This window comes from Grammomys surdaster, unplaced genomic scaffold (genome assembly GCF_004785775.1).
Source record: "Grammomys surdaster isolate TR1022 unplaced genomic scaffold, NIH_TR_1.0 125951, whole genome shotgun sequence".
NCBI lineage: Eukaryota > Metazoa > Chordata > Mammalia > Rodentia > Muridae > Grammomys > Grammomys surdaster.
Window position 1 is genome coordinate 3,427,893 of NW_021620772.1, and position 116,328 is coordinate 3,544,220.

The 116,328-nt window shown below is 40.6% G+C and overlaps 2 protein-coding genes and 1 pseudogene across 8 annotated transcripts; 1 reads left to right on the forward strand and 2 right to left on the reverse strand.

The window, feature by feature from the left end:
• Positions 1-20,390: 20,390 nt before the first annotated feature.
• LOC114609281 lies at positions 20,391-21,024 on the reverse strand (annotated as a pseudogene).
• A 5,665-nt stretch (positions 21,025-26,689) lies between these two features.
• Positions 26,690-78,324, forward strand: Snapc3 (small nuclear RNA activating complex polypeptide 3). Of its 4 annotated transcripts, none has more exons than XM_028753619.1 (13): positions 26,690-27,001; positions 27,656-27,733; positions 35,054-35,138; positions 39,889-39,993; positions 40,762-40,911; positions 46,255-46,337; positions 47,888-48,052; positions 49,232-49,339; positions 51,301-51,794; positions 52,315-52,516; positions 53,341-53,419; positions 65,723-65,771; positions 77,809-78,324. In XM_028753619.1, the coding sequence occupies exons 1-9, from the start codon at positions 26,700-26,702 to the stop codon at positions 51,446-51,448; spliced, it is 1,224 nt and encodes a 407-aa protein (XP_028609452.1). In that variant the 5' UTR covers positions 26,690-26,699; the 3' UTR covers positions 51,449-51,794; positions 52,315-52,516; positions 53,341-53,419; positions 65,723-65,771; positions 77,809-78,324. The 4 variants fall into 4 exon arrangements, with proteins under 4 accessions (XP_028609452.1, XP_028609453.1, XP_028609450.1 ...); XM_028753620.1 differs by having other exon boundaries at positions 51,301-51,451; XM_028753617.1 differs by having other exon boundaries at positions 51,301-52,516.
• Positions 52,817-87,442, reverse strand: Psip1 (PC4 and SFRS1 interacting protein 1). Of its 4 annotated transcripts, XM_028753613.1 has the most exons (16): positions 87,251-87,442; positions 86,697-86,906; positions 83,146-83,222; positions 75,818-75,956; positions 74,106-74,210; positions 72,819-72,881; positions 66,542-66,635; positions 65,419-65,494; positions 63,536-63,761; positions 62,004-62,122; positions 59,522-59,577; positions 58,782-58,852; positions 58,480-58,581; positions 58,155-58,368; positions 56,665-56,776; positions 52,817-55,545 (listed from the first exon to the last, which is right to left on the reverse strand). In XM_028753613.1, the coding sequence occupies exons 2-16, from the start codon at positions 86,766-86,768 to the stop codon at positions 55,485-55,487; spliced, it is 1,587 nt and encodes a 528-aa protein (XP_028609446.1). In that variant the 5' UTR covers positions 86,769-86,906; positions 87,251-87,442; the 3' UTR covers positions 52,817-55,484. The 4 variants fall into 4 exon arrangements, with proteins under 4 accessions (XP_028609446.1, XP_028609449.1, XP_028609448.1 ...); XM_028753616.1 differs by lacking the exons at positions 52,817-55,545; positions 56,665-56,776; positions 58,155-58,368; ... (1 more) ...; positions 58,782-58,852; positions 59,522-59,577 and adding an exon at positions 60,293-60,986; XM_028753615.1 differs by lacking the exons at positions 52,817-55,545; positions 56,665-56,776; positions 58,155-58,368; ... (1 more) ...; positions 58,782-58,852; positions 59,522-59,577 and adding an exon at positions 60,293-60,906 and having other exon boundaries at positions 87,251-87,427.
• Between the last annotated feature and the right edge of the window lie 28,886 nt (positions 87,443-116,328).

Here is a 116,328-nt window from a genome sequence, read left to right on the forward strand (position 1 = left end):
TGTGTGTGTGTGTGTGTGTGTGTGTGTGTGTCTGAATGAAGAAGGAGCAAATTGAGAGATTATGTGATTGCTCAGCGGCTTGAGATAAGCATTTTATTTTTAAGGCCACAATGTGGACAAGGAGTTGAGTGTAGATAACATGGTAAAAATAGTATATGGTTGGTATGCCCTCATAAAGTGACTGCCCTTGGAAAAAGACAGACAGGCAGAGAAAAGCAGCCCCACGAAGAACTCACCTTTCTGACCAAAGCGAGCCGAGCGTCCTTCGTACATCAGCACATTTTGTTAAGGACCAGCAGCCCATTGCTCCGAGTCCCAGGAGAAGTATGCTCCCGGTACTGTGAAACAAAGTTTTTAGACCATCTTCATCACAGGGTATCATGTGAACTACGTAAAGTGATTTTAACTGTGAAACTTAGAAAGCATGGGAAGAGAGGTTTTTGGGTTTTTTTTTGTTTTGTTTTGTTTTGTTTTGTTTTTTTAAGAAAGCACTTCTAGAATCTCTTGTCCTTGTTCCATTTTATTTTTAGGAGTGAGTCTTGTGGCCTCTAGAGCTTGCCCATTGTCTCAGCTTTGCCAACTTGACATAGTCTAGAGTCATCTGAGAGGAAAGCCTAGATTAGCTTGGCCTGTGGCAATGTCTATGGGTAATTATCTTATGATTGATGCAGCAGCATCCTAGGCGGGTGGACCTGGGCTGTATAAGCTAGCAGACCATAAGCCCTCACTGAGGGTCTGTGACCTGGATGGGTAGGTCAAATTAACCCCTTCATTCCCAAATTGCTCTCAGTCAGACTGTTTCATCACAGCAACAGAATGAAACTAGAATACCCATGAAAAGGAATCAGTCCTTATCCTACCTCCCTACACCCCCACTGGCTTGTTAGCCAGAATTTCAGGTTTCCCCATCCCAACTGTGGTCTTCAGTGAAGACTGTCTTCCAGTTTAGATAGGCACGGAAGCCCAGACCTCTCCCGCAGTTACCACCGCTCCCAACTTTCCCCAAGTCCTGGCTTTCTTTTGTGGTGGCTTGTGGAGTATAGCCCTCCCCACTTTATTTTCTATGTCAGGTGAGTAGTTATCACAAGGCTGCTCTCAGAATAGTTCCCATTTTTCATTTAAGCTGATAGCAGATCCCACAGTTGTGCTGTTTGTTACCTCTGCCCCTGTGCTCAGGTATGCCATGAGCTTGCCCTGTGTCCTGGCTGGTGTGTGAAACCCTAACAGCACTGATGATCACAGCAAGTTTACTTACCAAAGCTCCAGGGTGATAAATATGCTTTGAAAAGTATTACAGCCAGGTCTGGGCCGGAGCACTGAGCAGATCCCAGGCAGCTGCTCTGCACCCAATCTCACAAAACCCAGAGGAAACGGGCCTCCCAGGAGCTCTAACCAGGGCAGCATCTTAAGTAAGGAGACAGCAACACCTGCCCCAAACAGGGAGTAACTGGGACCTACTAGGGCCCAGGAATTCACTCGTGGCGTGGCCCGGAGCACTGGTTCCTTCTGGTCTGGGCCTGAGCACTGAGCAGATCTTGGGCCCCAGCTCTAACCCTAGTAGTAACACCCACCCCACACAGTTTTGAAACAACCAAGATAATAGGAAAGACAGGCTCCAGTAAGAGACAGGGCAGGTAGCCCTAAGGTGATCCAGATGGCAAAAGGCAAGCACAAGAACATAAGCATCAGCAACCAAGGGTACTTGACATCATTAGAACATTGTTTTCCCACACTAGAAAGTCCTGAATTCCACATATCACCAGGAAAGCAAGATTCAGATTTAAAATCACTTCTAATGATGATGATAGAGGACTTTAAGAAGGACATAAAACTCTCAAAGAATTTGAGGAGAACACAGGTAAACAGGTAGAAGCCCTTAAAGAGGAAACACAAAAATCCCTTAAAGAATTGTAAGAGAACACAACCAAACAGGTGAAGGAATTGAACAAATCCATACAGGACATAAAAATGGAAGTAGAAACAATAAAGAAATCACAAAGGGAGACTACCCTGGAGATAGAAAACCTAGGAAAAAAATCAGGAGTCAGAGATGCAAGCATCACCAACAGAATACAAGAGATAGAAGAGAGAATCTCAGGTGCAGAAGATACCACAGAAAATATTGACACAACTGTCAAAGAAAATGCAAAATGCAAAAAGTTCTTAACACAAAACATCCAGGAAATCCAGGACACAATGAGAAGACCAAACCTAAGGATAATAGGTATAGAGGAGAGTGAAGATTCCCAACTTAAAGGGCCAATAAATATCTTCAACAAAATTATAGAAGAAAACTTCCCTAACCTAAAGAACAAGAAGCCCATAAACATACAAGAAGCCTACAGAACGCCAAATAGACTACACCAGAAAAGAAATACCTTCCATCACATAATAATCAAAACACCAAATGTACAAAACAAAGAATATTAAAAGCAGTAAGGGAAAAAGGTCAAGTAACATATAAAGGCAGACCTATCAGAATTACACTAGACTTCTCACCAGAGACTATAAAAGCCAGAAGATCCTGGACTGACATCATACAGACCCTAAGAGAACACAAATGTCAGCCCAGGCTACTATACCCAACAAAACTCTCAATTACCATAGATGGAGATACCAAGATATTCCATGACAAAACCAAATTTACACAATATCTTTCCATAAACCTGGCATTACAAAGGATATTAGCAGGAAAGCTCCATTACAAGGAGGGAAATTATACCCTAGACAGAGCAAGAAAGTAATCCTCTTCCAACAAATCCAAAAGAAGATAGCCACACAAGGATAATTCCACCTCTAATAACAAAAATAACAGGAAGCAACAATCACTGTTCCTCAATATCTCTTAACACCAGTGGACTCAATTCCCCAATAAAAAGACATAGGCTTACAGACTGGATATGTAAACAGGACCCAGCATTTTGCTGCATACAGGAAACCCACCTCAGTGACAAAGACAGACACTACCTTAGAGTAAAAGGCTGGAAAACAATTTTTCAAGCAAATGGTCCTAAGAAACAAACTGGAGTAGCCATTCTAAAACTTCCAGCCCAAGAACACAAAGGGAGGGACTCATGGCTCCACCTGTATAGGTAGTTGAGGGTGGCCTTGTCAGGCATCAGTGGAAGTGGAGGGCCTTGGTACCCAATAGTTTGGATTTCCTAGTGTTGGGGAATTTGAGAGCAGGGAGGCAGGAATGGGAGGATGGTGGGAGCACACCCTCATAGAAACTCCCAGAATTATATGGATTGGATATGATAGAGACAGGCCACCAGAAGACTAGATTCCAGAATTCAAACAAAAAATATCTTGATACTAAAATTTGTTTTGAGAATTGTATATTGCAGAATACCCAGCCTTGGTGTATCTATTCATCAAGCAAGCTGAGCAGACCTGCTCAAACCTCTGATATCCTGGAATCTCAGCTGGATGCAGTAAAGACACAGACATCAGAGGCTTATCAATTTACTCTTCCCCCGCCCCTCTTCTAATATCTCAATGCCTGTAATCAGCTTGAAGAAGTTAATGAAGAGTCAGTGCCCCTATTCCCTGGGATTGGGGACTGAGGTGGTTAATATTGGGCTGTGTTTCTAGGGAAAAGTAGTGGTTTTGTTGGAACAGGGAGGAATAGCTAGGATTTATTGCATAGCCATAATGTATTGGTAGAAATCTGTATAATTATTAAGCTGAAGTTATAATTTCTTTTTTTAAGAACAGATTTATTTATTTATTTATTTATTTATTTATTTATTTATTTATAATGAGTACACTGTATCTTCAGATACACCAGAAGAGGGCATCAGATCCCATTACAGACGGTTGTGAGCCACCATGTGGTTGCTGGGAATTCAACTCAGGACCTCTGGAAAAGTAGCCGGTGCTCCTACAGCTGAGCCATCTCTCTAGCCCCCGAAGCTATAATTTCTTAAAAGGTACAAAATTTACTTTTATTTCAAATTTAAGGTCTTCATTGGTATGAATTTCTTATTGATATAGAAGTGAGATTAATATTATTACTCTCATAGGCATTGTGCCTATATAACACATTTAGGAATATAAGGCTTAGGCCCAGTCCTTCTTTAACTTTTTAAACTGATTTGAGATGGTTAGCCTGTGAGTTAAGGGCCTATAGCAAATTCATGTCTCTGAGTGTATTGTTAGGGTGTTTTCTATATTTTATTTAGAAATAGCTGAGAGGAGTTAACAGACAACAGTCCAGATTGCCTTACATGGATAGTTGGTTTTCAAAATGTTAGAAGTCCACAGAATTGAGGTTACAAACATTTCTGCATTAAGGTTCATTTTGATTAGAGACCTATCTGCTCCTGACAGCTTCCTGTCTTGGATTCTAAGAAGAAATTGAGCATCTTTGGAGTTACTCCAGTTGTGGTGAGACTGCCACTAGGCAAGAATTGCCTCTTTTCATCTACAGACAAATTAATGTTCTGAAAAGGATACATTTGCAGAATAGTCGACTGATTATATCTGCCAAGATAGAGTAATCAGCCCTTAATAATTCTGCATCACTAGGTCTGTCAGATGATCGCGGGCCAGAAGGCTGAAGATTGGATGCTCCAACATTTTGTAGTATAGGGACTGTCCAGGTGTTCAGTGGTCTCTATAAATTGGTTAAGTTTTAGAAGCTATGCTTTGTGATTCCCATAATTTCAGTTAATTCAGTCATTCTGGATTTCTGATGGGGTTGAAAACTTACAGTCTCATAGACGATCCTGGCTATTTACTTTGAGAGAAAAAGACTTGAGAGGATGGTTTTCAGCTGACATTCATTCTAAAGCCAAGAAAAAAGCCAGGTTCAGAACTAAGTCTTTTAGTTAGGAGAGATGACAGAGGTTCTGGTTAGTCAACAAAATGATGGACTGGGTATTAGGTCTATCTTGTACTTTACTGATACAAATTGGTATAGTTATGCTCTAATTGTATTTTGAGAGAAAAATTTTATCTTAACAGGAAGGGTGATATGTAGGAAGAGCTATGGTGGGAGGACTAAGGAGAGGAAGAAGAGGAGTAAGGAGAGGAGGAGGAGCTAGGAAGAGAGGGGTGGGAGGGGAACATGGAGGCGGATGTTCACAGGTCTCCACCAGTCAAAGATAGTTGGTATATCTAGGTTGGGTATTGGGTTACACTTCTGTTTGTATGGGCATCTTGTTATTGAGCATTACCAAACTTATAAAGCCTTTGATTAACATTTTTTAAAAAGTATTACAGCCATGTAAAGATGTTATAACAGTTATTTCAGAAGAATGTCAAAGTAGGCTGCACCTTAAGTTTGTTTGGGGTTTGGACATCTATTTCACAGTATGATCTAGTTTGCATTAGTTGTAAACTCAATGGCCTGGAATTGCCTGGAAAGAGTTTCAGTTGAGTCTTTATCAGGTTGGTCTGTGGCTATGTCTGTGTGAGATTATCTTAATTGACCTAGGAGGACCCAGGTGGTCCTGGGCTGTATAAGGAAGCTAGCTATGAGCAAGTGATTGCCAGAGATGGGGCAGCCCGCAGTATAATATTTTCTTTCTTTCTTTTCTTTTTTTTTGTTTTTGTTTTTGTTTTTTTTTAGGTTTTGTTGAGACAGGGTTTCTCTGTGTAGCCCTGGCTGTCCTGGAACTCACTCTGTAGACCAGGCTGGCCTCGAACTCAGAAATCCACCTGCCTCTGCCTCCCAAGAGCTGGGATTAAAGGCGTGCACCACCACTGCCGTGGCCGCAGCATTTCTTTACAGTTCTCACCTCCTGCCTGCTTGTGTTCTACTCTAATTTCCTTTAGTGACCATAAAGGAGACGTAAGCCAAATCAAATCTTTCCCAGCCCTCATTGGTTTTGGTCAGTGTTTTATTGCCGCAGCAGAAGGACACCAGAAGTAAGCTCCAGTTTCCTGCCTTTGAGCTGTGGTGAAGTATCTGACAAGTTTTATAGGGTAGCTTTGCTTTACTTTTTCTTTTACCAAACTACTGCCTTAGCTGTATAGTCCTAATTGGCCTTGAACCTATGGTTCCTGCCTCATGCTTCTGAGTGCTGAGCTAGGCACTGTCTTACCTGTTAGTAATTTTCATGAATTAAATTTGAGACGGTTACATGTAAGTTTCTTTTTTTTTTTTTTATTCCTTTTGATTTAGGGTCTTGTTGTGTAGCCAATGCTAGCCTGGAGCTCACAGCAGTCTTCTGCCTCAGCCTCCCAAGTGCTACAGTGACAGATTTGCACCTCCTAGAGCTGACTGTGTTTTATACAAGTGAAAAATGATAAACACTTTAGCCTTAAACTTTAGGTAGTTCAAAACAAATTGGTTGTTCCTTTTGAAGACTTAGGTTTTAACATTTATTTAATACTTATTTATCTTAACATTTATTTACATAAAGTTTTCCTTTAAAAGTTCCAACAAAACCATTCATAGCAGTAGACACGTGTGATCTCAACACTGGGGAGGATAAAGCAGGAGGACTGTAAATTACAAACCAGGCCAGGCCTAACTTACAAAGAGAGTTCCAGGCCAGCCAGTGCTCCGTACAAAGTGAGAGTTAAAAAAAAAAAAAAGTGGGATGGGCATGAGGGTGAAGGGAAAAGTCAGAGGCCAGCCTGGGTTACATAGTGAACCCCTGCATCTGTGCATCAGAGGGAGTCAGGGAGACAGGGGCCTAAGACAAAGAATTTGCTTGAATGCAGCGAAGGGAAACTGCAAGGTTGCTGCTGTCTGGAGAGTCTTGCTCTCCTGAGATTATATGGCAATATGATCACTATATTTGAAGGACAGCTATGATTTCAAGTTCGTTTTGCACATTATTTGGTGCTAAATAAATAAATAAATAAATAAATGCTTTGGGGAAGAGGAGAGGTTAAGCACAGGTCTGAGGACAAGTTGTTCCAGGGAGGGGAAGAGGGAAGCTTGGTTCTTGCGTATACATGTGAAGCCCTGAGGTCACACAGCCTAGGAAACAGTGAGCTGGGAAGAGGGTTCAGTGAGTGAAGTACTTGCTGTACAAGCATGAAGACCCGTTTTCAAATCCTCAGAACCCAGATAAAGCTATGGGATCTTCACATCAGCACTCCCAACATTCCTAAAGGGAGATGGGAAGCAGATGAGGCAAGCCCATCCTTGAAGCTCATGGGCCAGGTAGTATGGCACATGCAGCAGCCAACAAGAAAACCCATCTGAAAGTAGAAGGTGAGGGCTGCCCCTGGACCTGTCCTCTGACACACATATGTGTGGCACGCATAAGATTGAATTCAAAGACACAAATATATACATACACAGAATAGGATATATAAAGAGTGTTACACCTAGTGTACCGACCAGTTCTTTTTTGAAGATCTATTTTATTGTTTGTGTGTATGAATGTATATGTGTGAGTGCCAGTGCCAGCAAAGACTAAAAGAGCATGTCCAATAACTGGGAACTGAATTATAGAGACAGTTGTGACTTGCCACATACCCGCATGAACCTGGGTCCTCTGGAAGACCAGCTGAGTCATTTCTACAGCTCATGTTCTTGATAGTTCAAGAGGTTTGCCTGGGATTACATTTAGAAGGACACAGGAAGGCGCTGTTATGCTGCTGGCCCCATATGGCAGCTAAAGATATTGCATCTTCCTGTTCAGACAGCAGAAATCACTTTAACACTAGAGTCAGAAAAACTTATATGCTCCCAGATAGAAAAGCCTTTGGTTTTCAGTTACTGGGTATAAAAATGAGTTTAAACAAATTTTCATTTAGCATTCTAAGTATAGTGAGATCTCAGCCTAAATTTTTATTTCCTAGAGTGGGAATTGACTTGATTTGGTAGCATGCTCTTTTTTCTGTAAGTTCAGTGACTCTCCAAAGGTGGTCTCAGAACCTGTCCTCTAAGGATAAGGACATCCATCACCCTTCTGCAGTTATGCAGCCTGTGTGAGGTCATGTTTTCTCTATAAGTCTCAATTAAGACAACATGTCATAGTAATTTGAGTGTAAAAGCAGATATAGGAATGTGTTTCTCTTGCTAGGCCAGATAAAAAAGAGATTTTCAAACCTATAAAACAATACTGCACTCCATGTTTTCTTTATTTTGGGAAATAGTTGTTTTCAGATGATAATAATGTTTTCAATTTTATTTAGGTGAACTAGTAAGTACTCACTTAATCATCATATCTGTAGATAAATTTATATAAATAAAAGTTATCAGTGTCTTCAAGAATAGGCCTGTACTGAGCCCTGAAGCCCAAGTATTCAAAACAGAACACTTTGTCTCTGTTCATGCAGAGCTCTGTTTTTTACGTCCTTATATTATTCATGCATTTTCCATTCTGACAACAGCTTTGGCTAGAGAGATGGCCCCGCACATAATGGTATTCACTGCCACACCTGGGTTCCTAGGATCCATCCCTGAGCTCCACATGGTAGAAGGATTGAACCAAACACCAAAAGTTGCTCTTTAACCTCCATATGTGTGCTGTGATGCAAGCATGCCCACACTCATACACAAATAAGTGAATAAACACTTTTAATGAGAGCCTTATATTCTTATAGTTCTGTTGTATCCTATCTAGACTTGCAGTTCTTTGAGACTTATCCTGTTTGTCATTGTATAATAGGACCATTGAAATACCCTAACAGACTATAGAAAGATGTTCAGCAAACATTTCTGAATCTATATATATATATATATTAGATTTTTAAAGATTTCTTTCATGTATATGGGCATTTTGCCTATACACGTATGTCTGTGCTCCATGTGCATGCTTGGTATGAAATCAGAAAAGGGTGTTGGAGCCTCTGAAACTAGAGTTAACCGATGGTTTGCAGTCAGCCATGTGGTGCTGGAAGGGAACCCAGGCCCCCTGCAGCTGCAGACGGTGTAAGTGCTGAGCTAGTCTCCAGGATCCATGTCTACCTATCTTATCTTACTTGTCAAAATCATTATCAGTGGGAGAAGGGTGTGCTCTAGGATGTATGTGAAGTTCAGAAGATGACTTTCTGGTGTTGGGTCTCGTTCCCATGGAGCACTATGCTGCCAATACTCTCAGGGACAGATCCAAGGGAAAAACGTACAGAGAGGAAGGGGCTGCGGTAGAACCTGGATGAGAGCAGAACAGACAGACCCTTGACTCTAGGGACTCAGATCTAAAGAATCGTCGCTGAGCATTACTACAGAATTTTAAAACTCTACCTTTACCAAGAAGTATACTTAAAGTTATTATTCTGGTAATCCTTAGTTAAACATTTCACAGATTTAGAATATTTGCCCTATAGCAGTGACAGTAACTATGTTTTCATCGAACCTTGACACCTATTGAAAAGGAGTTGATAATTTGAAAATAGTTGCCAAGATTCTGGAGAAAAGTGAACTGTTGAACGGATACTATCAATGTTATAGTCTGTAATATGAATACTGTGAGCTAGAAAGCATGTGAACTGGTAAGCAGGGTTGTGTTAAAATAAGCTCCTCTGCAAGAGAAAACAAGAAGCTCCTGCCTGTGGACTTAACTGTTGGCTGGTAATATACAGAAGCTCAAAGCAGAAGATAGTACAAATGAGCCGAAGACTGCCACAATTACCTCACTGTTGACATGTGAATATCAAAATTGTACATGACTGATGCATGAACTTTGGAATTTGAGGTCTCAGGAAGGCTGATTTAAAAGCCCTATCCAGGTAGTGTATGGTGAGGATGGAAACAGAGGGCTTAGGCAGTGAAGTGTTTGCTGAACAAATGCCAAGGCTTGAGTCTAGATCCCTAGCACCCGCATAAAAAGCTGAGTGCACAGACTTCTGCAATCCCAGTACTGGGGAGAGAAGCAGTTGGATCCCTAGAGTTCACTGGCTGGCCAGCCTTGCAGAGTCAGTGAGCTCTGAGTTCAATAAAAGACTGTCTCTAGCTCTAAACACAGACATGCAAGCATGTGAGTACATAGGTGCATGCACACACAAGCACACATGCTTACACGTGCCCCCTAAATCCCACGAAGACTCCAGAAATTGAATCAAGAACAGAAGATCTTTCAGGCTTGTCAGTTTTTGCATGAATGCTGTAAAGCTTTCTATGATGAAATTTACTTTCATTATAATGGGAAGGAAGCTCCAGAAAACACCTGATTCTCTGGATGTGCCAGATCTAGAAGGAAGAGGAGTACAGAACATGAATGCAGAATGAAGCCACTAGCTAAATATGCTGCTTTCCAGTTCTGTCAGAGGGCTGGTTCAAATCTTATGAAACTGTTCAGAAAGAAAGTAGACTACTTAAAAACCTGGTTTCAAGGCATTTACTAAGAACAGGAGATAGGGAGAGTGCCTGTCTACTGGTGGTTCCATTCTTTAGCATCAACCAGAGAGAGCCTCACACACAGTAGATGCTTGACAAGCACCTGTGGAATGGGTGCAATCCTTTGTTTCTATGCTATCGGTGAATGATCATTATGTTATGGGTATGGTGGCCACACCTGTAATCCCAGCATTCAAGAGGTAGACTGGAGGGGATCGAAAGTTCCAGGCCAGTCTTTGCTACATAGTGAGACCTTATCTCCAACATAAAACAAAAAAACTCTTCTCCAAAGCAACAAAGACTACAGACACCTCACTAAAGAAGATATGCACATGGGAAGTGAGCATGTGGGAGAAGGTATCATATGTCATCAGAGAACTGCCAGTTAAGATGACAGAGCATCCAGCACCACAGTAACCATAACCCAGAATGGTGGCATGAAGTGAGGGGCAGGGACAGAACAACCCACATCCTCCTCCGTTGCTATGGGGATGCAACAACTTGCGCCACTTTGAGAGTCAGTTTGTTCTTTGACTATACTAAGCACATTCTTCTGGTTATTGCTATATTTTTGTTTTTTTGAGACAGGGTTTCTTTATGTATCCTTGGCTGTCCTGGAACTCACTCTGTGCATCAGGCTGGCCTCAGACTCGGAGATCTGCCTGTTTCTGCCTCCCAAGTGCTAGGATTAAAGATGTTTGCCACCACCCAGCTGCTAAACACATTCTTACAATGGGATCCAGCAATCATGACTTGGTATTTATTCTGAGGGATTTGAAAAGTTTTGCTATTTAAAGGCCTGCATGTTGTTGATTAACATCAGTTTTACTTAAAATTGCCAAAAGAGACGTAACCAAAATATTTTCATTGGGTGAATGGATCTACATACAATGAGCTATTAGTCAGTGAGATTAAAGATGTGCACCACCACACCATCACTACCATTGGCTTGAAAGGGACATTTTTAAAGGCTCTATTATGATTAAAGTATGTTCAAAGGGGTGAATTTAAAGGAAGTATGACCAAACTATCTCAAGCTATCTGGTGCTTATAGTATAGTCTCCTGAGTAAGTACACAGTACACACTTGTCAGGTGCTTTTGAGGGCTCCTCAACCTCTTCAGGACTATACACTTTCTTGGGGTTTTAAAATTATGCACCTTTTATTTTCTGTATCTTGAGTCTTAAAGGAGCTAAATATTATCACAACTACTTATTTGAATTTCTGAAGTGAATATAGAATTTATATGTCCATATAAATATATTAAAATTTAAAATATAAATTATATATTTCTATATCAGTATACAAATTGTATATTTAAAAGGTTATATTGATAAAATATATCAAAGGGAAGGTCATTAAAATTCATATACAATATTGTCATTTATTTGTTTGAGACAAGTTTCACTGTGTTACTCTGGCTGGCCTGGAGTTTTCCACGTAGACCAGCTTGGCACTAAATTCAAAGAGACCTACCTGTTTCTGCCTCCCAAGTACTAGGATCAAAGGTGTGTGTGTCACCATACCTAGCAACATGATGATGATTGATTTATTTATTATTATTATCTGCACTTACAAAATATATACAAGGCTTCGGCCTCAAACCACACACAGCAAACATAAACATTTCACAAAAGGCAGAGGTAAGTAAATCTCAAAATCTGTGTATGTAGGGGGGTGAAGGGGTGGTAGGCGGGTTGGAGAGAGGCAGAAAGAGACTTGGAAAGGGAAAGAGAAAGAGAGAAAGAGCTGAGCAATAATACACGGTTGACTGAAGGATTGTGGGAAAGGTAACAGGTGTTTGTAACTGCTAGTATCAGAATGGACAAAGAAAGAAGGTTGAATTTGTACACTGTTGTGGGCCACTACTTTATCTGGGTTCTGGGAAACAAGCATACTGAATCTCTGCAAGGCAGTGGATTTTAAGTACAGTGGTCTTAGAAATGATTCCTTCGGTGTTGCTTTAGCGAGGCTTGGACCTCTGGAGGTGATAAATCAGTTTTAGTAGGAGGACTCCCAGCATCTTCTAAAAACTGGAGTAAAAGTCCTCTTAAAAACTTTCCCCTTTCAGTTTCTTGGCTGTAGTTATTGAGAATTGAGAGGTCTCAGATACTGACACTCAAAAGCGACAAAGAAACCATGAGGGGCCAGATCTGCCACATGATGTGTGGCAGATCATCAGGAGAGAGTTTGGAATTCTGACACTCAAGTTTATTTACAGAAACTTCTTTCAGCAGCAAACTTCTTTTAAAAAATGAGAAGACTCTGCATTCTCAGTTTTAGAATAGGGAAACCATTCCTCTAGTCTCCTATCAGACTTTCTCTCTTTAGGGTTTTCCTTTTAGAGTCCACTCTATGCAGTTGGTGTAGCCACCCTGCACATCTTAATGGGGCTTTTGGAAGTTACACGTGGGCAGTGTGACAGGAGACACGAATCACATCTTGTGGAGTGTAACTGGCCTTCAGCTTTGCCTATACTGTATAATAGAACAGCAGTAATGCTGTCTGTGATATGTACTTTACCTCAAAAGCCTAATCTTATGCCTTGTTTCTAAATTCATATACTCTACTGAGATTGACCTTTTTAATTTTAAGGGAGTGATGTTAATTTGAATCTTTAATAATAGGATGGGAGAATAAAATAGACTCTTTTTTATTAGAGTTCACTACTTGATTTTTATATTTTACTGGCCTTCAGCCTCAGTAAAAGGCTACCACTAATTGGGGCTTCATTTCTGAAAAAAAAATTGATTTTATAAAACTTCTGCTCTCATATTTTCTGTAAAGTCAATTTAACAAAGTTTTAGAGAACATCTAATCAGGCTGTGATGATTCAAATAAAGGTTTGAAACTCATTTCTATCTGTTTTGATCAATATTGTATCTTGTTATCTTTGCCTACTTTCTTCATTCTAAACTTTCTTCTCTTCATTTTCTTCTAACAAAGATTCTGCTTTCTTCATCTAAACCTATCCCCAAATCCTATGTGCCAAAACTTGGCAAGGGAGACACAAAGGATACATTTGAAGCCATGCAGAGGCCCAGGGAAAAAAGAAATCAAAGGTGGTCTAGAAATGAAAAGCAAAGAAGAAAAGGACAATAGATTAGAGAGAGAATGAAAAAGGAGAAAGCAGGAGGTCATTTTATTTTATTTTATTTTATTTTATTTTATTTTATTTTATTTTATTCTTGTGAAAATTTTCATGTTCTTCGTTTTACTGTATTAATCCAACATTTCATAGACTATGGTTAACACTGCTTCTTGTGTCTGTGAGTTGACTTCTGTGTACTCATCTATCCCTATGATAGCAGTAGTCTCCTACTGCTTACACTGCCTGCAGTCAACCATGGTCCAAAACATCCATCCCAGAAACAAACTGAAGCTTTAAATAAATTCCATTACAGTGTATTTTTATAATCTCCTTTTATGATTACTTGTTTTTAGTCTCTTACTGTACCTAATATATTTCTTGTATGAATATAACTTTTTTTTAAGACTTATTTATTTTATGTATGTGAGTACACTGTCACTGTCTTCAGACACCAGAAGAGGGCATTGGATCCCATTACAGACGGTTGTGAGCCACCATGTGGTTGCTGGGAATTGAACTCAGAACCTCTGGAAGAGCAGTCAGTGCTCTTAACCGCTGAGCCATCTCTCCAGCCCTGAATATAACTTTCATACAAGAAAAAGCAGCATGCACAGGGCTCAGAATTATTTGTGGTTTCTGGAATCCATTGGATATCCTAGAGGGATATTCTGTAGTGTGAGGCAGAGGGGCTATTCTAATATAATCTAGTCTAATTTTGAAGCATGTGTCCTTATTTATTCAACCACCTAGATTAAAGAAATGCTTGCTTCTGGTGATGAGGAAGAGAGTTCTAAAGTAGAAAAAGCTTATGTCCCAAAGCTAACAGGCAAGAGCCTTGAGGGCTAAATATAAACAGGATTGCAAAAGAAACATGGCAAGATATCCAAGGGCTTTTTGTTTTGTTTTTGTGTGTGTTTTTAGGGACAGTTAAAGGTAAATTCGATGAAATGGAGAAACACAGACAAGAAGAACAAAGGAAGAGAATAGAAGAAGAAAGAAAATGCAGAATTGAGCAGGATCTGTTAGAAAAGAGGAGAATACAGAGTGAATTAGCAAAGAGAGCTGAGCAGGTATTGTACATGGTTTGTTTTTAGAGCTCAGGTGGAGGGGGGGGAGGGGAGGGGAGGGGAGGGGAGACATTTTCGACGAGCATTTTCCTACCACACAGAATTTCTAGCTAATACCTCTGTAAGAAGCGAGCTTACTAACTGAAGTGCAGTATTCATTCTTTTGTTATCAACCTCACAGCACTGAGTAAGAATGCTGTTAAATAACCAGTGTAGCTCTTCCCAGTGCTGTTATGTTCTTACTCTTCTTTAATAGAGCTGAACTGTTACTGTTCGTAGTCTGTATTGATTACTTTTGCACTGCTATGATAGAATTGCTGACCAACTTATAAGATTTATTTTGGCTTATGGTATCAGAGAGTCTCAGTCCATCATGGAGGAAAAATCCCCAGAGAGTTCATAGCAGAAGGAGTGTGCGGTAGAGGTTCTCCACAGCACAGTGGATCAGAAAGTAGAGAGAGTGTCCAGAAATCCTAGATTTAGAGTGTCCAGGATCCTAGATTTAACCTTCAAAACATGCTCTTACCAACTCAGTTTCACCAGCTAGATCCCACCATACAAGAACTATATATAGTTTCTCAAAATGTCAACAACATCTGTGGGCCAAATATTGAAAACTCATATGAAGTCATGATGGATATTTCAGATTCAAGACATAACCTTTTCATCATGTAGGGTTGGATGTTTTATTACTAACATACACATAAAAAGCTTCATCCTTAGGGGGGTGCAAGCCTGTGGATTTGACAGATGTGCAATTATGAATCAGTCACTAGAGTTTTGCTACAGAGCAGCCTGTCAGTAACTGTGAAACTTCCCTCCTGCTGCCCCGTTTGACAGCTCGCACCCATTGGCTTCTCATAGCAATCACTTTCATTTTTCCCCTTTACAGTATTGCTATTTTCAGACTATCATGGGAATGGAGTCACGTAATGTGTAGCCTTTGGGAACTGGCTTGTTTTCAATTAGAAGAATGCATCTATGATTCATTCATCTTGTGAATCATTAGTTCCTTTTTTATTTCTGAGTGGTATTCTGTTGTACAGCCTGCCAGTAGTGTTCTGTTGAAGGGCATCTGGGTTTACTATAGGTTTTATGAAATAGAAATAAAAGTACCAAAATCATTAGTACTTTTTGTAGACTTAAGTTTCCATTAATTTTCCAAATACCCAGGAATAAAGTTGCTTGATCATGGAGAAAGACTTTAAGTAAATGGTAAATTTCCACTGCCTGCCATGACCGAAGCACTCTGCATTGCAACAGAAATAATCTGTAATGTATCCCTCTAAGAGGAAATTATGCAGCCACAACAATTTTGTAGATGAATATTCATAGGCAGACGTTTACAAATTTTAAAACCAAGTTATGAAACATTACAATACAGAAGATTGAACATGGCTGGCACATTTTCATTGAATATGGAACAATGTTTTCTTCCAAAACCATGATTTTTTTGTTATAATGTTATATTAAAAGGCCATGAACTATTTATTCTACTCCTCCTTTGCTGTTGAATGATCAATCACATTATGTATAAACTTTTTAGTGATATGATAGCATTTTATATTAACATATAAACATTCTTATACACATTTATGTTTCCTTTTATCTTTATTGTTGTTGTTCTGCATGTGTGGCTTTGTTGAGTTGGTTCTGTTCTTCTACCTTTACATGTTCTGAGAAGTCAAGTCAGGTGTCTGGCTTTCAGACTCAGCTATCAAGTGCCCTTACTACTGAGCCATCCTGTCAGCCTCTAGGGATATTTTCTTAGAAGTGTGGTTACTGGTGCAAGGTGAAAACACAACAAACATTCTCAAGAGACATTGCCAAAGGCCCCCAGGATTCTCCAACACCAACATGCAATAGAACTTTCCTTGTTGTGGTTTGATTTCTGTATCAAACCATAACAAGGAAACTACACAGGCTCATGTTCTCATTGCTTGCCCCCAGATAGAAGTGCTGTCCTTGGGAGGATGTGGAGTCCTTTGGAAGTGGGGCATAGCTGGCAGAAGTGGGTCACCAAGGATGGGCATTTGAAGGTTATACCCAGCCCACAATCCTGTTGTAAACACTCTGCTTCCTAATGTGTGGAGGATCTGTGCCACAGGCTCGCTCTGACATGACCTCCACCATGCCGTCCCCACCATGACAGACTGAAACCCTCAGAAACAATAAGGCAAAATAAACCACTCCCTTATTAGACTGTGTCTTTCACCTAATGAAATCACAGCATCATGAAAACAATCAACCCAGTTGTAACATCTTGTTTGGCTTTAATTCCCAGCCCTGAATCTTCCCACTGTTTAGTCAGTCCTTGCTCTGGTCTGACCACTTGTATCACTCCAAGCCTTGAAGTTCAGTCACTAATGACCTGATATTGAAAAGCAGAGCTTCTGAATGGTATTACAGTCTTTATAATTAAACCCCAGAGACTCCCTAGACCTTCAAACCAAAGAATATATGACAAGAAGACACCATCTACAAACCAGAAAGCCAGAAAATGGGCCCTCACCAGATACACAATCTTCCAACACCTTGGTCTCAAGCTTTCCAGATGCTAAAACTGTGAGAAATTGCCCTCTGGCTATAGGTTTGTGGTGTTTTCTTAAGGGACCCCTAACAGAACAAAATGCCTCCCTTTTCCTTTCCTGCACAGACCCCTGGGAAATGAACTTTCCTGCACAATCTATGAGGCCTGAAGATAAAGGGAAGCCTGTCTTCCTGGAGTGGAGCTCCCAGGAGAGTGGACAGATGCATTCCAGTTGATCCTCGAGTTCCTCTTTCTGGTAGCTGTTCCACATCTGTTAAGTGTCAATGTGTCACTCCATTGCCTCGTTCACTTTTTAATAACTTTTGATTATTTTAAGATGTTCCATGAAATGGAGCCTACTTTGCAATTTTTGGATGCTTTTCTGAGCCAATAAACATGTGGTTTACTTCAATCTAATCAGAACATGTTTAAAAATCACATTGAAAAATCATTAGGAAGGTATGAAGCTCTGGACCAGCAAGAAGTGGGCGGAAGTGCTCACCGTGCAAACCTGACAACATGAGTTCAGTCCTAATATCCCACAGTGGAAAGTGGGCCATGCCTCTTGAAAGCTGTCCTTCTGACTTCCACACGTGCTCTGTCATGCGCATACCACACTCACATGTACACACACCATATGCACACACAATAAAAATAAGTAATTGAAAGGATAAAAGAAGAAAGATTATTATTCACATTTGATTAAAAAGTAAAAAACAAAAATTCATCCTAAATTTTTCCATCAAACACATATTCTCCACCTTTTGAAACTGTCACTTTTTCTTAATATCCTTTTATTTGTGTATGTGTGTGCGCATGTGTGTGTCTTTGTCTATGTATGTGCATGTGTATGTGTGTGTGTATGTGTGTATGGATAGGAACACAAGAGTGCTGATGCCTGAGGAAGCTGCAGGCTTCAGATCCCCCTGGAGCATGGAGGAGAGACGATTGTGAACAGCCCAACATGGGTGCTGGGAACCAAACTCAGATCCTGTGCAGACGCAGTACGCCTCTCCAAGACATCTCTCCAGCCCCTGAAGATTATTCTAAAGCAAGCATTGTGCACAGCCCTCCTAAGAGCATGGCAAAACTTCAACATGAAATAGAGGGATAGACAAAAGAAACACTCCCTGAAATCCAGACATGAACCATATACCAACAAAAACTTAAGAGAATCCTGTGTTTTTCTGTGAGAAATCTTGGAATTCCTGTCCTAGAAAAAAATGAAAAGGGGGTGATATTGTTTTATCACTAGCAAATGTACTGTGTAGCCAGGCAGTGGTGGCGCACACCTTTAATCCCAGCACTTGGGAGGCAGAGGCAAGCGGATTTCTGAGTTCGAAGCTGGCCTGATCTACAGAGTGAGTTCCAGGATAGCCAGGGCTACACAGAGAAACCCTGTCTCGAAAAACCAAAAAAAAAAAAAAAAAAGTACTGTGTAATAAGTTTGGAACACATACAGACAGAACTTATAGAACCTAGAAAACTAGAGAAATATAAATGATCAACTATTGTTCACAAAGAGATCTGAAAGTGAATCTGCCAATTTCCCAACCAATGAATAGGAAAATTCTCAAACTGACCACTACTCAAAACTTAGAAGAGCTTGGGGGTCAGAAGCAGGGGGAGCAAGCAGGAACGAGGATGGAAACTCTTCCTTGCTGGCCAGCTTGCATACTGCAGGAGTGTGCCATGCAGGCTGCCGGTAAGAACTGTCATCAAACAAGTCTTAAGGCTGTGAACCCTACATGCTAAACTACCAACCAGCCAGGCAAGAAGTGCCCAATGATGTAACCAATCACTTTCTGGTTGGATCTGACCTGATCAAAAGTCAATAGCTGACAAGTTCGAGTCCATAGTGAAGATGCTAATGCCGGTGCTTCATTAAATGGACATAGTGGGTCCATCATATTGTCTCCTGAACTATCTTCTTCATGTACACAGATTGTGCTGATATGGCTCAGAGAGGCTCCCTCAAAACAGGTAATGCCAACTGCAGAGACTCACTGTCCAAGGGGTGGGAATAACGGACTACTCAACCAGAAGTGAGATATCAATATCATCTCTGCCAAGGCTCAGAGAGCATCATGGAGGAGGAGGAAGAGGAGGAAGAGGAGGAGGAGGAGGAGGAGGAGGAGGAGAAGGTGGCAGAGAATGGAGGAAGGGATTTAGTGAGGAGGACCGCTGTCTTTCTTTAAAGTACAGCAATGCCCTTGCAGTCTTGACCTCACAGTGGATTTGCTTGCTGGCATGGGGCTTACTGCAGGAGAAAGGGCTGGTCAACATGTTGCCATGGGATGGGAAGGAGAAAGGAAGGGCTCACAGTATCATCCACAGGCAGGTAATAGGTCACTGGGGAAAGCAGACACATTTTCTAGCATCACTGGTAGGAAGCCCATGTCCTAAAAATACTCCCTCACCCAAGACCTTATAAGAAAACTAATTAAACTGGCAGGCAGGCAGGAAGAAAGGGAGAAAATAGAGAAGAGCCTAGCTTAGAAGAAAAAGGGGATTAAAAAAAACATTTGAAATGTAAATAAATGAAAGAAGAAGAAGAGGAGGAAGAAGAGGAGGAAGAAGAGAAGGAGGAGGAACAAGGGGACCAGTGGGGGCCAGAAGGGGATGAGAGGATAATAGAGGTAAATATGAGAAAACTCAGTTATATACATGTATAAAATGCTACAGTGAAACCCATTATTATACATAATTAACATATGTGAGTTAAAACCTGAAAAAGTAGGTGAGTAAGAACAGATTTCTTTAGCTTTTACTAAAAAGTCTCCAGACCTACAGAAGAAATGTCACAGACAGGCTAAATCCAAATCTCACCAAGGAATGTTGTGCAGTCCTCGGTATCTGTGGTCAGTTCTGTCCTTGTACCCATGAAAACACTACATTTTTATTAAATATATGTGTATCCATGTAGCTCTTACTGCCATCTTCAGCTCCTTTTTTTCTTTTTTTTCTTTTTTTTAGGTTTTAAAACTTTATTCTGCAATTTAAATTCTCAGTCAGAATTTTGGTGTGTATTAAAATCCACAGTCATTTCTACATTACTTGGAGACTTCTCATTGGCGCAGCTTCTGATCTGTGCATGGAAATTGAGGGTCACAAAAGGCTGTAAATGGATAAACACTCACTTGGTTTATCCTGTTTGGTTCCCCTGCTCCAAACTACTTAAGATCCAGCCACACGGAAACATCACTGATAATGATCTCTGGACAGAAGTCACTATCTTTGATCTTTGAGATTTTGTATGTGTGGAAGGGACCACTGGACTCCCACAATTCTGCTTCTCATTCTGGTTTGCAAGGTTAAGATTTGGGGGTGAAAAACTTGGTCGGGTCGGTCTTTCCTCCTAGAGAGGACAGTGATGTTCAGAGAGTTCAGAGCTTGTAGTAATTATCTTGGCAGCCAAGCAGTCGCTTTCCTTGCCAGCATAGACAGCAGCAGGGTTTAGTAGACAGTGCACCAGTTGCGGCCGTCACTAGGCATCAGCCCCCCAGTGATGAGCAAAATAAGATCGACGAACCACCAGATCCCCAGTCCTCTAAGTGTTAGCAGCTTCACAACTGATACTCCAGTGTGTCCCAGACAGAAGCGGTCGACTCCAAAGCATCCCAGAAAGAAGGAGTAGAGAAGTGTGGCTATGAAGTAGTGACCAGTGTACTTTATACAAGGCTTATTTTTTCGTAGGAAGGTCCTGGGGCTGGCACATTCAATCCCGTCCAGGGCTCGGCACTGGACCTCAGTGTGCTCCACATCACTGTAGGCCTGACCCCCAAACTTGAGACAACCATAACCAAGCTCTTGGGATGCAGTTGCATTTCCAACGTAATCCACTGGAGCATCACAATCTACAAACTCGTCGGGTAGGTAAGAGCAAAGGATGACTGGGGAGTGGGGGGGTCGCTGTATTCCCAGGTCGGGGCTGCAGGACCCTCCAGCTGAGCGGCGCCTGAGGGTGTGAGATCCAGTTCCTCCGCCATCGCTTTAAACGAGAGAGACACAGTACAGCAGCAACAGGTTCCCCAACAGCAAGGCCGCCTGGCCGCAATAGGTAACTCACAGGACGGCCGCCCAACACCATCTTCCCCGGCCGGTCCTAGAGACCTGGCCTAAAAACAAAGCCAGGCCGTGGCCGACCAGAGCCCCGCGCTGTCAGGCCTCTCTCATCTTCAGCTCTTTTTTGTTTGTTTGTTTGTTTGTTTGTTTGTTTGTTTTTCGAGACAGGGTTTCCCTGTGTAGCCCTGGCTGTCCTGGAACTCACTATGTAGACCAGGCTGGCCTCGAACTCAGAAATCCGCCTGCTTCTGCCTCCCAAGTGCTGAGATTAAAGGTGGGTGCCGCCACTGCCCGACAATCTTCAGTTCTTTTGTACAAGGTCCCCACATAGTAAGAATTCAATAAATCTCCTTTAATTGATGGATAAATAATGCTATACCTTGATTTTTTTTTTTTTGAGATGTTAGAAAACTTTTTGATGTAATGTTAGCTTCTAGAGACAGGTTCCTACAGATAACAAAGTTCCCTGATTTCTCATAGCCAAGGACAGGCAAGTGCTGTTTCCTCTTCAGAGACAGAGAAGGGATCCATCTGCTGGTAATTATAAGGAAACACTTAGCATTCTGTTAGATTCCATGGAATAAAGAGAAAGTAATTCATATTTAGGTTTAATAGTAAAAGTTAGTTTTGTAGTTATTGTTGTTTGTTCTTGTGCTTAGGTGTGTATTGTTGTTGTTTTGTTTTTTCCTCTTTGTTTTCTAAGCACTAGGAATTAAACTCAGGACTTCCACCATGCCAGGAAATCTTTCTTCCACCAGGCCGTCTCCGCATTCTAAACACCAGAGAGGAGAAAAACTGTCCTAGCCGGTCCGCACACTATGCTCCTACTTCAACCCCAAGCCCAAGTGGGTTTAACTGAACTCATACCTTAACATCCTTGGAAGCCCTTTTTTTCCCCATGATAATAACCTTTAGGATGATTCACTGTAGAAAAACAGCAAGACCATGAAAGAATAAGGGAGCAGGAATGTGCAGGCCAGGATCAGCTCAGATCCCACAAGCCTACGACACACCCACCCTGCCAGCGTTTAGACAACAGGGTAGCTCCAGTCTTCCTTACTTGTCCAAGTTTTTTACATTGAATTTAGTATATGTTCACATTCTGACGTAGCATTTTCAGGGATTCCAAGTATATATACTGTTTTTCCAACCACCTTCCTGATGTTTGGAGGAGTTGGATCTTTAAACAAAGGGAAAAAAAGAGAACCAATACAGATCTGTACAGAGTTGGGGGAGGGGAGGATCAGGGATGCAGCTAATCTTTCTTACCATTGTGTTAGAGGATAAATTACAGGTGCCTCCCACCATAAACACAGCTGCACTATCTCCCTGCCTGACATTAAAGACAAACACTCTTCCCTCAGGATCTCAGGAAAAGCAACAGGAGTCTGCCTTTGTGGGGAGCAAATTAAAACAGTCCTGCTGGCATCCCCAAAACACAGTGTGTTTGAAGATGTGAGCAAACAGACTCCTCCCTCCTTCCTACCCTCCCTGACTTGGAGAGAAGTGGAGCATTTCCTTTAAGCAACTTCTAGATAAAAGGAGAGTCCTTCCAGCTGGAAGGGGAGCCTGTGTGTGGACCACAAACGCATGCGCAGAATGTCAACAACACAACACGGAAACATTACAGGAAGCGCCTTGCTGGCTGTGCTGTGGAGACATAATTATCAAAGGCCCACAGGCGCATCGTGGAGCTGGGTCCCATACCCTGAGAAACTGGGCTGAGCTCATGGGAGGAGGCAACAGGCAAAGTCAGGCATCGAAGAACGTTCCTCAGCAATGGAGTTATTCAAAGCAGCTAAGGGAAGTTCTCATAAAGAGAAAATATTTTGTACTTCTGTTTTGTTTGTGGATTGTATATGTCTATGTACATATATCCCTCTGTATGTATGTGTGTGTTTGCATTCAGGAGGTGTGCATATGCATACACACACACACACACACACACACACACACACACGAATGTGGAGACCAGTGGTTGACATGGGGTATTTTCCCCAATTGCTCTCCACCTTAGTTTTTGAGGCAGGAGCTCTCATTGAACCTAGAGCTTACTGAATCAGCTAGCCTGGCTAGCCAGGAAGCCCTCAGGCTCCTCCTACTCTGCCTCCCGAGTCCCGGAAGTGCAGGTGTGCACTGCTGCAGCCGCCTTTCCCATGGGAGCTAGGACTCAGACTCTGGTCCTCATGGTTATGGAGTTAGCAGTTACCAGCTGAGCCATATCCCCAGCCCCGTGCCTAACTTTTAATAGCAAAACTAGGTCATGGATTGGTGAGATGGATCTGTGGATACAGAAGCTTGCTACATAAGCCTGGCCACCTGAGTTCAATCCCTGGAACCCCTGAAAAGATAGGAGAGAGTGTACTTCATAAACTCAGCCTTCCAGCCTCCATATACGTGCCACTGTTGGAGTGCACTCCCTTATAACTAATAAAAATTTGTATTTCTAGTGATTCTTGCATATCCCACTTTAAAAAGTTTAAAATGATTATTTTCCCCTTTCTCTTTAGTTATTATTATATGTTCTACATATACATACATATAAAGATATAAATAAATCCTGTTGAAACCATTTAGTGTTGCATGAAATAAAAAAATGTACACATCCTAGTACTGGCTATGTTTCCCTGCCCCCAAGGTCCTATGGTCCCCATGCAGCAGCCACCCAACTCTGTTCTCTTGCTGCTGATCCTGCTTGCATTCTCAACCATCCGCCCCCTCTGGTTAGCTGTCACAAACCCACCTTATAAAACCAAAACTTATAAAATCAAACCTTATAAAATCAAAACTCTAGAGGCTTGTAATTTATCAGTAAGATTTACATCAGTAATTTCTCAACCCACAAAACGCCCACATAAAGAACTAAAACTCAGTTGATATAAACACAAGCTACACAGCTAGATGGGCAAACGTATCCTACTTATTATTTAATCACCTAAGAAATCCCCAATACCTATGGCTCCCAGGACTGCGTGGTTCTGGTTCCTCTTCCTCCCCTAAGATTCCATCTTGTCTCCTCGTCTCCATCTCCCTTTCTCCTCTCTGTCTGTCTGTACTCATCTCTAAAGCTCTCAACCCTCCTTCTCTGTCCACTGCCCATTCACAGGCTCTCACCTTATCTTGTGCCTGCCCTCACCTGCATACAGACAGCAATCCACAATTTAGTGTTACTTGTACGTGTGTAGTTTTTAGGACTGACCGTTTGGTATTAGATAACCAATCAGGGAGCTTGTGCATACACTAGTACATCCTCACCAGCGTCTCTTATCACATAGAATTTTGGATGTGAGCTAAGTAGAAAAAGAATGAGAAAAGTTATCCTTCGTATCTATTCAAGATCATGTCCCATGTACCACTGCTGCTGAGGAAGACACTGGCAGCCACTCAGTGAATGCAGCCTGAAAGCCCTCATAATCTATGAAATTTTGCTATTTTTTTTCTTTCGAGATAGGGTTTCTCTGTGTAGCCCTGGCTGTCCTGGAACTCACTCTGTAGACCAGGCTGGCCCTGAACTCAGAAATCTGCCTGTCTCTGCCTCCCAAGTGCTGGGATTAAAGGCGTGCGCAATCACTGCCCGGCGAAATTTTTCTATTAATGTATGGATATACTACAGAAACAGAGCAATAGAAGCAAATATAACAAGAAAAAATCCTAAGTCTTAGCTAAACCCCAACAGGTTGTGCCTTGTAGACAGACACTTCTCTGTGGGGAACTGGGTACTTCTCTTGATCGCTTTCATTATTTGCTTTTCAGCATTGAAGTATGTTCTGTGTATGGCATCTTTCCATTTTTTTTAAAGCTTCTACATACAATGATTAAGAAAGTCAGAATCCGGGAGCTGGAGAGATGGCTCAAAGGCTAAGAGCACTAATTGCTCTTTCTGAGGTTCTGAGTTCAATTCCCAGCAACCACATGGTGGCTCACAACTATCTGTAACAGGATCCAACACACTCTTCTGGTGTGTGTCTAAAAGATAGCTGCTGTGTACTCATTAAAAAAAAAAAAGTGAATCTTTAAAAAAAGAAAGAAAGAAAGAAAGGAAGGAAGGAAGGAAGGAAGGAAGGAAGGAAGGAAGGAAGAAAGTCAGAATCCTCCACCAAATTTATAAAACTCAGATTCAGGCAATTATAACTCAGATTAGTGCAATGGCCTTGTGAAGGAGTTCTTCTACATCTTAGCCCACTGGCTTCTCTGTCTGTCTCCATCAAAACACCTAAAATGGGAGCCTTTGAGACCCATTGAAAGGTTTTCAGGAGCAGCTTGTAACAGATCACAGCAGACCAGACTGTTCCACGAGGGGAGGTTTATTAAGAGAGAGAGTAAGCGAGAGGAGAGAGAGGAGTAGAGGCCGGCCATGACCACGTGGAGAGAGGGGGAAGGGACGGGGGAGGGGAGAGGGGATGGAGAACCTGCAGGCGCAGGGTCAAGGGACCATGAGAACAAAGAGAGAGAGGAGGGGGCAAGTAGCCCCTTTTATAGTGGGCAGGCCTACCTGGCTGTTGCCAGGTAACTGTGGGGAGGAGCATACCTGGCTGTTGTCAGGTGACTGTGGAGGTGGAGTTTAGACAGATTACTAACACCCATGCTACACTCTGCTATCTCAACGGTCTCCTTCTGCAGACACACTTTCGCCTCTAAAATAAAGTTCAGATTAGCTGAGCACTTTCCTTGAGTCAAGTTTCTCTTTCGTCTGATTTTAAGCACTGGTGAGACCATTAGCTGACTTTGGAATGGCTGACAATGGAATAGCTTTATAGGCAGATAGCACGGAAGCAAGAAATCAGAGATCTGAAAGATCCTAGAGCAGTGGTTCCCAACCTTCCTGATGCTGTGACCCTCTAATACAGTTCCTCATGTTGTGGTGATCCCAAAGCATAAAATTATTTTTGTTGCACTTAACTGTAATTTTGCTACTGTTATGAATCATAATATGCAGGATATCTGATATGCAACCCTGTGAAAGGGTCATGTGACACTGCCCTCCAAAAATGTCATGACCCACAGGCTGAGAACCATTTTATGTAGAACCTACAACAGGGCTGACTGGTGGGGGACTTACTCATGAAACCAGGATGCAAAGCCCTAAAGAGGTGGCTGTTTGTTTTTTTTTTTTTTTAAATGATCACATCTCAGTCCCTCTACCTACAGTATAAAACATACAAAGAAGCACATGACCCAAACAAAAGACCAAAATCAATTAACCCTAAGTAAATGCAGACCTCTGAGCTACCTGCTACAGCGTTTTAAATAAATGTCATAAAGCTGTAGCAAGCAAGCTTTACATCCATTTTTATAAATTTAGTTTTACTTTTTTTTTTTTAAGTTTTACTTTTAAAAAAATATTTATTTACTTATTTATTTATTTTATGTATATGAGTCCCGTCCCTACGAACCAGATTTGAGGAAACTATGAGAGGGGGCCCAGTGATTGAGTCTTTAGATAATAATGGGTCCCAGTACCAGGTCAGCCCCGAACACAGCAAGCGGCACCGCCCTCCGACAAGCCCAGAGAACAATGCACCCAGCCCTGCCCACAGCGACCCAGCCGCGCCCAGGCGGTAGTCAGCCTGCCGGGAAATGTAGTTTCTGAAGCACAGCTCACGCAACTTCCCGCCGCCCCGGAGCCCTGCGAAACTACAAATCCCGTCACGCCCCGCGACGCCTGCACGCCAGCTTTTGCCGGAAGGGATCGTGGTTGACATGGCGGAGGACCCGCAGGGCGGCTGTGCGGGTGTCCCACAGCACCCAGTCCCCAGTGCGAACCTCAGCAGCTTTCCAGAGTACGAGCTTCCTGAGTTGCACACGCGCGTGTTCCACGTGGGCGCCTTTGGGGAGCTGTGGCGCGGCCGACTAGGGCCCCAGGATTTGTCGCTGAGCGAACCGCAAGCAGCCGCGCAGCCGACGGACGGAGGAGCATCCAACGATGCCTTTGAGGATGCTGCGGTAGCTGCGGATCTGGGCTGCAGTCTGGACGCGGCGGCAGAGCTGAGGGTCGTGTGCGGGTGAGTGTGCGGTCTCAGGGCTCTGCGTGGATCTCACAGGGCTCAGCCTCGTCCCTGCGCTTCCCGGGGACCCTTAACCATCGTCCCACTAAATCCTTTCCGGAAGGCTAGAAGAGGTCCTAGGGTCCAAAAGCACTTTTCTGAGGGTGGATCTAGTAACGGGACACTACAACTGCACAACAGACTTCTATTCTCTGATCTTTAAGGTGCTTGTTGAAGTAACAGCGGTGTATATCTGTCACTGATATTTGGACAATGGGAGTAAGTGAGGATGGAGGAGTCTTAAACAGAGCAGGGTTAAAACCTTGATTAATCATGGTCTCTAGCGGTTCTCATGAATATGTTATTAACTAAAATCTCCCCAAAAGTTTCTTACCTGGGGGTAGAAATACAAAAACTGACTTGTAATGGTCCTTCTCTTTTTGACAGTCCTGGCTGTCCTCAAATGAACATATATCCTGTTCAGTATAACATTGTCACAGAAACCATTGTCTTGAATTCTGGCCTCCTTTGAGCTGCCTGCTGTATTTCCTAAGACTTAATTATTCAATGATGTGTTTAGGACAAGCTCTGACCCGCTGTTGAAAAATGCATCGCTGATCATAAAACGTTGCTTTTCCTTTCTCCCTTTCCCAACCCCTCCCTCTTTCTAAGCCTTGATAAACTGAGATGCCTCGGTGAAGATGAAGACCCAGAAGTCATCCCAGAAAACACTGACCTAGTGACTTTAAGGTATGGTTTTGTTTTGTTATATGCTGTTTGTTTTGGTGCGGGAGATGAAGCACAGAGCTGAAGCACGACCTACTACTGAACTACAGTTAGCCCTTCTGCTGTTTATCTGAACACTCTGAATATTTTACTTTGGAAAGTATCGTATAGTTCTCCACCTCTCTGCCACTTAAATTCAACCTAGCATTCAGGAGGCTGAGTCAGAAAAATTGATGTAAATTAGAGCTTAGCCTTAGCTACCTAGTGAGTTCACTGATGATTGATGACTGATTGTTGTTGTTTTAAACATTTGGACATCCTTTCTTTAGCTCTGTGAGGATGGGATACAATTGTGTGTTCTTCTCCCTAGCTCTTCCATTCAGATACCGTGATAATTTATCCATCAGCGTATAGCTCCAAAAAAAAAAAAAACCCAAAGTATCATTCTGCATAACCAGGGTGATATTCTTACATCTAAAGAAAAACATTAAGAACACAAAATCCCTAATATCTAGTACTTTCACATTTATTTATTTATTTATTTATTTATTTATTTATTTATTTATTGGTTTTTCGAGATGGTTTCTCTGTGTAGCCCTGGCTGTCCTGGAATTCACTCTGTAGACCAGGCTGGCCTTGACCTCTGTAGTCTGTCTTCATCTGCCTCCCAAGTGCTGGGATTAAAGGCGTGTGCCACCACTGCCTGGCTTGCATTTATTTTTTAATGTAGACTTTATCTACTTAGACTTGGAATGCAAGCTAGATACTCATAGTGTTTCTCAAAATACCGTGGTAAAGAACCAGTTGTGGCTAGGGATGACAATACACCTTTAATCCTAGGGAGGCAGAAACAGGCATATCTCTGTAAACTTGAGGCCAGCCTGGGCTACATACTGAGTTCCAGGCCAGCCAGGCCTACTTGATGTCTCAAAAATATAAACAAGCACCATTATTTTGTTTCTTAATTTTTAATCTTCAGTGGAGTCATTTTATTTGTAAAATACTGTAAAAATGAATTCCTAATCCTGGGACAGTGGCCAAGCACTCAGAAAGGCTGAGCTAAACAAATCACAATGAAGTCAAGGCCAGACTAAGTTCCAGGCCAGCTTGAATTAAATGTGAGATCCTGTCTCAAATATAATACAATAATAATAATCCCTTCTTAAATATAATTATAACAATAAATTACTAAATGGAGAAAATTAAACCAAACTGCTAACATAAAAGTCCAATTTTTATTATTGCAAAATTCAGATATAAAAATGCTGTCAACTTGTAAAAGTTTCTAAGTGCCTACTTTGATTTTGCAGATTGCTTATCACTTATTAGAGATCCATTTTAGCCTGCTTAACACATTTTGAGCACCATTACTCAATGATAGATAATATTAGAAATTTATAACTTGTGGTTTGTAGCCCACTAATTTAAACAGCCTCAGCTGTATTTGTCATTCCTGAGTTCTTCTGTTACTCCCGTCAAGTATTTGTCGGGGTATGGGGGTGGTAGTGGTGGTGGTGTTTGTATGTTTCTATGTAGTTGTGTATTCATGTTTTGATTGTGTGTTTATGTGTGTGTTTGTGTATTCATGTTTCATTTGTATATGTGTGTTTGTGTGTGCATGTGTTCATGTTTTGTGTATATTTGTGTGTGTGTTGACAAAAGAGTCTATTCCTCAGCTGGTGTGGGGAAGCTATTGTATTTAAAACTTAACAAATTAATCCTAATAACCTTGTAAAATGTTGGAATTTTTTCAAAAGCCTAAATCTAGCCCTATGCTTGTCTTTCCCTAAAACTCCTGTCAGTAATTTAAAATAAAAATAAAAATCTAGCCATTGATGGTTCATGTTTGTAATCCCAGTATTTGAGAGACATAGGAATGAGGATTGCCCGAAAGTCAAGGCCAACCTGGTTTACATGCATGAGTTCCAGGCTCTCTATTTATAAAAAGAAACATAAGATCCCTTAAGTATAATACACGTTTTGCCACTCTGGTTTTTTTTTTTTTTTCTTTTTTTTTTTTGGTTTTTCGAGACAGGGTTTCTCTGTGTAGCCCTGGCTGTCCTGGAACTCACTCTGTAGACCAGGCTGGCCTCGAACTGAGAAATCCGCCTGCCTCTACCTCCCAAGTGCTGGGATTAAAGGCATGCGCCACCACCGCCCGGCTTTTTTTTTTTCTTTTTCTAATGAAGAAACTTCTTGTCGGCATTGAGAGGGAAAGAAGAAAAATGTTAGAAATTGTTTTTTTGTTGTGTGCCATCCTTTTTATCATAACAAGCTAAATAACTTTGGTATTTAAGGGTTTTTTGTTTTGTTTTTTGGGTTTTTTTGGTTAAAGATTGCTTTTGCTCTTTCTTTTCTTTTTTGGAACTCACTCTATAGACCAGGCTGACTTGAACTCCCAAGATTCATGTGCCTCTACATCCATCTCTCCAGCTCCTAGTATTTACTATTTAAACCAGGTTTTCATTTCTGCAGACAGAGAGAGAATTGTTAAGACAGTCTATGCTAATGGTAAAATCTGTTCCCTCAAACCTGTGCCCATCCTCTGCACTGATGTGGCTTAAACTGTTTACTGCTCTAATATTACCATTTAAAGGATAAAACAAACTAAAAGAGTTCTGGAAGAAAGAAAGAACTACAAAATTGTAAGATTCATAACTGTCACCCAAACTAGGAATGTCTTAAAAGTAGATTTTGATCCACCAAGAAGGCATATGCCATCAGACCTCACAACCTTGTTCAGTTCCTGGAGTCCATATTGTAAAGGGAAGAGAATCAGCTCCTCATAAATCCTCTGACCTCCCTTCGTCCACCATAGCGTGAGGCCATATACTCCAGTCCATACAGTAAACAAAGAACTATAAAAACTAACCTTGGATTTTGTGGAAAAGTAAAACCTGTTAGAATGACAGAGAAAAAGCACCATTAAAATAGGAATCTTGTAAACCAATCCAAATATCACAAAGACGCAGGAGAAAATGAGACTCCAAAGAGAACTTACTGCAGGAAGAGACTGAGATCGGCTTGTGAGATAGATCTGAGTGCAGTAAAATAGGAACCCAAACTCATAGAAAGTGAAAAGAAACTGATAGAATGTTTATGTGGCAGATGGAGACAAAAACACCCCATGGGAAAATGTGGGGAAGGTATGTGAACCGGTGATTTACATTTAAAAAGTTTTTTAAAAATATTGTATGTGAACCACAATTACAGCCCCTTCTTGTTCTGAGAGGCTGAGGCGGAAGGGTCACTGCCTGGACTATGATTAGACCCTGTCTCAAAAGACCCCCAAATAAAGATGCAGTTGGTGGCACAACACTTGCTGATCGTGCACGCAGCATTGGCTCTGACCCCCTTCCAGAGCCAGGAACAAAACTGAAACCACTGATTTGCTCTGACTACCTTAGGACATGAAACAAGAAGTGTAGCCACAGCAGTGAGGGGTCGAGAGTGCCACACTTTGTCCCTGCAAGTCTGTTCCCATTCCCTCACTTCCTACCCACTGACCCTGCAGATAGCCAACCTCTCTAGCTTTGGTTTACTGTTTGTCCAAATCAGTGGATGCTTGTACATTTTATCTCCTATAGCAGGCAGTTCAATTAAGAGGAAAGACAGAGCAGTCACTTTAGTGGAGGAAGCTTAATCTAAAGGACTATTAACTTTATGGCTGGACTTAGTGGTTCCTGCCTGTAGGTTTGAGACCAGGGGGACTAAACAATAGTCCTGTCCAGCCTGGATTATTCGGAAAACTTGCCAGTTTCAAAAACAGAGCAAACTTTCAGGAAGGCTCCGAATAGTGAGGCACTGACAGAAGCAACAAAGGGAATAGGAGTAAGGGGTAGAGCAGAGAGATGTAAGGCGCGTCCTACCCTAGGGCTGAGAGTGCTGGACCAGGTCCTTTCTTCCCCTAGACCAGAGCCATTGAGAGAGGGCCTGCCCACGTTTCACTGAGAGGCAGTGATGACACTTTGGTAGAAATCTGTGTGCCAGGCAAAGCTAATCAGGGAAGCGGTGGGAAGGAGAGCCTATGTACACTAGGTGCAGCGCAGTAGCTGGGTATTGACGTGGAGAAGCTGTGTGCCCTTAGGACTGTGCTGAGCTAGCATGTCACCAGGAGCCAAAACCTTTCCTCAAGTTCTACATACACGTTCTCTCCTGCATTTATACACTTAACAAGTGCTAGTTGGCAAAAGAAAAATACTTAAACTGTGAAGGTTCATTTTTACAGAACAGGTTTTTACAGAAAGTGTATTTGTAGATAAGAGTTGGTGAACTGTACCCAGTTTACCTTCCTTCCAAAGTTACTATAGTGTGGCTTTGATTTCTTCACAACTATGTCTTGGGAATCACTGACTCATCCATCATCGTAGCTTCACTGTTTATTCTACTGTGTGGATCTCCCATAGTATATTGAATACCCGCCTATATGGATGCGTTTAAGATAATACAAATATTTTGCAAGCTGAATGTGATAGGTCACATCTGCAATCCTGCACTTGGGAGGCTAAGACAGAGAGAGCATGAGTGTTAGGCCACCCTGGACTAGTGAGACCTCATCAAAAATAAAAATAAACTAAGCAGGGTGGGGGTGGCGCATGCCTTTAATCTCAGCACTTTTGAGGCAGAGGCAGGGAGATCTTTGTAAGTTTGAGGCCAGCCTGCTCTATATAGTGAGCTCCAAGAAGACCAAGGCTACACAGAGAAACCATGTCTCAGAAAACCAAAAGAATAAAATAAAACTTAAAAATGGATAGCTCTTGAAGAACACCACCAGAAACTGGCCTTTGGCTTACACACACACACACACACTCACTCACACTCACATTCACATGTACTACTTGATGGTCAACAAAGAAAATGTATGCCTGCATTCGAGTACATAAACCTAAAACAGGGCACAAACACCCAGCAAGTGAGCCCATCCATGTGTCTTACAAATGTACACAGTGGTGAGGAGGATGCAGAGAGCTCCTCTGAGTCTGAGTGGTGGTGAAGTAAGGCTGAAGGGGAAGGGCCTTCTCACCTCAGTATTTACCAGACCGTAGGTGGCACCTGGGAAGTTGCTTTTCACGATTACTGGAGCTGAACAGATAGGTGCCAGTCCTTGGAGCCATCTTTCTCACTTGTGGAGAGAAGTAAGTTGAACACTATGATGAGTCTGGTGGTTTGGTTTTGGGATTTGAAGTATCCAAATAGAAGGCTTCCGAGATGGCTTAGTCAGGAAAGTGCTTGCATGAAGACTGAACTTACTCTAGCACCCACACTAAAAGAGACAGTGATGCACAGCCTAGTGTGTGTGAAGCAGAGACATGGGGATCTTGAGAGCAGTACAATACAGGGATAGCTCAGGGCTGCTCTTCCAGAGGACCTCGGTTCAATTCCCAGCACCTACATGGTGCTTCTCATCTGTAATCCCGTTTCTCAGAGCTAATACTTCTGGCTTCCATGATCACTGGGCACTCATGTGGTATACAGACATGTGTATAGGCAAAACACCCTTAAACACAAAATAATGATTTTAAAATAATAACAAGGTGCAACCAGGTGTGCTGTTGTATGCCTTGAGGGATGGTAGCATGTCGATCTCCAAGTTCAAGGTCAGCATGGTCTACAGGTTCCAGAGCTAAATAATAAAACCCTGTCATGATTGATTAATTAAAAGAATGAAGCATAATAAAGACACTCATTGTCAACTTTTGGCCTCCATACACTCACATGTATCCACACACATACATGCCCGTACCACATGCACATAAAAGTATCCATATCTTAGATACATAACACCAAAAATAACAAGTGTTTGTACATGCGTGGTTTAACATACATCCTGCCTGTCTCAGCTGAGACAGCTTAGGAGCAGTAACTCTGCTAATCATAACACACAGTGCCTAGATACTGGGCATGATAGTGTAATCTGTAATTCATCACATGGGACATAGAGGTTAGAAGAGCAAGAGTTCATTGTGGGTTCAAGCCCAAATTGGGCTACATGAGACCTTGGTTTAAAATAAACAAAACGCCCACTCCAGTAAAGGAACTCAGGTTCCTGAAAGTTTAATGCCATGATTTAGCTAGAAAAAGTAGAGAATGAGTTTGAATGCCTGTGGTTCCACAAACCAAGTAATGCATGCCCTCCTCTCCTATCAAAAACAAAAGATCAGAACCTGTTGCATGTTTGGAGCAACTTATGACTATTTGAGCAACAAAATAATAGATTTTAACCCATACAATAAAATAAGTGTGAGTGGAATTTACGTGAACAGAAATGAGCAAAGGAGTAGGGACAGGTTATTTTACAGTAGAATTCCAGTATGTGGGGAGGAACACCATTAGGCATGTACCATAGTAAATGGTGTCGGGGTTGTCAAATGGGTGCTAAAATTCCTGCATGAAGACGCAGTATTTGTATTGTCTCAAAATCTTCCTCCCTCCAAATCTTTATCTATTTCAGAGTAAATAAAGTATTGTTCTAAATGAGGCATTTGGCAGACAGAGCTTAGCTGGTACAAACATCCTTAATAACATGACTTATTAACACCAGATTCTTGAGATGGGCTGCACTCTGAAGGTGCATCAGTCTTGTAAGTGGTCTTCTCAAGATGCTGTCTTCTCCAGTCACATTTAAACTGAAGTCACCTTAATTTAAAGGGTATTCGGTAAACTGAATCAGTTGCACTCTTCAACAGTGTCAGGATCATGAAGGAATCTAATAGGCTTAAAGAGACAAAGGGAAAATAGTGCCGTGTAAAATCCTAGAGAGAAATCTGGAACAGGAAAAAAAAAGAAAACCCTAAATTAAAAGTTGTGTGTGGTCTGGAAAATATCTGTAGCTAATAATCATTGTTCTGCTGTTAATTTCTGTTCATGATTTGTGATCATAGAAGACATTTGTAGGAGGAAGCTTGGGGGAGAGATGAGTATTATATTACTCTTGGTGTTATTTTTGTAATTTAAGTCTAAAAGAAGTTTAAAATGAGAAGTTAAAAGACTGGGGCTGGATAGTGTAGTAATAGACTGCTTACCTAGTGTATGTGAAATTTTGGGTTTGATTCCTAGCCCTGCTAAAACAACAGATGTTAAATATTATATGCTAAGGCTTAGAGATGGCACAGTGGTTAGACACACTTGCTGCTCTACACTCAGTTCCTGGTACCTGCACAGAGGCTCATAGCTCTGTAACTCGGGTTCGGAGTGATCCGATGTCTTCTGCCCTGTAGGCACCAAGTACACGTGGTGCACAGACATATATGCAGGCATTCACACATATAAGATAATTTTTTAAGGCTATTTTAAATAAATATTGTAGAGAGTATGCTGACCATTTTACTTCCATGTCTCCGTCAGTGTGAGGAAGGGGCTCTTGGACTATCGGGAAGAAAACATCACAATAGACCGTGCTTGTAGACAAGAAACATTTGCTTATGAAATGGTAAGTCTCAGCTTTCCACCTCGCCCCAAGTGTGTCATAATCCCAGTAGATATTTTTCTTATTTTGTAATTTTGATTTATACTCCCTAGTGACTAATGATGCCAAGCATCTTTTATTTAATTATTGGTGGTTTGTATGTTTTTTTTTTTTTTGAAAAACATCTATTCTAATTCTTTACAGTTAAAGTACCTTGTCTCATTATTATTAGGTTTCTGGATGCTAGACTATGCCATATTTACAACTTGAAAGTATCTTCTCTCCTTCTGCAGATTGTCTTTTTCACTCTTTTCATGTTGCCAGGTGTCAAGAATATGAATTTTTTTGTTTATTGACTTTTGGAATATTTAAGAAATACCACCTAACCCAGTACTGTAAAGATTGTTCTTTGATTTCTCTGTAGAGTGTTAGAGTTTTAGTTTGTAGGTTAGGTCTTTGATTCATTTTGATTTATTTTTATTTTGTTATTTAAATTTTGTTTTATGTTTGGGTATTTGCCTGAATGTAGGTCTTTACCTGTATGCCTTGTTGCCCACAGAGGCCAGAAAAGGGTGTTGGATCTCTGGAACTGGAGTTTTAAAGATGTTTGTGAACCCTATGTAGTTACTGGGAACCAAACCATGGGCCTCTACAAAAGCAGTAAATGTTCTTAAGTGTTGAACCACCTTTCTAGCCCCAGTTTGAGTCAACTTTAATATGTGGTGTAAAACGAAGGTTAGCCTTTATTCCTTTGTACACAGCAACCAGGTGGAGTGCAAGGCATCCAAAAGCATGGTTTCGTGTGTGTGTGTGTGTGTGTGTGTGTGTGTACTTTTTTGTTTTTGTTTTATTAAGACCTCAGGGGTCTCACTGTGTAGCTCTGGCTAGCCTGGAACTTGTTATGTAGAGCAGACTGATCTTGAATTGAGAGATCAGCCCACCTCCATCTCCTCAGTGCCCAGATTAAAGGCCTGTATCACCTCACCGATACTCAAAATGATACAGAATAATAATACACGGAAGCTATTCAGTATTTCTCTAGCACAGGCTGATACAAAGATAATAAGATACTTTAGAAACAGCAATTTCAGAAAAGGGTGACAAGAGTTGTTTTATGTGGCTAAATCAGTGGTCTAAAGATTCCATTCATCCCTCTCTTCCCTGTTTCCCTCACTGCTGCCTATGTTTCTTCCTAGGAAGCAGGAGAAACTAAGAGGTCTCTCAGCATTGAGGTCCACATGATCCCTTTTGTGAGCAGTCAGGAAAGGAACAGAGAGACAAATTTGGTCTGGGCTGAGTGCTTGCATACCGTGCCCAAGGGTGTGTTTTAGATGTCCATCTCCACGGTGTATAGGGTGTTTCACTAGAATTACCATCTTGATCTCATCACATATGGTGAAATAATTAAGACATAGTTGCCCAATTACCTAAAGCCAAAGACTTTAGCACAGAATTGGCCTTCTTTTCAGCATCTTCTAGAATTCCCCTTTCTCTTTAGCTGGTGTTTGCAACAGTGAGGTTGTCAGCCATCAAAGACAGTGCCTTCCCCTACTGAGCCATCTGGACAGCCTCTCCTTTTACTTCTGATTTTAGTAATTCAGTGTTTTTAAAGAATTAATGTGGGGCTGGTAAGATGGCTCAGCGATTAAGAGCACTGACTGCTCTTCTGGAGGTTATGAGCTCAAATCCCGGCAACTTCATGGCGGCTCACTATCATCCATAATAAGATCTAATGCCCTCTTATGGGGTGTCTGAATTCAGCTACAGTGAACTTAAATATAATAAATAAAAACCTTTGGGCCAGAGTGAGCAGGGCTGGGCTGGAGTGAGCAGGGCTGGGCTGGAGTGAGAGGGAGAGGGAAGGGAAAAAAGAACTAATGTTTGTTCTGGAGCCATGGTTTAGTGTTAAAAGCCCTCCTTTACTCTTCCCAGGGATCTGAGTTTGGTTTCCAGCACCCATGTTGGGAAGATCACAACCTCCAAGGGATCTGACACTACCACAGATACACTCACTCAGAATATTGCTTTTGTTAACTTTTCTATTCTGTGTTTTTTCTACCTTATATTATTTCTTCTTTTCTGCTAACTTTGGAATTAGTTTGTTGTCCTTTTTGTTAGTTTCTTAACACAGTTATTCTGTGTGTAGATGTTTCCAGATATAAATTGCTTTTTTACCATAGCTCTTCTGTCTTAAGTATGTCTAGGCCTCACAGTGTTTCCTAACTTCCCTGTATATTTTCTCCATAACTCATTGGTTGTTTTACAAATGGGTTTTTTGTTTTGTGTTGTGATCTAATTTTGTTTGAGTTGTTCATAAAGCCATGCCTCCATACCCCTGGAGGCCAGAAGAGGGCATGAGATTAGAGGGAGCTAGATTTATAGGCACTTGTAAGCTTCCTATGTGAGTGGTCCAGCCCAACTCAGGTCCTCTGCAGGAGCAGTGCATACTCTTAGCCTCTGAGCCATCTCTCCAGCCCCTTGTTTTGTTTTTGAGAAGGGTCTTTCTGGATAGCCTAGGCTGGCTTTAAACTTTGAAGTCTTCCTGCCCCAGTCTTCCTGTCCCCACTTTGATGGGGTAGCAGACACATACCACCATGCATGGCTGTACTATTGTATTTCTAAGACTCCCAAGCATTTGGGATTTTAAGCTTGCCTTGTTACTGATACCTAGTATTATTGGTGATTGGGGATATTTTGTATGAATTTCCTTGAAGTTGGTGATCTGTCCTATAGAGTGGTTCGTGTGCACTTGAAGGCTACTGTCGGGTGGAGAGTTTTGCTTATTTATGTGCTAATCTTTGTAGTGTTTGCTTCTCCCACTGCCTAGGCAGTCTTGTTAGTATTGTAAGTAAAATATCGAAGTTCAGAATTGCTTTGGTTTTTTAAACTCTCTCAGCTTTTGTTGTGTATAGTTTAGGATCTGTAATCTTATGTTTCACTGCTGTATGGCAACATTTATTAAAATATAAATACCCTTCTTTGATTCATCTTAATTGAAGGCCTGTTGTGTCTAAGAGTAGAACAGCCTACAGCGATTTTCTCCTGTTACAAAATCCTCTCCCCTTTCACTTTCACCCTGTTTGTGTCTTTATATCTAAAATGAGCCTCCTGTAGATAGCATAGCTGAATAAAGTTTTGTAATCCAGTCTGTCGGCCTTTCAATAGGGGAGTGTCCTCTGTTCACCAGCTGCACTAGTTTCTGGGAAGGAAGGGTTTACTTGTGTATTCAGCTCTTCGACTGTCTCTGTTCTCTGCTCTCCCATTATTTCCTTGTTTAATACTGATTTTGTCATGTATGTTTGATTCCCACCTCCTTCCTTTTCAGCACTGAAAGTATCTTCTCAGTGCTTATCTGTTTGTGCGGCTTCCCTTTAGTCTGAAGGTCTGCTGCTGCAGTGCCTCCTTACCTCTGTGTGCCTGCACGGGTCTTCATCTCCTTGGCATTCCTAGTGGATACACAGTTTTGCCAGATACAGAATTCTCGATAACTGTTTTCTTTTGTGGTTTGAAGTATATCATTTGACTTGTTTCTTGTCTTTTTTTCTGATGAGAAACTCTGCTGTTAAATCAGTTGAGGAAGCTGATTTTCTATAATTAAAGTAACTGGTTTCTGTTAGTTCATTGGCCATGTTTAGAGTAGCTGGCTTAGCATCTTATTTTATTTGTTTTTTGTCTTAGTTACGGTTTTATTGCTGTGAAGAGACACCATGACCAAGGCAAAGGCAACTCTTATAAAGGACAACATTTAATTGGGGCTGGCTTACAGTTTCAGGGGTTCAGTCCATATTCATTGTGGTGGGAAGCATGGCAGTAAGTGAGCAGACTTGGTGCTAGAGGAGCGAAGAGTTCTACATCTTGATCTGCAGGCAACCAGGAATGAGAGTCTGGATCACACTGGTCAAACTTAAGCATATTTTGAGACCTCAAAGCCCTGCCTCCACAGTGACACATGTCCTCTAACAAGGTTACCCCTCTTCCAATAAGGCCACACCTCCTAATAGTGCCACTTCCTGTGGGCCAGCATTTACAAACCACCACTTTTATTCAATAGACTTATTTACATCTTTTTCTTAAGAATGAGTTAGACTGTTGGAGAGGGTGTACATATACATATACACCTGCCACAACTTGTAGTTCTCTTCTTCCCTGTATGGGTTTCTGGGATCAAAAACTCGGCTGCCAGGCTTGACAGCAAGCTCTTTACCCACTAAGCCATCTGCCAGCTCTAATTAACTCTTTGTTCCTTAGAGACACTATTTAGTTCTGGCTGTCCTGGAAGTCACTATGTAAACAAGGCTGGCAGGAGAGCGCTCACAGAGATCAGCCTGACCAAACCTCCCAAATGCTGGGATTACTTTTTATGTACATATTCCCAGAAACAATTTTGTAAAATATTTTCTGTTATTATAGTAGATAAAACTGAACATAAAGAGAGTAACCGTTCACTGGGCAGTGGTGGCTCACGCCTTTAATCTCAGCAGTCAGGAAGCAAAGGCAGGTGGATCTCTGTGAGTTTGAGGCTAGCCTGATCTACAGAACTACTTCTAGAACAGTCAAGGATACACAAAGTAACTCTGTCTCAAAAAACTAAAAAAAGAAAGGAGAGGAGGGGTAGGAGGGAGGAAGGAAGGGTGGGGGTCATACCGGCCATTCCTCACTTTAAATTAGACATCAGACCCAAGGTTGACTAGAGCCTTCTCTGATGGCTCTGTGCTATGTTGCCTTTTAACTGAGTTACAGTGGCTGATTTCAAGGTCTTGTTTTCTATCTTCAGGAATCTCATGCACTAGGAAAAAAACCTGAAAATCCAGCAGACATGATTGAAGAAGGAGAGTTTATCCTATCTGTGAACATCTTATATCCTGTTATATTTAATAAGGTCAGTGGTGAAACCTTCTGGTTTTCATGGCTAAGTAGTTTTGAATATTGGGGTAGAACCTAGACCCCATGGCCTCCTAGGGGGGCACTTTATCACTATGAGGCCACAAGTCCATTAAAAGGACCTTTGACAAAGCATTTAATATTTGAAGTCCTATCTCAGGTTTCAAAATAAATGTCTGACATCCTATTTTTTAAGACAAGATGTATTTGTGAGTTCTTTGTTTTAATAAATGTTCCAACAATTTCAAAAGTTAAATTTTACATCTCTTAACCAATGATTACATTTGTAACATTGGAATGTGTAGCTGATGTTGCAATAAAAGCTGAAAGTATATATACACCTCCATAGTGATTCTAATTCTATGAATTATTGTTTATTTGGTTGTTTTTGTTAAATTGTTTGCTGGTAGAGGAATCGAATGAACTTTATTGAGATGCTAAGGAAGTTCCCTTTTGACAAGATACTTAACAAGGATACCAGTGTTTCTTTTGTATTGCTATGAGACAACCACCAGGATGGAGGCAGTTCATGGAAGGGCTAGGTTAGCATCTGTACTAGAGAAGCAGAGGCAACAGGAAGCCCCTGAGGCTGGAAGCTCGGGAGCTAAGGGCTCACATATCAAACAACAAACAGGAAGCAGAGAGAGCAGACTCCAACAGCGCAAGTCTTTAAGCTTTCAAAGCCCAGACTTCTTTTAACATGTCTTGGTAGGATTCTTGGTTAACTGGTTTTTAAAATGGGCACTAATTTACTGTTTGACTTTAGCACAAAGAACACAAACCATACCAGACAATGTTGGTATTGGGCAGTCAGAAGCTCACGGAACTGAGAGATTCAATTTGCTGTGTCAGTGACCTCCAGATCGGTGGAGAATTCAGCAACGCTCCAGACCAAGCCCCTGAGCACATCAGCAAAGTAAGATGACCTTCCCTTTCCCCCTTAAAAAAAGAAGTACTAGCAAAGGAAATAGTGATGGCTCCACCAGGGTCATAAGTGTTGAATGAGTGTTCTCACTATCCATGTGACAAGGCATGTGTCTTGTCTCCCCATCTGCCATCCCTAGAGCCTTTCAGAGGCAGTGTTCTGTGTTCATTTTCTTACCTCTCACCATTGACAGCTGTTCTACAACACAACCCTTCTGAGCTACTGCTGATCATCTAGCTCTCTTTCTCCTTTTCTCATAGTCACAGTGAAGTACCACTGTAGCTTCCTTCCTTCATTTGTTGGTCCTAGGAATTAAACCAAGTAAGCACTTAGAACTGAGTTATAGCCTCAACTTTATTGTTGCTTTGGCGTTGTCTTCATTCTTTCCTGTTTAAAATGCTGTAAGATTTTCAGTCCACCTTTACTACCTCCAGGAAAAGTTTGGAGTTGACCAAGATTTGCACCTGTTATTCACTGCTTGTAGGGCTGAAAAGCACACGGGGTGATATCAGACAGGAGATGACACGGAGTTGATCTTTCCAGTTGTTTCCTGGTAATGGTACTCCTTGTGAGACAAAAATACCTCAGTACCTCTTGAAAAGGAGCTAAGTATTAGGCAGGCTCCCCAAAACCCTCAGAAGTGAGAGTTTACCTAAGCAAACAGAACAGCCTGATACTGCTGAATCTCAAGATAGAGAAGGATTGCTCTGGTTCTTTTTCATGGTGCAGTCTTGGCAGAGGACCCCGGATTTCTTTGCCCACTAAGGAGAGGCCATCTCTGCAGGCCCATCAAAGGACATCTGAAACAAGTAGGATGAAGGTAGAACTTGGAAAAGGATCAAGTCAGTCTCCTGCCTCCGTCAGCTATGTACATGTAGTTCTTTGATTCTTGAGTCCCATTAACTAACACTCCATTAGGTTTCACGCAGTGAATTTGTGCGTCTTCTCCATGCACCTGTTTTGAGCATTTCAGTGTGGTAAGAAGCATATCACCATGTCTCTGGAGGCAGGGGAGGAGTCATGGTCACCTTTCCAAACTTGGCTGCCCGCTTTTCATGTCCATCATAGTGTGTACTATAATGTCCTGGAGCAGTTTTTGTCTCTCTGACCTACAGACCCACCATGTTCTGGTCTTTTCAGTGACTGACATGGAGATGAGCATCATGGCTCATGAAAAGATTACACTAAGATTATGTTTGTGGTTATGTTGAAAATGGTTTTAAGATCCTTAAATTCTACTGAACTGCCATGTCAGTGCTTGTGGAGATAACTGCAATGATAAAGAGAAACAAATGGAATTTTAAGGAAATAGGTTTCTCTTTTCTTCACAGAAGAAAGCATTGATCTTTTGAAAGCTTTCATAAGCCTACCAAAAAAGAAGATATGGCTATAAATAAATTAATGTGAGCTGGGTATAGTGGTTTATGTCTTTAATCCTAGCACTCACAAGGTAGAGGCAGGTGGATCTGTGATTTCAAGACCAGCCTGGTCAATAAAAGTATTTTTTTTCCTCCTGATGTAATTGTCATCTCAGACGCAACCTGCTAACCTAGGCAACCTAGTCCTGGAAGCTTCTAGCCTCTGTGCAGTCAATCTAATTTAGGCCTAGAATGTTTTCAGCCTCTGAAACTTTCTGCTGAATGAGCTCACCCTTTCTTGTTCTTTCTGATGTCTGGCTCGCCGATTCAACTCAGCTCTTGTGGCTCGGATTTATCTCCAAGCTGACTGCTTCAGTCTGGCTTCTCTGCCTCTGCTGAATGGCTCTGCCTGGCCTCATAGCAATGTGTTCTAATCTTCTGTCCCTTGTCATTCTATGGCTCTTTCTGCCTTCACCTATGTCTAACTTGTTCTCTTCAACCTGTCTCTGTAAGACTCTCCCAGGAAAACTGCCTTTTTTCCTTTTCTGCACTGTCCCTTAAGTAGCTTCCCTCTCCTTTCTCCTCATAATGGGCAGGCATGTCCTAGTCTATCAAATCTTTCTCTTTGTCACTTTGTCTGCCACTCACTTTCAAACATGGGTGCTTCCTTCTACAAACGTTACCTTCATCCTTTGGGATTAAAGGTGTGTGCTAAGGGCTGAGCCATGCCGCAGCCAGTAATTTCCAGTAAATAACACTAATCTCGGGGATCACGGTGTGATCAAATATTTTGTAACACTGGCCTACATAGCAAATTCCAGGACAGCTAGAGATACAGAGATCTTTTCTTTTGAAAAAGATAAAGAAAGATTAACATGAAGAATCACTTTTTGTAGTAGTACCTATCAGCATTGGTCAGAGCAGTTATGGAGGTGCTGGGAATGAAACTCAGTTCCTTTGGAAAAGCAGCAAATACTTGTAACCACTAACTAATCTATCTAACCCCTACTGTCTTAATATTTACACATTTGTGGCTACATTCATTCTGTTTGTCTACTAAAATAATAGGCTGATCATTGAGCACATGTCATGTGCCTAGTATATGCTGGCCTTAAAAAGAATTGTCACCATTTTAATAAGAAAAAGAGTATAGTCCTGAGCTGCTCAAGTTCAGCAGTCAGTGGTGGAGGCTAGAGTCACATTCTTGTTTCAAAGCCCACAGTTTCTTTGCTTTACTGCTGGCTGTGGATGACTTTATTTGATGAATCACCATGTGATTAATCACCAGCAGGCTTCTAGCACAGGGCCTCGTGGGAAAATTATCTGTTCAGAAATCTGTTTTGCTTTTTGTTCTTGAGCAATATCTTAGAAATGTATGTTTATGATGTTAAAAGCATTTAGAAGGACAGATTCCTATGAGTGAAGTATTGGCTGAACTTATCTTTTTGTTGTTACTGGGTTTTTTGTTTTTGTTTCGTTTTTGAAACAGGGTCTCTCTTTATAATCTTGGCTGTCCTGAAACTATGTAGACCAGACTCTTCTTGAATTCACAGAAATCTATGTGCCTCACCCTCTCAAATGCTGGAATTAAAGGTGTATACCACCACAGACTGGCTTGAGCCTTTTTTGTTTTGTTTTTTTCAAGACAGGTTTTCTCTGTCCTGGACTTGGTTTGTAGACCAACTAACTGGCCTTGAACTAAGAGATCCACCTGCCTTTGCCTCCTAAATGTTGGGATTAAAGGTGTATACCCAGCTGAGGTTAACATCTTTATGAGCCTTAGAAAGACTATTTCATTGACATTTATATTTTACAGTATTGTTGGCTGTTGGGTTTATTTTTTCTCATTAATAAGGTTTCTGTTGGGAAAATTTCAAATATATAACCAATATGGGGAATAGTATAATGAGCCTCATGTCTTCATTACTTACGTTTAATATTTTTTGCTTTTTCCAAAACTATTTTGTGTGTTAACACCATTGCACCCCAAAGAAAAGTGAAAATAAGGCCCCGTGTTCTGATAATTTGTTGGTTCCATGGCATGTGTCCCACTAGTGGTTGTAGGCTGGTTGTACAGTGAGTTGAAGCTCTTACAGTGAGCTAGACTGTTAACAGCCATTGTTGAAATGCCAGCCATTGTTGAAGTGCCAGAACTTGGATAACTCCAATGCATTTAAGTCTCTAGCTTTAAAGTAGAAAAGGATTTGCTTTGGGAATGGACCTGTATTTTTAAAACAAACATGTAAACAGTATAAGTATTTTCTGATCAAGTATCAAATACATTGTCTTCCAGTGTAGCCCATGCTATGCTACCCTGGAATTTGCAATTCTTCTGCCTCAGTTTCACAAGTGCTGGGATTGCACATGGGTACTACTAAACCTGCCCATCTACTTCTTTGTACAGTGAGGAGAGGTTATTGGTAAAAACTACTTTTGTTCTAGAATTTTCTTTATAAATAAGCAATTATCTGAGAAGGAATTAAGGTGCTCAAGTTACTTCTAACGGAGGTTTATACAAGTGTTGTATGATCAACAAAATTGTATGTATACCAAACTTTGTTTCCAAAATGAGGCAATAGTTATTGTTAGGGCATGCATGTGTCTATCCATCCATCCATGTTAAAACTTTCTGTGTAGGGGCTGGTGAGATGGCTCAGTGGTTAAGAGCACTGACTGCTCTTCCAGAGGTCATGAGTTCAAATCCCAGCAACCACATGGTGGCTCACAACCATCCACAATAAGATCTGATGCCCTCTTACAGGGTGTTTGAAGACAGCTACAGTGTACGTGCATGTAATAAATAAATAAAAACCTTTAAAAAAAAAAAAAAAAAACTTTCTGTGTAACCTAGGCTTGCCCAGAACTCACTGTGTAGCCAAGACTAACATCAAACTCATAGCAGTCTTCTTGCCTCAGCATTCTTAACAATGGGATTATTCTTATTCATCACTATGCCTACCTACCTTTGCAATGTTTTCTTACATTTTATTTGTATCTGCTTGCATACAAGTGTGTGCCATGCCCATGTATGGAGGTCCAAGGACCACTTGTGAGAGTGGATTCATCATCCCTTCTACTTTGAATGCCCAATGGTCAAACTTAAGTCCCCCAAGCTTGTCAGCAGTCACTTTACCTCTTGGGCCATCTCACTAGCCCTTGGACCCTTAGATCATAGCTTACTGTTCTGAATGCTGCACACTAAAAAGACAGGTGTGTGTTCTAGCAGCCAGATAGGACATTAAGTACTTAAGTATTGTATCTTAACTATGCAGCAAGCCGTGAGGACTCAGTGACTTGTATAGTGAGGATCCTGGCCATCCCCTTGAAGCCTGGTGGTGTGATACAGGACTGAGACCACTTGTGCCTACTATTACATAACATGGCCCAAGAACAGAAATCCTGGTGATTTAGGTCTTTAATCCCATCACTCAGGAGGCAGATCAGGGTTCTAGGACAGCAAAAGCTACACAAAGAAATCCTGCCCCACCACCACCACCACCAATCCACACTCTTAAGATTTACTGAAAATAGAAAAGTTTTTGTAAGAAAGCTGAAAATAAAAGAAATGCCAGGAAAATATATAACTAGAAATCTTTGTTATTATTAGGAAAGCATCAAAGCTACTGCTGCTGTTTCTAGTTCTGATAGAAAAATAACTGTTCATGCAGGCTGCACAGAGTAAGTGAACAATGAAGCTGACCAGATTCGAGTTGGGTTTCTCTCTCAAGTCTCAGAACACAGGTTTAAATCAAGCCTAATGATTAAAATAGCCTAAATGATTAAAATAGGATAAAGTTGAAAAAGAGCCATAACTCTCCCTCCTGTGTGTGTGTCCACCCAAGAAGCAAGGTTTTATTGAGTGGTAGCAGAGAGGACCCAACAGGAGTTGTCTGGTATTCTTGTGGTTTTATAGTATATTGTGAATATTTGAATTATATGAATGGACTTTCATTAACTACTATCTGCTTTCTTGTAGGACCTATACAAGTCTGCTTTTTTTTATTTTGAAGGAACATTTTACAATGACAAAAGATACCCAGAATGCAGAGACTTGAGCAGGTACTACTCCCAAAAATATTCCCAAAGTCTTTGGTTTTGTTTTCTTGTTTTTTTGTTTTGAGGAAGGGATTCACTATGTATCCTTTGATGGCCTAGACCTTGGTTCATCCTCCTGCCTCTACCTCCCAAATTAAAAACTAGCTACTACACAAATGTTTCTAGTCAACTCCCACCCTTTTTTTCCTCCTGCCTCTTGAGTGCTGGGATTAAAGACCTGTGCTGCAACACCCAGCCTATTTCTCTTAAATTAGTGACATTTCCATCAATCTTACTACTGTATATTTAAGGATTCCATCCCCTTCCTTCGAGGAATTAAGTTTGAATGGCTCATACCTCTAAACGAAGATTAGGCCCACTAAGGTACTGATCTCAGATGATAATAGCTCAATAGTTTTCTTTAGTTTTAAAGATTATTACGTGTATATTGGTGGTGTGCGACACTGTGTGCTTGTGAGTACAGGTGGTGGCAGAGCCAGAGAAGGAATCTGGATCCCTTGGAGCTGGAGTATGGCAGGGCCTGTGGAAGAGCAGTTTTACTCACTGGCCACCTTCCCACCCTCTTCTCAGTGTTTTTTTTCTGCATGTCTCATATATACGGATATGTGTGTGATGTTTACGTATATGAATATGAAAGTTCATCTCTACAGTGCCGTATCCTCCCATGTACTGGCTCTAGCCATTTTCCAGCCAGTTTTCACACTTGTTCCAAAGTGTTTTAGCTTCTGTGGGTCATAGCTATCAGAACTTGCCATAATTAGTCTGTCCTGTCTCTCCTCCTCTTTAGTTCAAGACAAGGTTTCTCTGTAGCACTGGCTGTCCTGGAACTTGTCAAACTAGCCTGGCATCTAACAGAGATCCATGCACGACTGCCACCACCACCCAGCACCATAATTAGAATTTGAAGCTAAGAAGTATGAACACTCGAATCTCAGTACATGTTAAAGTTTTTGTTTAAAAACCTGTTGACCTGTTGTCAAAAAAATGAGAATGAAATGTGGCATTGTTACACTTGGTGTTCTCACTCAAGTGACACACATCTTACAGCCTTCCAAAAACCTGGCCCGCCCTTAGAGGATACTGGATCAGTGGGGGCAGACAGATTTTTGCTTAGTGACAAGACTTTAAAAGGAACTAGGGAAGCAGAGGCAGGCAAATCTCTTTTAAGTTCAAAGCCAGCCTGTCCTACAGAGTGAGTTTCATGGCAGTCAGTGTTATATATATGTGAGACAATGTTTTAAAACACAAACATTCAATATCCCAAGAATAAAAAAGAACTACTACACAGATGAAAGTTTGGTGTCTAATCTCCCTGCAAACCCCACCCTGAGGGAGGAACCTTTTTTTCCGCGTGCTATGGCATGTGAGATAAGGAAGCTGATGGGAGTCTAACAGTGTGAACCCAGCTCATCAGGTCTGATGCCTACTGGTCAGATTCACTAGAACCCTTCTAGATGGCAACCGTTTACTTAGTAGGCCAGATTGCATACAATCTTTTCTTTCCTGTTCAAGTTCTAATAATAATGTTCTATCCTTGCCCTTCCCCCAAACAGAACTATTATAGAGTGGTCAGAGTCCCATGATCGAGGATATGGAAAATTTCAGACTGCCAGAATGGAAGACTTCACATTTAATGACTTGCATATTAAACTTGGCTTTCCTTACTTATACTGTCACCAGGGAGACTGTGAGCATGTTGTTGTCATCACAGACATAAGGTATGTGACATAATTCAGAATATTTTACCTTAAAGATGTCTTTTTAAAAAAATTAGTTGGAAGTGGGGAGAGGATATATGTTCCAACTGGAGCGTAGAGGTCAGAGGACTATTGCAGAAGCCTGTCCTTGCACCATGTGGGTCCTGAGGATTGAACTGATTGAAGTACGCTTGGCAACATCTAACTACTTTTCTCTTTAACAGTACAAAAGTGTAAGTAATTTACCAATGTGGCTTAGCTTGGATGCACCAAATGTATACTTTAATGCAGTTGGAAATGGGAGACAAAATTTTTTAGGAAAACCTAGACTAAACATGGTAATGTGGGCCTATAATCAATCCCAGCACTTGGGAGGCAGAGGCAGGCTGATTTCTGTGTGTTGTAGGCCAGCCTGGTCTATGTATCAAGTTCTAAGTCAGGCAGAACTACATAATAAGAGACTCTTACCTAATAGATGTATATGGAAATACTTACTAGAGGATTGAAACATTTTAAGTTTCTCAATTTAATCAAAATCATTCTATATAGCAGGAAGTTGAATAACTAATTTTCAAAAACTTTTATAGCTTAGTTTAGAATTGATGGGCTGAGGAAATGGAGAACACACAGGCATGTAAAGTACCTTGTACACCTACCTCAGACACAGAAAACCCAGACAGTAGTCCACAAATAACACTGCTATGTTAAAACTGATAGAATTCGCCAGGTGGTGGTGGCGCACACCTTTAATCCCAGCACTTGGGAGGCAGAGGCAGGCGGATTTCTGAGTTCGAGGCCAGCCTGGTCTACAGAGTGAGTTCCAGGACAGCAAGACAGTCAGGACTACACAGAGAAAGAAACCCTGTCTCAAAAAACCAAAAAAAAAAAAAAAAACCCTAATAGAACTCTGATAGAGGAATACATTTAATAAAACATTATCTGCAGTATGTTAACATAAAGGGAATTGAGAAGTCAATTCCATATTCATTCTGAAAAGTTCTCTCGGGAAAGTGTTCAGTGATGCAGATGATTGCCTGTTAGTAAGCAAGCTAGACAAAACCTCTACTACTAAGTTACATACCAGCAGTAGGTATTCTGTAAAATACTGCCTGCATAATGACAGGTCAACTATGTTCTTTATGTTGCTGGAGAACAGGTAGAGTTGCATTTCACTATCTTCATGTGTTTTCCTCATAAAAGGCTTGTGCATCATGACGATTGCTTGGATAGAACACTTTATCCCCTTCTTACCAAGAAGCATTGGCTATGGACCAGAAAATGTTTTGTCTGTAAGATGTATACAGCTAGGTGAGTGACACTTTTTTTCCTTTATATAAGGTATGTTTTTTTTATATAAGGTATATTTTTTTCCTTTTCATAGTAATTTCGTACTCTGGAGACCTTTCAGTTTTAGGTTTCAGGGTTTTATCAGTGCAGTTTGCTTCAAGTTAGCATATTGTTTTGTACAAAGACTTGAGCCCAGAGCCAGCTGCCTGCTACTAAGCATGTGGACACTAGGTCATAACCCTGTAACATTGTAAGACAAGGAAACATACATGAAGGTTGTAAGGAGCTTCTTGCTTGTCATTACAAAATCAGTTTCATCTTTTTCAGTACAGAAATAACTAGCACAAAAAGCCAGTTAGGTTTTCTGTTTTGACCAGTCATTGTGATATGGACCTGTAATTACTCATGAGGATGAGGCAAGAAGAGTTTGAATTTAATGCTGGCCTGGGCAATTTAGCAAGCCCTTCCCTTCTGGATAAAAAGTGAAAAGGTGGGAGTCTAGCACATTACCATGTGCAGGCTCTTTAGTCAGTACCTTTACACTGACAATGTTTTCTTAACTTCATGTAGCCTGAGCTGACTGTCCTCCTCAACCATCTGTGGAAACAGACTCGAACTTTGAATTTCTGATATTTCTGCCTTCACCTCTTGAGTGCATCACCTTCCCCCAGCTGATTCTTACTATTAATTGGACCCCAAAAGTTTGGAAACTACTGAGGAAAATAGTTGAGAATTTAGTATTTTCAGTCACCTTTGAGTTCCTTATCATAGTATTTATCTAAAGGATTAGGAAAATAGAAATGATTTACCAAAATGAAAATTCAGAAATTGGTTCAGATTTTCAGAAAAGACTAAAATAAGAGAAACTTAATTCAGATTATGATTTCATGTGACCAGTGACATCCCAGTGCATGAATCAATCTCAGATCCTCAAATCTCACTTGCATCCCCAAACTGCACTGGTCTTGCTAAGAATGATACACAGTATCATGGCCCCTGTGCAGAAATGTCTATATTTTAATGGCACAGTAGGGTAAGATGTTGTCTCGAATCATCTGCTACATTGTAAAATAACTGGAATAGCATGGACATGGTCACTATATAAAGAATTCTGGCCGGGCAGTGGTGGCACACACCTTTAATTCCGGCACTTGGGAGGCAAAGGCAGATGGATTTCTGAGTTCGAGGCCAGCCTGGTCTACAGAGTGAGTTCCAGGACAGCCAGGGCTACACAGAGAAACCCTGTCTCGAAAAACAAAACAAAAAAGAGAATTCTATATACTATATTCTCTCTCTCTATTCTATACTAATAAATATGTGTAAGTTTGCCTCATTTTAAGTATCTGGGTATCTGGACACATCCTTCTAATCCCAACAACTAGGGCAAGGGGATCATGTTTTAAGGCAACCCTGGATTACATTACTAAATTAAGGCAGCCCGCTGGGGTATTTAGCATACAGAGTGGACTAATAGGAGCTGAGTGAGGGAGAACTTAAAAGGACAGTGATTTGGGCAAGTGTGTGGTGCTTTCTAATAGACCATTTCCTTACCTTAAGAAGGAATCTCAGGGAATAGTTCTGCAGCATTGTTTTATTTTTTTCTGTTGGTGTCCCTACTGTGTTGGTATAGTATGTTGACGCAGTAGTGAGAATTTTCTTTATGTGTTGTTATAGGACAGTGGTTCTCAACCTCTCTTGCACTGTGAACCTTTAATACAGTTCTTCATGTGGTGGTGACCCCCAACTATAAAATTATTTTTGTTGCTAACTCATAACTGCATTTGGCCACTGATTATGTGTCGGAATATAAATATCTCATCTGCAAGCTAACTGCTATGTGACCCCTATGAAAGAGTCCTTCAAACCTTTCCCCCAAGGGGTCACGACCCACAGGTTGACAACCACTATTAGAGAACACAAATGTTGAATGTTGAAGCATTTTTTTTTTTAAATTGCTACTATATTTTTTTCTTTCACTACAGATGGGTGACGAACAATGACACCTTTGCACCAGAGGATCCATGTTTCTTTTGTGATGTTTGCTTCAGAATGCTCCACTATGATTCCGAAGGCAACAAACTAGGGGAATTCCTTGCTTATCCTTATGTTGACCCAGGAACCTTTAATTAGAGAGTGTGTGTGCATATATGTATACATACATACATACATACATATACATATATATATATATATATATAATTCTTTTTCCTACCATAGTTAATATTACATTATTTATTACAATTTACTTAAGTTGTTGGTGTTACTGAGATGTAGAAATGCTTTTTTGTATTTCGAATATATAAATGTTGTCAGAAACACAACTTCTGATTCTTTTCTCCGAGTCTTATGCATTCTGTACCCTGAATGGATTTTGCTAATGATGGAATGCAGTTAATAATGCATCACGTATGATAGTCTTTTTAAAGAAATCTTTGAAGGATGTGAGAGCTACACCTTCTACTGTGAAGCTTCCAAGGTAAAGACCCTTCAAATATCTGTAGTAAGGAGAAATTAAAAACAAATTATTTGATAAACAACACAAAATCACGAGTAGTTACAATTTAACATTGGGCTCTTATATCTTTAAAGCAGACATTAGGCACATGAGATGACAATGAATCTAAGTCACACAGTGTTAGTGAGGTCTCGTTTCCTGACAGTCACAGAGATCGATACACTGAGTTTAGAATATTATTTAAAGCCATGGCTGGAGAAAACACTGGCAGACTTTACATTAGCATGGACATACCATGAAGCTTGGCTCACTTATACTTTCGTCATGTAAGAATTGCTTAAGGAGAAGAGCTTTGTCCTGGCTCAGCTCGTGCAGTCTTCTGTCCCTTCATGATAGCAAAGGGTTGTCCTTCTGAGTTATAGAAAAAGAACCTTTCTAAACAAATCTATCAAAAGATTTTGTGCAAACTTTTGGGGTAGAAAATTAACATGTATAATAGTAATATAAAACAGACTTTGAACTATTACTTTCTCTGTCGTAGGTTTAAATTAAATTCAGCCGAATCCCACATTTCTCTGGATGGCTAAGAACAAACAATTATCATATAAATAAACCAATGAAGCCTAAACATCTATTTTAAAAGATCTTGACGTTTAAAAGAAGGTGAAGCACGTCTCATGGACGTAAATGTTACAAATCCAATTATGGCGACTGACATGGAGCTGACAAAGGGCCTGCTTGTGGTACGTCTACAAGTATTCTCATTTAGTGCTGTAGGCAATAAGGTACCATTTCCTTGCCAAGGCTAACTTACATTGCGTCTAAGTTTTTACTTTGTTTTTGAACAGTGTTAAGTACCCTGAGAATTCTGCTGCATAATCACATATTCGTGATGAATGGTTTTACTCAGTCCTTAGATTATTACAGTTCATGTGGGTCTTATACTAATATTTGTACTCTCAAAGTAAATTCCAGCAAGTTATCCCTAATATATATATAATGCCATTTACCCCATTTTACTAGACAAAGATGACAGATAAACATTACTCTATGGAATCCTTATGTATTTATTGAGAATGCTATTCTACTTTTTCACTGAAAGTTCACATACCTTCCATTTCTTTGATGGTAAAAATGAAGAAAGGCTAGCCATGTTACTGCAGTTATCACTTATATAGATTTCTCAACTAGTTCACATCAAAAGAATTTCAACTTTATACTTACAAGCTATAAAGCCCCCAATTTTCTTTATGCCAATATCAATCTCTTAAATATAACATCAAATCTCATGAGTCACTTTAAGGACATAGGTAAATATGAATGGAACAACTTTGTCAGTGAACATTCCTATGGATACACCTGCATGGAAAATAGGTTTCCTCAAGCATCTTGCTTATCCTTCACAATTCTTTAAGGGTGATTATACTTTGCAGTTTTACAGCAGGGGGCAGTCATCTCTAATATCTGTTGGAGAATTACATGACACAAATTTAAGCACATTTTTAGTAACTCTCATTTCTTAAGGGTCTCAAGCTATAATTTTGCTATTTGCATATTCTCTGACCAGAGGAATAAAACTCGTTCGTTGAAGCCCTTGCTGTGCATACAGGATGGCAGACTTGTCTTCACCTGGCATCTTTACTGAGGTAAGTTGATATGAATAGGAAGATTTTTAGAGTATCACATCATGGTCTTGGTAACATCTATTATTCTATTGAATTCCTAACTAGAATAGCAAATGTGGTCAGATGAGCTCTGGTCAAATTCTTTATACATACAGGCTTGCAACCAGGTTCTCTCATTAAGAGGGATATCTGAAATTGATCCAAGCAGCTGAGAAATCAAAATAGGTGTCCATACATGCACATTATACATGCTTACTGTACACAGTGGGAGAGGTGGCTATCTCATTGGCTAGATCTCTTAGTTCAGCCATTGTTTTAACCAAATACATTCTAAAAATGTTTTGTTATCAGTTTTGAGAATGATAGCTTGTCTGTGAATTAACCTGACAGACTGACTATTCCACATTAAAAAGGCAGCTGTGCTTGAAAATAAACATACATGGTCAGAGCAAGGCAGCCTCCCAAGTAGGTACATAACCTAGGAGTGCCGTCAAATGTTCTGAAGGTGGATGGTCTGTAGCTTATTGTTGAAACTAACACCTGTGGTTAGGGAAGAAAAGGGGACACAAGGCAAGTGACAGTTCTCTCCTGAGCTTACTACTGCATAGCTCCTGTATCCCCTAGCAGGGTCTTAGTGACAGCTAGGGAGAACACTACTACTTCCTTACCAGGAAATCCAGAATTCCTTTAGTAATAATAATCTACTAATAGAGTTTGGTAGAAAAAACTTTAATTAAAACAATTTACACATTGACACTTATGGCTTAACTAGAATAATTTTTGTCCAAGTTAAAAATGTACTAAGGACAAAACAGAAGACTGATGTATATATAATGTACAGCGTTTGCTCACGACAGTAGTTAAATTGTAAGAGCTATCAAAGCAAAAGTCCAATTATTGAAGTAATTAAAAAAGTTTTACATAGATGAAAAAAATAATTATCTGAGAAATCAAGAACATATTTAATTGCATCACACACAAACACTGGTATTAAGTCACTTTCCTATGGAATTTCAAAGCATAAGGATGAACTTTTCTACCTAATAAAAACCAACAACTGACTTGATTACTCAGAATACCTTTGAAATGTTATCCCTTAATTTAACAGCGTGATAGTCCACGTTTGTGTGTATGGACTATCTGATTACTACCTTCGAGCAGCTGGTGTTTGATTTTTCTGTATCCTCTGATATGTCTGATAGAGAAACTAAAAATCCCATTTCAATATGGCTATGTTTTCAATTAGGTTAGTTTCCTTATTTATCACGTATAAGCATCATGGATTGATTCTAATTTAAAAAAAAACACACCTTAATGAGTGTAAAATTAAAAACAAACTAGTTTTAGGTTTTTGTGATTAGTAGCTATACAGGATTGTAGATGGACTTCTTATATGTATATATAACCAGTCTGTTCTCTTTAGTTCTAACGCCACTGAAATCCCAGTCCTAAAACTAAATTACTTTCAAAAGTAAACAAATTTGTACCTTCTATAACAACCTGGTGGGTATCTAGTTGTCATACAAACTACACATTATTATAAAGAGGCAAGATAATGCAGCACATGGACTGAGGGTAACTTCTGATAAAAGGAGTGAGTACTTAGAAGTAACATTCATTTTATCATCCATAAAAATGTTCAACTTCTAAAAAACCCACAAACAGTGAAAAGACAGTCTGGTAAATCCAATATCTGTAAAAACTATGCACAAAACCCACGGTATCTGGGAAAGAGGAAAGTTTTATACAAGTAGCAGTTTTAAAATGTAACTGCCCTACTACCAATTACACATTAACATACACACTAACTGAAAATACACTACAGTCATGTCTACAAAGCAGGTTAACCTTTCTAAGTAGGTTTCCCTTACTCTTAAACTAGATGACAGAGCTGTTAATACTGCACACGGAAAAGTAGCAATAATTGACTTTTACACAAATATAAAGGGTTTTTCTTCCCCCCCAACTACTTAAACATCAAAATCTATGCTTATAAAACTTTAAACCTTTCAGCAGCCTAAGTATTTCAAATGAAGTCACTCATGACAGACTTCTCACATACTGTCTACACCTCAAGTCTGCCAGCCTAGTTCTCTACTGTAGACTCCTTCAGAGATATCTCAGCTTCTCTCTCTTCTCCAGGTGGCCTAAAATAAAGTGAGAAAAAAGAAAATCATTACAACTAGGGTTGGGGGTTTTCTCTTGAGCAAGAAGGACATTAAATCTGTGTCCTATTTAATTTTAAAAAAGGAAAAGACCCACAAAACATTGCTACCAAAGTAATACACAGATCTGGTGAGATAATCCTAAGACGCATTCAAGATCTGGCGCTAACTTTTGTTATGCCAACATTAAAATTGTTTTCCTTCATTGAGTTCCCAACCTAGATCCATTTTCCTGAGTAAATATAGGGACAATTTTATTGTCTAATCTATAATCACAAGCCAGCTGTGGCTAGAGGACTGCTACAAGTTCAAGGCCAACCTGTACAATAATATAAGGAGGAGACCTTGTCTCAATAAACCTTTTTAGGGTGTTGGAGACGAGAGGGGTTCTCACTCGTAGAAAGCTACAATTTTCTGATGGATAGAGATTGAACACAGAGCCTTAACCACTGAACACAGCCAGGTCTTCCTCCTGCCTTTTCGATTCAAAACTTTTTTAAAAATTAGTAAGGCTGATGTAGCACACAGCTCCAATTCAAGCACTCCAGAGGCAGACATTTCTGTGGGTTCAAGACTAGCCTAGTTTTACATTGCAATTTCCATGACAGCCAGGGAAATATACAAGTGAGAGCTTGTAAAAGGAGTCTGAGAAATATAACTGTCACTGGGTATAGAGGTCAGTGATAGTGTGTCCCTACCATGGTTGAGTCTCAGGGAGAAATACAAAATACACACTATGATATGATATGTTATTAATACTAATAACTTCAGGGCTTTATTGTGCTAAAATCATGAATAAGAAAAATATGATAAGCAAAGCTCAATAGTACACCTCTGTAGTTACGGCAATTGGGTAAGCCAAGGGTGGAGAATTATCTCTAGAGTTTGAAGCCAGACTCAGCATCAAAGCAAGAACCTTTATGTTTTCCTATTGTGTATGAATCTTCTTCCTGAGTGTACATTACAGACAGCTGTGAGCTGCTATATGGTTGCTGGAAATCAACCCCAAATCCTCTGAAGAGCTAGCACTCTTAACATGTGAGCCATCTCTCCAGCCTGACTGTGATCTTAACTCAATGGACCTGTTATAACATGCCTTACTTTGTCTTACTGCTGGCCTCACGGCTGTCTTTGCTTTCTTCGTTGCTATCACCATTATGTTGTGGATGATTACTCTCTTGAGCATCAGATCCTCCATTTAGGCTCTTTGTTCCTTTAGAATGGAAAAACTGTTAGCACTATGCAGTGATACACCAAATTATCTCAAAAAGTCAAAGCATGGCCCTCAAGGTGCTGGCTCTTCAGCCTTTCAATAAATGACTAGGTTGACATTTCAAACAACAATGAAAAGATGTACTACTGATTTGTACCATTCAAAGTCTAGAACAGGACAATAAGATTTTTTTCCCCCAATGGACAGAGGATTTACTAATCTCATTACATTTAGGAAAAATGTTAAATGGCAGAACTCTGTAGTATACTAGCATGTACTTTTGTTTTTTATTCTATTTTTGGAGAACCAAATTTTGTTTTTATAGTACTTTAGAGAATAATGTGCTTAAAGTATCCAAATGACAAGCCTGGGCATTTTCCTGTAAAAACCCACTAATAAATTTCTATCAAATAAGTGAGAGATTTTTTTTTTGTTATTGTTTTGTCTTGAAAGATAAGCATATGCTTGCTAAAGTGCTTTTAACATTGAATTGGGGAGGCTGATAATGCTATTCTATCCTTAGGTAAATTCTGAACCACAATGTCTAGAGTTTATTTTAAATATACTTGGGTTGACACAAAGGCTGTACAAGACCACAACATGTACATATTAAGCAGCTCTTTATCTAATACATTTGGAACCTGCAGTGTTGTATCTTGAGTATAGGACTCAATATGCATCTAAAATGCACTGCCTTCGTAACAGTTTTATTCATTGACATATCACAAAGCACAGATGTGTATCAGCCATCTATTTGGATAGTCTGCTAGTGACTGTCATCACTGTTCCTCCTGACTCCATTTAGATGCTACCTATTACCAGCCAACTGTTATAGCACAGTAGAATATAGCTTATATCAACAAACACATTACCATTTAATTAAAAGTCATATACTGTTAATACAGTATATAACATACTTGGGGTAACTAAATGACACTGAAAACATTGGCCAAAATACATGTTGGCTATGATCAGAAAGGAATAAGCAGCACTTTCAGCTCTGCCTAGGATGCAGCAATTCTACTCGTATGCTAACTATACATTTTATTTTTTAGCTAAAGCAAATAAGGGAGGGAGGGAATTGGCTGGTTCTCTAGAAAACATTCTGATTTTCCTCAAAAGTCATTAACAATGTTTTTGTTAGACGTTTCCTTCATAATGCCCATGATAACATTCTTGCAGGTCGTATACAAGTACTGTGTTAATGGCATCCCCATTGTTACTATAATATTTCAGCTTTTTCAAGGTCAGTGAATGTACAGTGTAGCCTCACTACTGAGAGGACCCTACATTTCTAACATTAACAAAACCATTTGCAAAAGCAACCCTGGCAAACAATTGAGAAGCAGGGAGAGAAGCAGCTGACCGTATCACATACCTGTTTGTTCCTTTTCTAGCTTTTTGTTTGGCCCTTTCTTCCCCTGATCTTTGGTTTTATTTGCTTCCTCATGCTGTCTTTGTTCAGCAAGAGATTTGTTCAGCACTTGAGTGATGACAGAATCTCCTTCACCAACCAAAAACATATTCTTAAACTTGTTATATAACATTGTAGACTTTTCCATGATAACTTGACTGACTTTGAACCGCCGTATCTGAGAAAACAGTAGTAGTCATAGTTATTTTCCCTAATTTATTTAAACTTCCTTTAAAAGTGATGAACTGAGAAAAGATGTTAAGGAGTTCCAGGTGTTGAAGGCACTTACTTTCTTCAGGGTTGTGATCATCTCTGTGTGTTTCTGAGCTTGTTGCATTGTTACCTGAAGTGAAGCAAGTTCATCCAGTGCCTCAATGCATCTGTTCACATCCTTCATGACAAAACAGCAATTTCATAACTGTTAATTACCAAAGCATCTATGTCATCTACTTCTGAAGATCTTAAAAGCTCTTAAGGTGGTACAAAAATGGCCAGGTATTGTTCCTTGTATCTTAAACTTACACACTCAAGTCACGTGGGGAAATATGAAGCTATTAAAGCAGTGCATTTTAAATGAGGTTAAACACTTACTAGGTTATCAATTTTGAGTGAATTTTTAATTTCAGCATGTATCCTTTGAAGTCGAGAATCCATTGATGTTTCTATAAATTGAAATATGTGAAAAACAGTAAATAGTTTTTCTCCACACCATATCTCCGTACAGTCTAACATATAAAAGTAATGGTGGTTTATAAAAATTTTCATAATCTTTAAGAACCCCATATAGTTGAATACTGTAAAAAGTTACCTGCTAATTTTCATATATGGTCCCGAGAAGAAACATGCGGCATAAAAGTACAAAATTACACCACACCGCATTCGTTCTGTCTCGGATAACAAGCTCCTACTCCTATGTCTCAGCTCTTACATCCCTGCTTCACCTCGCACAGTTAACTGCAAGGTATTTATCAAAGCTTCCAGCTCTTAGCTGGGCTGCACAACTGACAAATAAGCATTAAGATATTAGCAGGTTTACTTTAATTGCTTAAATTAAAATGCAATTTAATATAGAACTTATTAGACTTGAAAGCATGTTTTGATCTAAACATGAAATGGGATTCCAAAAGTCATTTTTAAATTGTAAATTTTGTGCCTATTTACTGTTTCTTTAAAGTCAGGATCCCACTCTGTATCCCTGGTTGGCTTGGAACTTGAGGTTCTCCTGGCTGTGCCTCCATAAATGCTAGGATTCCAGGCATGTGCCATCACATCTAGCTTCCGTTAACTTTTTCTATATAATTTTGTAGGTCTTAGAAAGTAAAATAACTAACCTCGCTTCTTCTCCACTTTCTTAACTTCTGGCTTCTTTCCTTCATCTTTATTCTGCCTATCAAATGTTAACACAAATATTTCAAAACACTGTAACTTGGTGACTGAGGTTAGCAGATGCCCATATTCCCCTGTGTGAAAGTTTAAAAAAAAATGGTCCTTAAAAATAATACATCAGCCTACAAAACAGGACACTGACTAGTTTCTAGAACTATGTAGTTCTACAGCATTAACATAAATAAAAACAAAACTCAAACATGCTAAATTAACCTTTCAGTGACATCACAATATGACTTTGAAGCAGTCACAGAAGAATATAATACTAAAAATCCAATTTCAGGATCACTGGACAAACAGTACACAATGGCAAAAGAGGATCTACAAATTCATAATGAATTTTAAATCAACTTCCTTCAGTTCATTTTTTTAAAGCATATTAAAGTAGACCAGTTACACTGTATCCCACCATCTCCAAAGGACAGGTAATTCAAGGGACTTAGCTTAAAGCAGGTCTATTCACTATTGAAGCCAATTTCTAATACTACTGTTTTTTTTTTTTAAGTTGTAGAGGAGGCCACTGTTTCAAGGTAAATTACATTCACTAATGTTTACATACCATTTCATAAGTGAAAAAGTACCATTTTACTAAGATTAACAAAAAAGAACCGTTTGAATTAGAAATTTTACTTTCTAGTACCTTGGCTTGGCATTCAGGCCCTATTATGAACCAATTAAAATAGACAAGAACAAAAAAATACCTAAAAATCAGGTTGTTTTTTTTTAAAAAAAACTTTATTTTAAAATTTTGGTTACAATTTCAATTTTTTTACTTAACAAGTCTACTGTTTAATCTCTCAGGATTAAAAAGAAAAAAAAACCAAGACTCTAAAGAACTTAACAACAAAAGAATGTCAAGGGAAGGGCACACCTGCCCCAGTTTTCAAGAACGTAATAGCTATTCCAGTTTAACACCTAGCTTCAAAACAAAATGAGTTTTCATATTTTCTAAATGAAATAATGTACAACCACCATCTTCATCTATGTCTGTTATAACTTCAAACGCAAAGCTTCATTTTAAGCTTGGCTAAAAAAAACAAAAACAAAAAAACAGGAATGTTGGCCAACCTTAATATGTAGTGTGTACCTTACAGGATATTTTGTTAACAATCATAACACAGTTAATAATGCCATTAATAGTGAAGTCCTCAATTTAGAATCTGGAACATTTCTTCCATCAAGGGGGGAGGGGGAAATTCAGTCCAATGAGTCTGTCTCAAGATCTTCATCGCTTGTATGCTCCACTTGTATTCTCTTTTCAGTTACTGGATTAATGCTTTGAGCCCAAAATGAGATATATTTTTATTACTGTAGATTACATGTTGTTTGGCTGGGAATACAATACAATAAACTTTATTTTGCATAATGCATTTCACACAAGTTGCATCTGAAATGCTTTACAGAGCAAAACTGTCCAAGTACAAAGTTTTGTAATAACAGGAGAAGGAAAGAAAACACAAATATTAGAATTTGAGAAAGTTACATTGGAGGACATTCAAAAGAAACTGAAATACAAAAAAGATATCTTGAGATTCTGAAGAAGAATTGGGCTAGATTCACTAAGCAACAACTAATTTATGCCTGAATTCTGGGAGCACAAAGTTAAAAGCAACAATAGTCACAGTATTCAGTGGAGAGAAAGGACAGGAATAATGGCATTTACAGATGTGGCCATGATCTGGCATTTTAATCAGTTTTAAAAACTCCCACAAGCAGCTAAACTGCTCTGTATCCTCCAAATAGCTACAGAAGCAGAGACAATGAATGTACCTATAAAAATGGTTACTTTGTAGATACATCATAAAACCATGAAATGTTTTTACTATCTGCCACTGTATAAGTGACCTATAACATGTTTTCAAATTATCTCCTCACTACCAATAAAAAGCCCAGGTAAGTTTACTAAGAATATCAAACTTTATAAATGAGAAAAAGGGACTGTGATAAACTAGGAAAACAAAAACAAGTGTACAAGAGACATGAAGTCTAATTATTGAAATGATGTCCTTGTACTGAGAAAATACTGAGAAAATAAAGGAGGAAGAAAGTTCTCATGGTAAATGTATATCCAAGCTTCATTCATATAGTATCTATCAAATGCAAGTCTTTGGGCCTACTTTTATTGGCTTCCAGGTTTCCAACTGGGATTGCCTTCTTTCACCACCAATATATTTTCATAATTCTATGTTTAACATGTTATATAAAACCTAACTGTACTTTCACTTAATATTACAAAACAGTTCACAAGAGGGATTACCTCAGTGAATCTCATCCTCTGAAAAAAGAATAACACATATGGAAGATTTTCTACTATGGGAAGTCACTTTAAAAGGCTTCATCAACTCTGGAAAATGAGAGGCTACTTAAAAGCTTTAACACTACTCTTTAAAAAAGAATGCAAGATTGAAAACTAAAAAGAATACTTACTGCTCAGTTTCCATTTGTTCCTCTTGCTTTCGTTTCCGATCTGCAGCTTCTTTCTCATGTTGGCCTTTTAGCATGTTCCTCCTGTGAGCAGCCTGGAAGTTTCTTCCACCCTTTCTCTTCTGTTTGAGAATAGGTTGTTTTTATTAACTCTCAAGTTAGTGGTTTGAGACTAATTACAATCGTGGTAGATAGGAAAACAAGCAACTAAGTTTAAGCTTAAGGCCATGCTTAAATAAACAAGAGCAGAGCTACTGACCGCACAGGAGTCTATGACTTTCTTTCAGAAATGCGCTAAGAAGCTATCCAATTAAAATGTTTAGCTTTGAGCAGGCCATGGTGACTCATACTTTTAATCTCAGCATTTAGGAGGCAGAGGACAGGTAGATCCCTGTGAGTTCAAGGCCAGCCAGGTCTGCAAGGCAAGTTTACCAAGGTTGAAGAATTAGACCCTGTCTCAAACCTGCCAGTCTCTCTAAAAGCTAGCCTTCTAAAAATATTGAGAGAAATCAGATATAAAAGCCCATATACACACCTCAAGAGTTAATGTTACATTTCACTAACAAAATGACAGTAGGAAAAGATTAAAGTTTAATGTATAAATGCACCTCTTGTGTCTTTGATCACAGTCATCTGGGTTATCTACAGCCTGTTTATATAGCTGGAGTACTGGAAGTATATCTAATTTCTAGAATTACACTATACTATATTATAATTATACTATATGGGGGCAGGATAATTTTAAAATATAAAAACATTTCAAATAAGCCTTACTGGAATTCTATTAGGAAAAATAAAGAAACCCCAAAACCTTTAACAAATATTAAACACTATCTAGGAAACAAACTTAAGAATGTATTTGGGGAAATGGCTCAGTGGATTAAATGCTTCCTGTCCAAGAATGAGGACCTGCCTTCAGATCCCAAGCTTCCCTGTGAAGCTGAGTACGACTCTACCACCTGTGCTTGCGGGTGGCAGCGATGGAGAATAAGAACATGGTAGATAAGCAGACTAACTAACCAGTCTAGCTTCGGATTCACTGAGACCCTGTCTCAGAAAACGTAAAAGGGGTGGGGCCAAATAGATGATACCACTTAGGTTCAACTGGAGGGAGGGTTGGTTATCATCTCTCCCGTTCCAGGAGATCTGTCTACACATTAATACATACTGCAGGCAAAGCACTGACATGAAAAAGAAAATAATTAGCATGAGGAAGAGGGAGCTGGGGACACTAGAGGACCAAAGTCTGTATCCCCCAAACTCAACATTTTCACATAATTGTGGTGGCCCATCTATAATTACAGCCATGGTAGGCAGTTACACATGACCTCCGTATCACAGTTGCCACCAAGATTAGCCACATGAGTAGTTCTCCAGAGTTTGCTGGAGAGACACTTCTTAATGAATTAAGAACAATGAAGAGAGATTACCCGTATCAACCTTAGGCCTCTACATACTACGCGCTGCACAAACACCTCATACAGAAATATATGAAGAGACAAATAGGCAAGAAATGTCGAATGTGAATGTGCTACCTTTTCACCTTCTTGATCATCTTCGTCTTCCGAATCAGAGGTTGATGTAACCCCTGGTTTAGCTACATTTTTCCGTTTAGATTCAGCTTCTTTCTTTCCCTCTTTCTTATCTGGTTCTTTTCTTGGCTTCTCTTCTTCCTTTTGGCCTTCCTCCTCCTTTTTGAGCTGCTTTTTAGCTTGTTTTTCCTCTGGCCCCTTTTTCTTACTTTTGTCTTCATCAATAACCCTATATTAAGAGTACAACAGTGGAAGACTCATTTATACTTTTTCTTTTTTGAAAGAATTATTTATATAATAAATACACATGTGTATGTGCTGGATGTGGGTGCTGGGAACCAAACTCTGCTCCAGCCAACAACAGCGGGCACTCTTCAACAGCTAAGCCAGCTCCCCAGCCTTTATTTGCACTCTCCTTACCAAACAAGTATTTCAGGGGAAAAATCTTGGCAAAATTAAAAAAAAACAAGACGGTTTACCATACTACTATAAAAATGGGATTTCCATGATGTACAACTTTTGGGTGCTTCTTGCTCCTGTTTAGCATAGGTTCCAACACTGAGGTGTAACACACACCCCATTTAATAGAATTACATTTCACATGTTTATAAAAACATTTGTTTTAGAAATAATCAGTCATTTGTAGGGATTAAGCATAATGTTAAATAAATGACCAGTTATTTTTATTAAGCAAATCGTCATACAAACCATGAAGGTCCTGCACTGAATAGTGACATGAATGGTTCAATCAGTCTATTTAACACAAGAACCGTCAAATCTATTTTCTCTGCAGTTTTTAAGTATATTAACTGTTACTGTACCTACATTTTCAAAAAGACAACAGTTTTACTATGCTACCCATGCTGGCTGCAAATGCCAAGGGACACATGAATAATACAGTCTTGCAAAACAAAAAACAAAAAATCTTATTTTTGTGGTGGTAGTGGTTTTCCCCCTTTAACAGTACTGTAACAACTAGCTTGGAAAGAAAGCTCTTGAAAAGTTCTATTTTGGTTGAAAAATACCAACTCTGAAAATAATCAATTCAGGTGCAGAAAAATGGCTCAGTGGTAGAAAGTGTTTTTTGTTCTTTCAGAAAACTAGAGTTTGCTTCCCCAGGCTAACCTGGTGGCTCACCATTGTGAGTTTCAGATCTGATACCTCAGTCTGACTAAGAGCACTTGTGATGTATATACCACAGTTAAGTCCATCCCTAAGTCATCCCTACAAAACCTTTAAACACAATCATCACAACAGTCTCTCCTTTTCCTGATTATATCCCTTCTCAAGTTCCTCAAAGAAATTCAAGGTGAACAGATTTTCTAAGTGGGAAAGGATAACTAGATAAAAAAAGAAAACACCAACCCAGGAGATGGCTCAGAGGGTACAGATGCTTGCCATTAAGGTCTCCTTATGTGATTTTGATTCCCTGGAGCCATGTGGTAAAATGACCACAGACCTTGTGGTGCTTCCACACATATACTAAATAAATACAATGTAATAAAAAATGATTTATAAAAAGAAAAACAATACTTTCTGTGGTAACTAAATTTTTATATTATTTTAAAGAACCTGTTACATCTGGACACTATTCAAATATAATCTGCACAGAAATTTTTCTCAGCAATTTACCTTGCCCAAGTTCCCTGTTAGCCTACATGACCTAAATTTGTTATTATACACCCCCCCCAAAAAAAAATAACACAGCAGACTTCAATTCCTTTAACACAAACACTCCTCCAATCTCTCAGTTATCAGTTTTAGAGATAAAATAGTGATAGAAACAAGTACTATATAAGACAAAAAGGAAAAAAACTTAAAAACACAATACTATTTTTCTACTATTTACAAATGTCTCAATAATTTTGTATTCAAAACAAACTCACATGTCACTTTCTGAAGGACAGGGCTGTTTTACCACTTTAGGTCTGCCTCTTGGTTTTGGAATCTTGACTTCAGTAGCTAATTTTCATACAGGAAAAAAAATTTTCATTCTTAAATACAAGGCTTATGTAGAATACGAATGTTACATTTTATATTTATATTACATATATATATACACACATATACCCATATATATACATATATGTATGCACACACACACACACACCCTAGAAACTAGTGACCCCAGGGATAAAGTGACAATTTAATGATTTACAATAAATTTTCATTTGTCCTTATGTTTGACAGAGATTGAAAACTGAGAAATTACAGTCGGGATGGAATGTATGAGAAAAATGTATGTATAGTCTCATTCAGAATTTGCATATCTATCACCAATATGTTATGTGTACTATACATCTTTGGAACTTTATCAGAATTCACAAACATCTTTATCATTACCAGTTTGATGCATTATAATACTATAAAACATGTACATTTCTTTCCAATCTGACTATTCCCTTAACAGTTTTCAGTAAGGATACTATTGTGATGTAAGGGGAAAAAAATTTATCTAGTTGATTTTCAGTATTGTATTCGGTATTAGGAAGAACAACTCAAGATTATTTCCAAATTATCTAATCAATATTAATCCTATCAGAATGCAATAATCTGAAATTGAAAAAAGTAAAATAAGCCCACTATTTGTGGTATTTTTAAGCTCACTAGATAAACTTTTCAGAATTGGGAGAGATTTTAATTTAATTTGGACAAAAGAAACCATAATTATTTCAAATTTAATAGCTATCACAAGCACAAACCATTTTTCTGCTTTGAAATTATTCTTGTTTATAACCTGATATCTACATGACATTTTCTCAGACATGTAGCACAGCGGTAATTCTGTAAAACTCCATATCCTGCTGACACCACAGACATAGTCATACAGTGAAACTGCCTGATGACTAATTTCTCCAGCCTCATCTATGTCCGTGTTAAAAGTGATAATGTGACTGTCTTTAATCAACTTCTGTTAATATTATTCTAGAACACTGAAGCCTGCAATGTTTTAATGGACTGGAATATTAATCACAAGCCCAGCAAGTATTTAAGCATTAACGAACCTACCTGCAGGTCTTCCTCTCTTAGGACTTGCTTTCACATTAGAAGCAGTTGCTGCAGTCACCATTCCCGCCTCTTCAATGTCTACTTGTTTTTCAGCCTGAATTACAAAAATATAATTAATTTAGCAAAATTATAAGCATAAAAGCATAATTTCTGTATGAGTTTTATTACTTTTGAACAATCAACGTATCATTTCAGTGTTTTCAATCACCTTTTTAGAAATTTCCCAACCTCAAACAATCATTTGAAAAAAATAAGACTAACATTTTTGATACAATATGAATACCAAAGTATAATGCGATTATACCTAAAGATTCACATTGCCACTTCTAACTAATTAACTTTGCTTTACGTTTCAACTGAGACTGACATCTGATGCTATTACTTTTATTTTCTAGTAGAAAACTACAAGGCTGAAAAGTTAGTGCCCTCAAATGAGAATCAGCTATTACTGACTTAAAGCCTTTCAGGAAAATAAAATTAGATATAAAATGAAAACATAAGGATATCGATGGTAATGGTTATAATTGCAAAGGGATGAACAAAATTGAAGAAAGTCAACTGAAGCATGTAAGGTCATTAAACAGCCACTTGAACTTCAGTATTAATGTACCAACCAGAGCAAGAATGTTTACAAAAACACACAGAAGTGCATTCAGTTAATAAGAAAATTGTCAATATATTTACAAGAAACTGCATTGCTTTTGTTTACTTTTATTTGAGGGGCAGAGAAGTCAAGAAACTGCATTGCTTTTGTTTACTTTTATTTGAGGGGCAGAGAAGTATTGTATCACCATGTAGACAGCCCAGACTAGCCTTAAAACTATCTTTTCCGCCAGGCGGTGGTGGTGCACACCTTTAATACCAGCACTTGGGAGGCAAAGGCAGGTGGATTTCTGAAGTCGAGGCCAGCCTGGTCTACAGAGTGAGTTCCAGGACAGCCAGGGCTACACAGAGAAACCCTGTCTCGAAAAAAAACAAACAAAAAAAAAACCAACCAAACAAAAAACCTATCTTTTCCTGCCTCGGTGATTCCTGCCAACTGTGATTATAGGCATGCCACCCGGCCCAGGTCAATCTACCTTTAATCAATGATGCCTAAGATGATAAAGAATGATATCTGCCTCTAAGAATTTATGCATAATACATACTCACATTATTAAAACTGACCCAAGGTTACTCTTTGATTGTTCTCTTTAGAAACAAAGCAAACTTTCTCATGAGATCTCAGGTTAAGGATATATGAGATCATGCTACCCTAATTCCAGATCTGAACCTGCAACCTCATATTAAAGAGCCAGACATCTGTATTTCCATAAAGCTCCAGAGATGTCAAAGGTTAAACTTTTCCTGATGACTTAATAAATAGGTCAGAAGTTCTTTAAAGTTAGGTTTAAACAGATCGGCTCAAGGGCAAAAAGAACTTATTCACTTACCCTTTCTGCATTTGGAAATAAGTTGAAAGCAAGTTAAGAATTACAGGTACAGTGGATCATTTGAGGAGATGCCAATAAACAGTGAAACATTCATCAATAATTAATACAGTTAAAAAACCCAACTCTAATATTAAACAAAGATTGGCCCTACCATGGATTGTTTATGACTATTACTGCAAAATCATGTAAGTAAAAGCTACTACTCAGGAAAATATTTTATCCAGAGTAAAGACTAGTTATTTGAAATACATGCATGAATATCTTTAATGTTCACATTCTAGCTAGATTGCTAATATAATTAACTTACTTAACTGAAACCTCTTAACACTGGATTTCTTTCTCATAGTTACCCTGCTTTCCAACTCTGTCTTTCCTCTTTCCTAAAGCCATTCCACATCCATCAGAGAACCACTGTTCATATCCTTTCCCAAGCCCTCATCCTTGCCTGGCTGTCCATACTTCACAAATCCCCAACAAAGACTAAGCTAATAAACACTAGGACGACAGGAGGGAGAGGATACAAATATAAAATCATTGTCTTTCAAGTTGGAATCTCAAATCTATGGTTAGTCCTTTGACCTTCTAATGCAAGTCCTGAAATGCAAGTCCTGAGTAGTTAACATACTTGTATCCACTTATTGATTGAACCAAAATCAGAATGGGAAAGGAAAATATAGCCAGAAAGAATTCCCTTGATTTCCAAGTCCCTTCCTGAGTCACACATCTCGTCTTCCTTTTAAATCAACCTCTTCAAAGTGGGCGTTCACCTTATGCATTTACTTACATAACTATCATTTTTCCTAGTTTTGTAAGAAAATAAAGGTTTTTAATGCCATTTCATATTAAATGTGTCCCTGTATATATGTTATGCAAAACCCTGATTTTTTTTGTATGTTTTTTGTTTTTATTTTTTATTTTTTCTCAAACTGCAATTCATTCACACAGGGGTTATAAACACAGAAAGGCAGGATGTGGGGAAGGGAATGACACTGGAGTGTGGGTGTTCAGGGGGAATACAGATATCTTCAGAACCGCATATCGGCTGGGTGAAGGTTCAGGGGACAAGTCACTAGGACTCTGCCTATGACTCGCTTGTCCTTATCTAAGTTGGTATTGTCTCCCAAGGCTACCTATTCACAAGGTCTATGACTACTCAGGCTTATAAAAAACCCTGATTTATTACTGCATTACTTCCCCTATTTCTTGAGATTAAAAATATACCTGCAGCTCCCATTAAACATTTATTCTCCAATCTACTTAATTTCATTTCTGTCCTTAACACCTAAACAAAACTAAAATCTCTTGAATAGACTAATTACCAAATATCTTTCTGGAATCTTTGTACTAGGACACTACTGTTAACTCCCTTGTTATTTTTACCTTTCTTTCTTAGCTAGATAACTTCCCGTTTCTCTTCATGGTTTCTCCAAGTCAACATTTCATAGAGGTATGGTTCCCTCATCTCTAGTCTATCCTGTCTCAATTCTGGCTTCTGCCTCCATCGCGGTCAACATATTCTCTTGATCTCTAATATCTTACCTTTATAGCAGTGGTTGTCTCTCTTCCCTCTTTTATACTGTAATCATAGGTTAACTTCACTACAATTCCCAAGAGCACTTACACTTTTTCCTCTGAACACAAACCAACATGCTCATATATCCCCAATCAAGTATACAGTCACTAAAGTAAACACCTTGGAGTCTTCCCACATTCTGCTCCATTCCTTTTACCATCAGTTAACCAACTTAACTTCCTCAAGTGTTATTAATTCCATCTCAAACTAACAAAAATAAACAACTTGACGTAAGGAATTTAATGCTAATTCCTAAGGCCTTTCATGGCCTACTCAGTTACTAGGTCACTCTCACAGCCTCATCTGAACTGTTACAGGCAATTAAGCAAATAAGCCTTTTGGCTTCCCTGTATATATCAACGTTACATGTATATTATGCTATTGTCTATTATATGTGAAAGTATTATCTTAAAAGAACAATGCACATACCTGATGGGCATGTAATTCAGCAATGGACCTTGCCTAGGATGTGCAGGCAAGGCCCAGCACCACAGAACAAAAACACCCATTGGTTTAAAATGCTAGCAAACAGAGCTTGGAGTGTTCACTCTGTGGCAGAGCTTGTGCTTATAGCATGTTGAAAGCTCTAGATTTGATCAACATAAAAAAACCACATACATCAAAATGCTAACAAATTGTCTATGCCTTCAGTAAGCCATAATGGTTGCCTTACCTTGGTGTTGATGGCTACAACTTATCAGCATGGTAGTTACTAAACGTGGGGGTACCTGTGGCAGTTTCTTAAAAGGAAACAAAATGAAATCTATCCCATCAACTGATTTATTCCACACACAGAAAATTTCGTTGTAGAACGCAATGAGCAATGATTGATTTTTTTGGTTTTTTTTTTTTTTAAACCTACAGACTTCTTTCAGATTGGGGTCAATGTCTCAAAGTCTGATGCTGCTTTATCAGCCATTTACATAATATCTGAAATCCTTTAATGTCATTTCAACATTTATAGAACCTTCACCAGTAGACTGTCAAGTCACTCTGACTGCTAATCCACAAGTGTTTATTCACAGGCATGGTTATTCTCACTGTATACTTGCACATTTCCATCACATCACAGCAACCAGGTGGAGAGTCAGTGAAGATCTGCAGAAAGCAGTCTTTTCCTGAACAGTGGGACTCCACAGGAGGATAGAACACCCCGTTAGCCATGTTGTGAACAGCTGCCACAGGTTTTTTCCTTAATTTATAATGATGGTTCATTTAGTGTAAGTGCTAAATGTCCTAGGATCTCCAAAGTGGGTTCACATTCAAGTCATTAGTAGTTCCAGACCCTAGGCTTTGAATACAGAAATTGAATTCCTAGCTGCAACTTCTTCCAAAGTGAAGCTGTCTTCAATGAACATTTCACTTAGTGTGAGCACATTGTTCAGTTTTCTAGATCTGGATAACTTACTGGAGCTGCTCACATCAGCACATTCTACTCCTGGCAGCTTCATGGTGTGGAGGCAGCTTCCTGCTGCACCCACCAGCCACCAGCCGGCCCAGGAGAGCTCCGTCTGTACTTTAAAAACCAAAACAACCTCCCTCAGCCTTCAGAGAATTGAAGTCAGGGCCTTGCCCTCGATTGGGATTTGGCTTACAGCAGCATTTGACTGGCTTTAATCTTCTGTCCTGACCACTAGCAGTTTTTCCTCAGCAGCAGTGGCCTGTTGTACTTCCTGATCATTCCAGAATTCACTTGAACAGCACTCTGAATTCTGTACAAGAATTTTTCCTTTGTACTTGCATTTACACCTTAGCTTATTGGCCCAAGAAGCTCAGTTTTCAGCCTACTTCAGCTTTTAACGTACCCTTCTCTAAGGTTAATCATTTATAACTTTTAGTTTAAAGAGTTCTCTCTGACTTTTTCCACCTGCAGACCTAGAGGCCTTTTGTAAACTGACTAATCCCAGTATTCTTCTAAGAATGGCCTGTAAGGGAGAAGCAGTCAGAACATTTTTCAATTAAGATGCTGTCTTATGTAAGCAGTTTGTGGTGGCTCAAGAATTATAGAAGATCATTAGACTATCATAAAGGATATAACAAGATCTATAAATAATAAAATTAACAAAATGTGACAGAAAGTGAATACATACTCTTATAAATACTAGCTCAGCAGGGTAGCCACAAATTTTCAGTTTGTAAAACTTTGTGGGCTGAGCATACACCTTTAATCCCATACCTCTCAGGGAGCAGAGGCAGGTGATTTCTGTGGGTTTAAGGACAACCTGGTATACATCAATAGACCTGTCTCAAAAAAATAAACCAAGAAAAAAAACAAACCTCAGTTTGTATTGCAGAGTCCAATACAACACACAAAGCTCAAGGAAAAACATTTATGTATTTTCCTATTGTAATTTAAAAAAAAAATTAACAAGAGACCTGTTTGCTTTATTTCCTGTGCAACTCTACCTGTGCCAGTTCAGTGAGTTCTAAAGTTCTGACTTTATCCCTGATCTGTTCTCATGGTCCTAATACAATTTCCTATCATCACATCGTCATAATAAGTGAGTTGCAGATCACTTACAATGAGTGATTTCCCAGCACAGCAGCAGTTCTTGAGAAAAATATTGTGGATTTCCTGTAACCTCTTTCAAGCCTCTCAGTGGTGAAATGTGCCTCCTGATGTCTCACATTGCTGTTAGTGCCTGCGTGTGCCCTCAGATGGCCTGCTCCTTTACGTGCTCACTGCTGAACACTGTCAAGTTATACGGTCATTTCCCTCAATTACACCAGGGGACAAAAAGCAACTGCAATTGTTTCCTTTTACTTCCTAAGACCTATTGGCTTAATTTCTATCGTTGGCATACAAATGTCTAGGAAGTAATAACTAGGCCAGAGAAAGGTGTGAACAAAACTTAAACTCACATTAATTAAAAGCCTACAAAATACCTGACCTAAACTGTCATTGCCCCTCTTGTCTCACACAAGACTGAATTAGCACAGTGGACGAGAGCCTGTGCTAGTAGCAAATAATCAGGATTTACTATAAAGATTTCACATGCAGCAAATCATCAACAATTTGATTATATACTAGTCATTTTATAGAGAAGATGAGGCAGTTTGAAAGAAGTAAAAACTGGTTCACTTTATTTCCATTTATCATTAGTTTAACTTGAGGGTGCCACAGCTTTATCACCAAGAAGTTTCACTAGGTATCAATTTAACCTTTAATAATTAAAGAGTAGAGGTCAAATCCAAATAAGGTTTCCTTATCTCTATTCTTCAATTTAAATAAAATTTCTTTGAAATTTGTACGGTGTATTTCAGAAATTACCTTTCTCTTTCTTCCTCGCCTGGCAGCTTTTGGAGTGGTTATGTCAACAGCTTTAGTCATATCCTAAAATGCAAAACAGTAAACAAACAAACAAAAAAAAAAACAAAAAAAAAAAGAAAAAAGCCACAGATGAAATTGAATAAATTATACAAGAAACAGATTTTATTAAACTAAAATTCATAAAACCAGCTACACAGAAAGTGCTGGGAGAGGTCTCTTTTTACTCTGACCAAATGATGGCTACTAGTATCTTCAGGAAAAAAACTACCTGCTATATTCAGATTTCAGTAAGAATGGCCTCCATAGGCTCCCATCTGTGAATACTTAGTCATCAAGGAGTGGTACTCCTCAGAAGGACTACAAGTTTTGGCCTTGTTGGGAAGTGCATCACTGAGGGTGGACTTTGGGATTTCAAAAGCCCAGAGCTAGGTCCAGTGTCTCTCTATTCCTGCTGCCTGCAGATCTGGACATAGAACTCTCAGCTAATTCTCCAGCACCATGTTTCCCCCATAATGATAATGAGCTAAATCTTTGAAACTGTAAGCAAGTGACAATTAAATTTTTTTTTTTTAATTAAGAGTTGTCCTGGTCATGGTATCTCTTCACATCAGTAGATCAGTGTCCAAGCAGCCTATAATAGATAAATATCTCTACTCAGATAATAACACAGGTAGAAATAAACCTAGGTTTAAAATTTTTTAGTTTAATACTTTTTAAGCACTTCCAGCCCATAATGCTCTTTTTTTAAAAGTATTTTTAATAAATACTAACATACTTTATACTTATACCTGTTTTGCTTATAAAAACAATTTCAAGTAAAAACATCCATCCAAGAGCTAAAGAGAAAGCTCAGGGGTTAAGAGCATAGAGGATCCATGTTTGGTTCCCAGCACCCAAATGATGGCTAACAACCGTTTTTAACTCCATTCCAGGGTGTCTATCCAATGCCCTCCACAGGCATCAAGAATGCATTCAGTATACAAGCATACATAGGAAATTAAAAACTTTAAATCCATGCATCTTAAAAATGCACAAACTATAAAACTCTATTTAATATTTGAAAAATTTTTCATATTTTCATTCACTTTTCAAATATATTGAAGGTTACCTACTACTTTGCCAGTACTTTGCCGTTTTATACTTTTTTACAGTAACTGTAAAAATCCACAGGTAGTACTCAAGATAACCCCAGGCCTAGTCCTCCCTTGTAGTATAATCAATAAACTGTTGTATCTACAGATACATTTTCTTCATTTCTTCTTAGACCAGAAAAGATACAAAACATACTTCATTGCTGGCTTTTTCTTCCTGATCAGTATCTTCCTTTGAAACACTAGTTTCTTTTTCTTCCACTTCAACATCAGATGATGCATTTGACTGTTTGGTTGATACCTATGAAGAATAAACAATTCATTTTTAAGATGGTTTATCTAACTTGAAATTTTTCTACACATGTAAAATCAAAAACTTGTATGTATAGATATGGGAGTACCCCAATTTCTGTTGCAAAGGAAATTTAACACAAAGAATTTTTAAAGTTTTAAAGCAGGGAGTGGAGCTAGCATTTTATGTAGTAAGATACCTACAAGTTTGAGACAATCCTAAACTAAAGAGCTAGGTATAAGCCAAGCTGGGATATGTAGTTAACACCTTGCCTTAAAGAATTTTAAAGCCGTAAATTTAAAGTGAGTTTTGGCAAGATATAAGTACCTCTCAGGAAGACTGAGGCAAGGTTTCCCTTGTAGCCTTGGCTGTGCTAGAACTTGTTTTATAGAGCAGGCTGGCCTCAAATTCAGATCCATGGGCCTCCATCTCTCCAGTGCTGGGATTAAAGGCATGCACCACCACTGGCTTGCTATAATGGTTTATTTTATCTAAGTTCTAGAGTTTTCATACATTCAAGAGTACAAATCACAATATAGAAAAACGTAAGTCACAATATAGAAAAACATTATTAAAATAGTTTCAGGGGACCACAAGATAGTTTAACAGGTAAAAGCACTTGCTAAAGCACATTCAACAACCAACCTGGTAAAAGTAGCTAGAGAACCAACTCCACAAGGTTGTACTCTGTCTGACCACTATACATGTACTATACACATGCACACATTATGCACACACCCATATAAATGCAAAATAAATAGAACAAAAACTATTAGCAGTACCAAGAGAAAATGAAAATGAAACAAGCTGAGCATGGGAATGTGTGCATGCATGCCTTTAATCCCAGCATCTGGATGCGTGAATCTGCGTTTGAAGACAGCCTAATCTACAGAGGAGTTCTAGGGCAGCCAGGGCAACAGAGAAACTCTGCCTTAGATAAAACAAAAAAGAAAAATGTAACAAGCCAGGTAAAAACAAACCACTCTATGAAAATGTAGTACCATGTATAAATTAAAGGCTCTGGGCAGGAGGCTGTTTAGAATTCGTGGAATTTCTATTGGGTATGTAAGTACTTCTGTTATATATTTAATTAATGAGGTCTATTCTAATAACATTCAATAAATCTTTAAAAAAAAAAAAACTAAAGGGCATACGCTTTAAGTTTACAAAACAATTAGGCCATTGAGATGGCTCAGCTCAATGATACAAGCCTGCTGATCTGAGTTTTATCCCCAGAACCATGTAAAGGTGAATGAAGAACTAACTTCACAAAGATGTACTTGACACACGGACAATGACATGTCCCCACCCATACCAAACATACAATGATAAATAAAATTTTAGGGCCCTGAATCTATCAAGACACTGGTTTTGGCTTTAAATTCAATAATAGTTTAAATAAATATTAATCAAGAAGAGCTGAACAACCAAGTGTGTCTGGTTTCTGAGATCTCTCTAGACATTCTCTAATTTAACCACTTAGACACAAACATCAAAGAACAACCTAAAAAGAGCACAGCAACCTGAAAGTCGTAAGGTTCTTCATTTAGTTATGTATTTTCCAGTGACAATATTTTTACTCTAACACTAATAATAAATTTTATAAAAGGACTCACCTGTTGACTTGAAAATTTCACTTTTGGATTGTTATCTATCTCCCACAATCCTTCATTAAAACCTTTTCGTTTATTTGGTTTGCCATACTTTTCCTTATTTTCGGAGTAAGGAAATATGTCCTTTGGTCCTAAAAAAGCACTAGAACAGAAAGGGGAGATGCAAGTACAAAGCAAACTCAATTAAATTCTATATTAGGCTACTAGGTGACATTCAATAAATACTTTATAACAAACGAGTTTTTTGTGTTTTATTTTTTAAGACAAGGTTTGTCTGTGTAGTCTGGCTGTCCTAGATCTCACTCTGTAGACCAGGCTGACCACAATATCTGCCTGTTTCTACCCCCTGGGTGCTGAGGTTATTAAACCTGTGGCCCACAACACCCAGTTCATACAAATTACAAAATAGTTTTAAATCCTAGTGATTTGGTGCAGTAGAAAAAGGCTGATAAAAGTGTTCGGTTTTGCTTTGGTTTAGTTCTGATTCCCAGTTCATATATCTTAATGTAACAACTTAAAAGTACTATGCCCTCCTACCAAACAGGCCTTTATAAACTTAAGTAATTTATAATAACTATACAAAGGGAAGACGTGTTTTATTAATTCTATGTATATGGGGGAGGAGAGATGCACCTGAGTACAGTGCCCAGAGAGACCAGAAGAGGGTGTGAGATTCCCCCCACCCCGGACTTGCGTGCAGTTGTGGGCGGTAGAAGTAACTTGAAGAGCAATTGTGTCTCTTAACCAACACTCCCTACCCCACGGGAAAAAAAAAACACATGTTTTGTATTTGTTTTTTTGAGACAGAATCTCATAAGTAGCACTGGCTGGGCTGGTACTCTATGTATCAGGCTGGCCTAGAAATCACAAATATGCTTGTCTCTGCCTCCCAAGTGTTAGATTTAAGCTGCGTCCCATTAGGCCTGGTTCAAGTTTTGTTTTATTCTTTTAAGATTTATTTTTATGTGCACTAATGTTGTGCCTGCATGTATGTCTGCGCATGCGAGCCAGATCCTCTGGAACTGGAGTTACAGACTCCAGTCTCATGTGGGTGCTGAGAATTAAAACTAGCATCTCTGGAAAAGCAGCCAGTACTCTTACCTGCTGAGCCATCCCTCCAGCCCCACCAAGATCTTTTCTAATTCACACATGAAAGACACTCAGCATCACTATTTAATCACAGAAACATCACTGCAACCTAGCAGCACAGTTATAATAAAGTGACAGTGTATGGCTGGGATATAGTTCAGCTTGGAACCTGCCTAACATATATGAAATGAAACCTGTCTCAAAAAAAAAAAAAAAAAAAAAAAGAAAACTAAAAATATATAAAAATGTTCTGTAGGCAGTCTGGCTGTCTCTTCAATGATTGGACACTAAGTTGTCATTTGAACCAGGAAGTCTGTTTCTAGATAGGTGAAAACATTTGCCCATACAAAGCATACACAATGGATGACTGTATGTAGTTCAGCAGTAGAGAGTTCGGCTAAGCTATGCAAAGCCCTGGGCTAGACCCAGCATCATCAAAAAATAATAATTGTGCTTAAGTGCTCTCATAGCAACGTTCTTCACGTTCGCCAACAGTGGGAAACCACAGATGTCTATCAAGTGATAAATACAACATGGAAAATTGATAGAATGAAATATGAACTGGCACAAATAAGAGAAGCATTATTATATGCTAGTATTAATCTTAAAATATTATATTAAATAAAAAATTAAGTGACTACAAACCTCATTAAATGCTTCATTTATATGAAGCATTTGGCGAAGTGCTTTAAGGGCTGCCTGAGCCACAGCAAGAACATTGAACAAGCGGAAGGTACCTGTTACTATGTCACAGGTTTCTTTTGAAACGATAATCTAAGGTCTACTGGCTAATGTCTCCACTACTTTCTGGAATTGCAAAAACTACTGAATTTCTAGACTTTTAAGTGGGTGAGCTATATGAAATGAGTATCTTAGTAAAGCTGCTGTAATTTTTTTCTTCCCAGAAAAAAAAAAGGCATGGTGGCACACACTTGCAATGCTATTATTCTCAGGAGCTTGGAGAAAAGAAAAATCAGAAATTCAAGATCATTGCCTATACGTCAAGATCAAAATCAGGCTGGACTACATACATGAGAACTGATTCAGTTTTTAAATTGTTTTCAGAGAATACCATTTCCTACTCTCCCACCACTCTGAATGAACACCCAAAAAATCTTAATCTAAGGCCAAAAATGGTGGTATACTTTAATCCCAGAGCGCCAGAGCCAGATGACTGAATTCAACATCAGCCTGGTTTACACAGCAAGTTCCAGGCCAACCAGAACTATAAATTTCAAATATAAATCAATTATATTTGAATTAGTACACTTTTCCAAATTACTACTTTCCTATGTTCCTCCTTCCCCATATCTCTAACTCTGGATTATTACAATAGACTTCCATCGTTGAAAAAAATCCAAATTTATTCAAATAAATAATTCCCCTCCCAAATTCTGGGAGCAGGAAGGATCATCATACAACTATTTTATCAATAATTTATTAAAAAACATTGTTTTAAAAAAAAGTTAGGTCAGGCCCTCTGCATATGTCATAGCTGTATAGCTTGGTGTTTTTGTGGAATTTCTAACACTGGAAGCAGGGGTTATCTGGGACTCTCTTGCCTGCTTATGGGACCCTTTTCCTCCTACTGAGTTACCTCATCCAGCCTTAATGTGATTGTGCGTGCCTGGTCTTATTGTAGGTTGTTATGCCATGTTTGGTTGATGTCCCTGGGAGGCCTGCTCTTTTATGAGGGGGTGTGAGGTTGGGGAAGATTAGAGGGGGAGGGATTAGTGGGACAGGAGGAAGAGAGGAAACTGCAGTCAGGATATAATATACAAGAAAAGAAAAAAAGTTTGGTGGTAATGCAGGCCTTTAATCCAAGCACTTGGGAAGGCAGAGGCAGATGGTCTCTTGAGTTCTGGGTTAAACAATAATAATAAAGCAACATGTCTTTCTAAAGGTAAATGGTATGTCTGCACTGAATCAAAATATCATAAATCCACTTTGAAACAGCAATATCATTAACTTTAAAAGCCTTTTAACGCCGGGCGGTGGTGGCGCACGCCTTTAATCCCAGCACTTGGGAGGCAGAGGCAGGTGGATTTCTGAGTTCGAGAGTTCGAGGCTAGCCTGGTCTACAGAGTGAGTTCCAGGACAGCCAGGGCTACAAAGAGAAACCCTGTCTCGAAAAACCAAAAAAAAAAAAAGCCTTTTAACTCTTTAACTATATCCTCACTTCTTTGATATTAACTCATTTTCTTCATTAACCACCTTTATTAGTATGGTGCTAGGGAGTGACAATACTTTACCAAGAATTGTAATCCCAGTCCCACACTGACAATCTTTTTTTTTTTGCCCCCAAATGGTTTATTTTTATCTTCCATGCATTGGTATTCTGCATGCATGTATGCCTGACGAGGGCATCGGATCCCCTGGGACAGGAGTTACAGTTGTGGTACTCTTAACTACTGAGCCATTTCTCCAGCTCCAACAGTAACCCACTTAATTTCAAATTAACCAAATATGTAACAGTTTCCAAGTTTATAGAGATCAATCCAGGGTATAATACTCAGTGGTAAAGCAAAGCCTTGGGTATGGTCCTCAGCACTGGGAAAAAAAAAAACAAACATAAAATACACACAATACAAAAGTTCTATTTTTAAATGCTGGAGAAGGTAGTCTTTTTCTTCTACATTTAAGGATGGGGTTGTGGCTCAGAGTAAAAGCACATGGTTAGTACAGACACGGCCCAAGGTTAGAACCCCAACACCACAAAGGAAAGATTTTAACAAACTATGTCATATAAAACTGTAGAATATAGAACCATAAAATCTTTTAAAATCAGAGTAAATTTTAAACCAAAAAGTCCTAAAAAACACCTCCTCACAATAATTTTGGGTTTCAGACCCAGGACAAGGGTCTGAGGTGCATAGTTCACATAGCCTGACCTCCAGGTTCTTCCGGTGTCCCTTGTTCTTACCAGGCATCCCTGGCCCCAATCATGACCATTCCAGCCCAGGAGCTGAACCACCCTTCCCACAGAGCTTCTTCCCTATATAATCCAGATACTTGCTCTCCCTTCTCTCTCTACTTTTTCTCTCTTCCTTCTCTCTTTTCCATCGCCATGGCAACTTCCCTGGCCTTGGTCCTTGGGGCCAATGAACACATCTGAGAGCAGCTTCCCAATAAACTTGTGTTTATATACTCTAATATGGCTTGAATTGGCTCATTTCACCACGAAGAAATAACTTACCAATTAAGATGACTCAAAACTTTGCATGCATCAGAATCTGGGAGGCTTGTTAAAACTCACTGAGCCCCATATGTCACATATGACATGTCCAGGGCAGGTCCTAGGAACATTTTTTCAACTACAGTTCTATATACTGGTATTGTGGAGCTAGCACCACACCATGCAAACCTCTACTCTGATACAAAGTGTAGTTTCTCCGAAAGACCGCTTTCCCTATTGAATTTGTTAGAATGTCTCAAAATTGTAAAATATTACCCTGGAAACAGAAATTCAGTATTTCTTTTTGTTAGTTTTTTTTTTGGAGACAGAGTTTATGTAGCCTTGGCTGTCCTGGAACTAGCTCTGTAGACCAGGCTGAGCGCAAACTCGGATCTATTTGCTTCTGCCTCCCACTAGGGAGCATTTCTTTTCTTTTCTTTTTTAAAGATTTATGTATATCTGAGTGCTCTATCTGCATGTATATATCTGTACATCTGTGTGCTGGAAGAGTATTTCCCATTACAGATGGTTGTGAGCCATCATGTGGTTGATGGGATTGAACTCAGGACCTCTAGAAGAACAATCAAAGTATTCTTAACCACTGAACCATCCACCTCTCCAGCCCCCAGGGAGTTTTTGTTTGTTTGTTTGTTTAGGTTTTGTCGAGACAGGGATTCTCTGTGTAGTCCTGGCTGTCCTGGAACTCACTCTGTAGACCAGGCTGGCCTTGAACTCAGAAATCCACCTGCCTCTGCCTCCCAAGTGCTGGGATTAAAGGTGTGCGCCACCACTGCCCAGCCCAGGGAGCTTTTTTTAAAAGTCATATTTTCATATACAAAATATTTGTGCACCCAACTCTGAATATTGTGAAGGCCAATCCAATCTGAGATCCAAAACTGTGTTTTTAAAAATTATGGACCAGGCAGTGTTGGCACATGCCTTTAATCCTGGCACTCCAGAGGCAGGAGGATCTCTTTGAGTTCAAGCCTATCCTGATTTACAGAGGAAGTTCCAGGATGGCCAGGGCTACACAGTGTGAAATCCTGTCTCCAAAAAAAAAAAAAAAATTATGTAGCCAGGTATGGAATCCCAACACTCAGGAAGCAGAGGCAGGTGGATGTCTACGGTTCAAAACCTGCCAGGCCTACAGAGCGATTTCTAGTACAGCCAGGGCTACAAAGAGAAACCTAGTCTCATAAATTCAAAAATAAACAAAAAAATGTAATGTCAAACAATACCATTAACACAAAATGTCCGTACGTGGCAAATCTACACAGATTGTAATTAGTGGCTGTGTAAGGCTAGGGAAAATAGAATGACCTCAGTGGAAAAGGGAACAATTACACTGAAATCCAATGAAATATACCAAAATCAAATTGTGTACTTGAAACACTGCAATATAAATAACATCTCAGGAAGTTTACCAAATTATGTGTAAATTTAGAAAGTAGAGAAGCAGTAAACAGAAATTAAACCAAATGTTGCCACTTTCATATCACTTAAGAATGCAGAGTGAAAAATAAAAGTAGACTTCGAGTAGAGAAGCTGTCAGAGGACCCAGACCCAGGCCCAATGCCCAGCACCCACCTGGGAGACCCAGGCCCAATGCCCAGCACCCACCTGGGAGACCCAGGCCCAGTGCCCAGCACCCACCTGGGAGACCCAGGCCCAGTGCCCAGCACCCACCTGGGAGACCCAGGCCCAATGCCCAGCACCCACCTGGGAGCTGTAGTCCAGATCTGACACCTCACACAGACAAATGTACAGTCAAAACATATAAAATTAATACATATATGAAAAAACCAGTTCAAAAATACAGTGATAATTGAGATATCCACAATTGTGTTTCGTCCCAGTTAAACATGCTATTCTACAGAAATTACATTAAGTTCAACTCTTGTAGATCATACAGTGCACATAAAGCTAATCAATTCTAGGTACCTAAGAATATAAGGTTTGGCAGTTAGTTGAGACAGCCTCCAAAGCAAGTTCATGTAGTTAAAACGTCCAGCTGTAATCTTGTACAATATTAATTTCTTTCATCCAATCAGTTCTCTAGCTATACATCCACCTGGGAACACAGGTCAGATTGACTCTGGGAGCGATCACAAAGGGCACTGTCTGGCTTCCCTCCTCTGATCTTCCCACCATCTGTGTGGCTAATAAGACCAGACCTCAAACAGCAGCAGGCAGTCTTTATTTTACTAACACTCAATTCCTGGCTACTTGCAGCCATCAGTCAGTCTTGGGATTATTTCCAGCCTAACTTCTTTTTGATCATGTAAGCATCTATTCCATTAAGTAAACTTAAGTTATTTTAACTTTTTTTTTAAACCTTTGAAAACTCCATACATGTACACAGCATATTTTGATCAATTGCATCCACCCCTCACTCCCTGCCTCCAACTTTCCCTTTAATTCTTCTCCCCAAGGTGTAGTGCTTTAAATAAGAAGGGGGTGGGGGGAGCAGGGGGCATGGTGGCTTTAATGCCAGCACTTAGGAGGTAGAGATAGGCAGATCTCTTTTGAGTTTGAGGTCAACCTGGTCTACAGAGTAACAGGACAGATACAGAGAAATCCTGTCTCAAAAAAATCAAGGGGTGGGGGGAGGGAGTATCCAGTCAGGCATGGTGACACAATGCCCACCAGGTCTATATAGTAAGTTCTAGGCCAGCAACATAATGACATTCTATCTTGAACAAACAAAAGACTTCCTAGCATTAAACGGATTTCAGTACATTTTAAAACTTTTTAAAGGAAACTTAAAGGAGCTTATTCTAAAATTCAAACATGACTTTTTAAAGTTTTCTATTTGAGCCCAGGCATAGGCATTTTATCTCCAAACATGGGAGGCAAATAACAAGGTGATCTTTATGAGTTCAGGCTAGCCTGGTCTGCATGGAACATCCCAGGGCAGCCTGGGCTACAAGAGACTCTGTCTTTAAAAGTAAGTTTTTAATTTCATTGTCACTTCCCACTTAAAATTTGAAATTTCTACTTGCTTTTTGTTTTATACCTAACTTCTGCAAGTTAACTGTCATTTCAGATTAAAACTAGCAGGACTTACGTCTCATGGGTTCCAAAAAAGAAAATGGGTAGTTTGTTTGTGGGTGGCTTCACAGCGCCATCAGGAACTTCATCTACCTATAAGAAAAGTCAAATATTTTTAATCTTACAGACCTTAGTACACTTGAGTGAACTCAGAGTAAAGAACCCTAAATGGGTCTAATACAAAATCAAACCGTTTTACAATTTATTGAAATATAGGCCGTTTTCCTCCCGAACTCCAGCTTCCAGAATAATGACCCAGGCCAACTACCTGACTAGCTAATAATTTAAAATAACCATTTATACTAATGTACGTTCTGCCATGTGACTGGTTACCTCCACTCAGGTACCACATGTCTCCCAGCGTTCTATCCCAGCCTTCTTTCTGCCTCCAGATGTCCTACCTTCTATTCTACCCTTTCCTATAGGCCTTACATATTTTAATTGACAGGTGATAGATATATCCATACAATACACAAGAATTTCTCTCTACAATCTCAAACAAGTTCTAAAAAAGCAAGAATTCATTTGGTGGCAAAACTGGTCCTGACATCAAGACCCTTTTCTTTTATGTATCTAACCTTTTGATCATTGTTTTCTCTGGAGGAATACAAAGGTTATCACCATCTGCTTGCTACTCAAAATCATCCCAGAAGCAAATCCTGAAGCATACCTACTGTGATTAGCTTTGCTTCCTAAAATCCAGTGACTTAATTTTTAAACAAATTTGATGCCAAACATTTCATACAGTGAGTCTGAACCTGGCGTGCAATCCTGCAGGAGAGCTGTTCAAACACTGAGAGTACTAAGAGGCAGGCAGGAGAAATGGCTCAGTGTTAAGAGTGCTTGCAGCCCTTCCAAAGAATCTGAGTTCAGTTCTCAAATCCTGTATAGTTACTTTACTCAGGCTCTTGGTGGGGGTGGGGGAGGTGGGGCTGGGGGATGATAGCCTCTTCTGGCCTCCTTGGGCACTCACACATGTGGGATACAAACACACAAAACACACAGCATGCAAACATACACAGAGGGGAAAAAAAGTAACATAAGGCAAACAGGAGCCAAAATTTAAGGCATTATTTCCCAATGTTTGAAGAACATTGAAAGGAAGAAAAGTATTAGGTGTTGTTTATTAACACTTCTATTTCAATTTGTAGAAGTTAAAAATATATAATTGGACAAGAGTATCACCCTTACAGTTGAGTCCTTAAATATTTAAATACTCTTGAATTCTCTACAGCAAAGATTAAGAGTATCAAAGAATGAAAAAAAAAAAAACATGTCAATCTTTTTTGGGGGGAACAGGGTTCGAGACAGAGTTTCTCTGTGTAGCCCTGGCTGTCCTGAAACTCACTCTGTAATTCTTAATGTAAAAGCCAAATTCAGCTGCTTCTAAGAAAAAGAAAATGAAGGAGAAAAGATAAAAATGTCCTATCCGAATCCAAATGAACTCATTACAAGTAGAACTTGTAGCTGAGAGATAGCTTAGTGGCTAAGGGGAGGCAGGTTCAGTTTGGTACCCACACAGCAGCTCCTGACAGTTTTTTCCATAGGCTCAAGTTATGGAAGTGGTATAGACATACATGCAGGCAAAACACCCATAAACACAGAACTTTAAGAAATTGTTAATTTTGAAGAAAAAAAGGGACTTGTTTAAAAAGGAAAAAGACTCTCCAAAGGCTATTTTTTACTTTTATCTTTTTACCTGTCACCTGAAACATACTGCAAGAGGTAGAAACATTAAAAAAAAAAAACTTATTTAATTAAATAATTAAATTATTTAATTAATATGCAGTGTGCACACTGCATATGGGTGTGTGCACATGAGTGCAGGTGCTAACACTGCCCTGGAGTCCCAGACAGATCACTGTGGTTGTGAGCTGCCTGAAATAGGTGCTGGGAACTGAAATTTGGGCCACCGAGCAGTTGCTCTTAACCACTGAGCCATTTCTCCAGCCCTCAAAAATAGAAAATTTCTAAAGTATTTACACCTGGCCTCTAACTACATTGTGGTATGGAACTTTTGAATATAAGTATCAGATAACCCTGATTTTTTTAACAACTCAAAAGAACGATACCTTGAATCATAAAGTGTCTCTTAGGGGGCTTTATACCTTCCCAGGTCCAGCAGGCCTTATATAAAGTTGAAATAGTGTTTTACAAGTGCATGACTGTGTAACTAAGAGCTGTAGGATAAAGAAATTCAGCTTTAGGTCACTGCCCTAAAGATGTCTGCAACATATGTAACAGTCAAGGCACACACAAAGCAGTAATTAAAGAGTTTTTCCTATAGGAAAACAAGAACACCAATTCTATAGAAAAGGCTTATGATTAAGGATTGTTCAAGAAGGATCAACCAAACAAGATACCTGAGGGCAACAGGAAGTTGAGGAAGCAGATTGAATCAGTTTTCATACATAGCTGTCAGAACTAGAACTATGAAATTTATTATTTTCAAGTAATACCTTTCTTTTTTTTTTGGTTTTTCGAGACAGGGTTTCTCTGTATAGCCCTGGCTGTCCTGGAACTCACTCTGTAGACCAGGCTGGCCTCGAACTCAGAAATCTGCCTGCCTCTGCCTCCCAAGTGCTGGAATTAAAGGCTTGCGCCACCACCACCTGGCCAAGTAATACCTTTCAAAGATTAAATGAGTTATGTGCATAAAAAAATAGCCAGGCAGTGGTTGCACACACCTTTAGTCCCAGGACTCTGGAAGCAGAGGTAGGTAGATCTCTTGAGTTCGAGGCCAGCCTGGTCTACAGAGTGAGTTCCAGAACAGTCAGAGCTATACAGAGAAACTGTCTTGAAAATAAAAGAATAAGCTGTATGAAAATATTAATTACAATTTTAGAACATCAGTCTATTTTTTGACTTCTATCTAATCAACATTCTTTAAGTCTTATCTATCGTGTTCTGAACCTTGACACCATTAAAAACTAACAAAAAATCTCCTATTTTTTTCTGAAAATGGAGCTTGGGTGTTTAATGTCACATCTTGAGTCCTTAGGACTTCTCCAGTTACATTAACCTAGTGTCTGGTCTACAATCCCCTTTAGCTATGAAGAACAAAAAATGGAAAACAACATCTTCAAGGTCATAAGCCAAAGAGGTCCAAATGTATCACCAACTGCAAATTGTATACTAAGTAATTTAATCAGATCTGACATGCAAAGATTTGTAATTTGCATATTTCGTTGTCGCTTTGTATTGTGTTCAAAGTTCCAAAATTTAAGGAAATGTCATGATTTCACTCATCTTTAAACACAAAAATCATACTTGATGATTTCGCCTCAATGAAACGTTAATTGAATCCGTTCCCTAAATATTCCTATGTAGAACACCTGTCAGAGACTCAAAAAGCAAGCCACCGGGAAACCGCCGCGGGTATGCAGGAAAAGCTAGAATTTTACAATTGCATGGGAGAGTACAGAAAAAAATACTAAAATGAAAGGTTCCAAATAACGGTAAAGGGAAAAGGAGGGGATGGACTGAAAGGAAACCGAGAAGAAAGGATGGGAAGCAGGCCTTTGGAAAGGCGGCCGCACCGCTACACCGGGGCTACAAATCACTTACTCGAGCTGGCCAATGAGGATAACCTTTCATCTTGGCGAAGATGAGGTCTCCAGGTTTGAAATCGCGAGTCATGTTTGAGGGGCGACGCCGGGAGTCCCGAGACCAGAAGGGGGAGCAGCGCAGCCGCGATCAGGAGATGCGAGCACAGACGCGAGCAGGGACTGGCGGGCCCGCGGGCGGGGGAGGATGCCTCGGGGTGTCCCGACGCGCCTGCGAGGGACAGCAGGGAGGGCGGTTAAAGCGCAAACCCCAGGGAGGGGCCGCGGGGAGGAGGGCAGGGGGAGGGGAGGCCGCGGAGGGGGAGGGGGAGCCGCCTGCGCGCCTCCTCAGAGCGCGGCCTCGGCCCCGAGCAGCGCCCGGGCCTGCAGTGGTGGCGGCCACCTGAGGCAGGGATGCTGGCCGCCACCGGGCCGCCGGCCTCCCACCCCGGCGCTCCCAGGGCTTTTCCCACGGGCCGCAGCCCACGAGGGAGGGGCGCGGCGGGAGAGGAGGGAGGCTGCGAGCGCGGCCGCCCGCTTCCCACCCGCGCCGAGCGGGGGCGGGGCGGCTCTCACCTGCCGGGCGGTGGCGCTGGGGCTGCGGGGCGCGCTGGCCGCTTCTGCCCACGTCCACGCCGGCCACCTGCGCCACCAGCTGCCGCAGAGGCGTCTCAACGGCTCCGAGCTGCAACCGCCACTGCCGCCGATGTCGCTGCGCCGCTCCCGCGCGGCTCCCGCTCGGCGCCCGCTAGCGCTGGACCGTACCAAGTGCTCGCGCAGGCACGGGTGGCGCTGCAGCCGCAGAGCGCCGTGGCTCGGGAGCCGAGGGCCTGAAGCCCCTAGCGCCCACAGGTGCCCCTGCTTACGGCTAATTGCAACCAGATGCCGCGGGAGGGGAGGGAGAGGAAGGGCCTGGAGAGAGGCGCGCGGGAGCTGTCCCCCCGCCTGTCCCCCACGGCTGGCACAGTGGTCGCGCCCGGCCCGCCCCTGCTGGCTGCTCTGCGTGTGTGTATTTGTATGTGTACTGTATGTAAAAGGCGGGGAGGGAGGAAACGATTGTTGTGGACCGGGTTTGGGGGCGGGTATCCGGGCCTGTAGCCCACGGCTGCATTCTCTTAAGAGAATCTGGCAGCCCACGGTGCTTGTTCTCGCATCCTTCTCCATGGTGCGAGAACTGTAATGCTCCTGCGCGGTTTACATCATCCCAAAAATGAAGAGCTGTGTAAAAACCCAGAGATGAAGCTGGAATATGAAGCAGTTGCAGGGTGTGCACCTTGTAGGCCTCTTACACCTCGCAGAATGGGCTTTGCAGTCTCCTTTTCCTAGGGACTGAAACATGAGAAAGCCCTATTTCATTTCCCTGATATTTCAACCACGGGGAACCGTTAAGACTAACGCAATCCCAATGAATGCAAAACGTCAAGGGTATAAAACAATGGTAAAGAAAGCATAGTTAGCTTATTAGTTAGGATGTGGATTTGGGCCCAATCTAAATTTTAGCCCTGCACTTAAAATTTTATTTCTCTAGAAAAGTGCTATGGTAGTAGGTGGTACAGGAGAGAAGTGTTACTAACACCTAAATATTTCATCACTTAAAATACTCTTAAAGGGTATTTAAAGGTGAACTTATTTTTGATCCTTTAGCCAGTGAATGTTTTTTAAATATTTTGTAATATACCTTCTGATGTGAATTGACCCTTTACAATCTTTACTGTAGCAGAACTAATTTTATTTGTCCATTAACATCCAGGTTCCCAATAAGTATGTAGTAAATTAGAAGACATTTAAGTATTAAAAAAATAAATCTTTTGTTTCATCTTTCATTGAATCTCTCCAAAATCTTTTTTAGGATAAAGCACTGTTTGGTGTTGAATATACAACCAGGAACAAGATTAGGTATTTCCTATATAAAACAGGCTAAAGATATTAAAGATATTAAGAATACTAAAATATGTTAGATATCTATCTAATACTGCTTTAAATAAAGACTCACAGCTGAGAATCAGGAAGAGCTTTGTTTGAATAGGCAAAAATTGAGGGTTTTATAAAAAAGGAACACTGCATGCCTTTAAAAGGAAATCTGGCACCCCCAATGTTAAATGCTCTGTAAGGGGGCCACTGTAGATCTGCATTGTTCAGAGGGCTCCACGTGGAGCTAACAGAAATAAGGGAATTATTGGTGATAAGTCTTCAAGCATCTCATTGTGAATTTGATGTTGTGTGCTTTGGGAGCTACCCAAGGTTACATGGTAAAGGGGGGGTAAAACTGTTTACAACTGGACTCTTGACGTTTCAATGCAGATGTGAGCAGAAGGAGCCCTTTTTTTATCTGACTGTTAATTAAGAAGGGAAGAAAAAAGGTGGAGGGGCAAAACTAAGTAATTACAGGAACAATCATCGGGTAAATCGTGGGCCTGAAAGGGACAGAAGAAAGGTCTTAAAGGGAAGTTTTTAATCCCAAGTAATATCAAAGCGGCACCCAGCTATCACTCTGTGTGTGTGTGTGTGTGTACATGTGTGTACATGTGTGTACATGTACACCTCCCCCTCCCATTGTCCTCAACTCTATAAGGCCTTGAAACTCCAGTTGTGGTCAGACTCCACAGCATGGGCTTCACCTGAGGCCTTGTGAGCAGCTCAGCCCCTCCCCCATTTGTTAATCTGCATTTTTAACAAGATTCCCCAGGTTGTTTATTTTATTTTATTTTATTTTATTTTATTTTATTTTATTTTATTTTATTTTTGTGGTAATGGCACTGCCTATAAGGATCAGGAGACAACACCTGGGTCTCTTTCCACCACGTGGTTCCCATGATTAAATTCAGATCACCAGTAAAACTCAAGCTAGAGGATGGAAATTGAGGCCAACCTGTAGGCAAAGCCTTCTTTGAAAGAGAGACACACATAGAGAAAGAGAGAATATCACAGGAAGGTGTATAATGCTATTAGACAATACTTTGTGTTAGTGCTAAGTGGCCATGCCAACAACTAAAAGAGATGAGTACTCTGAGTGGGGTTAATTGGAAAATAATTTTTTTAAGGAAAATGGAAATGCACTTGATGTATTAGTGGTGAACCAACGTGATACACTCACTAGCTGTACATTTTGACAATTTCAGTTAGAAATCGTCGAAACAACTGGCGACACCTTTTAAATCAAGGCAAAACAGGTGATGGTTTAAGCCTCCAGAGAACAAAGGGCCAGGATCCCAGAGAACAACAGTTCTGAATCTAAGTGGGAGGAGAGAAAGGGGGAAAGGGAGAAGGGGGTGGAAATGCCTGGGTGTGTTTAAGCCTCTGGCAAAGCTTTGCTCCTCCCCCACAGGAGAAAGAATACACTTTCCAGAACTGTAACCAGTTAGCCAGAGAGGACAGGCAAACTTAAATGTGTTGGGGCAAAACCCAAGCTGCATTCTTCCCATTCTACAGATGAGAAAGCAGGCTCACAGACATTAAGCAACTTGCCCAAGGACACTTGGAGTCAAGGGGCCCGAGGCAGCTTCCAGTCCTTCTGTTCTCTGCACTACACCCTTTTGTGGTTTTTACAAGCCCTCTAGGTTGCACAGGAAGGTTGGAGACTGCAGAAGAATGAGAATGGCCCATAATTAGAAAAAGATGCTGGAGTAGACGCTGCCTAGTTCTCTTATTCCAGCTTCAAATTCCCTACCAATCTCCAGCTGGTCGGTCCTCTCTACCAGCCCTTCTGTTTAACTCTTCATGGACCTAAACGACTTGACCCAAAAATCATCTTCAAATGGCTTAATCTTTTTGTATTTACCATTTTCCTAGTCTTTAAACTCAACAACTTTTTTTCCAAGATGGAGTCACTGAATGGATAGTAAGAATAGACAAATGAGGAGCCCTGACAAAGTTCTAATTCTTTAGGGTCAGGGGCTGGTTGCTCTTCCAGAGTTCAAGTCCCAGCAACCTCTTGGTGGCTCACAACCATCTATAATGGGATCTGAGGCTCTCTTCTGTCTTGCAGGCATACACATACTCATATGTAAATAAACTTTAAGAAAAGAAAACAGGTCACAGGACACATGAGGCTGTGGCCTGTGGTCCTCAGTAAGTTAAGGCCTCAGTGGTTCTCAGCCTGTGGCTTGGGATCTGTACAGGGTCACATATCAGATATCCTGCATATAAGATATTTATGTTATGATTCAGAACAGCAGCTGAATTACAGTTATGAAAAGAAAATAATGTTATAGTTGGAGGTCACCACAAATGAGGAGCTGTATTAAAGGGTCACAGGATTAGGAAGATTGGGGACCCCTGGGCCAAAGGATCACACACAAGGGCAGCCTTAGCAGGCAAGAGGCCTGGGATTCAATCCTCAGGGCTGGAAACAAACCAAAATGAAGATATTCATATTTGATTTTATATCTTCATCATATACTTAAAGGTTGACCCTTAAAAATCCTTTTTATTTTCCTCTACAAATCATTTAATAGAACCAGATATGGCTTAGTGGTTAAAAGTACTTGCTGCTCTCCCAGAGGACCTGAGTCCAGGTACTTGCACACACATGCACATACTCACATACAGACACATACATACATACACACATACATACTTTTTAAAAAATAAAATCTAAAAATATATGTCAGGGTCACAGACGCAGAACATAATAAGGTAGTTGTAACAAGGTAACAATGGCTGGTTCTAATAACTTTTTGAAACAAAGGATTGCAAGATGGTCATAACAATGTTTTAAAACAAAGACATGGTTGCCATTTCTTGGAACAGGCAGTACAGAAGAACCATTTGTAGTTAAAGTTACAGGTGGGCATAGCCCAATCCTTGAGAAACAGGTTTAATCATAATCATAAATCATAAGGGTTAGTCACATTAGGAATGATCCTAAGTTGTCTTTACTATAAGATGGCTTTTAAGTCTAAGACAGAGAGAGGCAGGCTGGATTATCATTATACATGGTATTTCAATCTCATGTCAAGAATATAATGAGAAGTTAGCACATACATACATTATTTGTTTAATGTCCTTTATTTTAAACAAAGAGCTAACTAGTTAATCAGACATGCCCTAAATGTAGTCAAGGCTTTTCTTCCTCTAGAGAACAAATTTGGAATTTTACTCTTTTTTTTTTTTGGTTTTTCGAGACAAGGTTTCTCTGTATAGCCCGGGCTGACCTGGAACTCACTCTGTAGACCAGGCTGGCCTCGAACTCAGAAATCCGCCTGCCTCTGCCTCCCAAGTGCTGGGATTAGGAAGTTTACTCTTAGGTAGAGAAAAACTAAAATGGATCAGCCTGTGAGGCAGTGTTTAGAAGAACTGCTGAGCTGATGGACCAGTCAATGATCAAAAGATAGCTGCCTGTAGATGAGTGGCTAAGAGATGGTATTGAGCCTAGACGCTCAGCGGGTAGATGGGCTGAAGGAGCTAGACTAAACAGGTATTACCAGGTCACCTGTGGGAGCTAATATGAAGGCTGTTGTAAGCGCTGCAGCTGCCCCAGTGGATTTTTTTTTTTTTAAATAACCTGGGCCAGGTGCAATGGCACACATCTTTAATTCTAGCACTGTAGAGGCAAATGCAGGAGATCTTTGTGAGTTCAAGGCCAGCATGGTCCTCATGTGGAGTTGCAGGCCACCCAGGGCTGTATAGTGAGACTGTGCCTCAAAATTAATTAATTGGCTGACTCTTGTCTCAAGCTTTGCATTTGTGGTTTGTTCCCCAGCTTCTCTGTGTTCAGCTTCACTTAAGACTCTTTTCCCTCATTTCCACCCACAGCTGCACCGTAAGCTTCCTTCTGTTTGGTTTGGTTTGTTTGTTTGGTTTGGTTTGGTATTTTTTGTTTGTTTGTTTGGTTGGTTGGTTGTTTTTTTGTCTTTCATTGTTTCTTGACGTTTTCCTCCTGTTCCCACTGGCTTCCCAATTTTGATACTTGAAAATTCACTTTAAAAGTAAAATCTTTTTCCAGTCTGGTCCAAAGTCTGCGAGCCTGATGATGCGTCTTATTTTGTTCATGTTCTTAAGTCTCCAAAGCCAGTGTGTTTTCTGATAATACAAATTAAAAATGTGTGAATTGAATAAAGTGAGTCTGAAAAACGGTGAGTCAAAGTTATACAACTAGCCTGGCAGTGGTGGTGTATGCCTTTAATCCCAGCACTTGGGAGGCAGAGGCAGACAGATTTCTGCGTTCCAGGTCAGCCTGGTCTACAAAATGAGTTCCAGGACAGCCAAGGGTATACAAAGAAACTCTGTCTAGAAAAACTCAAAGGGGGAAAAAAAGTTAAACAGCTATTTTAAACTTAGGCTACCTTTAGAAGCACTGAATATAGTAATTTGCTGTTGAATTTGTCAGAAAGGATTTTAGTCATCCATCCAGTGATTTTATGTGCTTGTTCTGTAGACAAAGTCTATGTGTCCCAAGGTAGCCTTGAACTTACTATGCAGGTAGGGATAACCTGGAAGTTCTGATCTTCCTGCCTTCACCTCCTGAGTGCTAGCATGACAGGCATACATCACTATGTCTCGTCTAGTTCAAAGTCCCTTAATGGTAGAAATCTTGCTGTTTTCCTGGGAAACTTGGTAGAACATATTGTAGTACATTTTGGTGATGTGCTTTTTTAGCTTGGTAATACACAGGACGCAGATGTCTGAGCTTTTGTAACTGATCACAAAGAGCGTTACTTAATTTTCAGATTTTTAATGTTTTTGCAGAGTGTGGTGGCACACTACAGTAATCCCTGCATTTGGGAGGCAGAGACAGATGGATCTCTATAGGTTCAGGGCCAGCCTGGTTACAGAGTAAGCTCCAGAACAGCCAGCTAAGTGTTCCTCTTAGGTAAATTCACTAGGTGAACAGATAAATAAACTGTATTGTGTCCACACAAGGAAATGCCATTCAGTGCTGAAAAGAAATGAGCTATCGATCTGTGAAAAGACACAGAAAAAACCAATGTCAGTTACGAAGTGAAAGAAGGCAGCATCTTGACCCTCCTTTAATTTCGAAGTGCCAGGAATGAAGCCCAGGGACTATGAATACCAGGCCCATAAACCAATAAACCCATCCTAAGGGCTATATACCATGATTTCAACTACGTGATGTTCTGAAGAAAAAAAAAAGTCAAAAAGAACAACCTGGAAGACAGTAAAGAAAGATCTGTGATGGTCCACAGTTGTAGAAATAAAGGATGAATATGGGAATGCAGGATTTCTAGGGCGGTGACACTTTTCTGTATGGTGTTGTAACGGAGTCTGTGAGTCTTAAATGTTTGATGCCAAGAGTGAATGATACAGCATTGTTTAGGGGTAGTTTGGGAGAAAAGAAGAAAGAAGGAAAGAAGGGAGGAAGGAAGGGAGGAAGGAAGGGAGGAAGGAAGGAAGGAAGAAAAGAAAGGAAGTTTAATTTTTGTTGTTTGTTTTATGAAAGTTCTCATGTAAACCAGGCTAGCCTTAAACCCATTATGGAGACAATGATGAGCTTGAATTCCTGATTCTTCAGCCTCTACCTCCCAAAACTAGGATTATAGACATGTTACCACCATACACAGCAGTGAATTTTTTTAAAAGATCATTTATGTATTTATTTATTATTTTTGAATTTTCCTTGTATGTCAGCATGCATGCGTGCTCTCAAATGAGTGGAGAAAAAGAGGTCAGCTTTGTTGCTGTTGCTGTTGTTTAAATTGGCCTGAAGTGATAGCACACATCTTTAACACCAGCAACTGGGAGGCAGAGGCAGGAGGATTTCTGTGAGTTCACACTGATCTTCACAGTGAGTTCCCAGTCATCCAGAGCTACACAATGAGATCCTGTCTCAACAAGTTTTTTGTTTGTTTGTTTGTTTGTTTATTTATTTAGTGTATGTGTGTGTACACATGTGTGCGAATGCACGCACTATGGCACAACTGTGGAGGTCAAAGGGCAAGTCCTTCTACCGTGTGGGTCCCAGCAATCAGTTGAGATTGTCTTTGGTTATTAGGATTGCTGGCAAGTGCTTTTACCCAATGAGACATCTGGACAGCCCCATTAGATGGCTTTTTTTTTAAAAAAAAAAAAAAGAGAGAACCAGTGAAAGGTGGAACATTGGAGGATATGGAGGGAGAACAGGGAAGGGGGATGTGTGAGTATATGGGTATTGTATGTATATGTACATACATGTTCATGAGGGAGGGTGCAGGTACATGTGTGTATGCTTATGAAGGCCAGAAGTCAACTTCAACTTCAGGTGTCTTTCTCTATTGTTCTCCAGTGTGTGTGTGTGTGTGCGCGCGCCATGGCATGTTGAAGTCAGAAGACAACTTGTGAAAGTCAGTGGGTTTCAGGAATCAAACTCAGGTTGTTCTGCTTGGCAGCAACTGCCTTTCCACTGAGGCATCTTACTGCCTTCCATTGAACTTTCTGAGTCAGGGTTTCTCACTGAACATGGAGACACACAGTTCATCCACTAGGGTAGCTAGCCAATAAGCTCCAGGGATCTGGTTTAGTGTCCCCTGCACTGGAGTTCCAGATTCACTTTGCCCACCTTTGTTTAGTTTTACATGTATGTTAGGGGTCTGAATTCACATCCTTGTGTTTTTGTGGCAAGAACATCACCAACTGAGCCATTTCCCCAATACTTCAGATGGGTTTTTAATAACACCTAGTCATACACAACTAATCAAATAGTGTGGTGGTTTGAATGGGTGGCCTCCATGGGCTCATGTACTTGAACATTTCAGGGAGAGAAACTCTGAGAGGACTACAAGGTAGAAGGTGTGGCCTTAACAGAGGTAGTATGTCCCTGGAGGTGGTTTTCCAGATTTCAAAAGCCCATATCAGGCTCAGTTCTGTCTGTCTGTCTGTCTGTCTGTCTCTCTCTGTTTGTCTCTGTGTCTGTCTGTCTCTGTCTCTCTCTCTCTTTCTCTCTGTTTGTCTCTGTGTCTGTCTGTCTCTGTCTCTCTCTGTGTATCTGTCTGTCTATCTCTGTGTCTGTGTCTCTCTGTGTCTCTCTCTGTCTGTCTGTCTCTCTCTCTCTCTCTTTCTTTCTCTCTCTCTGTTTGCCTCTGTCTCTGTGTCTGTCTATCTCTGTCTCTCTCTGGATCAGGACGTAGTTCTCAGTGATCTCTCTAGAACCATGTGATCTACAATCTTCCCTGCCATGATAATAATGGAGTAATTCTCTGAAACTGTAAGCAAGCCCTAAGTTCAATGCTTCTTCTTCTTTTTTTTTTTTTTTAATTTTCATAAGAGTTGCCATTGTTGGGCTGGAGGGCTGGCTCAGCAATTTAGAGCAGTGACTGCTCTTCCAGAGGTCCTGAGTTCAATTCCCAGCAAACACATGGTAGGTAGCTCACATGGGATCTGATGCCCTCTCCTAGTGTGTCGAAGACAGCTACAGTGTACTCATATACATTTAATTAATTAATTAATTAATTAAAAAATAAATTACCATTTTTATGGTGTCTCCACAGCAATAGAACGGTGACTAAGACAAATAACATATAAAATAGATTTTGATAAAGTATTCATCATTGAAACTGCTTCTGTTAAGCAAATGTGTTGTAACCAAGGGATAATATTTAGTAAAGAGTGTGGGAAGCTAAGGAGATGGCTAAGCAGTTAAGAGCACTTGCTCTTTTCCAGAGAACCTAAGTTTAATTCAATTCACCCAACTTTGACAACTCACAAGTGTCTATATCTCCGGCTCCAGGGACGCTGATGCCTTCTGGCCTCTACAGGCACCTGCACACAAATGGCAGACACATAGGCACATACATAGACTTTACAACAAAAATCTGAAAGCCATACATTTCATCGTGTCCATATATTTAATTAAAGGGGAAGTGTGTGTGTGTGCATGTGTGTTTCAGCCTAGCAATTAGCATATATTTAAATTGTTTTACCACATATTAGAAGTGTCTTAACATGTTGCAGGATAGAAGTAATCTAAAGGTTAGCTAGAAAATGTTTTAAGTTTGAAATATATTATTATTTTAGAATGCATTCCATTTGACAGAATCACATTTTTATCCTGGATTTGAACAGACATATTTGGAAATAGTAATCTTGGAAACTTCCCAGATATGTTGTCAAAATCATAGTTTGCTAAGTAAGAAATCAAAGCGTTGAGTAAAGAGAACAGTGAGGGGCTGGAGATGACCCGGGTTCAATTCTCAGCACCTGAGTGGCAGCCCACAACTGTTGGTAGCTCCAGTTCCAGGGGATCTAATTAGGTCTCTGACCTCTGCAGGCACCAGGCATGTGTGTGCAAGATGCCCATAACACATAAAGTAGGATCACTGAGAAGAATTCTTTGTTTAAAAGGAATGAGAAAATACTCTAATAGTCTGGATTTCTTGTCAGTTCTGTGTCTGTTTTGCTCTTGTGGGAGCCTTTTCTACTCGTCTTATGTAATTTGAGAGATGGACGAGACAGGACTGGGCCACAGTCTGTTGTTCTGTTAGTCCTAAGTGCTGATGAAGAGATAAAAACCGCAAGTAAAAGTCTAATTAATACCATAAGCCTAGATTTCACAAACTCTTTGTTTTTTTTTGTTTGTTTGTTTTGTTTGTTTGGTTTTTTTTAGACAAAGTCTCGTGTAACCCAGAGTGACTGGTTCACACTTCCTATGTCACCAGGGATGACCTTGAATGTTTTTGCCTCCACTTCCCAAGTGCTGGGATTACAGGTATAAGGAAAACAGCATAGCCATTTTCCATGCTGTGGTGGAAATGGAACCCAGGGATTCATTTGCCTTCTCTGTAGGAACTCTCCTGACCCAGCTACATTCCCAGTTCTACAAACTTCAATAACAACTATCCGGAGCCGGGAATGGTTTGGCCTCTGTCCACAATCCCGGCACTGAGAAGACTGCGGCAGAAGGACCATGAACTGTAGGCCAGCCTGTGGTATAAGGGAAAAACCATATTTTAGAACAAATAGAACATAAAACCACGTTTAAAAAAAGTTACTCTGACTTCAACAATACTGACTCCAGGAAATCCAGTCACACTGTGAATTTCCCTTCTTCCTTCTAGAAGTTCATGAGAAGCCAGTAGGCTATGTGTGCACAAATACATCCAGAAGCCTTCTCATCTTCAGTCAAAGTATAGACAGTTCGTAGGGGGTGGGTAGTGGCATAAGCCTTTAGTCTCAACACTCTGGAGGCAGAGGCAGGCAGATCTCTGAGTTTGAGGCCACCCTGGTCTACGGAGCTCGTTCTAGAACAGCCAGAGCTATACACAAACACCCTGTCTCAAACTAATCAAAGCAACAACAAAAGTAGAGACAATTCAAATTCAATGAAATATCCTATTGCTTTCCCACTGAGCTCTACTGACACTCAACTAGCCATTCCTTATTTTATTTTTAATTGTTTGCTTTTGTGCTGTGTCTGAGTGAACATGAAGATAGGTGTCTGCTAAGGCCAGAGCTTGGAGCTGGAGTTATAGGCCTTTGTGAGCTGCCTAACATGGGGGCTGGGAACAGATCGTGAATCTTCTGCAAGGGCAGTACCCCTTCCTAACTCCTGAGCTATCTCTCCAGGGGCCTCTTTGATCTTAGTTTATGACATAAGGATGGTTTCCCAGAACAAAGACTTTCCCCCATACAATCTCCATCTGATGTCAGCTAAAACATAACATTGGAAACTTTTTTTTTCCTTAAGGCTCAATATGCACTTTGCACACGCGCGCGCACACGCACACACACACACACACACACAATGGTAAAATGGAAAAAATGAAAGAAAAAAGAAAATTGTACTCCGGTTTGTGGGGAACCAAGTTGCTACTTTCTAGCTGAGAAGGATTCTTGATCAGCAACGAAATTCTGGAATAAAGTAGCAGTTTCCACTTTCAGGAAACAGCCCCTCCTGTTCGCTGCAGGAACACTTCAGTTGTGTCTTCATCCTCTGCTTCAACTGAGTGGGCGTGTCTGTTTCATTGATTGGCTGTCCATCAAACGGGAATCTGAGCTGCCGAGTTCACTAACCTTGTCGTTCACAATAGGCTTTCATGGCTTTACTAAGTGGTTCAAGCTTCTTGGATCTTAAATTGCACCACAGAACCATCCTGCCCCACTACCTTCAAAATAATATGATCGTTGTTCTCAGTCTCCACTCTTCCCTTGGGATTCTTGTGCAGCTGAGAATCTCTTCAGCTGCGGTCTTCACAAAAGAGGTTGGAGGTCCTCATTGAGGGAGCACAGCAGCACTTGGGCGGAGTGGGGGTGGGGGCAGCGGAGCATGGGGCAGAGGACGCTGCGATTCCTCCCTCCCTCTGCCCTGTGCGCATGAGCATCCTTTACATTTTAATTTTTTAATACATTTTAAAAATCTTATTATGGAAAGCGTTGCAAATAAGAAGCACCACACACTGACATTTGGATTTTTTTTTTCGAGACAGGATTTCTCTGTGTAGCCTTGGCTGTCCTGGAACTCACTCTGTAGACCTGGCTGGCCTTGAACTCAGAAATCCACCTGCCTCTGCCTCCCAAGTGCTGGGATTAAAGGCGCGCACCACCACTGCCCGGCTGGATTTTTTTAAAGGAATGGTTTAACTAAGTGAAATATTCAACAATTACGATTTCCGGTTGGTAGTATCGGATTCATGGGAGGTGGGGTGTAGTTCACTATCCCTGGTTGTCCTAGAATTGATAACTCGGGTAGATAACACGGGTCTGGAAACTGCTGGTATTTGCTGGGATTGTAATATGCTACCATACCTCACAACCCCATCCCACCGTGTGTGTGTGTGTGTGTGTGTGTGTGTGTATGCTTTGTTGTTGTGTTTTCGCTGCTGTTGTTTTTCCCCTTGAGAACTGCCTGATCTAGTAATTTGGCTACTCCTGCTTACTGTATGTGTTTGTGTGTGCGGTGCTTGGAAGTAAATCTAGTGTCTTGCGTGTGCTAATCAGGCTTTCTGCCACTGAACTGCATTCTCAGTCCTTTCGGCTACGTTTTTTATTTGAGACAGTTTCAGGAATTTGCCCAGGTTAGTCTTGAACCTGCTCTTATATTCCAGACAGGCCTATGATCCTCCTGCCTCAATCCTCTGAGCAGTTAGGATAATAGGCTTTGACCATGAAACCCAGCTTTCTGATTACTTGTTTTTGTTTGTTTTGTTGTTGTTTGTTTGTTTGTGTTGCTGTTTTGAGAGGTAGTATTTCTTTGTGTAGCCCTGGCTGTCCTGGAATTACCTCTGTAGACTAGGCTGGCCTCAAGCTCAGAGATTTGCCTGCCTCTGCCTACTGAGTGCTGAGATTAATGGTTTATGCCATCGTGCCTGGCATTCCTGCTTATTTCTGATAATCATTTGCATGATGTGACTTTTCCAGATGTTTATTTTTTAATTTACTTAATGTACACACACACACACACACACACACATATTGCTTGACCGTTTTTCTCATCCCCACTATCCCTTATCCCTCTGTTATTAAACTAACCTGTTTATATATTTGAGGTTCGGGTCATGTTTTTTTATGCAGAATGTTCTCTATTCTTTAGTCCATGTATTTAAAATGGATTTTGTCTAATGTCGTCACTGATGTGTCAGGACTTTACTTTGGAATTCTGCCTTTCCTTCTCTGTTCTTTCCCTTTGTCTCCATTATTTGCTTTTATCCTGCCTTCCTGCATGTCATTTCTCTGTTAGCGCTCCATTTCAGTCTGTCCTTGAGCTCTAAGTCTCTTTGTTTGGATTGTGAGCCTGACTCTGCTGCTGCACAGAAGGAGGCAGGTAAAACCTGTCCCTTCCTCTCTATCCTGCACCAGAATTATGCTTCAAACATGTAACTCATGATAGCCTGTTTGTGACATTGACCAGTCCACGTGAAGCACAGAATACTTGTTCATTGTAAGTCTCCTTACCATTCCTACTGTGGCAAGTCAGCTTTCAGTCACTCTGACTAAATGACCGAGGCAATCAACTTATGAGGAGAAAAGGTTTATTTTGGCTCTTGATTTCAGAGATTCCAGTCCATGATCACTTGGTCTTCTTGCCTTGGACCAGTGGAAACACAGGATAGCATGAGAGGAATGCATGCTGTAGGAGGACTGATCACCTCAGAGTGGCCAAGACGCAAACAAACAAAAAAAACAGAGATACAGAGCCAATCATGGTAACTGTCATCTCAGTATTTAGGATGTTAAGTAGAAGGATCTCTATGAGTTTGAGACCAGATAAGGGGCTATATAGAAAGACCGTATCTCAAAACAAATGGAGAGAGAGAGAGAGAGAGAGAGAGAGAGAGAGAGAGAGAGAGAGAGAGAGAGAGAGAAGAGAACACTACTGGGGACAAGGATAGGCACCATGACCCTTTTCTACTCTTGGCTCCTGACTCTTAAAAGTTCTCTTGCTCCCCAATAGTACAATGAGCAGGGGACCAAGTATTTTTGTTGTTTGTTTGGTTTTTGGAGACAAGATTTCCCTATATAGCCCTGGCTGTCTTGGAACTAACTCTGTAGACCAGGCTGGCCTTGAACTCAGAGATCCACCTGCCTTGCCTCCTGAGTACTGGGACTAAGGGCCTGTGCCACCATACCCAGCTTAGTTCTTTTTCTTATTGCCATGGCAGGTGTGCTAGGCATCTGGCTCAGTGGGTAACACTGCTTGTTAAGCAAACCATGAAAACTTGAGTTCCAATCCCCAGCATACATGTAAAAAATTCAGGCATGGCTTGCGTGTGTGCCCCTAAAACTCAGTTGTTGTAGTCTGGTTAATTTCAATCAGGTTTCTACACCATCATTTCTACTTAGATCATTCCATTCCCAGATAAAAGAGACACAAGACTTTTACATTTAGAATAAGCCTTTAAAGCACTAGAGCTGCACAGAATCTATCCTCTATGCTACTGTGTCTACTTCCCTATTAATAACCGTGAGATACGACTTGCCATGTTCTGTTACTCCTACTGGCCAGCCCTCTTGGCCAATACTCACGATCACTTACCCCATGGCATCTTCTCCTCTCTTATCTTCTCCTCTTCTCTTTGTCTGGTCCTGCCTCAGACCCCAAGCCTGGGAATCAAAGCCCCACCTACCTTTCTTCTGCCCAGCTATAGGCTGCAGGCATCTTTATTCAACCAATAGTTATAAATTAAGGAGCAAGATTGCATAGCATCGTTTGGTGTACGTGAGGATCTCATGGTCCCTGGGAGACAACCAGACTTTGGCCACCAGAACGTAGCATTACAGTACATGGCAACAGACCGAACCTCAACACTCAGTGTTGGGGAGTAGAGACAGTTAGAACCAAGGAGCTTGATGTCTGACCAGTCAGCCTAGCAAAATGAGAGAGCATGATGGTGCAGAACACTTGATGTCCCTCTCTGGCCTCTGCATGTATACAAGGGTGCATGTGCCCTCCCATGTACATGCATGGGTTTCTACCCCAGCCTATGTTTTGTGTGTGAGAAAGCACAAAAATGATAGATGATAGTTAGATAGATAGATAGATAGATAGATAGATAGATAGATAGATAGACAGATAGCAAACAAAGGAATGAAACAAACCTGACAAAAGCAGCTTAAGGAAAGGTTTCTTTTGGCTCACAGTTCAAGGGCTCAGTCTGTCATAGCAGGGACATCTCAGTGGCAGGAGCTTGAGATTCTAAGCCGAGTGTGTGTGCATGCATGTGTGTGCATGTGCATGTGTGGCTGCATCCAAGATTAGGGAGCAAGTGAGGAATGCTGGTGTTCTTCTTGCATTGTTCTTTTTATTCAGCCCAGGACCTCAGCCCTTGAAACAATGCTACCCATCCACTAATGCCATAGCTAAGGTATTCCTACCTTGGTTAACTCAAGATGTGTCTGAAGGTTTATCTCCAAAGTGATTCTAGATCCTGTCAAGTACACAATCGATATTGTCACACCTCGCTACTCAAGAGGCTGATGTAGGAGGATCATAAGTTCAAGGCCAACCTGGATACAATGTGAGTTTAAGGCCACCATGGTCCATTTAGTGAGATCCTGCCTCAAAATAAAACTTACAGGGGCCAGCAAGATGGCTTAGCACGTAAAGGCACTTGTCACCAAAGCTAATGACCTGAGTTCAATCCACAGAATCCACAGCTTTATGGTGTATACACACACACACACACACACACATGTGCACGCACACATAAGCACACACACACACACACACGTGCATGCACACATAAGCACACACACACACACGCATGCACACACACTCGGCTTAGAATGTGTATGGCTCAGTGTACAGCATGCTTGTCCAGCTGTACAAACACAAAGGCCTTGTGTTCAATCTGTAGTTTAGGAAGGAAGGCAGACCAGCCTTTTGAGGCTACCTCATGTCATTCCATTATTTAGCAACTTTCCTTCCTCTATATATCCAGTGCAGCATCTTAGGACAGAAACTCTTGATGTCACATAGATTAATAAGCTCTTAGTTCTTCCTTTTGATTTATATTGCAGTGCTCTACTCTGCACTGCTGAGCCACACCCTGGCGCATATGTCCGTTTGACTTTGTTTTTGTTTTGTTTTTTCACACTGATTGTCTTCATACCATTATCTCCTGAAAGTTCTTCAGTTACTTTCTGTCTCTTTTTCTCTCTCTGTCTGTGTCTCCCTGTCTCTGTCTGTGTGTCTCTGTCTCTCCTCTCTCTAACTCAAGACTACTTTTAGGTCTCTCTTTCTCTCTCTTTAACCCCATCACCCTCTCTTATAACCATATGTTCACTACTGTCCTCAGTATTCATTTAAGAAGGAACAAGGTGAAGTGTGGTGGTGAGTCTGTAAACCTAGCACTCAGGGGGATTTTCTTATGTAGAAGTTAAGACGCCGAGGTGCCTGAAAGGGTAAGCTTTCCTGAAAGGGTGCATACGTGCGTGCGTGCTTGCGTGCGTGCGTGCGTGGGTAGTACATCTAAGACTCTGAATTCAATTCCTAGAAGACAAAGAATAGGAAAAGTAAGGAGGAGAGCGAATGTTGTCATGGCTGCGGGGTAATTGGTGGCTGCCGTGGCTCTGCCTGCTGTCTAGTCTACTCACAGACAGGAGATGACAGCTCTTTTGGGAGCCATATTTGAATTTCAGGAAGGAAGAAGTGGCATAGGATGCAGGGACAGGTTTACCAAGCCATCTCTTACAAACCAGAAGCCCTCCCTGGAGCAGTGCCCCAGCTTTTCATTACCACCCATTGAACAGTCTTGTACATGCCCCGTCTCCCCCATGGTGCCCAGGTGAGACAGGCATGCATACAGAAACTCAGTCAGCGCTGCTGTGCAATTATCTCTGTGATAGGATGGCTTGGAGTCCTGCGGAAAGTTTACTTTTAGTTTTATTTTTTATAATTTGTTTGTTTGTTTTGAGAAATCTCCACACTGATTTCCCTAGTGCCCAGATTCGTTTGCATTCTTATTAGCAGGAGTATTTTGTGCTCACACAAACACCAGCCAGCATTTGCAGTCATTTATTTGTTTCTTTAATGACCCACATTCTGACTGGTAAGGTGGAATCTTAATGCCGTTTTGATTTGCATTTCCCCGATGGCTAGTGTGATGTTTAGTGATAACTGTCAACTGGAAACAACCTACAGTCTCTTAGGAAGAGTGTCTTAGTAAGGACTTATCTAGATCAGGTTGGCCCGTGGGCGTGTCTGAGGGAAACTGTATTCATTTAACAATCAACAGTCAGAAGACCCAACTTGTGCTTGGCTCACTTCCCTAGGCATGGGGCTCTGAACAGTGTAAGAGAGGAAAGGTAGGTGAGAGAAGCAGGTGGGGACCCGTACACTTACTCTCTCTCTGCTCTTGACAGTGAATGTGATGCTTTAAGCCCTGGCAAACCCAAAATAAAGGACTACAATCTAGAATCTGAAGCAAATAAAGCCTTTGTATTAGGCCGTTAGGGTGTTTATCTCAGCAACATAAATGAGACTAGGACTCTATCCTAGTCACTGTTCCATTGCGGGGAAGAAACACCATGACCAAGACAATGTTTATAAAAGAAAGCACTAAATTGGGAGCTTAGAATTTCAGAGGCTCAGTCTATTGCAGGAGAGCATGACAGCAGGCAGGCATGGTGCTGTGGAAGTAGTTGACAGCTTCATTCTGACCACCAAGGAGAGAGAGAGAGAGAGAGAGAGAGAATGAGAACCTGACATACGCTTTTGAAACATCAAAGCTCACCCCAGTGACGTGATTCCTCCAGTAAGGCCACACCTCCTAATTCTTCTAATCCCACCAAAGATTTTTTTTTTTTTTTTTTTTTTTTTTTTTTGGTTTTTCGAGACAGGGTTTCTCTGAGTAGCCCTGGCTGTCCTGGAACTCACTCTGTAGACCAGGCTAGCCTTGAACTCTCGAACTCAGAAATCCGCCTGCTTCTGCCTCCCAAGTGCTGGGATTAAAGGCGTGCGCCACCACCGCCCGGCCCCACCAAAGATTTTTTACTCCGAAGATATTAAGCATTCAAATTTATAAGCCTATGGGGGGGGGCAATCTTATTTATTTTTTTGAAATTTTTAAAAAAGATTTTTATTTTATGTACATGAGTACACTGTCGCTGTCTTCAGGCATACCAGAAGAGAGCACCAGATATCGTTACAGAGGGTTGTGAGTGAACATGTGGTTGCTGGGAACTGAACTCAGGACCTCTGGAAGAGCAGTCAGTGCTCTTATCTGTTGAGCCATCTCTCCAGCCCTATATTTATTTATTTATTTATTACTTATTTACTTTAGAGCCCAGTCACTACCCCTCCTGGTCACCTCCTCTCACAATCCTTCCCCCATCCCTGCATCCCCTTCTCCTCTGAGTGTGTGAGGGCCTCCTGGGTATCTATCCATCCTGGCAATCCAAGTCTCTGTGAGGTTAGGTGCTTCTTCTTCCAATGAGACCAGACAAGGCAGCCCAGCTAGAAGAACATATCCCAAAATAGGTAACAGCTTTTGGGATAGCCCCCGTCCCAGTTGTTCAGAACCTACATCTGCACGTATGCTACATATGTGCAGGGAGGCCTAGGTCCAACCTGTATATGTTCTTTGGTTGGTGGTTCAGACTCTATGAGTCCCAAGGGTCCAGGTTAGTTGACTCTGTTGTTCTTCCTGTAGGGTTCTTATCCCCTTCGAGACCCACAATCCTCCCTCCTGTAAGAGTCCCCTAGCTCCATCCACTGTTTGGCTGTGAGTGTCTGTATCTGTCTGAGTAAGCTGCTTGGGTGGAGCCTCTCAGAGGACAACATGCTCCTGTCTGCAAGCTTAACAGAGTATCATTAGTAGTGTTAGGGATTGGTGCTTGCCATGAGGGGGGGTCTCATGTTGGGCTGGTTACTGGTTGACCATTTCCTTAATCTCTGCTTCTTCCCCCTTGCCTGTATTTCTTGTAGACAGGATAAATTTTGGGTTGAAAGTTTTGTGGGTTGGTGTGTCTATCACTCCACTGGGATTCTTGTCTGGATACAGGAGGTGGCCTCTTCATGTTCCATATCCCAGTGCTATCAGTCATAACTAAGGGCACCCCCATTGATTCTTAGGTGCCTCCCTTGTCCCGGGCCATGTCTCATCCTGGAGATGCTCCCAACTCTTCACACCCATCAGTTGCAGATTTCCATTCATTTTCATGGCCACCATCTACTCATCTCTTCTGTCCTTCCCCACACCTGATCCTGAACCATCCCTCATTCCCCTCCCCCTCCCCCTCCCATCCAGTTCCCCCTCCATATGCCCCTTATGATTATTTTATTCTTCCCTTCTTAATGATATTCAAGCTTTCTCTCATGGGCCTTCCTTCTTGTTTAGCTTCTTTAGGTCTGTGTAGTATAACATGGTAAACTGTATTTTATGGGTAACATCCACTTAGAAGTGAGTACATACCATGTATGTCATTTTGGGATTGGGTTACCTCACTCTGGATGGTATTCTCAAGTTCTATCCATTTGCCTGCGAAATTCATGCTATCTTGGTTTTTAATAGCTGAATAGTATTCTATAGTGTGGATGTACCACATTTTCTTTATCCATTCTTCAGTTGAGTGATATCTAGGTTGTTTCCAGTTTCTGGCTATTATGAATAAAGCTGCTATTAACATAGTTGAGCAAGTGTCATTGTAAGATGTTGGAGCATCTTTTTGGACTCAGGAATGGTATAGCTGAGTCTTGAGGTAGAACTATTCCAAGTTTTCTGAAAAAAAAAAAATGCCAAATTGATTTCCAAAGTGGTGCGGGGAGGCCTAGGTCCAGCCTGTGTGTATTCTCTGGTTGGTGGTTCCCACCAGCAATGGAGGAGTGTTCCCTTTGCTCCACATCCTTCCCAGTATGTGGTATCTCTTGAGGTTTTGATCTTAGCCATTCTGACAGGTGTAAGAAAGAACCTCAGAGTTGTTTTGATTTGCATTTCCCTGATGACTAAGGACTTTGAACACTTCTTGGGAATGGGGGGAGCAATCTTATTTAAACCACCACATTCCACTCCTTTGCTCCCACAGGCTTATAGCCACTACATAATGCAAAATGCATCCAGTCCAGCTTCAAAAATCTCAGTCTGTAACAGTCTCAACATAGTTTAAAAGTCCCAACTCTCTTCTGAGACTTATGGCAATCTTTTAACTGTAAACCCCTGTAAAATAAAAATCAAAAAGTAGATCACCATAGTGAAAATTTTGGTTTCTTTGAAAACCCAGTCGTGTTATGTGAATGTTCCTGCTTCAGACCCAGGTGTGGGGTATGGGGCAGCTACAGATTATCCACAGTCTCTAACTATGATTGTCTTATGCTCTAGGAGGGGTGTGATTTTTGCTAGCTGCAGATAGCTTAGAATTCTGGGGACTCTTGAGAGGGTATAAATGTGAGCGTCGTAAGAGGGACTGTGGCAGCTGCTGCTCCCGCTGCTGCTTCTGCTTCTAGTCCCTGCTACTGCTGCTGGTCCCTGCTGCTGTGTTGGTATGGCTAGACTGCTGGATTGTTTTGTTGGTTTGCTGGTTGGAGATATTCTGGTGATGAAGATTGGACTTGCCCCAGGGAACTTGATGCCCCTATTCGGCAGGAAATAGTCTAAAGTGGTCTATATCCTCCTTTCCCTCTAATCTTTCTCTCCTACCTAGTGTTGGGTGTTTGGAAGGGATTAGGGTGGAATAAAGGTTGGAAGGGTGGTAGATATAAGAACCCAATAAAGTAACCCCAAAAGTACATCTACAGTTCACATGCTTTCAACATACAATTACACAGGATATACATGACCATTCCAAAAGGGAAGAAAAGGAGCACAGTGAGGAAATACTGGACCAAAGCGAGACTGAAAACCGCTGGGCAAACTCTACATTGGGCATCTCATGTCTGATGTGAAAGTGCTCTTCATCTCCTCAGCTCCTTTCAGCTCTGTTGAGTGCAACCACACTTCTCCCTCTTGGGCTGGTTCCATATCTGGTCTGCTCCCTTACTGGGCAGTATCCCGTGAGTCTGGCATTTCCAATGTCTTGGTGTCTCCAAGGCAACCCAGGCTTCACGGCTTTACATAATGGCCTCTCTGGGCCTTCACAAAAGGACATACACCTGGCTGCAAGCTGCTTTCCTCAGCTATAAAGGGAGATTTCACAGCCTCTTGTATCCTTGTCTCTAAAGCCAGAACCATGTGGCTGAACTCACCAGGTTCTCCTGCTTGCTGAGGCTGGAACTTGGCCCTCTCTTTCAACTACATCTGCTTCAGCTGTCTGTGGCTGATGGTTCCCTTCAATACTTATGGTGTCCCTTGGTTCCTTTGCCCCAGTTGGAAGCTGGATGCAGTCTTGCCCTGAGGTTACCACTCCCTTTATTCCACTTAGCATCGGGCTTCTCTGTAACCTTCATCTGGACCACTTGACCATCTTCTTGGCTCCAGCACTAGGCTTCCTGGCACTCCATTTCTCCTCAGTTCCATGTTTTGTATTTCTCCTAGCCTCGTTCGCTCCTTTCCATCGTAGACCGGCATGAGAGTGACCGCTACTAACCAAGGGACACAGTCAATACTAGACTGTCTTGAAATCTCTGCCAACACTGTAAATTCAAAACTCTTCCATTTAGCCTCAGACAAAATTTTAGGACAAGGGCAAAAAACAGTCACAGTCTTTGCCAAAATATCACACGAGTGATCTGTAGGCCATACTAAATTTCTAAAATGCTACATTTTAATTAGTGCAAAGAATACTAAAAGTCTTCCCTTCTGAAATGCCTTGAGCTGGGCCACATAAGCCTCAACACCACTGTCTTCCATGCTTTTACTAGGACAGCCAAGTAAGCCCTGCTTAAAATGTTCAACTGCTTTTCTAGTCCAAAGTCCTAGAGTCTACTACATCCTCCGAACAACAGCATGATCAAGCCTACCACAGCAGATGCTTAGTGAGGGTAAACATATTTCCTATGTTTATTGTCATGTGTATATGGGAATTTCATCTTTTGAGGACTGTTAGCCCATTTATTGTCTTGGCTGCTTGATTTTTTGTTTGTTTGTTTGTTTTGGTTCTCTTAGGTAGGGTTTCTCTGTGTATTCTTGGTTGTCCTGGAACTTACCCTGTAGACCGGGCTGGTCTTGAACTCAGAGATGCACCTGTCTCTGCTGGGATTAAAGGCATGTGCTACCACCCCTGGTGGCTGTTTCATTCTTGATTTTTTGTTTTTTGTTTGTTTGTTTTGTTTCTTAAAAGTCCATTTAGCCAGGTGGTAGTGGTACCCACCAATCCCAGCACTCAGGGGGCAGAGGCAGGTGGATCTCTGAGTTAGAGGCCAGCCTAATCTACAGAAAGAGTTCCGATGCAGCTTGAACATAGAGAAACCCTGTCTCAAAAAAAACAAGCCAAACACCTGGTATGATGGCATATGCCTTTTAATCCCAGCGCTTCGGAAGCAGTGGCAGAAGGATCTGTGAGTTTGAGACCATCCTGGTCTACAGAGTGAGTTCCAGGATGGTCAAGGCTACACAGAGAAACCCTGTCTCAAAGAAACAAAACACAACAACAACAACAAATGCTGTTTTTTCTCCAATATTTATATTGGAATCTTCCCTCCCACCCTACCTCCAGCCATAAATACTGCTGAGATTCACTCTCAGACAAGACAAGCTGCAAAAACAAAAAAATCTACTCACTCAAAAAAAGTCAACCTGCCAAGAAGATTCGGACCAGATCAGCCTGGATGAAACAGAAACCAGCCATGCTGCCTGGAAATGGTTTAAGACCAGAGTTACCTCAAAAGGACACTGGCCAATGTGTTGAGTTGCCTCAGGCTGTGCAGTGTGTTCCAGGCACCCAGCTTTTGTGAACTGTCACCCGTACTGGGCTGGGCTTTAGTGATGCAGCTGTCTTTGAGTCATTTCTGCTCCTGTAAGTAACCCCTCACCCATATTCCTGTAAGTAACCCTGATAAGACTCTTTGGTTCACCAGCTGGACTTTGGTGGTATCATACTTTGATCCGTCATGGGCTCCCTATCTCTCTCTCTCTCTCTCTGTCTCTCTCTCTCTCTCTCTCTCTCTCTCTCTCTCTCTCTCTCTCTCTCTCTCTCTCTCTCTCTCGTGTGTGTGTGTGTGTGTGTGTGTGTGTGTGTGAGATCTGAGTTATACACAGCTGTGAGCAGACCTGTGGGAACTGGAGAAACTGCAAAAACAGCCAGGGCTCTTGATTTCTCTAGCCCCAAGTTACAGACAAGGGGCAACGAATGCAAGAAGCCTTATGAAAAATAGATACGAATATGCTCCTATGGATATTGGAGTTAATTCAAAAGCCATCCAAAACAACTAATCAGAAAAAAAAATCTTGGAAAATAAAAAATAAAAGCACACAGCCAGAATCGTCAGGTCTCTGGGTCCAAGCACAGAGACTGGTTTCACAGGTCTTGGATGAGGTCATCATCCAGACATCTTGATCTAACCAGAGTAGGTAGGACCTGTTTACTCCTTATTTTGTGGTTTCTGGTCAGTAAGATTTTCCAGTAATGTAAGAATGACTACACCTCTTTAGTTGGGAAAAGTCATTCTAAGCAGCAGGATTCTGAAATTTTTCTGGAGTATTAATGTGTAAAGTAACTGGCATGGGTCTTTCCTGTGAACACCACAGATCATTGACCTTGGTGATCTCTTCTTTAACATGAAATACTTCAGAACATCATCAGAATAGAAGACAGTAGAATTCTCTTTTTTAACATTTATTTTTAGATCTATTTATTTGCATGAGTGTTTTGCCTGCATACATATATGCACCTGGTGCCATTCCCTGAAACAAGACTTCCATTACAGATGGTTGTAAGCCACCACGTGGATGCTGAGAACCAAATTTGGACTCTCTTAGAGAGCAACGGATGCTCTTAACTACGAGCCATCTCTCCAGCCCTAGAATTTTCTTGAAGTTAAAAATAAATTGGTTTGTAAGGCTATACTCAGTAATTATCCTGGGAATGTGTATGAACAGAGAGGAGACTGAAACCTTAATGACTGTACTAGGTGTGTTACAACGGTCTTTGATTGACAAACACAAGGCAACTTAACCAAGAAATAAAATCCTTTTAAAGGAAGCTTTGTACTAGTTGTTTGTACGTGAACAAAGATATATTTCTACAGTGTGACATTCAGGAATCACTTAGGAGAAAAAAAGAACCTTCTCCCCCCCCCCCACTTTTGGACAATGTCTGCAAACCCTTGTCTTAGCTTTCAGAAGTATCTAGTCCTACAGGAATAGCACTGGGCTTGCCTACATTTCTCCAATCCCTACCTCCCCCTTTTCTGAGACATAGTTTCACTATGCAGCTCTGGTTGGTGAGGAACTTGATGTATAGACCAGGCTGGCCTGAAACTCACAAGAGATCCCTCTAGCCTTGTCCTCTCCCAAGTGCTAGGTTCATAGGTATACACTACCGCCCTAGACCTCCATCCCCTTTGAATAGAGGAAATTTACTATGAAGGATTCTTAGTTGAGTTAGAGGTAGATAAATACTAATAGGGGTTTATGGGGAAGCTGAATGTCTCAAAAGCAGCTAGCGTGGAAGAACAATTGCTTCCTCTAGGGTCAGGACTAAGTACTCAGGCAACTATAAAGAAGAAAGGAGCTACTGCACACCCACACCCGGGACTGAGACTCACTGAAAGAGACCACGTCTCCTCCTAAGACAGCCATACACTCAGCCAGTGGTAACGAAACACATTAGAGGTGACTGTAAAAGTGGGTCACCACAGCTGGAGAGAAGAAACAGGCAGAAATAATCTGTAGAAATGTCGGTCATATGCAAATGAATGCATCTGGCAGAAAGTAGCCTCAAGGAGTGGGAGGTTAGCTTGAGGGCACACTTGGGGCTCCTGAGTCAGTTTCCTGTGCTGAAGAATAAAAATAGGGCCAGGAGTAGTGTACATGCCTTTAATCCTTGTACTTGGGAGCCAGGTAAGACCAGCCTGGTCTACACAATGAGTTGCAGAACAGCCGGAGCTACATAGTGAAACCTTGTTTAAAAAAAAAAAAAAAAAAAAGAATGAGGCTGGAGAGATGGCTCAGCAGTTAAGAGCATGCATTATGTATCCATAAGGACCCAAGTTCAATTCCTGGCACCCACCTCACAACTGCCTGTAACTTCGGCTCCAAGGGTTCTGATCCCTTTGCTCTCCATGGGTACCCATACATCTGTAGCATATGCACATACAACTATACATAATTAAAAATAAAATAAATCTTAAAAAAAATAGGTCTAAAAAAAGGTGGAGTGCAGTAGCCAACAACACTGACATCAGCCTCCACCAGGATGTGCACATGTGCCTGCATATACATATGCATGCGTGCACACACACACACCTATACCACACACACACACACACACACACACACTAAAGAAAAAAGAAAAAGCTGGAGCACACTCGGTCGTCCTGCTGTTGCGTCATGCAGTGTCACTCCAGTGCCCTCTGCTGGTGAACAATAACATTTCATCCAGGAGAGAAAAGAAAGGATCCTCAGGTTCATCGCTAGACTCACAAATCAGGGCAAAGGCGGTAGATTTATAACAACAATATTAAATTAATTGCTGGCATAGAAATTCAGGATTACAGAAAGGTACACATACTTTTATTTTTCTCATAAATTTGTTCCCACCACAGTTAATTAAAAGTTAATTAAAAGTTGGAGACTGTTGGAAAGGCCTAATCAGGGGCTTGGGGGTATAGGTCAGTGGTTAAGAGCACTAGATGCTCTTCTAGAGGCCCTGGGTTCAAGTCCCAGCATCCATGTGGCAGTTCACAACTGTCTGGAACTCCTGTTCCAGGGGACTCAACACTCTCATTCACCAATACATGCGAGAAAAAAAATCTACATAAAATAAAAATAAATTATTTTTATAAAAGAAAGAAAGACTTTATCAAGTCTGGCTGAACTCGTGACTATCTTAGTAGCTCCAAAGAAAGTTTTGATTTGTAGGAATAGTAATATCAACCATCTGATTGTTTAGACTTTGGTGCTTACATTTGAGAAGAGTTGTCTGTAGGCTATTGTTTTCAAAGGCAAGAGCTTATAACTTATAAAAAAGAGTCTGAAGTATATCCCAGGTAGAATACGGGCTTAGCATGTGTAAGAGCTTGACTTAATCTCCAGGTCCCAAACAAATAGAAATGATTACAAATAGTAAATGTCAACTATAGCAATTAGTGGTAAGGATTCTTAGTTTCTCAACTCTGTTGTAAAATTTTACTTATTCATTCACTTTTCATCCCAATATCATTCCCCTGGTTTCTCAACTCTTAAAAAAAATCTTCCTGAATGATTTAAAAGTATACCAAAAGTCTAGAGAGAGTAACTCATTTGGTTGCAGGAAGAGAAATACAAATTCCAATTTTTCAAATAGCAAATTAGGGGCTATAGAGATGACTTGGCAGTTAGGAACACTGGCTATGGTTCCAGAGGACCTGGGTTCAATTTCCAGCTCTCACATGGCAGCTCACAAACACTGGCAACTCCAATCTCAAGATATCTGACGCCCTTTTCTTGTCTCCATGGGCACTGCATGAACACGGTGCACAGACATACATGTAGGAAGGACACCCATAAACATAAAATGAAAACAAGGAAAATACATAGTAAATTACATATAAGCTGACTGAACATAAGGAACTTAAACCTTAAATCAGCCCATCGAGTCTTTCTCATTGATAAGATTTTAGAACTCCATGATACTAAATTATTTAGTGTTTCTGCACATGAGTGTATGTGCATGTATATGCCATGCCCCATGTGTAGAGATCAGAGGAATACTTCAAGGAGGTGGTTCCTTACTCCTATCATATATGTTCTGAGGCTTGGACTCAGGTGGTCAGGCTTGGATGCAAGGGTCTTTACTGGTTGAGCCATTTCACTGGCTGAAGACCATTGAAGTCACTGTCGCTCTTGCCAACATCTCTGAGGAAAGCTTTGGTTCATTTTTAAAAATCTTTGTGTGTGTGCACGTGCGCATGTGTGTGAGCAGAAGCATATGCTACCTGTGTGGAGGGCCTCACCTCCCAGCTTGTTTGAGACAGTCTCTTGTCCACTGTTGCACACACTAAGCTCCCAGCCTCACAAGCTTCCAGAGATTCTTCTGTCTCTGGCTCCTACTGCTGCTACACATGTTCACCTTAATATGGGTTATGGGGATCTGGACATTGGTCTTCACACTTGTCCAGTAAATACTTTACCCACAGTATTAGTAATTGTTCAATTGTTGTGAAGGGACACCATGACCATAGCAACTCTATGAATGAAAGCATTTAACTGGGGGGGGGGAGGGGTGTTATTTATAGTTTCAGATGTTTATTCCTTTATCATTATGTGTGGGGCGTGGCAGCAGGCAGGTGGGTCCTGAAGCAATAGCTAAGAGCTACATCCTGGTATGTAGGCAGAGGGAGAAAGAGAGAGACATACATATGATACCTACACAAACACACAGACACACAGACACACAGACACACAGACACACAGACACACAGACACAGAAATAGGGTTAGAGTCCATGATGGTGGGGCAAGGGCACAGTGGCAGGAACAGCTGAGAACTCACATCTTGATCCACAGGTAGGGTGAAGAGAGGGTGAGACATACTGGGAATGGCAGGAATCTTTTCAAACCTCAAAACCCATCCCCAATGACACGCCCTCTCTAATAAGGGCAGATCTCCTAGTCCTTCGCAAACAGTTCCACGAACTGAGGACCAAGTATTCAAACATATGAGCTTATAGGGGCCATTCTCATTCAAAACACAAAAGACATACACTGAAATGTAACTTTTCCTAAGGTGGGAAACAAACATGGCTGAGAGTGGTCCACTGGTGGACCTAGACGGCTCCAACTTCCCTCAGTGCTGAGGACCGCTCTGTTAGCACCACTACTTCCTTTGTCCTTTGGGAAATCCTGTCTTCTGAGCACCAGAAAAAGTCTTTCCATGGGAGATAATTTTTCTTCCTGGAAGAATTTTTCTATACATTTGAGCCTTAACCAGAAAGTCTGCAGTGAGCTTTGGGAGAGGAAACACATGTTGAGTAGGATCTGCATATTTTTCAGATTGTTATAGCAGAATAACTGTCTGTTGGAGAAGCTATAATGACTAGAACACACACACACACACACACATATATATTTGGTTTTTCAAGACAGGTTTCTCTTTGTAACCCTGGCTGTACTGGAACTAGGCTGGTCTCAAACTGGGAGATCCTTCTGCCTCTGCCTCCTGAGTGATGGGATTAAAGGCATGTGCCACCACTGCCTGGCAAGATATATATATCTCACTTATATGTAGGGCTGAGGATGTAGCTCAGTTCTTGTCTAGCTTGCAAGAAGTCCTGAGTTTGATTCCAGTACCAAATGAACTGGCTGTAGTGGCATACACCTGTAATCTTAGCACTAAGTAGATGGGGGAGGGGGATCAGAAGTTTAAGGTTATCCTTGAACTACTTAGACAGTGGGACTGTAACGAGAGAGAGAGAGAGAGAGAGAGAGAGAGAGAGAGAGAGAGAGAGAGAGAGAGAGAGAGAGAAAACACATATATTTAAACTTAGAGGAAGAAAGGCTAGGCCTGTAGCTCACTAGTACAAAATTTATATAGTGTGCACAAGGTCCTGGGTTCAATACTCAGTCCTGGAACAAATAAAACAAAAGTTATTCCTGCTCATAATGTACAAGAGCATCATCACTATGCACACATCAATCTTACTTCTTTCTTTATCATTGCCCTGACTCTCACCTTCTCGCTCTCTCTGCCTCTGTCTCTCCACCTCTGTCTCTCCCTGTGTCTCTTTCTCTCTGTCTGTCTCTCTCTCTGTGTGTGTGTGTCTGTGTGTCTGTGTGTCTACATGCACATGAGTGCACCAAGGGTCAACCTCAGTATTATTCCTCAGGAGTCTTCCAGTTAGTTTTTCTGAGGCTAGGTCCCTGTGATCTGTCAGGACACTCCCGACTCTGCTTCCGCAGGGCTGAGATTGCAAGCATGTGCTACCACACCCGGGTGTCAGAGATAGACTCAGGTCCTCACGGCTTTATGGCAAGCAGTTTATTGAGCAGTTTACTGAGCTATCTTCCAAGCCACCTCCTAAACTTCTACTTTTCTCTTTTGGTTTTTGTTTTAAATTTGTCCTTCCTATAGAAATGCAAATAATAATAATAAACAGGTTAAATAGTTAGCAATATATTTACTTAAAGGACATCACTACCTTACCAAGAGTATTTTATTATTCTCTCTGTCTCTCTCTCTCTCTCTCTCTCTCTCTCTCTCTCTCTCTCTCTCTCT

What these genes read in the sequence shown, in the direction of transcription:
- Snapc3 (XM_028753617.1), top strand. Translation starts at nt 26,700, where the DNA reads ATGGCGGAGGACCCGCAGGGCGGCTGTGCGGGTGTCCCACAGCACCCA. An exon ending in AAACATTTGCTTATGAAATG is followed by an intron (nt 35,139 to 39,888) that starts GTAAGTCTCAGC and finishes TTCTATCTTCAG; the next exon opens with GAATCTCATGCACTAGGAAA. An exon ending in ATCCTGTTATATTTAATAAG is followed by an intron (nt 39,994 to 40,761) that starts GTCAGTGGTGAA and finishes GTTTGACTTTAG; the next exon opens with CACAAAGAACACAAACCATA.
- Psip1 (XM_028753613.1), bottom strand. Translation starts at nt 86,768, where the DNA reads ATGACTCGCGATTTCAAACCTGGAGACCTCATCTTCGCCAAGATGAAA. An exon ending in TTTTTTGGAACCCATGAGAC is followed by an intron (nt 75,957 to 83,145) that starts GTAAGTCCTGCT and finishes TTTCTGTTCTAG; the next exon opens with TGCTTTTTTAGGACCAAAGG. An exon ending in ATGATCAAGAAGGTGAAAAG is followed by an intron (nt 62,123 to 63,535) that starts GTAGCACATTCA and finishes ATTCTCAAACAG; the next exon opens with AAGAGAAAGGGTGGAAGAAA.